We start from the raw sequence: 121896 nt of genomic DNA, 5'->3' as shown, positions 1-121896 counted from the left end.
GGGGCAGCGGCGAGTCGAGGATGCTGTTGAGGCGGGAGAGGAGAGCAGCGCGGAGCCTGACGCAGCCGCGCAGCCAGCAGGAGCCTCGCCAGTCCGTCGCCTCTCGCGCCCCCAAGGCACAGCCTAACACCTCCCCCCCCCCCAACACCACCGCCAGAGCTTGCGCGTGCCGCGGCCACGCGCCTTCCCCGGCAGCTTTACGCGGCGGCGACGGTGGCGGCCCTCCGTAGCGCGAGAGGTGGACTCGCCGCCTTCGGCTAGGCAAGCGAAGCAGCCCCTTCCTCCTCCTCCTCTTCCTCCTCCTCCTCCTCCCCCCTCCCCAGGATGTTCGCACAGCAACAGCAGCGGGAGCCGACGCCGCCTCCTCGGGGCTGAGTTGTCCGCCGGCCCACGAGGCGGGCGTTGGGTCGTTCCCTTTCTCGGGGTTTCCCTCCCGGCCAGGAGGGGCCGAAGCAGGGGCAGGGCTGGTCTCCGGCCCCCAGTTCGGGATTGCGGTGCATGTTCGCTCCCTGCGAGTGCGTGAGGCGAGGGGGCAGAAGGACCATGAAAATGATCCGGTTCCGGAGCTCGAGCATCAGGTCGCTGAGCCAGGAGATGAAATGCACAATCCGTCTGTTGGACGACTCGGAGATCTCCTGCCACATCCAGGTGACTCGGGAAGCGGGTGGGCAACTCTGGACCGGAGGGGGGGCCTCACACTCACGCATTTCCCCCCTCACTCCCGCCTTACTCCCTCCTTCCCCTCTTCGTAAAAGGAAACCTGGCTGGCATTGCCCGCCGCTCGCTCCGCTTCAGCGGCATCCCTGCTGTGTCACCTGCTTCCCGCTCGCCTGTCCCTGTCCGCCCATCTCTCTCTCTCTCTCTCCCCCGGCCTTCTCTCTCTCCACCTCACTCTTTCTCTCTCTCTTTTTTCATCTCTCTCTCCATCTCCCCGTCCCTCGAGCGTCCACGCACGGCGTGGTGAGAAGTTGTTTACAAGCAAAGCGTGAACCGAGGCAGGGCTGGTTGGTCACCGCAAGGTCAGGTTGTGGCGGGGAGGTGGAAGGGTCGTCAGAGCTCGTGTGGAACCGACGGGAGCGTACAGGTAGTCCTCCTCTTGCGACCACTGTTGGGCCCAACATTTATGTTGTTAGGCAAGACAGTTAAGTGAGTTTTGCCCCATTTTGCCACCGCATGGGTTAAGTGAACCACTGCAGTTGTTAAATGAGTAAACATGGTTGTTAAGTGAATCTGGCTTCCTTATTGACTTTCTCAGAAGGTCTCAAGAGGGGATCACATGACTCTAGGACACTGCAATGGTCATAAATGTGAGTCAGTTATCAAGCATCTGAATGTAAATCACCTGACCAAGGGGATGCTTCAGTGGTCATAAGTGTGAAAAATGTTATTTTTTTCAGTGCCGCTGTAACTTTGAACGGTCACTAAATGAATTGTTGTAAGTCGAGGACTACTTGTATTAAAGACCCCAGAACATTCTCCTCCAATGGGCTTACTCCAAAGTTGCACAGCTGCGAGAGCATAAGTTGAGTGTAAAATCCAGCTGGCATTTTCCCAAGGTGGGGGAGCAGGTTCCTTGGGGTTCCAATGAAAAGGCATCCTGTTAGGTATCTTGCCATGCTTTCCTAACAGATATTTGTGTGAACAGGCAATAATCAGAGGAAAATAGGGGAGTTACAAGGGGAGGAAGCCAGTGTTGCCTGCCTTAGCATCCCCATATTTTCCCAGAATTGAAATGTAATTGGGAATGCTTTCTGGAATTTGGCTGAAGTGAACAGTGCCAGTGGACAAAAGACACATATCTCCTTCTGCACAGGCTTTCCATTTATTTAATGTAAAAAAGACAAGAAACTGTCACACATACAGTGAGGAAATAATCTGGTCTATTTTAACTAGTGCTGATTATTGTAGCTCAGGGCCTTGAGAGCTCAAGACCTCTCCGTTTAAATATATGAATGAGTAAATCTCCACTGTAAGCTCAACAGCATAAGCACTCAGTTTTTTTCAAAGAAGGGAGGGGCAGTAAACAACATATGGAAAGAATCAGGAGTTGCGCTAATACAATCATATGATTAACAGTTGTATTTTGGATTGTATTTAGACAAACTACTCTTTCTTTTTTCATTCATTCTTCAGAACAATCTTTGAAGTGATTAACCCAGAGGTACTTGAAGTGCCTTTCTAGAGGGCCAAAGAAATCTGCAGTGTGTGTGTGTGTGTGCGCGTGTGTGTGTGTAAAAGGGTATGGGAACTGCTGCATTTGAAGTTATTTAATTATAACCAATCTCATTCTGCCGGAAGGAAGGATTCCAGTAAAAGGGATTTCTTTCCCTGTATGATTTCATCAGGTATCTTTAGCACACTCAGTTTTCTTGCCCTGTAGAACATTAGTTGTATTTTAATTTTCCACCGCTACATCAAGACAGTTGAAATTTAATTGAATGCTTTCCATATTTCTTTGTTATTTCTGTTACGGAATCATAGTCCAATTTACTGTCCAATATTTGAATTGTAAGTTAAAAAAATCTAAGCAGCTAAATAATATTGAAGGTAGAAAAGGGGGAGAAAGAGATTATTATAAATGCTTTATACTTTTCCATCATCAACACTTTGACTTATATGCTTTAAGCAAAATAAATAATCATAACTTTGAGTTAAAATCTGTAATCAAGGGCAAGTTTCATAACAAAGTTAATTATATTGCAATTCTTTGTGCATATTTTTTCAAACCTTAAATATGTTTATTTTTGAAAAAAAAGAACACATTATTCACAGTGAAAAATGAATGTCCATTTTTAATATTTTACTTTTTTCTTTCATTAACCACACCAGAACAACATGAAAATAATAATCACATTTTAAAAAGCCGTTATGTATTTGATGAATAAAACCTGTAACTGATTTCTCTTCTAATTAAAGAGTTTAGAACTAATGACGTTATAAAGTTTCTATTTAAAAGTTATTAAATTAATTATTTTTAAATTATTTTTCAAATCATGGAGATATGAGCACTGAAATTTAGAAGATATTAAGCTGTTTCTCTCTTTACTTAATTGTGAGGACTTTTGTTCCAAAATATTGTGTACTCTTAACATCGTTGCAACACAAGGACAATATAGTTTTTGGACAGTATTTACGGAGCATTTTTATCAAATCCCAGGAATGGTTTCTCTTTATTTTGTGTTAGTTAGACCCAACTATGGATATTGTGTCCAGTTGTGAACTTCATATTTCAAGAATGATTGAGACAGACTAAAAAAGTTTCAGAAAATCATGATCAAGGGTATAGAAATAATTAAAAGATTTAGTTTTTAAAGAGAAAACTAACAATGGATATAATAGCAACCGTCAGATACTTTATAAAAATGTCATAGATGAGAAGGCCAAAACTTATTCTTTGTCACTTCGGCATACAGGAAAATCCACTTAAGTTACCGGAAGGTTGATTCTAGTTCATTATTAAGGAATATAATGTAAGAGCAATTTAATATTGACATACAGAGATAGTGGACTCCAGGGGATGTGTGCAAAGATTTGACAGTCATCTTTTGGGAAAAGCATTACAAGGTTTACTATCTCATTCAATGAATTTTTGCAGTTATGACACTGTTGAAAAAATAACTCTGCAACCAACCTTCATAGTTACCCAACTCTTACCCTTTGGTACAACCAACCCTCACAATTACAATCTTAGCAACCACTTTGCTTAACTGCCGAGTTGCCAGTCCCAATCATGGTTGCTAAATGAGGACTACCTGTAATTTGAATGTGTGTTCTGAACAGGATGCTTGGTTTAATTGCTAGTTGCCACCTCCAAATCTGTGAATCTGTGACCAATGACTTTCATTGTGAAGATTTTTGTAGCAAATTTCATCCAATCAGGGATAAATAAATTCTTTTGGCTAGCTGGGAAAGTTATGGACTTCTCCGAGAAATTAAGCTATGTTGTATGCAAATAAAAATAGGCTGTCTGCGGTGATTTAGTAGAAGTCCAAATGAAACATATTTGAAATCATTAAAACAATTGTTAATGTTGTACCCACTCTTAAGAGTAGAATAGGTACTATAAGATGTTGTTTAAGATTGCTTAGGCCAAGCAGCTATTAGAGACGATGCCAACAAAACCTAGCACCTTTATAAAAGGATAATTTAATAGAAACAGCTGTTCTTCTCATGGTCTCAGAAGTTATTAAATACATTAAGCAGTGTGTCATAATTAACTAAATTTGGTTAGTATATGGAAAATTAAGCTATATATAATTGTTCTTAAGACAGAACTGAAAGAATAGGCAATTCTGAATAGTAGTTTGATTTCCTATAACACATTACATCAGAATTTGGCAATCTTTTCGGTTCCAGGAGCCAACTGCTGTATCAGAGTCTGTACATTTCTACAATTACGCTGATAAGCACTGTAAAAAGCTTACTTTATCCCATTCATGCTATTTGAGATTATTCCAATTCAGAATCAATCAATCACGCATCCAGTTAGGTTCTGCTCGTGCACTTCATTTTGGTGCTCAGTTGGAGCAGCCATATGCGCTGTGTTCCCATAGGATGCAAAGTAGATGCACCGAGCAGAGTCGTACTGATAGTGTTGGAAAGCCTGAGCTCCATCTAACGTAGAAGATAAGTGCCTCTATCAGTCTCAGTTTTTTAAATATTGTTTCAGTAAGTGTCTTTAATTTCTTTAGAAAGAACAGAAAATTGAAGAATGCTATTTTTCAGGTGATTTCTATGCTTTCCTATAACATATTACAGGTTAGTCCTCAACTTATGACCACAATTGAGCCCATAATTTCTGTCGTTAGGCAAGATAGTTGTTAGGTGAATTTTGCCCCATTTTACAACCTGCCGTGCCACAGTTGTTAAGTGTATGCTGCCGTTGTTAAATTAGAAATACGGTTATTAAGTGAATCCATCTTCCCTGTTGACTTTACTTGTCAGAAAGTCTCAAAAGGTGATCACTGGATCCTGGGACACTGCAACCATCATAAGTACATGCCAGTTGCCAAGCTTCCAAATTTTGATCATGATCATGTGACCACGGGGATGCTGTAAGTGTGAAAAATGGTCACAAGTCACTTTTTTCAGTACCGTTGTAACTTTGAATGGCCCCTAAATGACTGGTTGTAACTCAAAGGCTATCTGTACCTCAGAATGTGAAAAGTTTTGTATCCAAGTATATTTTATTCTTTATACGGTTTCCATCTTCCCCTTAAAACATCAACAGAATCCACGGTGGTCTGTGAATCAGTGTGTCCACTAGATAACTCACAGGCAAGTTGAGACTAAGTCAATCAATTAAAATTAGCAAATTTCCTCAAATAAATTGCACAGACCTAATCCATGAATTAAAAGATAAGATCTGAAAACACAGAGCTAATTAAATTAGGTCTCCCAGAGAAACTGATGTTCACAAGAATAAACATACCGACACACACACACACACACGCACGCACGCACGCATACACATACACCTCAAGTGTTACTCTAGAATCAGCACAGGACAGGCTCCCCCTATAAAAATCTACTGCTGTACCCCATTTTTATGCAGCCCGCCCCTAAAAGCAAACTGTTTTGCTTTTAGGAATAAATCTTTCTTCTTTTCTCACAACTGTTTGGATCTCATTTTTATTTATTCTTGTGAAACCCCAGCTCGAGTTGGAACCTCAAATCATTCTTCTGACAAGAGCTTGGCTTTCATACAGTGTTCTGTATTACAATAGTCTATGCAGATTTTCACATTGAATGCATAACTTTTCTTAAAACATATTCTGAGGTTTACGTGGATATGTGTGTCCGTATGTGTATTGCACACTTGTCTGCACTTCAGGATAACTGCAGGATGTCAGAAGGACGCAAAACATGATACCGCAATCGTCATAAATATGAACCAGTTGCTAAACATCTGAATTCTGATCATGCGATCTTGGCTGATGCTACAATGGTCATAAGTGTGAAAAATAGTCATAAGTCCTCCCCTTTTTTAGTAATTGCTTGTATCATTTATTTTTATTTCATGTTATTAGTGATCTAATTTATTTTTTTATTAAGGTGGATGTTTCAATTTGTTTCACTTGTTTACTGTGGTTGATTTAATCTGATAAGATATACCAGAACTATTAACTGTCAGTGGATTACAATGATATAAAAGTTTAATTAATAAATAAGTGTAATTTTCTAAAATGATGTTTATCAATAATTATTCCACAATTGATCAGTAATGATTTTATGGCTTAAATGAACATGTGATCATAAATATCCTTTATAATACAATTAAGGAAGTATGACTGGAAATTCATTGACCATAAATATCAGATTTAAAACTAGATTATCAGATGAGCAAGTTTGGCAAAGCAGGTTGTGGGCAGATTCATACTGATTGACATGAGCACAGATTTGCGGATTCAAACTACTAAAGCTGCAAATGAATGGATTTATAAAGGAGTACAAATTTATTTACTTCTACTTGGTAAAATCTTGTTAATCGACTGTTTCTAATATATTTCACTTATTTTGTCTACTGAATATAAACGTAGACTGTTTATAGTCCCATAAACTGATTAAAAATCTGATAGGGTATTACATTGTATTCTGTGGGCCTGCTGAGGATATTTTTTTCAGTATGCCATTAAAATGATCAGCAGTAGCTTCGGGTCAGTTAGCAACAATGTCAGGAAACACTTTTCTTTTTAACCTTGATTAAACAGTTCCATAAACACCACAAAGAATTCTTTTTCAGGGCATCCTTTCACATTTGTTTTCTATTTAGGAATTTACCTCCATTAACTGCTAAACATTTATTTGTAAGCGAGCTGCTTTTATTTTTATTCTTTTTGAGAATATGTAAGTAGCTTCTTGTCATTCATGTTGCAAATTTTATAGTGTTCTTGTAGAACTAAAATCAGCTATTAAATTTAGTGTGAATTCCAACGTTTCCAGATACCTAGAAAGAAACAATACTGGTTGCTGGGTAGAATTGTTCAGTAAGCTGAGTCAGATGAGTCATGCAATTGGGGATTGTACCCAGCTGCTTAATAGGCAAGGGCATAGTGCCATCAGACAACTTTAGATTAGGCATTCACCCAAACTTCACATTGATTTTTCATCCACAGAACTTGTTGATGAAGCTTTTAAGTGAGCATTGTCATTGGAGTTGAAAAGAATCGAGACGATGAGCAAAAATTTTATGTATTATTTTTAATGACTCTATTTCCAAGAATCCCTCAAGCATTTATTTCTTAAGTTTCTTTGAAATTCAGTTACATCCCACAGGTTTTTTTTCAGTTCACAAGTTGGTCCTTTATATTACAATCAACTGAACATTCATTCAGTTTGATTCTGATGTCTTTTTCTTCATTGCATGCTGAGTATCCTTATGAAACAAATATATGCCAGTTATTTGATCATTGGTGATCAAAGTTAATTTACAGGTTAGTAACTATTTAGAGCTGAATATGGAACAGGTGTAGTCCACGATATCAGCTTCTCTTGTCTAGTTTTCATGCTTTTCTCTATAGTAAGAGAGAAATAATTTACCAGGCTCCAAATACTAATTAAAAAAATACAAAAAAGAGTCCTGTTTCCTCACTTAACAAGAAGAATAATCTACTGAGCTACTTCAATCAGATTAATATAGTCTTAACTAAAATTGTTTTATTTAAAATATATTTCATTATTTAACTATAATTTTTTGCATACTATCCAAACCTCATGACTCTCATCTGTAATATATAATAAAAATATAAAGTAGGCAAGAGAAAAGTAAACTAATCCTCAAGAACACCAATGTGGATAACCACTATCCTTAAAAAATAATTTTTGTGGCCTTGCAGATAGCCAACAGACGAGGTCAAGATTTCCAGGTGACGAGGTATTCTTTCAAAGAAGAAGAGAGTTTGGGAGAAAATCAAATTTTGGATTGGTGTGCTTTTGCATCAGTTTAGAAACAAGGTGGTCAATGATTGTATGTGAATATCATTTATTTTATTGTATTATAATTTTTGCAGTGCACTGCAGGTTCCCTAACAAGCTTTCCCATGTTTTAATTAAATCCCAAGAGAAGGCTTTTGTGTTGCTACTGTCTCTAGGAAGGACGAGTGAAGAAAATGGAAGAAACTTCCTTCCTGTGGAAACTTCCATTCCTGAGAGAAGACTAATTAGGAACGCAAACTGGTGTCTTAAACTCTGATAAAGAAGCTATTTTGTATTAGTGTTTATCATTGGTTTCCATTGTCATTTTGGTTGATTTATACTTTTCCTATAACAATTTGGAGATAAAGATTTGATTTTTTTTACCTTTAGTGGCATCAAATGTTGCATTTTTATCTGATATGCCTTTCATAGTGTTCTTGTGTTTCTAAAGGAAAAATATTTATGGTATTCTCTATGCCCCTGATTTCAAGGGTAAGTTCATGGCAGGATATTATTCACATTTATTCTGCTCTTGGTTATACTGTTTCCATTTTAATTTTCTATCCTGGTAGTCAATAATTGATTGATTTTCTACTTCTTGGTATTTGCCCTAGAACATTAGAGGTTGGGAAGTATTTCAAAAATACATTTAGGAGAAATGCGCAATGCCAGGCAGACCTTTTTAAAAGATAACTTAAAAAAACTTTTTTCATAATCCCCTCGGTAAACAGTTTTCCTTTAAATGAAACTTTATGAATGTTTGAGAAAAAGAGCCAAGCTTTTTAAAAATTTATTGTATGGAAAAATGTTGAATAACAAGCAAGAATAAAAGTTAAATGAAGTAAATAATTACTCTCACCTATTAGTGGATAAGGAAAAAGGATGAAGTGTGTGTGTGTGTGTGTGTCTATGTCTGTGTATCTATATATAATTGATTTGAAGTATCAAATTGAATGTGATGCTTCTCAGGCAGTTCAACAGACGTTTGTGTGGGTAGAGTTCTTTCTTTTTTCTGAATTAAATTACCAATGCAAAGTACATCAATAATTCAAATAAAAGCAGGCCTTTATTTGCATCAGTCTAAATAGTAATGCTCCTTCCACTTTTTCCTAGTTTGGCATTTTATAGTGTGAATATACAGTAGTGTATGACAAAAATTATAAAACATGTTTGGTGAATTTCACTGCAATCTGATAATTGAAGATAATTATTAGTTACCTTTACACAAAATAATGTGTTTTTTCATTTTTTTTAACATTCAAGAGTAATTCTTATAGATGATGTTGCATGCCCTCTTGGTATCAAAATAAACTAGTTTATAAAATTATTAAAGTTGGTAATATTCTGATTGTATAATGATTTCAACAAAATGTAAAACACCAGTCTCTTCCTTTTGGGAAAGAAAATCATATATCATATACCGGTAATTGGATATTACTTTTTGGTACCCTGAGAAACCAACAAGCATTTTGTCTAAATCAGACACAACCCATGTGTTGCATAAATATTACATAATTTTTAAAAGAAGCTTGTTAAGCATGTTGTATATTCTGGAGGTATTTGAGCAATTAAAGCAAACGGTCCAGAGGTGGTATTCAGCTGGTTCAGGTGAACTGGTAGCTCCAATGTTCAGCTAGCCCCGCCCACCAACCCCCGCCCTATCCTGTCCTTTATTTCCTGCTTTCTAGCTCATCTCAGTCGCGCAGCACAGCTGATTCCCCCCCCCACACTGTTCTACTTACCGTTGCTGACTTGGAAGGTAAGCAGCTGAGCTTCTAAATGCTCCATTTTCAGCACTGCGCGCAAGCGCTTTTGGTGCATGTGCGCGCCAAGCATGGGCTCACTGAACCGGTTGTTAAACCGGCAGCATCCCACCACTGAAAGTGTCTCTTTCCAGTTTTGATGAAGTTGTAAAAATGTAAAACGAATTCCAAAACAAAACCAGAACAGTCACATTCCTAATATAAAACAGAGAAGGAAGTGGAGGGCTGCATACAGCAGCAATCTGTAGGCTCCCAAATTCCAAACAGAAAGGAGGCTGGACCAAAATGGAGAATATAAACTGTTTCTGCTCCTGCTCCAGATCTGAAATGGAGCACTTAGAAAGTACAGTTGGAGATAGATTCTTTTCAGGGCCTGTAAAGGAGACATTTGCCCTCCCCCCTAATATGAAAGTACTGGAAATACCTAGTGCCTTTGTTCTGTGGTCCAATCCCCACCTTGTGAATTCTTTAGAAATGTTTTACAATGATTTTTTTTTTCTGTTCTTTGATAACTAGGTACACTTCTTTCCTTGAAAACCAATAGGGTTTTCAGTTTTGTTGGACCCTGATAGTCCAACAAAAATATACTATTTCATTTTACATAGTTATTATTTTGGAATGTATATATGTTGTATAATTTCACAATTTGTAAGGTAGAAATACCGTCTGAGGCTTCTTTCCCTGATACCTTGATATAGATGCATTTGCACACCTTGAGTCCCTTTTCTCACTTGCATCTAAGTGCAGCATAAGTCAAGCCCTCTAGCATCTTTTTTTCTAATGTGTCCTTTTGGACATTGGCTTCATCAGGTTCCCAGCCTTTGCCTCAGGCAGCTTCCGTGTATATTTGTGCGAAGAGATTGTGATGCTTTAACAAGCATCACATGTGGTGTCAATATACTATGATAAAGACAGAAGGTGAAGAAATTAACATTATTTCAAGAAATTTTAAGAAATAATAAATCTATCCTACCATATTTTAGAAAGCAGCCCAATTTGGGTACAAATAAACTCCCATGTCTTGATTTGCTTCAAAGGGAGGAACATCAAATTTTAAAATGCCATCTGATGGATGGGAACATTACAGACTGTTGCAATTCTAATGCAAAGTGTTGCAATATGTCTTTTTGATTAGCAGCTTCATGCTAGGCAGAACTACACAAATTATGAAAAATGGTTGCCAGTAATTTTACAGTGTGTGATTGCTGGATACTTGTAGATCTCAGGCTTCAATCTTGTAGTTCTCATTTGTTTTAATTTTTTTTTTAATCACAGTCTTTTTTATTGATATGAGACAAATAGGTACGGTATTTGTTAGAATATTTAAAACTACCAAATCTATGACTGTTTTTAGCTTGTTTCTGTACAGGATTTGTCTGTAGCTTCTGCAATGACTAGAAATGAGTTTTAGAGCATATCTGTATCAATAAAATTCTGCTCAATGAAAATTCCAATATTACTTTGCATTTGCAAAGAAATGAAATTGCCACTTCGTGTAGGGTTGCAGCACCATAGCATTTTGCATGAATAAACATACATTCTTATGGCTTACGTTTGTTAGTCAAATCCTCATTTCACTTCCCAGTGAATAATAATCTAATATTTAACATTCTAAAATAGTCAGATAGAAATCTTTAAGATTGTTAACAAATATGCCCTAGTTACAAGGCTAAGTAAGAACAGAAAGTATGTAGATTCTAGAGTGACAGGAATGTACAGTATGATAATTTCATCAAGTTGCATAGGATATAGAGCAAATACTATTACTTTCTCTATATACCATACTCCAAGCAATACTGTATTCCTGGCAATGACCCTAGTATGCAAGACAAAATAATTAATTATTTCCATCAGATAATGGAACTAAATTCTTTCCTGGCGTAGGTTTCATTTTCCACTTAGTGACATTGCCATAGTGTTAAGAGTTTGAATTCCTTGGAGGAACAATGAAACATAATCTTTTGTAGAGTGTCTCGTTATTGATGGATATCTTTCTGTGATTGCTTTTAAGCACTTACTATCATAAATTATTTATTATCATAAATAATAATGACCACACATTCACCATTTAGAGAAAGGAACTGACTATAACATCTGGCAAATTCCCTAATATCAAATATGTTTTTTCTGCTTTGTATAAATGGACAGAATGTTCTCTTCAGAGATATATTATTTAATTGCAAAGTTCTTTGGGAGATAATATTGCTAAAATAGACACAATTTCACATTGTTCAGAATTTTTCACTATAACACAAATATGTAAAGGACCTTGAAAATAGCTGCATTTGTTTTTAAAATATTTCATAGTCAACTAAAACATATACTGTATGCCAGAATAAATTTTTCCTCCTATGTATTACTACATTCTAAACACAAGATTTGGGCTGTACTGGCATGTGTAGGATCACATATTTATATTACATTTCAGATGAAAAATGTTGCCTATGGAGATCACAAAAGAGAACAACAATTTTAAATAATGTACAAATCCAGTAGAATAAAACACAATGAGACACAATGAGATGAAAAATAGATAATATTAGGAACATTTCCAAGAAAACCATGGTAAGGCAAAAGCAACAGCAAAAAATATAACTGTGGCATGGAAAGGACATCTTTTTTAATTTGATGTCTTCCAAATTACAGTGAGTGCAGTCCAGACATATTCAACGGTCCCTAAAGTTAAAGAAGGCTTCACAGTTGATCTCCATAAGGGATGATATCAGGCGATTATAGCAAAGTATTTAATAGACTGTTTGCAGAACAAGTAAATTGTGACCTGGATATGGCTCACAGAATTTATACTGTCTAGGCATTCCTGGAGGTAAGCTATTTATAGTTTCATTCATATAATGGATAAACTGGAACAGTTCCAAGAATTTTGGGAGAACAGTTAAGTGATGAGCGTGAACTTTGATTTCTTTTCATCTTAGATTTTAATTTAAATAAATGCTTAGACTCATGCAAGATTTTTTAAACTAATCCAGTGCAAATCTTTTACTCCCTGAGCATAATTTGAGAATGGACAGTCATCTGAGAATTATTATGGTAGAGAAAGAATAAGCTTTATGGCTTGGGCCCAGAAAATGTTGGGCCAGGGCTCTCATTCTTCTGGCTGTTTTCCTTCCCACTACTCCTACAAATTCTCATAATTTACCCTCCCAGTGAGCCACAAGAATTCTCTTTTGTGCACACAAGCATGCAAATATTCGCATACATAATCCCATGCACGATGTATGCAAATATTAGTCATATATGTCATACATGGTATTGCATTAATGCCTATAGCTCCATGCATTCATGGGGAGGATCACAGCAGTAAGGATTAAGTATTGGTGTATGCAATAAATATAAAAAAATCAGATTTTGCCTATCAGCTGTAGCTGTATAAGGTGGAAGAAGAAAAAACCTAAACCTCTCACTCATGTGACTGGCTTATTTCCTAGCAATGTAACTGATATTTAATACAGATTGACTAAGAATCAGGGCAAGCCAGAGGCACAGAATTCAACAGCCCATAGAATTGCACATTGCTTTTTATTTAAAGGGGAGGAAATGTAAGCTCTGGCATTTTATATTTAATGTATTTTAGGTGCAAGCTCAGCTGCTGCTGGCGGTTATATATTGACTAATATGCAGAGACTTCATGAGATTTCAGTTAGATTTTGCTGAGCGTTCATGATTTCTTTTTAACACCAACTGGCTTAATATTATGTAACTGTCTATGGCCACTTTTATTTCAGCAAGTCTAAAAACATGGAAGATGGCAGCCCTGGTGATTCAAGACTTCCTGAAAATGCAGAGCTGCTGCATTGAAAGGAAAATATTAATTTCGTTGTAGCTTTTAATAAACTGCAATTGAACAAGAAATAAAAAAAGCTTGGCTGCCAAACTGAAACAGGGCAGTGACCTATATGGACATGCCTTTATTCTGATGTCATTTCTGTGGCATCTACTTTCATACTTAAAATAATATGATAAGTTTCCCACAATTTATTTAAAAATTATCTGCTTTATCACATCTAAGAATTAAAATTTGGCAATGAATTTTGGAAGTCTGTATGGACTATACAGGGGATAAGGTGGCTCAGTGGCTAAGATGCTGAGCTTGTCGATCAGAAGGTTGGTAGTTCAGCGGTTTAAATCCCTAGCGCCGTGTAATGGAGTGAGCTCCCGTTACTTGTTCCAGCTTCTGCCAACCTAGCAGTTATAAAGCATATAAAAATGCAAGTAGAAAAAAAAGGACCACATTTGGTGGGAAGGTAACAGCGTTCCATGCTGTTCATGCGTTAGTCATGACCATGGAGACATCTTTGGACAGCGCTGGCTCTTTGGCTTTGAAACAGAGGTGAACATTATCCCTTAGTGTCAGGAACAACTAGCCCCCTAGAGTTTGGAACAAGTAGCACATATATGTGAGGGGAACCTTTACCTTTACCTATGGACTATAACTGTGGCTTTCAGGATTTACTGTTTACACTGATCATATTCTGCCTTAAATTAACCTCCCCTAATTGGGTGAAAAAAAATTATATGCCTGCCCAATTCACGCTCAGTGATCCGGGGTGGCTTACAAAAATAATGAGCAGATAATTTGGAATAATTAACATGTAATTTTTGAAAATTATATGTATTTCTAATAAAAAAAAGAGATTCAAGTAGATTACAATTAATACAGGTTATAATAATGTGATCTTCAATTTAGTATGAATTGTAAATTGATACCAGATATGCTTGCCATAACTATACTATGAATTTGTTAACTATAAATATAAATTATAGGCACATTCTTTTAACATTTTACTATAATGTTTCATTGATACACATATAACATTTATGTTAAAGGTTTTCATTGCCTTTTTCCATTGAATTGCAAATATTTGTTGTATTTTCCATAACCATACTAATTGAGATCTGGTAGTATATATGTATATCCAAATACTTTACATAGATGTCATTGCCCGGTCTGTTGCTAGATACATGAATACCTGATTTCTGGCATTACAAATGCAGTTTGATTGACAACTACAGAAGATTTTTTTTGGCATTTGAATTAGCTTGTTTGCAATTCAGCTGCAGGGCAAATAAAGCAGACAAAGAACATAGGTGAATTTTTCAGCTTAGAACATAGCTCTCCCTGTGTTCGGAAACTTTTTTAAAAAAATCCATTGCTTTAAATAATCAACTGTTTCTGAAATTAGACTAGTTCACAAGGAAATTAAATAAATACCATTTGGAGATTTAAAAAAAATGTTTTTGATGCTTTATGTGTAACTTGTTCCATTTTATTAAACTCTGTTTGATTTTTTAACCAAAAGGAAACAAATGTTTTTCTTAAGGCCACTTTGATAGATCAATTGATTAGATTTATGTGCCACCCATCTCGTCCGGAGGTGACTCTGGTAGCTTACAAATATTGAAGCCAGAAACATTAAAAAGATAAAACAGTAATAACAATAATCATAGTTATGCTAAAAATTACCATTAAAAGATTAAAAGGGAGAGGATACCATACTATATGGCAGTGTTGTTGAACCTTTTCAGGACCAAGTGCGTGCCAGAAACAGGAAGAGCAGCTGCCCAATACGCATGCGTGCACTGGGAACATGATTTTCCGGTTTTCAGTACGTGCATGCACACCGGCCACCTAGTCTTCTGGTTTCTGGTACATATGCACATGTGATGACCAACTAGCCAGTGCTTATGCGTGTGCTGGAAACTAGAAGAGCAGCTGCCCAGTGTGTATGCATGCACTAGGAAGATGATCTTTCAGTTTCCGGTGTATGCATGTGCCCCGGCCAGCTGGTCTTTGCATGCATATGCCCACCAGAACCTGGAAGACCAGCAGAAACCAGAAGATCATCTTCCTAACAGGTGCATGCACACCGGGTGGCTGCTTTTCCGGTTTCTGGTGCTCCCGTGCCCATGAAAACCAGCTGGCTGGTTTGCCAGAACCTGGAAGAGCAATGGGCGACAGCCCGCGTGCCCAGAGACATGGCTTAGCAAGCCACTTCCAGCACGTGTGGCATAGGTTCGCTATCACGGCAAACATGGTATCCAAACATGCCCTTACTCTGTTTTAGCAGAGATATCTAAAAATATTCCTCCTGCTACAGCCCAAAGCTGGGTGGTTTATTTCACTGGTGTGAGTTAGACAATAATCACACACAGGTAGGTGGGAACATTATAAAAGTGTTATTTCTGCACAGATGTAAAGAATTTACACTCAGGACAAACATCACAAAACAAGCACAGCAGGTGCATACAGTTGATACATTACATCTGCAATTCTGATTGGCTCACTTAATTTCCTCACCACATTTCTTATTTTTTGGTGGGCTTTTTTTCCCCCCTCTGGGCAGATTTTCCTAACTCCCTCCTGGGGATATCCGTAGGAACTTCTAGCATCCTTTTGTGGTGTCGTCATTCCCGAGATGGATTTTGCAAGTCCCTAAATGTCCTTCTAATCTGGCTCTAAGATTGGAATTGGGAATCTCAAGGATAGAGGCTTGGATCTGAATCACTATTTGTAGTTATTGACTGAAAGTTATATTTAACAACAGTGTGATTAGACTGATGATAAAGGACAGGTTTTGCTCCCCATTATACTGCAAATGGCCTTTTATGGCTTCATTTGAGAGACTCTGCAACCAAGCCAAAAAGAGTATGAGCAAGCCAAGAACATTATGAAACAAAGACTATTGGGCATAGAGAAGCAGCAAGAAATCAATATGGTCCTCAGAAGCAGTAGCCACACAGATAAATTTTAGACTTCATAGAGCACTTACTGGAGCTAGGCTTGGCATATTACCTTCAGCCGTACTGGATGGCAGATACCTTAAGATGTCCTTTTCTGATTGATTTTGCCCTGTAGATATTAGGCAGTTGAGGATGTAGGTCATGTTTTATAATATTGTAATTGTTTATACTGATCTAGAATCCTCCTTCATCTTTCCTGTGCTAAAAGAACCATATACTAGAAAAAAATGAGCTGTGGATGCTATTTTTCCTCTAGCTGGCAGAGATATAACAATGTCATGCAGTCAGAGGTTATGAGAACCCTTACCTAGATCTTTGCAGATACAGCAAAGATACAGAGGTGTGTCCACCAAATATTTAAAATTATTAAGTTTTAAAGCTACACTGCTACCACAGGGCTAAGATAAAGGTTGGAATTCAAGATCCAGAAGCTCAAAAACCAAATTTAGTTCCAACCATAGAGAATGACAGCTACTAGACCAAAGGGTAAACCAAATATCTCTCAATCTCTTTTTTATAGTTATTTGTTTTTTTATTACTTTTTTTTTGATATTTGATAGTGTATTTTGAAATTCTATATGTGGCTGACCACTAACTGTAAATAATTTTTACTTAGTTTTCTAATAAACATTTCAGAGTTGATTTTTAAAACATTAATTTAACAAAAATGTTACCAGACTGAAACCTAAGATATCATTTATTGCCTCTGTATTCCACTATTCACATCCTATTGTGGGATATTATGAAATATGCATTATGTAGTGTATTTAATCTGGCATTCCTGAATTGTGAAAATGCTTGTCTTATTTGCAATACATCCAATAGGTTTATTGACTGATCTCTAAAACCAGTGGCCAACGAGCCCGAAAGGGCTCTTGTCTGACTTTCTCTCTATATTTCAGTCTGTAATTAGGTAAATATGTTGATTATGCACATTTACAGGAACATTGTCCACCAGATCTTTGGTCCACTACTCCCATCAAATCAAAGTAGCTAAACGTGCTATGATTTACATCTCCCTAAAATATATATAGATACAGTATCTTCAGTAAAGACTTCACTGTTATTTTTTATCCAACTTTAAAAATAACTGTTTTTCAATAATTTAGTCAAAGCTCTGCTAAATTGTGTTTTAATTTAATCATTCTTAGAAGACAATCTGTAATACACTGTTGGATGACATGGAAGGTTAGAAACTAGAGAATCAGTGTTCCCTGCAATCTGTTGCCAGATTCTGCCAGTGCTGTTAGTTATGTGGAAACTACTCTCAGTATTTGAGAACCATTTTCCGCATCGACAGAAGCTCTTCATTCTAAAGCTCAGCTTTTTAAAAAATCATTTTGAACAAAGATATTTGTTGACATTGTTTTCAACATTGCTGCGTATGTGGAACATTGTAAATACATTACAAAATGCAAGCAATGGAAATATTTAAAGACATTTTAAAGTGGAAAGAGTTAAAATGATACTGAGTCAGACTGTGTTGAGCAAACATGGTCATGACCTTTTGTTTTTGTTGTTTTTGGCTTTCCTACTTCTTACCTTTTGTGTTCCCATTGTGCAACTTTGGGTTTACTGTATGGCAACTTCAACTACATGTCTGAAAAGCTTTAATCTAGCCATGTCATAAACACCATTACAAGGAGTCCTAAACTTACAACTGATTACTTAGCAACCACTCAAAGCTATAGTACTATTCAAATGTACTTATGATCCAGATTCAAAGTTTGGACAGCCCCTCTTTCCACATATATTGCCACTGTAACTAAATTTACCCACTTTGCTGCTGGTTGTCCTCTTCTTCCTTCTACCTGTTCCAACATCACAGTCTTTCCCAGAGCGATAGGTCTTTACATAATGTATCCAAAGTAGGATAAAATGAGTCTGATCATTTGTGCCTTGAGTGAGAACTCTGGGTTGATTTGTTCAAGCATATCCTGAGACAAATTAATTTCTGGAAATGTGTGGACATTTATAGAAAAAAATATTGATTGAAACTAATATTATGGTATATGAGCAAGTCACTAAAATACCCTTCCGGTACTTTTAGCTTTTATTCTCCTATTTAAAGCATCTATGGGGAATTGTCTCATGTTGTGATGCTGTAAGGTTCACATGCCTTAGCTATTTTCAGCAAGTGATGAAAAATAAGTGATAGGAAAATGCTGAATGTTAAGATCTCAGATCACAATATATATTTCAGCAGATTAAAAAGAAAAATGAATGAGAATAATTTTTGGCAGAAATTTTATATTTATAAATTGTATTTACTATAGTTTGACTTTGCACCGTATGATTATCACAGTATAAACTCTACTTTTATTCTGTCTTTTGTGTGTTCTCCATTTTTTGTTTTGAATTTGCATGACTGATTAAAAGTTTTGCATTATTTGTATGCTCCGTTAATGGACTGGAAATATTTGTGACTCTCTCTGACGTCAATAAGTTGAAACAGAATGGTATTTTGTTTTAAGATAGAATGGCATTTGAATTAAGCAATTTTGTGATTGGAACTAAATGCTTAGTATATTTCAAAGAATGCACACAATTACATGCAAACATTTTTTTGTGCATGTGATAGAAGGAGTGGTATAAAAGAAAGGCAACATTTATCCATCAAATATGTTTCAACATGTGGAATTGTCTAAAACTGTAACATTATGAAGCAACCTAGAATTGTAACATACAGTCTAAAGAAACATTGAAAGGTCTGGAAACTCTTACTTCTACAAATAAAACAAAGAGTTTTTGGCATAATACATATTTTTATTTTATTTTTCTTTAATAAATGCATAGTGAACATATGATCCAACTAAGAACTTACCTTTGTTCATGTGTGCATTTAAAATACAGAGTGCATCGGGACTTCCTGTGGGAGGAGCCTGTCGCCGAGGAGCTCAACGAAGCCCCTCTTAAAGATCTGGTCTGTATATCTAATTAAGATCAATAGATATCATCCCTTTCTGGCAGAAAGGGACAGGCAGAAGCTCAGGTGTTAGGATTTATTCGTAGTTCACAGCCCTCTTCTTTTTTTTTGGGCTGCGAACAGAGAATGGATCCAACGTAGCCGAGCTTTCATCTCCAGCCATTTCTTTACAGCTGCCTTTTTGCAGCCCTAGACAGCCTCCCCCGCACTCAGGACAATGACAAATTGCTTTTAAGATAATACGAGCGGGTCACACCTCTGTGATGTGTGTTTTTTTTTTTTTTAACTATCTAAACACCAGCCTTGTTTTTCCTTTGAACTTTTCTGCGCAATTGGGACACAAAATGGCGTTTTTACTGTGTTGGTGATTGATGACGTAATTAACTGGCTTTATTTCCCCGGAGACCGCTACTCATTAATGAGCAAAGTCCACAAATAATTTATTGAGAACTGGCCAGCTGAAGACACTGTTTATCTGTCTATTCTCAGATTTTATCTATAATGCCTCCCAAGTCTAAACAGGCAAAAAAAACCTCCCCCCTTGTGCCTAAAGAACTTGCTACCAAATCGCTGCCTTTGTCTCCTACGCTATCTACTGGAGATTTCTTGACACAGGAGCTTCTCTTTCAAATAATTAATGACTTTAGAAAAGAAATTCAAGAATTTGTGTTGGATTTATGCGATAAAATACATGCCAAAATTGCCCAGATGAATGCGAATGTGTTTGAAGTCACGTCTACTTTAACAGATTATGTTGAAGAAATGGAGACGAAATTGGAATCTTTGGAGAGGGCTAATCTTGATTTGTCTTCTAATATTCAAGCTTTACAACAAGAGATTATTAATAATCAAACACAACTTACAATGATAAATTATAATACAAAGGCGTTTGCATTACGAGTTAGAGGATTGCCTGAAAGGAAAGGAGAGAGTTTGAAACAGACTTTTGTAGAAGCTTTCAGCCAACTGGTGGGAGGCCCAGGACTTAATTTTGATTGGAATATTCGAAAAATCTATCGCCAGAATTCGCATGTGGCGGAGCAACGACAGCTTCCAAGAGACATAATTATACATTTTTTCACAAGAAAATCCAGAAATGCGATTTTACAAAAGTTTTATAAAAGCAGGCTCCGAATTGAGAACCACGATTTGTTCGTCTTTAAAGATATTCCGCTTCAGATGCTCCACGCAAGGAGAAGTTATACTTTCTTAACCCAAGAACTCAGAAATCATCAAATAAAGTATAAATGGGAGGCTCCAGTTGGAATTACAGTTACATTTGAAAATCAAAGATTTCGTATTAATTCTGTTTCGGAAGCTCGGGACTTTTATTATAAAATTCTGAAGGCGGGGCTTCCTGACTCACCCGGAAACGCGGAAGGACAAGGTGAAGGAAAGACAAGCAGCAACTCATTTGACTACAAGAAGGAGGGAGTTGCTCTCCCCCTACTGGAGAGGCAGAAGAGCGGAAACTGAGGATTCAGTTATATCTACAAAGCAGCGGGACACGTGGTTATAAGGCAGAGGGTTGCCTTTTCTTTCCGGAAGGACAGAAGAGTAAAGAATACAGACCCAGCGACGTTTTTAAAATACTTTCTAAGCTTTTGGACTGATTAAAACTTTAGGATTTCTGTCTGGTATGAAATGGTAAAGTTGTGTATTGATACGGGACTTTTACAAGACTTATTTGAGTTTAAATCCAAACTGCGCACGAAGTGTTTTCTGTGAGGAAAGCGGGGACTAAGATTTATTTGAATTGCGGTTTGGGGTGAATGGAGTGTGGGGCAGAAAGGAAGGTGGAATGGGATATTGATGAAGGAATCTTGGGATTGAACGAACTGGTATGAATTTTGGGCATATGTTTTATGAATCTACAAGTCTGAAGTATAATATAAAAAGCTCAGGATTTTAAAGTGAAGAGTGAGATCCTAATCTTATGCAATCTGGGCTTGGGAGGAATGGAGACGTGAAACGAAGGATAGGAAGATGAGCAGCGAAAATATGAAGACAAATTGATCTTTGTATAAACTAATATTTGAATATAAGCTTAAGAAAGACTATCTGGAGATTCTACAGGAAGATGGGGGTAAATATCAAAGAACTAAGGGACGAGGACAAAATATAAATGGAATGATTTATACTGTTTAAAATTTGAAGAATGATGGGAGGCTGAGCATAATGCAAAAGAGTTTTTAATTTTACTTTATTTACTTTTTTGTTTTTGTTTTCTTTTTCGGAGTGTTCTTTTTATTTTATTTTCATTATTATTGTTAATAAGATACTTTGAAGGTGAATGGTATTGAACTGTGCCGGGTGTGTGACCTGGGAAGTCGGAGGGGGTTAGGGAGGGGGGTTCATTGGGGGTGGGTGGGTGGGTGGAGATATAGCTTCAATATATAGAAGAATACACTTGTATACTGCTGTTCCTTATCTTTTCTTTTTATTTTTCTCTTTTTTTTTTTTCTTATTGCTTTTTTCTTTCCCTTTTTTTTTTTTTCTGGGTGTAAGGAATAGAGAAATGCACCATAGTGAGAAGTAGAGGAAAAGAAGAGGGAGAAGTAAGAAGGGAGGAAGAGGGGAATGTAAGGAGGATGAGAGGGGAAGGAGGGTGAGAAAGGCGAGAAAGGAAGATAGGAGGGGAAAGGGAAGTAGGAGGGGTGATTGTTGGAGGGAGAAAGGAAAGTTGGAGGGGGAGAAGAAGGGAAAGTGATAGGTGGGGTTTATGAGTTGCGTTTCGGTTGGGGGTGTTTTTTTTTTTTTTTTTTGTTTGTTTGTTTGTTTGTTTTTTGTTCTTCTTACGATTATAATATTATTATTGCCAATATCCAGTATATAAGTGAATGTACAAAATTGAAAATGAAAAAATGAATAAAACATTTACAACAAAACAAAATACAGAGTGCATCTTCTAGTGTGATATGAGTCTCTGGATTATAGCTAGCTTTTATTTCTTCCTCTTTACAAGCTTCTTTGATATGATTGATATGATATTCAGCTTCTACAATTTGCAGCTATTTATTCCTCTTTTCGTTCCTCAGATTACTTCTCTGATTGCTATTTGATAAGGAATGTGTGCATGACTAGTTCAGCATATTTTGCTAAACCCTAATGTGGTTTGTCTGGTTATGGATTAGCATATTGTATATGTTTAGCTATTTTGAGTGTCTTCAAGAAGAAAGGAAGATAAAATAGAATTATTAGTAATTATAATAATGATTATGCTGCTTTGCAAACGGTAGTGTATAGCTTAGCATATGTATAACTCTAGTCAGTTGTTTATTCAGTAATCTATGATTAATAAAATGAAGTCTTGCATATTCTATTTAGGAAGAACTGGAGGGTTCCATCTAATGTATGAATAAATCATTTCTCTTTTCTCCTTTGTCCCTGCAGTCATGTGCTTCCAGATTTCATTCAGAAAATTTTGTAACTTTACAGAGCAAATTTCATACTCATTCAGGAAGTGGTGGAGGAGAATTTGTTTTACTAGCATTGTTTTGACTGCTAGTGACATTATTATTCCATATATTTAAAATATTTTATATCAAAAAACAAAAGCAGCTTTGCTTTATGAAAATATTACATTGACTGAATTGTTGATTATGGACATTCTTAGATTAAATTAACTTTTGGCTTCATTTATTAGGATTATAGTGTATGTGTTGGATATATTGAACATTGCAATTGTATAAGTGATTTATCGTGCCCTTAATTTAGCATACATATTGTTTTGAAGGTTAGAAAAATGCCGTACTTTTATTATTTGACTTTCCAAGCCTAAAACTGGAAAATCAAGTATATCTCTACATCAAAAACTATTCTGTGACTCTAAGTTATGTGTTAACTTAGAACAAAAATGTAGTTAATACATAATTTTGTTTTATGGATGAGATCAATATCAATCGATCTAAGTAGTTACATTGGGTTTTTTGTGTGTTTCTTCACTCTATCTGGTAAATCATATTCAGGTTTTTAAAAATGAGGACTTCTATTGATATGGCAGCTGCATTCATTTTTGAAAGATAATGATCTTAATATTATTCATATTCTGGAAACTTCTAGCTTAACCATAGCAGTGTGCTCTAGGTGGGGTTACACTTATATTCAATGTGAATGTTTAAGTTGTTCAAAACTCAGCAGCGAAGTTGACCTTGTGAAGAATGTGATGGGACTACATAAAATCTGTTGGTTTTTTTTTGTTTTGTTTCTGAGTGAAATGCAAAGTTGTGTGCTTGTGTGTGCTTGTGTGTGTGTGCAGACATGCATGCATAAGTGCATTTTTGATTATGGGTGATGCATGGATTACTTGTAGCCGCTGTAGTTTTTCTTGGCAAGGGTTTTTTTTTTTTTTTTGGAATGGTTTGCCCTTGACTCCTTTCTGGGACAGAGGGAGAGTGATTGGCTTAAGGTCAGTCAGCTGGCTTCAAGTTTAAGGTGGGAGCAGAACTCACAACCTCCTGGATTCTAGTCTGGTACCTTGATCACTACATCAAATTGACTCTTGTTTCTGAGAAAAAGAATACATTAAAATATTTTAAAACCTCACATGGCACATAAGGCTTCTTAAGATAATATTCTTTCTATAAAAACCTTCATGCTTACTAAGCCTTCTCCGTTGCCTTTGGAACATACTCCCTGTAGAGTTACGGAATTCAAACATCTATTTTCTTTTCTAAAAGATCCTTAAAATGCATCATTTTGTGTAGGCTTCCAGTTGTCGATTTTGTTAATTTTAATTATTTGTTTACTTTTTTTGCTTGCTTTTTTAACAATTTTTATTATCATGATTATAAATTGCTTTTTTTTAAAATTGCAAACTGCTAAGAGCAGTAGGCAGAGATAAATCAAATTAAGGAAATAAATAAAACCAAAATTGTATGTTTTCTTGGCAGCTGTAATGGGGAATAGAAGAAGATACAGTGTAAACAAACAAGATGTTGCAGTTCTTGGGGGAGGAAAAAAGATTGCTTTGGGACCAGAAGCCAGATGGGAACAAAGTGCTATTCAGAAATGCTGCATTATTTTGAAGGAAGCAAAGCAGAAGAATCTTTTCTCTTGGTTCAAATCAGCTGTAGAAAAGATAGAGAAAAAAATCCTTCAGCCTCCAAACTCAGTCTACAATACATATCATGCAAAGCTTCAGTCCATGTTCCAAAATTACCTGGGAGTATCTCCCACTATTCTCAAAATGCTTGCATTTGACTATAAAGGATTCCTGATGCATAATAAACTATGACTAGGCTAGCTTATTAGAGTCTCATTTTATTTTTTTGTCTTGCATTGCAAATATCTTGATCTCTGTACTCATGTACCATGTTTTCCCCAAAATAAGACAGGGTCTTATTTTCTTTTGACCCCCAAAATCGGCACTTGGAAGTCTTATTATTTTTGAGGTGCAGGAAGTGGTGAGCGTGGTCATCTCATGGCTGTTGCTGTGGTTCAATATTGTTGGAGAGGGCTTATTTTAACGCAGGTGCTCAAAAGCCCCCGATTGGGCTTATTATTGAAGAAGGTCTTATTTTCAGGGAAACAGGGTAATATATTGGCATTGGACTGAATTTTAACGGAATTATCCATTTTATTTTGGGGAAAAAAACAGCAAAAGCCAAAGGCTTCTGGGCTTTCAGAAAAGAGAAGAGATGATCAAATGGCTGCAAGGAAGAGAGGCAAAATCTGTTATGACAGTAAAATGTTTTAGGTTTGATTAAAAAAAAGGTACTTTCACAATGCATAGACTTAACAGTCTGCAACTCCTTAAAGCAGCCTCACCTTTTCTGGGATTGTGTAGTATTCTTGGCATAATTTTGTTTGGTTTAAGAGCAAAGTTAAGAATATCAAGATGGATATTCATAGAAAAAGGAAATACTCTTGATCAAGCTTTATTCCTGGTTACTTGAGGGACTCATATCCATGTAGATTTCATGGCACCAATACAAAAGTGGTTTTCTGTTACATTCTATAATGTTTCAACATTTCAATCCAGTTTGCAGTCTAAGTCCTTCTTCTTAATCTCCTGTCCCAGTACTAACCAGATCTAGCTCCTCTTTAGCTTTATGAGATCAGCCAGAGGTGGCTAGTTATTTCTACTTAGCTAGCCTTTACAATGCTTCAGTGAAAAGCCATGTTTTGCAAATTTTAGAACCTTGACTTACCACAATTCTTCATTTAGTGACTGTTCGCAGTTACAATGGCACTAAAAAAGTGACTTATTATGACCATTTTTTTACATTTACGACCATTGCAGTATCCCCATGGTCACATAATCAAAAATTTTGGCAACTAGTTCATATTTAAGACGGTTACAGTGTCCCGGAGTCATGTCATCCCCTTTTGTGACTTTCTGACAAGCAAAGTCAATGGGGAATCCAGATTCACTTAACAACCGTGTTACTAACTTAAGAACTGCAGTGATTCACTTAAACATGGCAAGAAAAGTCATAAAATAGGGAAAACTCATTTAACAAATGTTTTACCTAGCAACATAAATTTTGAGCTCAATTGTGGTCATAACTCGAGGACTACCTTCATAAAGGGCAGTGAGGCAAACAGCTCATGGAAAGTTAAAGAATCTTAGAATTGTCAAATGCTTGTATTTGCACAGAAATTTGGTATGAAAGTTTGATATCATGACTGGTTCTATTGGTGATATTCTTACACTGATAACACCACAGAATAGAGTTAAAATAGGAAAAAGATTTCTAAGTGGGCTCTCCCTTCCTAAATATGTTTAATTTAGAATGACTTCCTCAACTTTTTTATGAAGTACCCCACTCATGGAGCAGCAATTAGTAATTAAGCATAGGTTTTAAAAATATGGAAATAGTCTGCCTAAGAAACAGCTTCATGTCAGAATCATTGTTTGGAATCTCTATTTTGTCAGGTACTGTATATCTCCACTCCCAAAAGTTTATATCATGAGCAATCCTAAGCCCTTATCTCAAAACTAATCATCAGTGAATTCTATATGCTATATTTCTAGCAAGCATGCTTCAAGACTGAAATGGAAAATGTTTACCATTTACATTTCAATTATAGAGCACGTTTTTTTTTCCTTTCTCAGATGTAACTGGAAAGGTGTATATTTTTTTAAAACACTGCTCTTTTATTAAAGGTATTCAGACCTAGAAATAGCCGAGATTGGCTATGGCTTGTCTCAGTTTGTACTTATTCATTCCTCCATGCAGTTCTATTTCTATCTCATTTTTTGCTATTTCTGAGCCTGTCACAGCTGAAGAAGGGCCAGCTTTTCTAGGAATGTAGAATTGAGATTCATTTCCTACAAGCAGCTGGCAAAACCTGAAAACCTGAAACTTTTTTTCAAACATACTTGAACACAAGAAGCTGCGTGCCAGATATATTTTCAATTCTTGCTATTGTATACCAGTTAGCGAAACAATATTTTATTCCAGATGAAGCAAAATTGTGTAAATTCTTGAAGATATGGATAAAATTTTAAAGCCCCATTCAGTAAAAAGTAAAAGGTAAAGGTCCCCCTCGCACATATGTGCTAGTTGTTCTTGGCTCTAGGTGGTGGTGCTCATCTCCGTTTCAAAGCTGAAAAGCCAGCGCTGTTTGAAGATGTCTCTGAGGTCATGTGTCCAGCATGACTAAACACCAAAGGCACATGGAATGTTATTACCTTCCGTGATCCCTATTTTTCTACTTGCATTTTTACATGCTTTCGAACTGCTAGGTTGGCAGAAGCTTGGAAAAGTAACGGGAGTTTACTCCCTTACGTGGCACTAAGGATTCGAACTGCCGACCTTTCTGATCTACAAGCTCAGCGTCTTAGCCACTGAGCTACCATGTCCCTCTCATTCAATAGGGCAAGTCCTCCCCCCATTCAATAGGGCAAGTTTAAGAAAGCGTAAACCATTTTGAGTGCAGTAAGATATTTTGCTAATCTGAGATACATGCAGAATCTTCGATAAATTAATTTTTGTATTTGATTGAAAGAGAAGATAGAATTGAAGTCTGGATTAATCTTAGGTGGATTCACTGAAATCAATCAAATTTAGTTGTATTTAATCTGTGTTCTTATTCAATGTACAATTAAGACAAGATATAACCTATATTTCTGATTGAAATATATAATACACAGGTATGCACACACCTACATGCTCTCACCTTTTTGTATTGCCTTTTGTTTTTCAGAGAGAGACCAAAGGCCAGTTTCTTATAGATCATGTTTGCAATCACTACTGTTTGTTAGAAAAAGACTATTTTGGCATTCGCTATGTGGATTCTGAAAAACAGAGGGTATGTATACAAGTTCTCTCATAATTTATTTTAAGTGATGTTATTTCAGTGAAACTGCTAGCTAGTATGCTTTCATTCCCCTGGCATAAATGCTTTAGTGATGTCCGAAGAGATGAATAAGTGTTCATTTCTCTGAACCAAAATATGTTTTATTGCCAGAGAATCAGAAGCTAATCAAGGATATAATACGAAGGTAATTGTGTGCTTATTATTGTGTCACTTCCTTGATAATGGCTACTTCAATACATTTGGAATGGGGCTTCTTAGGAACCTAGTTCTAAGGATTACTATAGAACCAATCTTAGGCAAAGACTTTTTAGCTTAATTAGGGCTTCAGGTGATTCATGTTTTTAAGAAGACATTCTTCAGCTTAGAATGTATTGGATTCTGATTACTGGTATTTTTTATGACTATACCAGTGTATGTATCTTAACTTGACTGAATGATAACCTATATCTTGATTCTACCTTCACAGGCATGACTTTGACCTGCTTAACTGAGATAATGTAATTAAAAATTGACTTTCTTTCTTCTATACTACTGTAAGCAGAATGTTTGAACCTGGCTAATATGATTGGATTAATTTTCTTGAAATCAAATCTGCCCAGCTAATATTTTCTTGTATAGGCAAACAATAAAATATGCAAACAGTGAATTGGGCAATGCAGTGTAACATTTTTTTAATTGAAAATAAAATCAAGGTGCAAGAACTTATTCTGAAATTAGCTGTTGAAAGTTTTCAGCTTGCAACCAGTAAATTTTTTAAAATGGCTTCTCAGAATTTTAAAATTAGAGCTACAGATCTGTCTATGGAGATTCTCAGTCACCCAGGTCATGGTTGTCCCAAAGGTGTGTTTTCAAAAGGCAAGTGGACTTAAGTTTTTTCCTTGAAGATTTTTTGCTTCTCATTCAAGAAGCTTCTTTAGATCTGATTGAATGGTGTAGAGTGGAAAGATTTATATTCTTTGCAGTCATCTGCAAGGAATATAAATCCTTCCATTCACCAGCATTCAGTCAGAACTGAAGTAGCTTCTTGAATGAGAACCAAAACATCTTCAAGGAAAAAAATAAAGTCCACTTGCCTTTTGAAAACACACCTTTGAGAGCTACCAGATCTATGTTGCAGAAATTCACGTAATCAAAAGATAGCAGAGAGTTAGCATTGCTGCATATCTTTGTTGCCATCTAATGGATTTCTGGATGTTTTTAAACCTAGATTTTGTACAGTAGCCTTATTTAAATCTCCTCATCAAGAAGCAAAACTTCATTGAAGCAGTATATCTGGCAGATGTAATAAATCTTATTTATCTATTAAAAGTATTTGCAAGAGGTTTCTCACAAAATATGTATTTTATGAATGAATCATCCCTTTTCAAAAATTGGCTGTCTGCAATTTATACATATATAGTTTCGGTGTTTTCCTGGAAAAGTAAGTTGTCTGTATGCATACGTGGAGACGACTAGAAGTAACTTTTGAAACAGCTACGGGAGACTTTAATGAAGAGTGTGAGTGCTTTGCTGTCTTGCGCTAACACACTTTTCTAATGCTGTGTCCTTCTATAGGTTTACATAATATACAACCATTTAGTCTTGTGCTTCATATAGCAAAATCACTAAAACTATTGCTTTTATGTAATTAGTACAAAAAGAATATGATTATTTTCAGGTGGGTAGGAATTGAAATTTTTTTTAATATTTTGATGCACAAATAAAATATGAAAGTAATAAAATTGTTAACTCAGAATATTGTTAGCTTATACCATCCCAGTATGTATGAATTGTGCGGCTTGACTTTCAAATATAGTAGAGGTTGTTTAATTACAGAATGTTCATTTCTAGAACCCTACAGCTCAACTGAGATTTATTGCTTATATTGAGGGATTCATCAGATTTATGAGTGGGTTAATCCATTGCTGAATTGCACAAAATGATAGGACTTTTGATGGAAGAAATAATGCTCACAGCCAGCTGGGTAGCAATAGCTCAGTGTTTTTATAATACTAGCAATATTTATCCTTTGAAATTGTTAGAATTTGATCTCTCTCAGGATCTCTTTCAGCTCCACCATTATAAAATGAATTCTAATCCATGCACAGGCTTAAAATAAAATTGCCAGATATTCTGGAGAAGTGTTGTTGTTGTTCCTAAGACTAATCTCATACTTTGCTGATATCTATATAGTAGTTCAGAAAAAAAAAAGCTTCAGGCTTCTTGCTGATGCAGATGGATGTATTTCCACTTTTACTGTTATTTGGAAGTGGGCATATCTATTACAGAATAGGATCAATATTTAAAAATGTAGCTCTTGCAGAAACTTTTATTTAGCTAATTAAATAATTCTGCAGTAGAGGAGGATATAGAGGTAAAGCCCAATTCTTATGATTTTAAAGCTAGCAGAATATTTTGACAAGTCTTAATATTGGCTTAATTTGCACTAATTAAGAGCTAGTCTTGCTTGTAAGGACAAGTTGAATATAGACTGTAAGCTTTCCCCTCAGCTTCTTTCACATAGCATTTTATTTCAGCTGTTGTGACACATGCCTTTGGGGGTGAGATTGAAGATGAAACTGTAAACACTACGGCTTTGTTACTGCATTTTTAAAGGCTGCTCTAATTTTTGTCTCCTGTCAGTTTTGTGTATATGTGATTTATGTATGGATGACATATTCCACATGAAGATGACGGTGATTAGCAGATCATTCATTTCCTTTTTTTTCTAGCCAGAGATTCAGCTTCCGTTTGTTTATTTGTTTGTTTGTTTATTTATTGTACAGGCCACCCATCTTACCTCCAAGTAACTTGAGTTATGAACCCAAAAATCCATTAGGGGTGAACAAACTTCCTTCATGTATGTACTATTATTGTCTAAGATAACTGGCAGCTCATATTGAAATCTTGTTATTCATTTTTCTAATAGAAATAGAAAAGTAAAATACTGCACCACGGGAACGCCTTGAAATTTGATCCCAGTAGCTGGAATCTATAAATATTAACATTGATTTCAGAATAGTTAGACAAATGGGCCATGACACTAGCCCACAGACTAATAAAAACTAAATGGAATTAAAATCTACTTTACTTTGAAACTATAGTCAAAGTGCCAAATAAGCTGATGTGTAATTAAAATTGGTTTAATATTATGTGAGGTCAGAATTTCCCAGTGGAAAATTGTTCAAAATTAATTAGGTTTAATATTTACACTTTGGGATTTCTTTTCTATTAAAATTCTCACAACAGCAAAATTCCTTACAGTTGAATCCTAAAATAAGTGCTTTAATTTTTATCATCATTGATTCTCTTTCTATTTTGTATTAATTGAGAAAGTAAGTTAAAGTTAATAGTGCTTCCAATGAGCCATTGATTTCCCAACCAGTCATGTATTTTCTTTCACAATTTTCCTCCATTTCTCTTGTTTTCTGTCTCCTCTATTCTAATAAATCAATAACATTCCATAGGCACTAATCATGCTCATTTATCAATGTTGTTCTTTTCTTCAGAGGCAAGTGCAAGAGACTACTGAGTATAAATGATGAAAGCAGTACTGCACTATTACAATCCAAAGTTCTGTCCATTTTGTAAGTGTGTCGTGAAGTTGCACACAAACTCTAAAGGGCAGAGTTTTAATGAATGATTTGGACCCTGAGAAAACCTTTCCTTCCCTAATATTTATGTTTGTTTGTTTATATATTTTATTCATTTATATATCAATCTTCTTAACTATCAACAGAGGGATTCCAGGAGACGTTATTTTCTGACAACTCTACTGACACCCTTTTTATACAGATGACACTATGATATTATTTCAAATATAAAGTAATTAATAAGTATGTGCCTGCATAGAAACAATAACAATAGACCTATAACTTTAATTAACTGTATGCAAACTATGTGACACTCAAAAGTGAACAGTGTTTCTCAACTTTGGCTATTTTAAGATGTGTGGATTTCAACTTCCAGAATTCCACAGCCAGCATGCTTGCTGGGGAATTTCTGGAAATTGAAGCGCATACTTCTTTAATTTGCTGAAGTTGATAAATTCTTCTCTAGAGAAATATATAATTAGTGAGGTTGTTGATTTTGCAGATAAGACACATTTCCCCCCCAAATAATTCCAAATCCTCAGACAGATTGAAAAACTGTCTGCTGACAAGATAACAAACCTGCTGACAAGATAACAAAAGGATAGATGGGAGTCAACATTTGTTTCACTGTCCTACTCATCAGGGACACCTATTTCATTTGTTGATAGATCTTAAACCTAAATAGAGAAATGCTTTGACCATACACACATCTTACAGTATAAAGTAAATATATTGGCATCATCTCCTTATCAGAAATGAATGTTGGACTACTTTAAATCAGAACACTTAGCACCTCTGTGAGCATCTCACAGATATAAGAAAATATAAGAAAAATAATATTTTGTTTCTTCCACTCAGGATTAATGCTTTCATAGATGTAGGAATAATAGGCACATAGAGGAAAATTGTCATTTAATATTTTTAAATCTTTTTTTTTAAAGACCCTTGTAAGTTCCAGTGAAATAACCTTTCCCATGTTGAGGTTTTGTGCTGTGGAGGCATACATAACAAATATGTCTGTTCAGCAGTGTGAATAATTGCAAGGACACCTGCCATGGTAAATAGCTAGTAGCTACTGTTGGATATTAAAATGCTGATTAGAGATGATGTTTAGAAAGTGTGGCACATTATATTTCCCCAAAAAAGCAAGCAATAAGAAAAAAATTCTGCAGGTGCAACTGTGTCCTAGTAAAAGTGTATACTAATAACCCATTGCCCTCATAATAATAAAAAAGTTCTCCAAAAGTCTTTAGCTTGTCATTTTAAGACATATAAGTAATATAAAACTAAGCAATCCAGTTTATTCCAGAATGATATGAAATACTGGTGCCCCCCTGCTTTCACCCTCCCCAGGCTCCAGAGCCTTTCTAGGAGCCTGGGGAGGGAGAAAACAGCCTCCCCACCCCTCACCCCTGGATGCCCACCGGAGGCTTCAGGAGCCGGAGGGCAAAAAACGGACTTATGGGGAACCTGAAATTCGGGAATGGTGATTTTCAGTTTGCTCTTAGGACGTTTTTTTGCACTTTTCTCCGGAGGGTGAAAAATGGCCTCAAAAGAAGGCCAAAGCCACCTGACAGGACAATGCCTTGCATGCCCTAATAAATGCCTCTGCATGCCAGGTGTGGCATGCGTACCATAGGTTCGCCATCACGGGTCTATACAATATGAACCAATGTAGATGTATGTATATTAATACTTGTCAGAGTTTAATTCCGTACTTTTAAATTTATTGAATGTAATGGTTTGTAGCAATTTAATTTGCTTATGTAGGCATTTTATTTTTGTTGACTTGCACTAGGACAAAATAAATTTGCGTGGTTGCTAAGCACATAATCAAATCAGCAGTCTTGTTCCTCCACAAGCTCCTTCTCTATCAAACTCAAATTCAGATTCAATTCAAACTGAACAAACTTTCTAGAGATATACCCTAATACATGGAATAGGACTATACCCACTTAAAAATCATCCGGGAAAAATGCTGAGATATTGTGATCACTAGAGCTCAGTGGTAGGTTCCTACCGGTTTGGCTAAACTGGTAGTAGCTTGGTGGCCTGGGTTGCTGGAACCAGCAGCGACCAGGCCGGCCACCCCCTCCAAATCGGTTCTCCTAACGGTGCCACCATCTTGTTTTTGGTTTCTTCGCATGCACAGAGCAATTTTAATTGCACTGAAAATGTGTGCTCCCACATGGCACGTCCCTGGACAAACCAGCAGTAGCAGCTGCCAGAACCTACCACTGCTAGAACTCTCTGTTCATGTGTATACAACATTTTGTTTAAATTTCCATACAAGCTTGAGAAAAAAAATAGTTCATTAAAACTGTAACATCTTTTAAAGGAGCTTAAAAGAAGACATGGCTGGCTTAATGAATAGCAAAGAGATGTTATGTATAGACAATTTCCAAACAGTTAGTTAAATAGTTTCTGAATAATGCAGTGCTTTAATATGTAAAGATTTCATTTAATCTTTTAGTGTTGTTCTGTGGATAAATTGTATACAAAAGAATGGGATCTTATATGACTTCCAGACTGCCCTGGAGGGAAAAAAAACCTCAACAAAATGTAGCAAGATAAAGGAAGCATCTTTTTATTAAATTAGAAAACTGCTATACCTCTTCATGGAAACTACATAAAACTGAATCTAAAATCTGTCATTCTTTTTTTTAATATATAATATGTTTTTATTTTTTATTTTCAAAACAAACATCCTTCTTTACATGCTGTAGAAAGTCTATCAGTTGGTTACAAAAAGATTTTCGTGCATCTCTTTCACAGTCAACAAACATAACTCCTATTAACTCAAGTATTTTAACTCAGATATTTATACATATTACCATCATCATATCTCCATTTTCATTTGACTATAATTATTTAAACGTCCTTCATCATAAAATATACCAAGATTTAATACATAACCACATACTGGCCTTTCATTTTCTATTTCTAAAATCCTCCATTGACACTGAATCCTTATGTCCTATTCTAGCTAAACATCCATAATATTTAATAACAAAATTCTCTAATCCTCCTTTCCAAATCATTGTTTAAAGTTTACATCCAGTTTCCTTATTTTATACCCATATCTATATACAGTATACGTTGTTATCCTTATCCCTCCTTTATTTAACTATATCCTGTATCATAACATTTTCCCTCAATAATCAAAGCTTTAATTGTATCTAACAGTTCTTTTTTTATTAACCTTTATATATAATCCAAAGGGATTTCTAATTTTCCTTTCATGGGTACCATTCAATATTCATATCCAATTATTACTCATCATGATGCTACACATTGTATACAATAGTAACATTATCAACTATTTATTTGACTATATCTATTGTCACTAAATTAACTAAGTTTAACTAGTTTTAAATTATACTCTTCCATCTATCAACATGTCTCTTTCCAGTAGCAAAACGGTCTCATATCTTCTGCCATTTGTGGTGTCAGTCCTCTAATCATCTCCTTAATAAACTTTGTATGGACTCCTCTTAGCAACTCCTTGCTTATAAAATCTCTTATGTAATCTCGATGCCCTTCTTCTGTTTCCTTAATCAGCTTATCTTTGATTGTCAGTGGTGTTATCAATGATATTTCTCTTTTTAAGTCCATAAATTCTTTTGTTTCTTCTTCTTCTGTATCTTGCCATCTGGGATAAATTTCCCCTCCATTTAGTTCCTCTTTCAGTATTCCACTCTTTCCATTTTCAGAGATAAACCAATCACCATAAATAACAGCAAATTTAATTTCCTTATATTCATTTTTCACTTTAGTTTTTTGGGTTTTAACCACCATGTTTTCCACTTGATAAACTTCCTCAACTTCTTCATCATATTTTGTTGTTATATGATCTAAGTCTTCCAGTTTCTTCTCTATTCTCTCATATGTATTTGAGGAGGAGCCAATGTCGCAACAATACGGACGTGTGGTCTCGATGCTCCGAGACCGCAGCCGATACTTTTGCTGGTGGGTGGTCCAATTGGACCTAAACTGCCCTGAAGAGATGGTGAACAGGAAGAATACATCTTGCTGACCTCAGGGACATCGCAAAGTCCCTGATCAATGCAAGAAAGTTCTTTAAGCCAGCGACAAAAATTCCAGCCAAGGCTGATGAAGTTGGGGTGGCTCCAAAATGGAAAGATATGGAAAGGGAAAGTGTTTCCAGCTGGTGAGGAACTTTTATTGTTTTAAAAAGAGACTGTCTATAAAAAACTTACCATTAATTTAAATTGGAGAACAGAAGAAATAAGCAGCAGAATTAAATTTCGAATTGTTTTGGACAGGGGTTATCTTACTTTTTAAATGCTATCTTCATGGATGGGATTTATGCAAGCCTTTTAAACCTTTTATTATTCTCTGTAACCTATGTACTAAAATTTTCCTCTTTCATTACTGTGGGTATTCTCCTAACTCATTTAAGAATTGGAGTTTTTTTAACTTGAAATACAAAAAAGATACAAAAAGAAACAAGGAAAATTACAACATAACACTGCTACTCGGAGGCTGGAAGGTTTGTGTATTGGAAACAAAATACTCTCTCACTGATTATTTTGGCTTGGCACTACAAGATCTCACTGCTTGGTTATAGAGAGTCATAAGAAGGAAAGCACATAGATGTTCCTTTGAAGTATAGCCTTAACCAGAGAAAAGTGAAAACAAAACGTTATTGTGAATCTTTGCTTAATTTTATTAACCTTCCAAGCCAGAGCAGCTGTGTGGAGATAATGGCACAATTTCAACAGCAGAAAGAAATCTTAAGTCTGCAAAAGATATTCTCAGAAATACAGAAACTATCAAATAAAATCTGTCATTCTTTACCTCCTTGTTCAAGTTTGCATAAACTGAAACATAACTATTATGTATTTGTGATCACATTAGCTGTGCTGTTCACTTACAGATACTACTTTCTGTCTTTCCTTTGACATCTATGCCCCTCTTTTTGAAGTTGTTAACAGAAACACAATGGAAATCACAGCTAGGAGAACACTGCTATCAGTTTACTACAATCTTGTACTTGTAAGAAAATGGTGTATTTTGCAATACTTTTGACTGGTGGCTTCTATCTTTTTTTACAGCATTGGCTTGAGCCCAATAAATCTATCTTCAAGCAAATGAAATGTAAGTGTTAGAAGCTCATTTCATATATTGACCTATTATTTTAAAATGCCAGTGTTTTGCAATAATTTTCTCTATTATGCCTTATTTAAAATGACTTGAATAAATAAATAAATAATGTTACTATATTCTGTTTATAGACATTGAGCTCTTTTTTAAAAAATAATCTAGAACAGCCTTCCTCAATCAAATATGCTTTCATATACTATCAGCCAACAGGATTTAATGGATTATGGGATTTGAAGCCTAACACACATAGAAAAAGCTGATTGAGAAAGGCTAGCACCTGAGAAAGGAACTTGGGAAGCAGCTAAGTAGGGGGTGTGGTGGGTCTAAAAATATATTCTTCATTTCATTTTAAAGTTAATATTCTCTATGGATTTGTCCCTTTAGGCTTCATTGGAGGATTTTATCCAGCTTTTCAGTAATGTTATCTAATATGCGATGTAACTCTAAACATATTCCTCTAGCTGGAAACTTTATAGTTCCAAGCTCCACATTGCATTATGGGCAATGAGAACTGTTTTATTCCCCTCTCCCGCCCACATCATTACTTATTTAAATAAAAATAAAAACAACTTAGCTTTTCCAGAGACTTACCTTTCAATAACTCAATCAAAATCAAGTTACAGTATAAAGTATCTAAATCTATATTATACTGTATGTAACTTGCAGTGCCATTTGAAATCCAGTATGCAAGAACAGTAACTGACATAAAGCCATTCATAGGCTGTTTGTATGACTGGGATGATTAATGGGCTCTTGGTTTTAAATGCATCATTCTGTGCCCCAACCAACCCTCTAGTCAGAAATCATGGGTTTTCCATTTTCTTCTTTTATGGATTCTGCTCAGGGAACAAATGGGGATTTGAACTACTAGTCCCTTGAGGGGAAATGGACTTGTGTTAGAGTAGGAAATAGGAGTCCTACATTTTCACTTCCCCAGCTCCCAAAAACTCATTTAGAGTGTCCTCCGTTCTAAGGGATAAAGTTTAATTTCATTCAAGCTGTCAGGCTGTGGTTGCTTCTTGTGGAATAGCTGTCATATCTGTATCACAACTACTATGATTTGCTAGGGATTGCATCCTAAGTCTTCAAAGAAAGCTGTTTGCAGTCGGTAAACCCCTGACTTTAGACTTTGAGGCCTATGCTTGATCTATTGACATATGCTTTAGTTACTCTATGACAAAAAGAGACGTTTTATCCATATACTCTCAATAGAATTGCAATTTTCAACAAAGACATTAGTGCTTTAACATCTAGCATTGTGTTACAGAAGAAGAATCAATATGTATAATTGGCTATCATTAGGACTCGAAATGTATACTCACATATTCCACTAATGGCCATTGAATCAATGGAATATATTTTGTTTAAATATATATAGCATTGTGCTGCTGTTTTAGCTGTTGCAAGTACTTTTTTTTAATCTTTAGAATAAATAATATCATTTAAAGTAAGTTTCTAAGGGAGACAGAATGCATTAACACATCAATTATATATTACAAGAAGTATTGAATATGCTTGGGAATTCCTTACTCCATAACCTTAACCTACATTATCTTTTCTGAATGGCCTTCCATTGGAATATGAGACTTCTTTTTTAGGAAGGCAATCACTTTGTAGTGACTTGTAAGTTTTTGGAAGAGCCGAGGTGGTGCAGTGGTTAAATGCAGCACTGCAGGCTACTTCAGCTGACTGCAGTTCTGCAGTTCGGCTGTTCAAATCTCACCGGCTCAGGGTTGACTCAGCCTTCCATCCTTCCGAGGTGGGTAAAATGAGGACCCGGATTGTTGTTGGGGGCAATATGCTGACTCTGTAAACCGCTTAGAGAGGGCTGAAAGCCCTATGAAGCGGTATATAAGTCTAACTGCTATTGCTATTGCTATTGCTATTTACTGTCTGTTTGTTGTTTGTTGCTTTTACTATTTTTATATTGATCTACTATTTTCTATAATGATTGTTCAAAACTTTTGATAATATTTTAATTTCTTAGCCTTTAAAGTGAAGGTGTGATACTTATTTTAGGATTGTTTAAGTTTAAATATCTATAATGCCTTTAAGAACCAATCATTTTGATCTTTTTTTTCCCCATACCCTCAGGGAGAATCTCATCTTTTAATGTGTTGCTTCAAATGGTAGTGTAATAAGTTTAGGTAAAAACACTCAGACTGACCAATATTCAGAAAATTCAAGCAGATGCATGCATCTTAAATTCCAATGCATGGTGCACAGATGCTGACATTAATTTTGTCCTTTGTTTCATATTATTTTATCTCTGCTCAGGGTCCACAAAAAAGTCCAGTGAATTTCCCCCCTCCTACTCACGCACACACACACATACAACCTCTAAATGTATTTGAACTGAGAGTATTGTAAAATAAGAGCTGAGTACATAAATATATTTTATTTTAACAATGAAAATTATAGAATCAAATTAATTATGCAATCAAATATTGCATGATATCTAGAAAAAACAAAAGTAGGGAAGCAATTATGCATTTGTGTGTGTGTGTGTGTGTGTGTGTGTGTATCACAGAAGTGAATACACCCCCTAACATTTTGTTGCCAGCAGTTTAGGCTGTGTGTTGTGTTATTTTGAGGGGACAGCACATTTACACTTTTATACAAGCTGCATACTTGCTATTTTACATTGTAGCCAAGTGTCATTTCTTCAGTGTTGTCATATGAAAAGATATACTTAAATATTTTCAAAATATATGGGGGTGTACTCACTTCTGTGATATACTCTGTGTGTGTGTGTGTGTGTGTGTGTGTATGTGTGTGTGTATGTGTGTGTGTATGTATATGTATATGTATATGCATATGTATGTATACACACACACACACACACACACACAGAGAGATAAGGCTTGAATGGCTTGGAACCAAGTTGTTTGAGAGATTGTCCCTCCCCAATTGCATCTATCCAACCCAACAGAGCAGGAAGGCAGCGCATGTTGTGGATCCCAAATATCAAGGAAGCACATCTGGTGGGACCTAGGAAAAAGGGCTTCTCTCTGGTGGAATGGGACAACTTGCTGCAGCCTACTTGCCACAGTCAACCTGCCATGACCAATTCACAGTGAACAACTCATTCTGATCAACACACCCATGGGACAACTTACTGCAGGACAATTCAACAATTCAATTTAATTATAAAAAATATTTTAATTTTTGTCATTTGTATTTCATTTGGTCCCATGGTGAGTTGGCCAAGTCAAGTTGGCCACAGCAAGTTATCTGCAGTGAGTTGGCCGTGGCAAGTTGTCATGGATCTTTCTGTGGTAACTTCATATGGAACATTCCCTCAGAAATAAGATTACCCAAGCTTGTTGCCTTTCTAAACGCCTTTCAAGACATGGTTTCGTCAGCCAGCTTGGGAACGGATCAAGTGGCTTGTCTCATTGGGGTGGGGTGGGGTTTAAATTGTGGGGTTTTAGCTGAATTTTTAATGTTGTATTTCTTATATATGGAATCACTGTGTGTGAATTGAGCAGCTATATATATTTGTTTAATAAATAAATGTTTGAAGTACAAAGATATTGGTTCAGTGGAAAAAGCTGAAAAAATGTCCTTTTATAGTTGACTTTGTCTTGCAATCTGCTCTTCATATCTGCTTCTACAACATAGAATGAGAGCTTGTTGGCATTGTTGAACAATGTGTCAGAATCATACATTAGGAAGGACCAGGTGTATCATAGGGTTCAACTTCCTGCTCAGTGCAAAAGCCCAGATAAAAGTATCACTGTCAAATGTTTATCCAGCCTGTTTGAAACTTGCAATGAAAGGGAACACACCACTTTCTTAGGATGATTCTACTGTCATACTGTCTTAATTTTAGAGGACTTAACTGAATTTTCTTAGCACTTCACTGAATTTCTATTTAAGATTGTTATTCCTGATACTCTGCGACAATAGAAAACAATTTGCATCTTTCTTCTTTTTGTGTTCACCTTCATATTCTTAGAAAATGGCATAATATCTCTGTTCCATTGTCTTTTCTCAATACTAAACATACCCAGTTAGTTGCCTTAATCTCTACTTGTAGGATTTGATTTCTAATCCTTTGAAAAGTGGTCAGTTTAGCTGTACTCCTTTTTTCTGCAATATAAATGGTTAAAATTAAACAAACATTACTGCTTATTTAATTAGTTCAGAAGTCAAAAATTTAAACTTTCTAACTAAGCTGAATTGTGAGTTTTCCCAGGACATATTGTATCCACAGATGCTAATCCCAGCATTTCTGTTTGGAAATGTTCTGTCATGTAGATCCTTTCAGCAAGAATTGACAGAATACAATTGTCCTATCTCTCAAGGTCTTTTCATATATCATCGTATCTGGCAGTTTGGGGTGAAGTGTCACCAGTATATGTCACCAGTATATGGATGATACTCAGATGTACATTGCCACTATAGGCTGGGCCAAGGATATACTGTGGAAAGCTTGAACAAATATGTGGAGTCCGCCTGGAAGATGCAAAATAGACAAATGCTTTCAAGACCAAATTGCTTTTTAGGAACTTTAGCTCAATTAAGAAGAGGCGGAAATCTCTCTGAAGGAGTTGGTTCATGCTCTGAAATCCTTAATTCACAGCTGCTGCTTATGCTGTGGTAGAATAGCTAAAGTGTAATCTTTCTTCAATTTTGAAAAGTGCATTACTGTTATAGGAGAACTTCATAGAAGTATCTGTTGTTTTCATCACTACTTGGTTGGATTACACTATTGTATATAAGTTGAGCTTTGGCCCAAAATCTAGAAGCTGAATTGTTAATGGAACGATCCTGCTATATTAGAATAATGCTGTTACTGAGGTAATATTGCAAGGGGTTACCAGTAGATTTTTAGGTCCAATTCAAAATGCTGGTGAGGATGTGCAAAACTATTTACAGTGGGACACTGGATTACATCAGGCACTGCCTTGCCAAGACTGAATTTAACTATCAATAAAAATATCACAGAAAAGAAATGCCTCCTCAGAATCCTCACTTAGTATGAGGTGAACAGAACACAGACCAGTATACATAGGTTTTCACTAATGTGGCTCTGTAGCTTAATACAATAGCAGAGTTGGAAGGGACCTTGGAGGTCTTCTAGTCCAACCCCCTGCCTAGGCAGGAAACTGTTAAGTCCTTGAGGCTACGATGCCATTGACTATCATTGCCGGCCCCTGATTGATTGAGACACAAGCAGCCAGCTGGTGGGAGAATGCAGCCATTCTATTGGTTCAGCGTCTGACAGCTCTAGTATAAAAAGGGCTGTCAGCTGTCAAATGTTGCTGTTTGCCAGTTCAAGGTTTGCCTTACATTTTGCCATGTTATACTGTTAATAAAGGTTGTGTTAGCTTCAACCTGCCTTGCCTCAGTTCCTGTCTGCCTCGTTCTCCCTACAGAACAGAAACCCTGTACCATTTCAGACAAATGGCTATCCAACATCTTCTTAAAGACTTCCAGTGTTGGGGCATTCACAACTTCTGGAGGCAAGTTGTTCCACTGATTAATTGTTCTAACTGTTAAACTCAAGGCCTATATGCCAAATCCAGCCCACAGGGTGCTTACATTTGGCCCATAGTGCATGGCGCCACCCTGAAAACAGTGAAGGACCAACCTGCAGTGCCTCTGCCAGAGAAAATGGAGCTTAGAAGGGCCATGGCAGAGAGTTGCAGGAGGCTGTTGCAGCCAAAAATGGAGCTCGGGAGCCCGTTTTTGCTGACAGAGTGCTTGGGCCACCACAGGTGCCCATGACATGAATGATATTGAGCTGGCCACTCCCCCCATGCCCTCCGAAAATCAAACACAACCTTGATGAGGCCCTCAATGAAATCGAGTTTGACACCCCTTCTCTAGATGGATAAGCAATTTATCTTATAAAACTATTAAAACAACACTATTCCATCATGCTTTTTGGATGACCATCTAGTGGCTTTCTGTTAATTCTACACATTTTGCTTTGTTTTTATCCAATATTTGTAGGCTATTGCATCTATCCCTATCGCTGGATTGAGACAGGGTACAAAAATGTGAAACTAATTAATAAGTACATTCTAGAAAGTCTTTCTCCCCCCCCCCCAAGTCTTCCTTTCTTGTTCAGTGTTGAGTGACATTTAAAATATGTATAAGTTAGCTGAAATTAGTTCTGAGTATATCTGAGGATTCTCTTCATATTCAGTAGTATCTTTATTGAACCTGGTCTCTTCTGCATGGTGTCATTGCATGTGTTACACATTCACATTTGTATAAGGAAGATTTTTTTCTTTCCCTTTCCTTTGTATTAAATACTGTTTTGTAAATTAATAAGTTAATACCATAGCTGTAGCTGAATTGAATAGAGTACGACAACATTTTTTTAAAAAATAGTTAAAATCTTGAATCTATTCTGGCAAATTACTCAGGCTCAAATTACAGAAAAGATTGTCAGAGCATTTAGGCTTTCAATATGGCAGCTGGGCTTTCTTTGACAGATGAAAGGCCATTCTGCTACTATAATATATATAATTCGATTATGGTGCACTTTATTTTTTGGTTGGGGATAGTTTTGAAAAAATGATATATTATCCTTTTTGACTGTTCACATTTATACTTGCAGCTTGTTGATGGACTGCTACTGTTGCATGATATTTAACTGACCCGGTGCAATTTTTTTTCAAGAGTTGCTAATGTTTCTCTTTTTATGAGCTTTAGCACTTACTTTAAAAGAGTATAATATATGGTAGCTGGCACTACCAAGATGTAATTTATTGTATTTTATAAGTTCCTATCCCAACTGGAAGACTGAGAAGAATAAAAAAACTGAGTTTATTTTTATAACTTGACTCTTCTCTGTTAAGCTCACTTTTTGTACAGTAGTTGGAATTCTTTTTACAGTTAGATTCTGTCCTTGAACCTTTCTAAATGGGGAAAGGTGAAAGGAATTATTAATTAACAGGCTGATAATTTATGTGAATAAACTAGCAGTTAAGGTTAGTCTTTATATTATCCATAAAATATAACGGATGTGAAAAAGCATACATTTATCTTGCTTATTTTTGATTCAGTCAAAATACTATGACTAGATGAGATGCCTGACTGAGTTACTCTACTAGGCTTTCACTGACTGTGACTTTAAAGAAACCAGATATGGTTGCTTTAAATTGAGAGTTCTGAATGCAGAGAAGTAAGCTGATGACAGCTAACGTCTGGCTGAAGAATGTAAAAGATCTGAGGATTGTCAGATCTTTCCAGCCAGAAAACCCTGGTGGAAGAAGACACAAAGATCAGAACTGAGGGTTCAGGAAAGAAGGAAGTTATGATCTGACAACATTGACAATTCAGACAAACAACAGAGCAATTTAGGCTTTCAAGCAGCAGTCCCATCACAAGTAATTTCAGCAAATAGACTTTGAAACACATTCATCTAAGAATTCAGAGACCTTGGGAAGAGGTGGAGGTAGGAACAAAATGAGGTAACATATTTTTTTTGTGGGTTTAAAGGATTGTTTAGAGCAGGGGTGTCAAACTGGTAGCCTACGGGCTGGATGCATCACATGCAGGCCACTCCCACTCCAGCTCTGCAAATGGGGAAAACATTGTGAAATGTCATGTGTCGGCAACATGATGCGGTGAGTTTGGCACTCGTGGTTTAGAGCAAATACAAATGCATATAGTTTAGGAATGTCACATTATATTAGTAATAGTAGCTAGGGACATTTAACGTAGATAAGTGTATATTAAAGATTGCATGCTACAGTAGTCCTAAGTCCTTTTCCTTTATGATCCTAGCTTGTGCTGCTGTTAACATTTGGATGCAAAATATCTACATAATGAGCTGGCATTTTCCTGCTATTCCACATAAAATATAGAGGAAAAAACTTTGTAATTAAAAAAACTATAACCCCCTCCCCCCCTAAAAGAGGGCCTACAAATCTGGACCCATCTACTATTATGACTTTAAAATATCGTTTTTTCATTTCTTTACTATAAAATGGAATGTGAAAAAAAATAAAAAAGTGCAACTTGTGGCAGATTAAAAAATTATTCAGACTATTTGAGTCTGTCTTTTTTTTCCACTTGGGGAAAAAAAACCTTATAAAAATGCCTATAATAATTTTGTCTTATATTTGGTCATCCTACCCACTAGCGTTTCATGGCGGTCACAGTCCTTTGTCACTGTTACATAGCATTGATAATGTTTAAAAATTAATGATGTAAAATTATATACACATCAGTATAATATCACCTTACTCTATATTTTTCATTTTAAAATTTGAAATTAATGTATCCATCTATATCTACAACTGTACATACATAGTCAATGAACATGTGCTTTTCCAGGATGTGAAGTCTTCTGGCAGCCTGTTCATACATGTGCATAGAGTTTCTGGTACACAGAAAACAGAATAACAGAGTTGGAAGGGACCTAGGAGGTCTTCTAGTCCAACCTCCTGCTTAGGCAGGAAACCCTACACCACTTCAGACAAAGCTCCGGGAGATGAAACGCCAGAAAAGACGCCTAGAGAGTGGTTGGAGGGCCAGCCGGTCCGAATCTGATCGAACACTAGTAAGAATTCATATTAAATCCTACTAAAAGCGGCAAAACGGCAACACTTTTCCGCTCTTATCGTGTCCGCAGATAACTGCCCAGCTGCCCTGTTTAGGGTGACCAGCTCCTTACTTAACCAAGGAGCTGGGAAAGACCCCTTGCAGGGTAGGGCTGAAGAATTTGTTCAGTATCTGCAGGATAAAATCGCTCAGATCCGGACAGGCTTGGACTCTGACTGGGTAGATTCGGGTGAGTCAACGGGGATGAATCTTGTGGAGACCATCTGGGATGAGTTTGATCCTGTGACCCCCGAGGGCATGGACAGGATTATGGGGAGACTCAGTGCTGTCACTTGTGTGCTGGACCCATGTCCCTCTTGGTTAGTCTTGGATTCCCGAGAGGTGACACGAGGCTGGCTCCAGGCGATTACCAATGCTTCGTTGAGAGAGGGGTTCTTTCCCACCGCCTTGAAGGAGGAGGTGCTGAGGCCCCTCCTTAAGAAGCCTTCCCTGGACCTAGCTTCTTTAGCCAACTATCGTCCAGTCTCCAACCTTCGCTTTGTAGCAAAGGTTGTTGAGAATGCGGTAGCACGTCAGCTTCCCCAGTCCCTAGATGAAGCTGTCTACCTGGATCTGTTTCAGTCGTGTTTAAGGCCCGGATACAGCACGGAGACGGCATTGGTTGCATTGGTCGATGATCTCTGGCAGGCCCGGGACAGGGGGTGCTCCTCTGTCCTGGTCCTATTAGACGTCTCAGCAGCTTTCGATACCATCGACCATGGTATCCTACTGCGACAACTCGGGGGGTTGGGAGCGGGGGGCACCGTTTTACGGTGCTTCTCCTCCTATCTGTCAGATCGATCACAGTTTGTGTTGACTGGAGGGCAGGGATCGACCCCGAGGCGCATCACCTGTGGGGTGCCCCAGGGGTCGGTTCTCTCACCCCTCCTGTTCAACATATATATTAAACCACTGGGTGAGATCATCCATGGTTTTGGGGTACGGTATCATCAATATGCTGATGATACCCAAGTTTTCATCTCTACCCCAAACCACCCAAACGATGCCCTCGACGTGATGTCCCAATGCCTGGAGCCTGTGCGGATCTGGATGGGGAGGAACAGGCTCAAGCTCAATCCCTCCAAGACGGAGTGGCTGTGGTTTTCGTCATCCCGATTTGTGCATCTTGTTCCATCTTTGATGATAGGGGGAGAAATTTTAGCTCCCTCAGAGAGGGCCCGCAATCTGGGCATCCTCCTGGATACATGGCTTAGTTTAGAAGAACACCTGAGGGCCGTGACCAGGGGGGCCTTTTACCAAGTTCGCCTGGTACATCAGTTGCGCCCCTTTCTGGATCGGGATGCTCTGTGCACAGTCATTCATGCCCTCGTCCTTTCTCGCCTGGACAATTGTAACGCTTTCTACATGGGGCTGCCCTTGAAGAGCACCCAGAGGCTTCAACTGGTCCAGAATGCGGCTGCGCGGGTTATCATGGGGGCACCTAGGTGCTCCCATGTTACATCCCTTTTAGGCGGCCTGCACTGGTTGCCGGTTGTCTTCCGGGTGCGATTCAAGGTACTAATTATGACCTTTAAAGTGCTCCATGGCTTAGGCCCAGGGTACCTGCGAGACCACCTACTGCCACCGGTAGCCTCCCATCGTCCAGTGCAATCCCACAGAGTTGGCCTCCTCAGGGTGCCATCGGCCAGACAGTGTCGGCAAGTGACAACCAGGGGGAGAGCCTTCTCTGTGGGAGCGCCTTCCCTCTAGAATGAGCTGCCCCCGGAGCTTCGTATAATCCCTGACCTCCGACCCTTCCGATACACCCTAAAAAGTTGGCTTTTCCACCAAGCCAGCCTGGCCTGAACAAAACAAAAGAAATTATTGGTCATTGTTAATTTTAATTCGATTTTTTTTTTTAAAAAATGTTATTGTCAATTCTTATTGGGTTTGTTTGGGATATTCTATTTAATTTTTTTAAACTTTTGTATTATGTGTTTCTTTTAATGTTGTAAGCCGCCCTGAGTCCTTGGGAGAAGGGCGGCATATAAATCTAATAAACCTAAACCTAAACCTAAACCTAAATGGTTATCCAATATCTTCTTAAAAACTTACAGTGTTGGAGCATTCACAACTTCTGGAGGCAAGCTGTTCCACTGATTAATTATTGTAACTGTCAGGAAATTTCTCCTTAGTTTTAGGTTGCTTCTCTCCTTGATTAGTTTCCACCTATTGCTTCTTGTCCTGCCTTCAGATGCTTTGGAGAATAGCTTGACTCCCTTTTCTTTGTGGCAACCCCTGAGATATTGGAACACTGCTATCATGTCTCCCCTAGTCCTTTTCATTAAACTAGACATAGCCAGTTCCTGCAATAGTTTTACAATAACCCCTTGAATAGAAACTGGAATTTGGAATAACCAGATTCATTTATCTTTCCTGTCTGTTCAAAAAATGCTCAAGATTATTGCTAACCTGGAGCCATTACAGCTCCATTAGTGATCCTCGACGTTACTCTTGCGCTTTCATTTCTTACTCTTTTTATTTTAGAAAAAAATTCAAATGGCCACCTATTTTGTTGTTATAATTCCTTAGACAAATTGTGCAAATATAACAAGTTATTGCAATACGTGAAACACTAAAACTTAAAAGTCTTGAATACAATTGGATAAATAAAATGTTTAGATTATCTTTCTTGTAATTTTCCAGTCTATTCAATATTAGTTTGTTCATCTCTCATTTTAATTTGCTTAAAATTCATTTCTTGTGAGGCTTACACTATGTATCAAAGTGTAGAAAAGTAAAAATTTTGTAATTCAGGGAAAGAATCCAAGGTAATCTTGAATAAAACCCAAGTTCTAATCCTGGTGTATAGAACCACAGTATAGATCACTGCCTAAATCCTTGGAGAGCAATTAACGCAAATAATACAAGGCAGGTTTCTATGTACCTTGAAACTTACTGGCTTTTGTTTGGTTTAGAACTATCCAGCATTCAAGTGGATCTTAAATAGTAAAAAAAAAAAAACAACAACCTGAGGAAGCATCAATAAAGAAGCAAGTTTTGAATAATGTTTATTAGACCAAAAATAGTATCTGAATTTTGATCATGTGACCAAGAGGATGCTACAACAGTCATAAATGTGAAAAATGATCATAAACCCCTTTTTTCAGTGCCGTTGTTACTTCAAATGGTCACTAAACAAACTGTTCTAAGTCGAGGACTTCCTGTATTTGCTGATGATGACATCACTTGTCCCTATTTGTCCCCCTGTTGAGATCCATGCATAAGGCAACATTTCCCCCCCAATGTAAAGAAGTCTAGGCCTGGGCATGTAAATAGAATCTGGGTACTATGTCTCATTATGATAAAAAAAGAGTAGCATGGTAATAGTACAACAAAATGTTGATGAATAATGATGCAATAATGTTTATCTATCACAAAGCTGATTAACTATTTCTCAACTAACCACAAAAGTTAGTACAGATTGTCCTCATTTAATGACTGCTGTGTTTAGCAACTGTTTGCAGTTGCAACAGTGATGAAAAGGTAACTTCATGACCAGCCCTCACATGACCTTCACAGAACTATAAAGCAAAGTAAAGCTGAAGTAAGATCACAGATTTACTTAGTGACCGCTTATTTTAACAACCAGGTTGCCAGCCTCAACTGTGGTTGCTAAATGAGGACTACTTCTAGTGTACAACTAGAATGAATGTGGTGAAAATTTTAGTAACATTTACAAAGGTTGAACTTTATGGAAGTGAGATTATTTTTCAGTAAACATGCATAGTGCTGCATTATCAATGTTGCAAAATACTGGTTGTATTATCATTGGTACAGCGTTATATATTTTACCATTGAATAAACAATGTAAATTGTTATAAAATGGCAGTAATCATGTTAATAAATAATACAAATAATATTTTATAAGATACACTTTTCTACTTTCCAAATGATACTGATCAACAGATACAGTGAATCAATTGCTATTCTGTAATTGATAAAGTATGTGAAATTAATAGCTTTAATAACAGCTGCAATGAATATTAAATTATTTAGAATGTTACCTGAATTCTCTTTAGTGGCAAAGTCAGTGTCTTTCCTTGTTGCAGAAATCTTTTTCTGTTGCATTCCTGTTTAGGTTTAGGATGCAGGGTTCTGGGTTGATAATTACATTGTCCAACTTTGGTTTTTGTATTAAATCTTGACAGACAGAATAATTAGGAGGATTTTTGTATAAACTAATCAAATAAAAATTACAATGTGATATAAATCTCTGCATTAACAAGCTTTAGCCTCCTTATACTTTGAACTTTGTGCCATATTTTGAGCTTTGTTATTTATCATTTGCTTTTTTTCTTCTTAATTTAATGCACTGCATCTCACAAGTTGCATCTCACAATAAGTCATGTTTTATATAGCTGTGCTCATGCTTTCTTTATATAATATTTCAGCTCATCCACCATATACCATGTGCTTTAGAGTGAAATTCTACCCTCATGAACCCCTGAAGATTAAGGAAGAGCTCACCAGGTATTTTGTCCTGTCCATGCATTTAGTGCTTTAATAAACTTCTGTGCTTTTGCTTGCTTTTAATTTTATACATATTTTCTAGGATTTAAAGAACAGTTTATGAGATATTTCAAATTAATCGTATATCTGTGACATATAGACATGTTAGATATTAGAGCTACATATATATGTATGTATGTATGTATGTATGTGTGTGTGTGTGTGTATGTATGTGTGTGTGTGTGTGTGTGTGTGTGTGTGTATATATATATATATATATATATATATATTAGATTTATTATACTAGTCTCCCTTTATTTATTTATCAGCACAAATAAAAAATAAAACACACACACACACACACACACACACACACACACACACACACATATATATATATATATATATATATATATATATATATAATTTCATTATCAGTGCCTATATTAGGCACATTCTAGTTTCAAAGGCAGTCTGTAATTTTTTGAGTTATTCAGTTTGCTCCATCAGATAAGATATAAACAAAGCTGTTATAGTCTTTATTTTTAGATGGGATATGCATGTTACTTGATAATTGGTGAAAAAAACTAAATGGAAGGACATTTGATTGCTGCTGTATTAACAAGGAGTAATAGAACAGTAAAAGTGCTGACATTAAGGATTACATATGTAGAACTGTGCAACATATTAGAAATAGGGGCTTTGCAAAGTTTATGGGTGTGAAAGAAGTAGTCTTCCTTAAAGTATTAAAGCAGCTACATCCTTTGGAGGGTTTGTGCAACTGGTTCAAAGGGTGTTCCTAGCTTTCTGTTCAAATGTGTTCATGCACAACCATTTCATCTTGCTGGTAGTCTTGGAAGAAGTGTTATATCTCACAAAGGAGAATATTTGTAGCTCAGGGTTGATATGAGCCCTTGGTGCTCTCTGAGCTTGATTGCTTGCTTGTTTTCTTGCAGATGTTTCATTACCCAAACTGGTAACACTAGCACTGATGATGATGTTACCTAGTTTAGGTAATCAAAGGTCTGCAAGAAAACAAGTGAGCTTGAAATGTTATCTGTTTATATAACTACATAAATAGACAACTGGGAACAGTGTTAGCACTTTGAGAAGGGACATTTTGCCCAGGCTGACAATTCCACTGAAAAGGCTATGTTTCTGGGGGCGAAAGCTCATTGCGGGAAATATGGTTTCAAAATGCTTTGAATTAATGCTTAAAATTCTAACAAGAGCAGTAGAGGTTCTAGCATCTCATTCCATACACCTGCATAATGAGATAGCTTGCTATTTTAGATGAATGATCTCATGAACTATTCACACATTAAAATAGGCCTCAACTTTCCTAATTTTGTACAGTAGCAATATTAGAACTACGTGAACAAATAATTAAACCAGCAAAGTATCAGCTCTGAACAGAAGCAGATGGGGAAAATGGCATTTAGATAAGGAGAGATTAACAATAGGTTCTAAAGAAATGCATTGCACTAAGAAATACTGATCTGTTTTAAAGAAATGAAATATAAACAGTTTTCATGGTGAAATAAAAAATAAAAATAATATGTTAGGAAACAAGGTAATCATACCTACTATCCCATCCCCATGGAACCTATATTACATAGGTTCCATATATAATTCTACGATAAATTATTTTAGACTGGTTTGGAAGTAGGACAATATAAGTTCCCAAAGAAGATATACAGTAAATAATCTGATCATTAATCGTTCTATATGCCAAGAAAATGTTAATTAATTAATTACTGTTTCTGACATTTGAACTACATTTTATTTGCTACATGAAACATGACATTTTCAATTCTAATCAAATTAAATGTACAGGTTTTAGATGGTGTCCTACAAACATCATATCTGCCAAATTTCAGGGAGATGGACAGAATATTTGTATTTAAAAGGCAACTTCTCTGTTTAGGAAGGTACAACTTTTCACAAGACTTAGAAAATTTTGAAAAGACTGATCTTTTTAAATAGTGCTTTTTAGACCATTTTAAACCAGAAAATGTAGGCTGGTCTTACCTGAACTGCATGTCTCGAAGGTGGTGTGGGAGTAGTCACCAATGGGTATTAACACAGCCCATTTGCCCTGAGACTGAGGTAGAATTTGAGGCAACTCCCTCTCCTCCTCCTCCTGACTCCCCAGATTAATTGATGGTCCAGTCGAAGCAGAACCTGGGAAGGAAGGGGACAGGAAAACACACCAACTCCCTCCCCGGTCCCTGACTGACCAGTAACTAACCAGCTCAGGCCCCTCCTGAGGAGGGCGCACTGAACGGGTGGGAAGTGACTCTCACATCACTTTCGAGACATGCAGTTCAGGTAAGACCAACTTACAGTCCCCAAAGTGGGGCATGGGAGGAGTCACCAATGGGACATACCAAAGCTAGATGTCCATGGGAAGGATCATTGGGCCTGAGACCCCTGAGTGTCCAGCACTCCCTGAAGGACCCTCCTACCAAAGGATGCCTCCACGGAGGCATAGGCATCCAAGCGGTGGTGTTTAATGAAGGGCGATGGCGAAAACTAGGCGGCCACTCTACAAATATCCTCGGTGGATGCCTGGGTAGCCCAGGCCACAGATGTGTCCGCGCTACTGGTGGAGTGTGCGGTGATGCCTTCTGCCACCCGGAGCCCAAGCGCCTCGTAGGCCTTGGAGATGGCTAGCCTAATCCACCTACTGATGGTGGTGAAGTCCAGTAGAACTATCACCTGAGCCCTATGGAAGGGGGAGTTGACTTTCGGCAGGAAGGTGGGATCCAACCTGAGCACAACTCTGTTGTCGTGAAAGGTACAGAGATCTGCCCTGGTGGACAGAGCATTGAGCTTGGACACTCTCCTTGCCAAGGTAATTGCTACGAGGTACCTTGAGTGTCAAAAACTGTAAGCTCACCTCCCTCAGAGATTTGAAGAGTGCCTCTGTCAGTGCCTGGAGGACCATGGGGGGGTCCCAGGTGGGGAAACGGTGGACCACTGGAGGCCGGAGATTCGCTGCCCCTCTGAGGAACCTCTTTAAGACTGGGTGCTGGGATAGGGATTGGGAACCCACCGCTCCAAGGACCGAAGCTAAGGCTAAGGTCTGCCTTCTGAGGGCATTGTGGGACAGCCCTTTCTCCAAACCATCCTGGAGAAAGTCTAGCACCTGAGGGACAGAGGCTGATGTCGGTTCTACCTGCGCAGACTGGCACCAGGTCACAAAGGAGGTCCAGGTTGCATCATAGATGCGGGTGGTGGATCTCCTTCTGGCCACCTCAATGATTCTGATGACCCTGGCAGAGAATTGGGCCTCCCTTAGTTGCTCCCGCTGAAGCGCCAAACGGTTAGATGGAGCCATCCTGGATCTGGGTGCTCCAGGCTCCCCTGGTGCAGGACCACCTCCTCCTGTGGAATCCTCCAATGGGGAAGAGTCGACATCTCCACTAGGTCTGCGAACCAGGGGCGCTGGGGCCAATAGGGGGCCACCAGGATGATCTCTGCCCTCTTTAGCAATAGCTTCCTCAAAACCCCGGGAAAGGGAGGAAGGCGTAGAGAAGTCCCGACGGCTATCTGCAGTGCAGGGCATCGATGTCCACCACTCCTCGAGTCAGGAACCACAAGATGAACCTCGGAAGCTGGGCGCTCGACAAGGAGGCTAAGAGATCTACTGTTGGCCTACCGAATCTCTGGCAAATCCGTTTGAAGGTGCTGGGATGAAGCTGCCACTCTCCGTGGTCTGCTGTCTCCCTGCTGAGCCAGTCCACCTGCTGAATTTCCACGTCTGAGATATGTTCTGCCCTGATTGCCCACGTCATGGCCTGGAAGGTCTTGCGCATGACAAGCTCTGCTCTCTTATCCTACGCCTTCAGACAGTTGGAGATATCCCCCATCACCACCGCAGAGGATGATGCCAGGCCCGCCACTGGAGCATCCTGTAGGGCTTGGGCGAAGGTAGAGTTAAGGTTGTAAAACCTATGATCATTGCTCCCTGGAGTGGGGAATGTACCAGGCTTAGTCCACTGAGACTTAAGCACTTCCAGGAAGAGATCTGGGGTAGGAATCTCCTCCTTTTCCACCTGAGGTCTGTGAAAAAGCCCCTTCTTGGTCCCCCCCACTGGTGCTGGGAGTGGCAGCTGCCTGGTTAGGATCTGTGGGGTCCAGATCTGCCATAGCTTTGGCCTTGCGTAGCAAGGAGCTGAATAAGGTGGGAGGGAAAGCCCAATTATAGTGGGGGCCTCAGGGACCTGAGGGTCCTTGTCTTCAGAAAATCCAATATCCTTCTGCTCCTCTTCATCCAAGCTGGACCCTTCGCTAGCCGTGGAGGGGGAGGCTGATCTGAGCTCTCTGGAAGCCGCAGAACTGGGTTGGTCTGGATGACCTCGAGGGCTCTCCCAAGAGGATTTGTGCCTAGACCCCTGAAATTGGTGCTGCATACGTTTATTCATTTGCATTTAGAATTGATAGGGAAAAGTAAAATCTTTCTGGTTTCAGTTATTATTTGGGTGGATTTAGTGTTTGTGGCAATAATTCTTTATTGACCATTTTTATTTTATTTTGTTTCTAAAATGTGCTAGGTCAAGATGTAAGTTGGCAAAACCAATCTAAAACTGTTAATTCCACAACTGATGACAAATAAGCCACATAAATTTACTAGTATGTGTATTTTATTTTCACACAAAGCTAGAATAATTCAGAGAATTTGGTGTTTATATACTGTATTTGTATTTAGGTTTAAGCATATATATGAAAAATTACTTTCTCCTACCATAGTAATCTTAAAGGATTTGCTGGAAAACTAATTTTAGAGTGAAGAGACTGAAAAATATCCTCCAAAGTCACAGTTTTGTGCTATCTTATGCATAATATACCATAGTTAGGTAGGTTTGTTATTTCTTATAATAGTATTTTGATTTTAGTATTTCTGCTCTGAATTATTTTGAGATCCTATTATACTTATTATTTATTAGATAGATAGAAAGACAGACAGACATGCATACATATAAAATAGTGCTATATTAGATATTTTGATTGAATCAGGACTTGGACTGTAATAAAATTGATTGATTGAGACTGAAGAGAAAAATGTATATTTAATGGGTTGAAGTAATTATTAATCTAACTCAAGTATTTTTTAAATGAAAATGAAAATTTGGTCTGCATTTTTAAAAGTAGTATTTTTAAAGGGTTTCAGAGTGTGCACAAAACACAGGAAATCCTGAAAAACTGAGCACATATATTCATCAAAGAGTTAAGTTTGGTGAATCCTTGTGATCTGGATAATCATTCACTTTTTTGTGAGAAAATCCAAGTATGGCTAATTGTTGTGGCCCAGCAGGAGACATTGGAGCTGCCACCAGACTCCGACAGCGAGGGGCCCCATGAGTCGGCTCTGGAGGATATGAAGGACCCTGGACAGGGTTCCGACTCCAAGCAGGGCACAGAGAGACTGGTTGGCCACCAGGGGCGCCTGAGCCTTGGACCAGTGGGTAGGAGACAAGGGAGAGTGATCCAGAAGCCAGCAGTGAGTTGTTCTTGGATGCACACCATCGAAGAGCTTTGAGGCGTCAGGAACAATTACGGAATTATAGGAGGTAATTGCGCTCAGCTGGTGGTCATTAGGCTCCTCTCCAGACTATAAAAAAGACTGCTGGTGCACACGGGCCTCTTGCAGAAGGAATACAGGAATTGAATGTCGGAGGACAGTACTGTGAGCTTGGCAGGCTGGATTGCTGCCAAGCTTTATCTGTGTTTATTGCTGCCTGAGTTTGTCTGAGTTGCTGCCAAGGTCCTTATCTGTTTGTTATGTTTGGCTTTCAACCACCGAGGTTTTGGTGTCTTGCTATTAATTAAAATACATTCCAGTTAAGCTTGTCTCGGCATTCGTTACTGGACGGAGGAGCGGGTCAGAACAGCTAATTATATAGTAAAGTTAATTTCTCTAGTTTATATTACATTTATACTATTTATAGGTTGTCCTTGATTTACAACCACACCTGGGACTGGTATTGCAGTAGTAACTCAGTGCTGTCTTAAAGCAAGGAATTATACCGACTTACAAAAGCAATCCTGGCATTCCCCATTGCAATTGTCACCTGAGAATTATGGGTCATTAAGTGAGTAACCATACCAATTCAAACCATTCCAGATATGATCCCTCCCCAAGTCTCATTAAAGTAAGGACTGTCTCCAATTCCCCCCACCCACCTACTCTTTTGGCTACTCTGCAGCTTCTCTTGTGCAGCTCTGGGGCTACTTAACTTCGACCACCCCAGTCCACCCCAACTGTTAAATATCCAGACTATTCTATTCTTTCCTAAAGGGCCAGCAACAGTCTATGCTGCGCCCTGATTGGCTGGGACGCGGCATAGACTGTTACTATCCTGCCAGAGTGTCCTGATTGGCTGAGGTACTGCATCAGCAGTTGCTGTGCAGTACTCGGCCCCTGATTGGTTACTATAAGTGTTACAATTACTATAAATACTGGGCGCGTTTTGTGAAAGGTTTGAATCGCTGTCATCTTTCTTCTAAATAAAGATCTTCTTCCTGGCACTTCCATGGCTCCTGCGTTTCTATCCACCCAATCTTTAAAACTGGCGACGAAGGTGGGATTTGCGATTCCCGCAGGGCCTGGAACAAGAGAAAACAGCCAGTCGCAGCCACGCGAACGCTTTTCTTTGGCTGAACTCCGGGAGCCTACCCGGTCTACCTCGCACAACTCCAGAAGGAGCTGCCGCCCAAGGCCAGCAGCAGCAGCAGCAGCAGCAGCCATCATCACCGTTGGAGCCTGCCAGCGTCTACGCCAACTTGGCATCACCCAGGCGCGGCCTCCAGCTCGCCCGAGGGGGGGCCGTCTGCGCTCACCCTCGTCTGGAGCCGCCGCCGATGCTCAAGGACGAGCCACGGACAGCACGGCCTCCGATGGGGTCTGCCTGTCTGCCTGCCTGCCAAGCCTGCATGCCTCCTGAAGAGCTGCCTGCCTCCACTGCCTTTCCAGCCTACCCGGAGCCTCCGAAGCAAGTTCTGCCTGCCAGCCTGCCTGCAAAGCCTCGCTGCCTCCCGAAGAGTTGCCTCTACCCGCCCCTTCCTCCGAAGTCTTGCTGCTTCCGAAGCCTCGAGCAGCCCGAGAAGCCCTTGCCACCTGCTGCTTTTCCCCGAAGCCTTGCCGCCGCTGCCTGCCTTTTCCAAAGCCAGGAACTCCAACGCCGCCTCCAGGGCTCACAAATCCCTTCCTGCGAAGCCTGCCGCGAGAGCTCAATGCCTGCCTCCGCTGCCTGCCTTTGCCTCCGCTGCCTGCCATGTCCTCCCAACGAGAAGCTCGAGGAGCCACAGGACGGGCCGAAGACGCCACCAAGAACAAGCCCAGCGCCCGGCTCCTCACTCAAACCTCTCCGATCTCAACTCACTAGCTCCGTTCTCAATCGCTTCAAATTGCCGTGCTGTCTCTGAACGCCAATACACATGCCTCCCCATCTCATCCGCCTCCAGGGCGCTGCCTCCGTTTCCAAACCTCCTAGAAAAGCCTGCCGGCAAGCCAATCCACAAAGTCGCTAATCTATCATACACAAACTTACAAGGGATACTGTGAATGCAAATGTGTTATGTAAATGGAGTCTTTATGTAAATGTGAATGAATTTAACTGGGGGGGGGAGGAGAAGTTCTTACAATGTTCTTGAACTACAGCAGAAGTGTAAAATGCTCCTTGTTATTATCCTATGTGTTCCCCCACCAAGCAGACTCACCAGCTCGCCAACTCTTTCCACAACGAAGAGGCCTGGTCCGAGGTCGTCTGCGCATGGGACCCCCCTGGATAGACTCCATCCGCTCTATTCGGGGGACCAGCCGTGCAACCTGGGGGTCCTCCCGTCCCGTTCCTTTAGACAGGGGGATTTGGTGTGGGCCCGGTTTTTCTCTGGGGAGCCCAGGTGGGTCCCAGCTGTTGTAACTGCCCTGACCGGCCCCTGTTCTTTCAGGGTCGGACTGGCCAATGGATCCGAGTGGAGACGCCACTTGGATCAATTGAGGAGGCGCCTCCCTACAGAGCTCGGCAACCCAGTCTCCTCAGGACAACACAACACCGCACAACCGAGGTTGCAAGCAGAGGCCTTCACACATCCAGGCCTCGCCTATTCACCGTCAGACAGGAACAACGCTCAATCCGATGAGTGGCGACAAGGGGCCTTCTCTTCACCAGGCCCGTCCTACCCAAGCGCCTCCTATCGAGAAGCGCAACAGACTGCTCAAGCCGCCATCGCAGAGTCACCGCCTTACACTCCTACCCCCCGAGACTCTCCTCCAATGAACTATTCTACAGCTGGGGACGCGCCAACCCGGCCAGGCCTACCTGCGTTGTTGAGCCCGCCTTCTGGGCCGTACCAAGATGGCGTCCCTCAGAGCTGCACTCCCTTCGGGGAGGAGCTACTACGAGCAGGTCCACCTCCGCCGACGACTGCTGTAGAACTGAGGAGATCTGGGCGGGTCCGGTGCCGCCCCGCCTATTTAAGTGACTACGCATGCTCCACTAGGGAGCATGCGCAGATCTGGGGGGAAGGGGTGTTAAATATTCATTAGTTGGTTACATATGTATTAGTTGATTAGTTGAGGAATGAATGCTTCCATAGAAGCTAGTAACAGCCCTGCTGCTCCCTGATTGGTTGGGACGCAGCAGAGGCTGTTGCTGGCCTCCTGATACTACTTGATTGGCCGGGGGACTGACGTCAGCGGTTGCTGCCCAGTCCCCGGCCACTGTTTGGTTAAATAGTTAATATAAATACCTTGGCGCGATCGGCTCCCTTTTGAATCGCTGTCACTTCGTTCTACTGTTAATAAACTGTTCTCGTTGCAACCTTGGCTTCTGCGTCGTTCCTGCCTCGAACCTCAAAACCAACAAGCACCAACAATCATTCACCAATTACCTTTTCTCCCCAGAACCACGTGGTTCCCCATTCTTAGCAAATATCAACAAGCATTCACGTGCTCCCCGGGCCAGCCCAACTCACCAGCAAGCATTACCAAGTGCCATATTTTTTTGGTTTATAAGATGCACTTCCCCCCCCAAAAGGGGGTAGAAATGTCTGTGTGTCTTATACAGCGAATGTTGTTGAAGCCCTGCCCACCCTCTGACCCCCACCCTTCGGCCTCTGCCTCCCAGCAATTTGCCTCCTTGCAGCAAATAGCAAATAGCCTGGTCAGCTATAGCACAGCCTGATTTAGCATGAGCAGCTGATGGGCGTTTGGATCTGCTTCCCAGAATACACTACCGCTGTCCATCGCTGCCGCCACCTATCACCGCCTCTGCATGTACCATTTTCAACCTCTGTGTGTTCCATTTTTGGCCAATTCCTATCCCCTCCGCCTGGAACGGGCCAAAAATGGGGCACATGGAGGCTGAAAATTCCAGGAGGCAGATCCAACTGCCAATCAGCTGCTCATGCTAAATCAGGCTGTGTTGAAGCTGACCAGGTTGTTTGCTATTTGCTGCAAGGAGGCAAATTGCTGGGAGGCAGAGGCAGATTTTTTTTCTTGTTTTCCTCCCCAAAATGTAGGTGCTTCTTATAGTCCGAAAAATACAATATTTGTTTGCCCAACTGCCTTGTCTTCTAATTCATTGCACAGAGTTTTCACCTTTTGCTCTTTCCTTTCCTGAGCCAACTTCTCTGGAGGATATTTTTGACAGTACACATGGCTCCCTGAGACTTTGTAAAGCTGTGCTGTCTTCATAACACTATACTATCTTTCCAAAGGTGTTCCAAAGATAGCCAATTCAATAAAGGGAAGTTTACTGTGTCTCTAAATCACTGTTTCCACAGTTGAACTGCTCTTGTTATTAGGAAGTGGGCATACAATATGTTGACTAGTTAAACACTACCAGCAAAGCAACCATAGAAATATGTGCCCTTGAACAGATAATGCTAACAGACAGAATACAGATAGACCTTGCTTAGTGACTGGTTGCTTAACAACCTTTTGAATTAACAACAGCCTTGGAAAGCATGGTTTATGGCTGGTAAAGCACTCCTGACCATTGCAAAACTCACACATTCCTGCAGACATGTGATCGCAGTCTGAGTGCTTGACAACCTGTTAAAATGCCCTGCAATCATGTGATTGCTATTTGTAATTTATTTTGCTGGTTTGTCTAGAAAGTCAGTGGGAGAATCAGCAAAGAAAATTACAAGCTGCTTCACTTGCTGTGAAGACTCCCTCATAGGGAGAAAAGGGTTTGTTTATTTATACCTTTATCATTTTTACAAGTAGGGTAGCGAACATACCCAACATATGTTCTTCATATTTTCTCCACAACAACAATCCTGGGAGGTGAGTTTGGCTAAGAGAGAATGACTGACCCAAGGCCACTCAACTGGCTTTCATGGCTAACATGGGACCAGAATTTACCATCTCCTGGATGGTAAATGGAATTAGTGGAGAAAAAAGATATGTAAAAATGTATATAGATATAGTTATATGGGCTAAGAGAAATACAATGGATATGTAAAAAATGTAAAGTACTGTAAAGAAAATATAAATGTATAAATTAAAAAAAATTTTTAAAAAAAGAATTTACCGTCTCCTGCTTTCTGCCCCAGTGCCTTAACCACTGGACCAAACCTAGCATGCTTCTCTGTGTCTTATATCCTTGCCTCTCTGTATCTTGAGGCTCTGCAGGCACAGGGAGGCAGGAAGAGAAGAATTTTAGCTCTGGGCATTTGCTAAATGATCTGTAAGTTTGCTTAACAACTGTAACTGAGAATGCTGGGTTCGTGGTCATTGAATGAAGCAGTCACGATGTCTAGTTTAACTCCTGTGTTGTTCAAAGACTGCGATTGTATTTCCAGTTGTGGTTGTTAAGCAAGCTATGCATAATCCTTTTCCTTGTCACTACTACATAAATGATCTTGTCTCCAACTGCTTTTTCTAACTGCCAGAGGCAAAATACCCACATCATTTTTTTTTTCTGATTCCAAATAGTAGCCTAAGGGAGAAAGGATAAACAGTCCTTTTCTCACTGTCCCTCTATTCAAAATATCAGCCTTCTATAACTGCTGGTGCTTTAAGGACATTTTGAGCAACCATATGACGATTTCTTCTTGCAAATTTCTTAGTTATTTTGAACTGCATAATATATCTCTATTTAAAATAGAAAACACAATTTGAATGCGTAGACAGAAATAGAAGGTTTTGCTATTTCTACACATTCCTTAGTGTTTTCCTATAATGACAATCCCATATTGTATATGGTTTTTAAAAAATAAAAAATAAATTGTAATAGACGTGTTATAAGCCAGACATTTTAACTTAATGTAATGCTTCTAATACTATTTTCTTTCTTTATTAGAAATATAGCATGGTAAATAGAGAAGTGATACTTCCTTCCTTCCTTCCTTCCTTCCTCCATCCCTCCCTCCCTCTTTCCTTCCTTCCTTCCTTCCTTCCTTCCTTCCTTCTTTCCTTCTTTTATTCTTTCTTTCTTCACTAAATTTCAGGATTTATTAGGAAAATTCCCAATAAAGTGCCTTCTAGATGTGTTGCTGTTCTCATTGTGGCATTTTCATCCAATAATATGATAATGAATAAACTAGAATTATTGAGAAAGGAGGGGAGAAAATAAGAATAGAATTCTTTTCCTTTACAAAATGCAGGTACCTTTTATACCTCCAAATAAAAAGAGATATTTTCCATGGCCGTTTGCTGTGTGGGTTTTCTGATGCTGCTTACCTGGGAGCATGCATTATTCAAGGTAAGTGAAATGACTGCACTCTGATTCTTTTACTTCAGGGTACTGTAATAGCACAATTTTAAAATTAATAGTTATATACAAGATAAATGAGTTACACTTTAGTCTGGATTCTGTCCACTTATAAGTAGGTATGTAAGTTAGACAGTAGGCTGTGGCTTTCCACTGCTTCTGGTATACTGCTTCTATAGTGGCATATTCCTGCCTTCCATCCACATTCCCACAGTATTTTGAAATAAAGAATGAAACATATTTTTTCACCTTATTTAAGAATAATATTGTTGCAGAGGTAACGCTGCTGCTCCTTTCATGCTGTTTCATTAAAAGATCACTCTGTCTCTCTCTGTCTCTCTCTCTACCTCTGTCTCTGCCTCTGTCTCTTTGTCTCCCTCCCACTCTCTATACACACAAACATACATATACACAATTGTTTTATATCATATATCATATCACATCATATCACATCATAGGGATATACAGAGTGGCTCCTCACTTTGAATTGTCAACAGCAATGTATTTTGTAAGGCCTGCATGGAAGTTCCAAAAACTAGATATTTGGCAGGTATGTACACTTTGAGAAGAAAGTGAAGCAAAGTGGCTATGCACATACATGCATGGGGAAACAATTAAGAAAATCCTTTGAGGAAGCTACTACTTAATTATTCATCTAAAGTCCTTGCATATTGTGGAGCACCTCATTTCAATGTATTGCAGAGCCATGATAGGTAATTAGTTTTGTGATTATTATATTTCCTGTATGTTTATTGGTCAGATATTTTATTTAGTTAGTGTTGGATGTAATTGGATTTTTTTCTTGTTGAGAATTGAAACTTTTGACCTCATTTTTCTGTTTCCTTAAGCAAGTAAAAGAACTATAGTTTTATCATTGTGTGTTTTAAATTAGGAAACCACCTAATGAGATTTAATAATACATAAAATTGAATAAAGGGTCTTAAATAAAATAAACTTCTTGTTAAAATCTGAATGGCATGCCTGTTATTTAATAAGGAATAGAATATGGTTCTTTGTTGTTTCCTTGCTGTACTTTACTATAAAATTTGACTAATTAATGTTTGCTTTATTTTTAAAATGTAAATGTCCTGCAGCAGTTACCACAGCTTGAGACAATAGGGTCAAATAACAATGCCAAGCCAGTAAGCAGGAACGCCCCCCCCCCCACTCCAAATTATGAACTTATTGCAACAGAATAGATTGAGAAATGTGTTTGCCTGGTACTGAATGTAGTTAAACACCTGAGGAAAGTATTTTAAAGATGAGAGCCTACAATCATGGTTCCTTTTCCTTAAAGGCCACTGGCATAGCTAAAATAGGAGAACCTGGAGAAGGATTTCAAAATTGACTTTCCTATATAAATATCTTTCAGTTGGGGAAAAAATGATATTTCATAAATTCACATCTGAAAGATGAATATAAAGACTTTAAAGATAAGTATCAGAGCTTCGGGATTATGCAGTGAAACCCATTTATATGGGAACTACAAATAGTGCATTTCTAGTGTTGAACTTCTCATTTAGTAAGAATGTATTTGATTTTTCCTCTCTGTTTTTCTTTTTCCTATACAGCTGAACTGGGTGATTATGATTCTGATGAACACGTGGATAATTACGTCAGTGAATTTAAGATCTTCCCTAAACAATCTCAAAAGCTGGAAAGAAAAATTGGTGAAATACATAAAAATGAAGTCAGGTAATCGAAATTGCTGTTTATGGAAGTTACTTAATTATTTTTAGTGAATCTGTTACTTTCCCTTGGACTTTCGACTTACATACGGTATAGGTGCAGTAAAATTAGTATAGTTAAGAGGTTAATAGGAGAAAGTACAGTATTGATATTTTAAAAAGTAGAACTCTAAAATTACTGAACAATACTACATTATAGACACAATACAATAGAAAGGTAAGATTACCCAAACTCATGTGTTTCAGTCGATTTGGGATTCTGTGGCTTTCCGGATGTTGTTGAATTATAACTTCAGGTTCCCTCACATTGGTGATGATAAATAGGTATTGCTGGGAACTATAATTTAGGCACTGCTAATTTTATATCCCTATCTATGTGCTCTGGATGACTATTCTGATACTTGCTAATGCTTTTATCTCTGGATTTTTTTTTTCCTTTTTGAATTTTATCTGCAATGGAGAAACATTTCTCCTCTGTAGCAAAAAGTGCTGTGTATCAAACAGTGGGGCAGTCTTAACTGCTATCATTTGACAAATTCCACCTGGTTGCAGTGTCCCAAGGTCATGTGATCACCCTTGATAACTCCCTATTCCCATTGACTTTGCTGAAAGCTGGCAATGAAGGTCCCAATGATAATTAGGTGACTGTCACAATGTTGTAATAAATGAGCTATTTGCCAAGCACCTGAATTGCAGTCACATGACCATAGGGGTGCTGAGACAGCTACAACTATGAGGACCTGTCATGAACAAGCTGCCCTTGTACAGCTTCAACCAATCGCTGAATGAGTGATCATTCAGCAAGGACTACCTGTTCATAAAACTGAATATTAAAGTCATGCATTAATAATGATTTAATTCTGTCTCTGAAAAATAGGAACATTTTCTGTAGTGCTTTATTTCTACAAGAGGAACTTTCTAATTTGTCACTAACACAAATGATTAGAAAATTGTCCTTCAGTCTGATAAAATACTGCTAATTTGCAATTTTATAATTAGACCTTTTTATATATAACTACTTCAGGAGGCAGTAATTTTAGTTGTTGAAACACTATTTGCTGTTATTGAAAAAATATTTTGGTAAAAGTTTATTTTTGTCACAAAGATATATATAATATAAATAATGCCCTTTAGAAGATCTACTATTTAAACACATTATTAATTTGTAATTAATTAAATACCAGTCATAACCTGTACATATATCTCTGGACTTTTAAAACCATTCTTAGGGTTACAATAAGAAGGCAGTTCCATTTTTTTCAATCAGAAGTCCACTGTGTATCTAAGCTACAGAAAGGATACAGGAAATGCTCTGTTGGCACAAATTTCATGACTCTGTTGAAGAATTCAACAGGATTTAGGTTCTCTGGACAGAATCGGATTCAAACACATGTAGCTGATTTCTTTAAATAAGTGGGTTAGTGAAAGCTTTTTGGAAGATATGTCTGGGGAGGAAAGTATTTGGGAGGAGACTGTCCTCCCCCTTTGAGGCAGATTCACCTTAGAAGCAAGATGAGAAGTATCAGCCTGCAAAGAGATAGTTGGATGTGTATGAAGGAAGATGGACTGAAAATAGGTGCCTGTTTGAAGTAAGATCCTTGGGCATCAGAATAATGCTATAGTCAATGGAATAAGTGAAATTACCAAAGACTAGTAAATGTTGCATGTAACTGAGGCTCCAAAACAGAATGAATCCTACTTTACAGGTGAAACTTGAAAAATTAGAATATCGTGTAAAAGTTCATTTATTTCAGTAATGCAACTTAAAAGGTGAAACTAATATATGAGATACTCATTAGATGCAAAGCAAGATAGTTCAATCCATGATTTGTCATAATTGTGATGATTATGATTTACAGCTCATGAAAACCCCAAATCCACAATCTCAGAAAATTAGACTATTGTGGAAAAGTGCAATATTCTAGGCTCAAAGTATCCCACTCTAATCAGCTAATTAAGCCATAACACCTGGAAAGGGTTCCTGAGCCTTTAAATGGTCTCTCAGTCTGGTTCAGTAGGAATCACAATCATGGCAAAGACTGCTAACCTGACATTTGTGCAGAAAACCATCATTGACACCCTCCATAAGGAGGGAAAGCCTCAAAAGGTAATTGCAAAAGAAGTTGGATGTTCCCAAAGTACTGTATCAAAGCACATTACTAGAAAGTTATATGGAAGGGAAAAGTGTGGAAGAAAAAGGTACACAAGCAGCAGGGATGACCGCAGCCTGGAGAGGATTGTTAGGAATAGGCCATTTAAAAGTGTTGGGGGCTTTCACAAGGAGTGGACTGAGGCTGGAGTCAGTGCATCAAGAGCTACCACACACAGACGGATCCTGGACATGGGCTTCAAATATTCCTCTTGTCAAGCCGCTCTTGAACAACAAACAACGCCAGAAGCGTCTTACCTGGCCTAAAGAAAAACAGACCTGGTCTGTTGCTCAGTGGTTCTAAGTACTCTTTTCTGATGAGAGCAACTTTTGCATCTCATTTGTGAACCAAGGACCCAGAGTATGGAGGAAGAATGGAGAGGCCCACACTGCAAGATGCTTGAAGTCCAGTGTGAAGTTTCCACAGTCTGTATTGATTTGGGGAGCCATGTCATCTGCTGGTGTTGGTCCATTGTGCTTCATTAAGTCCAGGGTCAACGCAGCCGTCTACCAGGAGATTTTGGAGCACTTCATGCTTCCTTCCGCAGACGAGCTTTATGGGAATGCTGACCTCATTTTCCAGTAGGACTTGACACCTGCCCACACTGCCAAAAACACCAAAACCTGGTTCAATGACCATGGGATTACTGTGCTTGATTGGCCAGCAAACTTGCCTGACCTGAACCCCATAGAGAATCTATGGGGCATTGCCAAGAGAAAGATGAGAGACATGAGACCGAACAATGCAGAAGAGCTGAAGGCTGCTATTGAAGCATTCTGGCCTTCCATAACACCTCAGCAGTGCCACAGGCTGATAGCTTCCATGCCACGTCGCACTGAGGCAGTAATTGCTGCAAAAGGGGCCCAAAGCAAGTACTGAATACATATGCATGCTTATACTTTTCAGAGGTCCGATATTGTTCTATGTACAATCCTTGTTTTATTGATTGCATGTAATATTCTAATTTTCTGAGATCGTGGATTTGGAGTTTTCATGAACTGTAAGCCATAATCATCAAATTATGACAAATCACAGCTTGAACTATCTTGCTTTGCATGAAATGAGTCTTATCATATATATTAATTTCACCTTTTGCATTACTGAAATAAATGAACTTTTGCACAATATTCTAATTTTTCGAGTTTCACCTGTAATTGGATCCATCTGAATACCTTTCAACAACATACAATACAGTATATTTTGCTCTCAGGAAATCAAAAGTGATGCCACACTGTGTGTTTTATTAATCTGTTTCTATTCCCAAGATTATTGAAAAATGTGGAGATAAAGTAAACATAGAGGGACCACTGGTGACTGGCAATAGTAGAGATTGTTCCTGAGCAAAAGAGATTAATTCTGATATCAGTATCCTTTGCACAGTTTATTTTGCATGCATCAGTAGACATTTGGACCAGCTGAGTGTGTGATGTTGCTTGTGTTGCCAGAATGTACATAAACTTGCAGTTGTCCTTCAAAAATTGTCTGTGTCTGCAGGATAACAGGAAAAATTAAATGCTGATACTCGCTGAACTTAATTTCTGGTTGTCCCAGCTTTTGAATCCTTAGGGCAGGGACTGCCTTATTTGTCAACAAGCCAGATCTTGGATGATTAATGTATCTGCTTGCAAAATGCTCCCTTTTCTTACTTGGTTGGAAAGGAGGTGGCAACTTTAGTAGGCAGCTGTGTGCTCAGTGGCCAGGTTTTGCACAATTTATTTTTTACACCTTGGTACAACTTGATAGCAAAGTGATATTTGCTTCTGGTTGCACAGATTTAACATTTGAAAGTTTGGATATGTGGGTAAACGAGGGAACGAAAGAGGACAATGTTGTCTTTTGTACTACCCATCCCATGCCTGAGTTTTATGAATCTTTCATCAATATTCAAGCCAAACTGAATTATAAGGCTGACATAAACTGTGGAATGCTCTAATGAATGGATTTGCCACATATTTGGCCCGCTATTCCCTCTTCAAGGACTGTTTAGTTGAGTCTTGTTCTGAACCATATCCAGAGCTAATACCAGAAAATGAGAAGTACAGGTCTTACACTGAAAATGTACTATTGGAATTGAGAGATTACATTCTTAAAGCTAACCTCCAGGGGTATCGCCATATTAGTTTACTTGTCCAGGTTGTTTATAGGGTATGTGCTTGTGTGAGTAAACACACATGCATAAGTAGGTAGGTAGGTAGGCAGATATGAAAGTAAAAGTATTAAAATACTAATGTATTTTAATCAAAAATAAACTAAATGTCTTTTCATAGTCTCCTATTTATTTCAAGAACAGGAAAACATTATCTTAATCTGAGCAATTCTTCTCAAGGAATTTAGGAAGTAAATGGATGGAAATCAAGATTGACACTTGTCCCTTATTATGTTCCAACTGCTTATGTATATTAAAAGATAGAAAATATTTGAACGATACTTGATAGCCCCGATTAACTGCACAGCTCACTGGAGCCTGAAATATGTCAAGAGGAGCTAGGCTTAATCCAAAGGAATTGGTTTCTGTGGCAGAGTAGCAGAGTTCTTATTTCCTATTTAGCCAATATTATTGCCTAAAACTGTTCATTATTTATCCCAAAACTATTTGTCTTTTCATGATTTCTAGGGGGCAGAGTCCAGCTGTTGCTGAATTTAATTTATTATTAAGAGCACATTCTTTAGAAACCTATGGTGTTGATCCTCATCCTTGCAAGGTAAAAAAAAATCTAGACTTTTAAAAATATATATCTTTTGTTTTCAGCATTGGGTAAACCTCTCTCCTACATGATTTGGCTTATACAGTTTATATAGTTTATACAGGATAGACAAGACAGACAAACACTTCTAGTGGGGTGGATTGTGCGATTTTTATAACTACAAGAAGCTTGATATATAAATGTAATAAACCAATAGAATAAAATATGCAGGAAGATTGATATAGCTTTCATTTATAAATTTGCATTTTTTTCAAAAATTTAAATTGCTTTTAAAGGCAAAAGCAGTTTCGCTGTAAAGTACAAACTCTGTTCAAAAGCAATTATAAGACATAAAGTTAGTTCTGTATCAGAAATTGGCATATCTGATTGCAGTGCTATGTTGATCTCATTCCAATAATATAGCACCAGATGTGTTATATTAGTGCTTTTTATCGGTATCAAATTGTTTGATGATGTTCAAGACTGCAGTTTAAAGACTCAAATGTATAATTTTCTAGGAATAGTGCTTTAGAAGATGGTTAAAAGTTTGCATGGGGAAAGATATATCTAGCTGCTTTCATGCCAATGAATCCCCTGCAAATATCTCTTTGATCATTTAAAAACCTTCCCTCATATTTTCCTTCATGGAAGGAGGTACTGTATTGTAAAAGTATACATTTCTGAAATGTTTGCATTTTCCCATAGTTCTAATTCATACTCTTTTTTTTCCTTAAAAGGATTCAACTGGGACTACAACGTTTTTAGGATTCATAGCTACAGGTTTTGTGGTATTCCAGGGAAATAAAAGGATACATTTGCTAAAATGGTAAGAACTTGAATATTGTTTTTTGTAGGAAAAACAAGGTTGTAGAATACAGAGAAAACTTTACTTGTGACACTGTGGTCCTGTTGAAAATACACTTGACAAGGGAGTGTGGTATCTTGAGAGGATGTTGGGCAAATTCACTACCTCTCATAATGTCTTATGTAATTATTCCTAAACAGTTCCAGGTTTGTCTGAGATTAAATCTCCCTGATCAATTATTTAAATTTGACTGTAACATCCAGATTCAGCCATCTTGTGACAGAAAACAGAAATGAGTCCTTAATTAGGAAGAGGGGATGAGTGTCATTTGTGTTGTATGAATACAGTCAAAAAAGCCTACCCCAAAGTAATCTTATTGCTGGGTCTTAAATATTGGCAGTACTAAATATTGAAATATTAAACCTCCTCTTCTGTATCCAGTGGTTTGTCATTCAAATGTTTTAGAAACTAGTTGGGAATAAGAAATTTGAAATTGGTGGAGGTTTTTTTTTAATAGAAATTTTTCTCCAGATACAAATGTCACCTCTAGGAACAATTGGATATGTTTGGCACAAAGTGAATTGTAAGTACAGAAATACAAACTGAAGTCATATCGTTAAGAAACGAATAAGTGATTTTTAGCAGCTTCCTCTCAGTGTTTTTGTCTTGGATGTTTTTATATAGAACTGTCAGCTACAGTTTGTTTTCCTAATTTAAAAAGCTTTCTTTTAACAGGTCTGATGTCTGTAAACTAAAGTTTGAAGGGAAGACATTTTATGTGATTGCAGTTCAGAAGGAGGTTAGAAATTTTGTTTCTTACATTCTGAAAGCTTTTAATTTTAAAATTAAGTATTACTCATAAAATTACCTACTTCTTATAAAAATCTTGCTCTTACAAAATAATTCTCTGTCTTAACTATTGGAATAGACTAGTAGTTATGCTATTAAATGAATGAAAACTTTCCATAAAATAATATAGCCATTTTTTGACAGAAGAGTCTTGGTAAAAAATGCATGTGATAGAGATAGATATTAAAGACAGATAAATGGGTGTCTGTGTATAATTTGTTTGTATATATGAAAAATTATATATAGGCAACATTATACTTTATCATGTATATTTTATTTGGTTTACACTCTAAATTGAAAAAAAAGGAAACAAATTTCCAGAACTGAAATCTTGCTACAAATATTAATTGTGCAAATTTGTTTTTGTTTATTTGTTTAGGATTCCTCAATTATATAATTGATATATCATATAATGAGTTTACATGCTGCCTCTATTCCAAGCTACCTAGGATGATAAACAGTTTTAACATCTAAAGTTTTTTTAATATCTAAAATAAACTTTATACAATGTATGGCTAAATTATTAGATTAATGATGGTCTGCTCAAGAGAAAACACAACTTGCAATTTTCTTCTTTATACCTTCATGGCAAATGATCCTATGGAATTGTGGAAACTCAGTGAGGGTTATCTCAGTAGTTGATTCATGTCTTTTCAATAGCTAATTGATGACTGATGGCCCATTCAATTCAGAAGGACCATCTGCTTCCAAAAGAAACCATTCAAAAACCAGAAGTTAGAGGTTGGGTGAATATGCTCTTCATTGGGACAGCAGGAATATTAGATTTTTGAAAAGCTGTGATCAGTTCTGTCCTTTCTGGGGCAAATGCACTCTTAACATTTAAGCTAAACCTTGTGTTTCTACCTCATGTTATTTGAAAAAAACAAAAAATGTTTCTTTTTAAAGAGCGAAAAGTAAGGAGTTCAGGATAAGAAAAAAAACATACTAGTCATTATCCTATACAAATGTAAAGATAAAGGTTCCCCTGGCACATATGTTCTACTTGTTCCCAACTCTAGGGAGTGGTGCTAATCTCTGTTTCAAAGCCAAAGAGCCAGCACTGTCCAAAGATGTCTCTGTGGTCATGTGGCTGGAATGATTAAACAGTGAAGGCGCACAGAAAGCTGTTACGTTCCCATCAAAGTGGTCCCTATTTTTCTATTTGCATTTTTATGTGCTTTTGAACTGCTAGGTTGGCAGAAGCTGGCTCACTCCATTATGCAGCGCTAGGGATTCAAACTGCTAAACTGCCAACCTTTCTGATTGACAAGCTCAGCATCTTAGCTACTGAGCCACCGTGTCCCTATTCTATACATAACTCATGGCAAAAGTTAGCTTTACAAGGTATTTGAGAGCATGATAATTATTGATTCAGTTAAAGGGGTGTTCCTTTTTCTTCTGTTTAAAAAGATAGGAACCTCGAGATAACATAATATGGAAAAGTGTACTTTAGAAATAAAACAAACCGAAGTTGCTTTGTCAGCTATTGGGAACTCAACCAAAAAATGGTTGCTAGTTCCTAACGAGGCAGTCAAGTACTTCAGATAAGTTCACTGCTTAATGTGAAGAAGGTATAACATAAGTGAAGATCTTGCCTTTAGATTAAAATTGTTAAATAAGTCAATTTTTATTTTCTTTTGTTTATATTTTCCTCAAAATGCTTAGAAAAAGGCTATGTTATCATTCCATACTTCTACACCAGCAGCTTGCAAGCATCTCTGGAAATGTGGTGTGGAGAATCAGGCTTTTTACAAGTAAGCAGAACTATTCCTATCATCCGATAGTATAAATTCATTTCAGTTATATAATACTAATGTGTAGATGAGCAAAGAATATCAAGTAATCTGAGATCCTTAAATCAGCATGTTATAAAGAGAAAATGGCCTTTGATTTATCTGCAAATTGTTTGTTGAAAGTTCTAACAACTATGAAATCAATGTTAAAGAACTAAGTAGTTTTTGAAGTGGGTAATTATGAGGAATACTTTTGAATAATCCAAAACATAAGATTAATCATACTAAGAATTATAAACAATTTAGGCAGATAGAGAGGTAGAGTACATAGGTATGTCTGTCTGTTGGTAGACTTTTTTTTCTTCCTTGAAAATTTAACTATTTTTACTTTGTGTTTCTTTCTCTGAAGATATGCAAAATCAAGCCAAATCAAAACGATGTCCAGCAGCAAAATATTTTTTAAAGGCAGCAGATTTAGATACAGGTAAATATTATTTTTATTCTAACAGGAAGGAATTATACAGGTGAGATGAGATGATAGATAGATAGATAGATAGATTCTCTATACTTTATTTTTTTTCTGATAGATTCAATAAAAACTCAAGTTCCTTAAGATTGCAAGCTTATATACAGTTACAGTATCTGTTTGTACAGATATAAGATTAGATCATTTTAGCCTATGAAAAAGTCCAGATTGTTTTTTAAAGTACTTGCTTTTGATTGTATTAACATTTTCATAAACTGCTCTTGAAATATAAAAATAAATAAATATGGAGAGTATATGGGCCATCCTATTCACATGGACTTGAAAATAAGTACCAATGATTATAATGGGAATTTATGCCTGATTAAATGTACCTAGAATTATGCATATGAAATATCTATGAATAGATAAAAACAGTTTTTAGTAGACAGTACATTAGACTAATTGCTATCAATTTGAACAGAATTGTTCTTGTAAATTGGGACTCAATGGTCCAATGTAAGCCCCAGCTCCATTTTTATATTAATTCAGATTCTCAAAACCACAATGTTAAAATCAGATAGCAAACCACCAATATCTTTCAGTATGATTTTTAAAAATATATTTTAAAAAAGATGGGATAAATTGGATGTTAAGTCTTTCTCTGGCTTAATGATTTTTTTTCTGCCTTTAAAACTGTCTATACACACACATATGGACAAAAAAAATCCTGCATTAGCTCTCTGGTGATATCATCAAAAGGTTAGTTTAAATAAATAAGTAAAGTAAATAACTCCAGTCCCTATTAAAAGAATTTTGCCATAATTAAAATGCCAGCTCTCTAACGATATAGTGGCAAACATCCCACAATAATAGTTTTTGAATATTCAACTCTGTTTCTAAAGACAAAATCCCAAAGGTGCTTTTTCAAGAGGCAACTGCACTTTTAAAAGTCCAGTTGCCTTTTGAAAAAAGCACCTTTGGGACACCATGACCTGGGTGTCTCCATAGAAATCTAAAAACAAAGCTTTTCCATTACTTGGTATCCTTCTTAATATATGTATTGTTTTAAGGATTTGGTTACCGCACAAAAATATATTTTTTATCATACAAAGATTAATTCTTAACATATATATTTTGTGACAGTGGCAAAGTTGCAAAAGAAGTTGTTGAAGCAAGTTCAAAGATCCAGAGGGAGCCTCCAGAAGTGCACAGGTACTTTAAGATCTAAAACATTGAAAGAATCTTCTAACTTTGACCTATATTACAAATTGAAAAGTTACATAACATACATTTAATTACTGTTCTCCCAGAAATTGTACATTGCTATTGGCTTTTAATATGTAATAGGAGCTGAAGGATTTATAATCATTTACATTATAGGATTTTTTTTAGTGTTTCCTGACTTATTCCTTTCAGTAAGGGCAACCATTTAACTCAAATCCCAATTCATCAAATCAGGAAAATCCAAATGTTCTCAAATCATTTTGGCATACAGGTAGTCCTCGACTTATGAGCACAGCTGAGCCCCAAATTTCTGTTGCTAAACAAGACAATTGTTAAATGAGTTTTGCCCCATTTTACAACATTTATTGCCACATGTATTGTTCAGTGAATTACTGCAGTTGTTAAATTAGTAACGTGGTTCAGTGAACCTGGCTTCTCCATTGACTTTGTTTGTCAATTTGCTTATGATCGCATAGCAATAGCACTTAGATTCTTACATGCTTCTCCATAGTGCCTTATAGCACTCTCTGAGCGGTTTAAAATGTCAGCATATTGCCCCCAACAATCTCGGTCCCCATTTTACTGACCTCAGAAGGATGGAAGGCTAAGTCAATCTTGAGCCCATAGGATCAAACTCCTGACTGTGAGTAGAGATAGTCTGCAATACTGCATTTTAACTACTGTGCCACCAGGGCTCTTCCCTGGTTCAATGCAACTGTCAATATGAATCAATTGCCAAGCATCCAAATTTTGATTTTGTGACTATAGGGATGCTACAGCAGTTGTAAATGTGAAAAATGGTCATTAGTCTTTTTCAGTGCCATTGTAACATCAAAATGTCACTAAATGAATGGTTGTAAATCAAGGACTACCTGTAATAATTGCATAATTCTATTTCACTGATTCAGGTTTCACTAGGCATTGGCTACAAGAAACAAAAGTAAATAACTTCAAACTCTTCTGCAACATGTTTTATACAAATAAATATTCTGAAGAGAATAGCAAGAAAATTCTTTTTATATGCCACATAAGTATCTCCATGTATGTATTTACATACATACCTACAACCTAATTCATTATATAGTCAATAGGATAATTTATCCCCTTTCTTCACAGAACCAACATTACTCAAAGTCGTAGCTCTTATTCTTTAAGCAAACAACTCATAATAAACATGGAACCTCTGCAACCTCTCCATCCATCACCAGATGACCAGGAAGAGGTTCTTTCTGATGAAGGTAAGTCTAAGCTAAGAGGCTCCTTCTGTTTTTGTTTTTATAAAGCACATCAATAAAATTCAACAGTGATCAGTGTATGTATATGTTTGAAAAGTTATTTTCATTCACATAACTAAGAAAATTGCTGGATGATTGTTGATATGTTGCTTATAAAAATACATCTGGGACAGTTTTAAATTATTGCAAAATATTGTTTATATTATAGAATACTAGATCTTTAATAAAGAGTAGAAACTGATTCATCTTGATCATCAATTAGATTTTTCATTTAATAAATGGCGGTTCATTCTGAGACATCAACTTTTCCCAGCTTCTCATTGCCTGGAGCTGTTGATCTAAACTCAGTATCATCTAAGACAGGGGTGTCAAACTCAACACCTATGGGCCAGATACAGCCCACATGGGTGCTTAAATCTGGCCCATGGGGCCGGCCTGGAAATATCAAATGACTGGTCCATGAGGCCCGCCGCAGCCCGTTTTCAGCCTCCATGGCCTCCTGAGCACTCTGCCGGCCAAAAACGGGCTGTGTGGGTTGCTGCAGGAGTTGTCCATCCCATCTCCCCTCCGCTCCACATTCCCCGCACCCTGCCTCCCCCGCCAGCCCGCGGGGAAATACAATGTTGATCCACCCCTCAAAAAAATCCAGTTTGACATCCCTGATATAAGTCAGAATAGATTTTTGTTGTTCAATTTTTTTCTGTAAGACATTTAAGAAAATATTGCCATGGGATGGGACTAAGTCACAACCTATTCTACCATTTCTAAGTAGAAAATATACAAATACCCCTCGATCTCAAATAGTCAAGGAACACTTTTAGACAGAAGTGCATGTAACTGAATTCTGTCCACTCAATATTGCATCTAGGAAGGCATCCTTAGCTACATTTTCTTAATTCTTCATTATATTATATTGGGTTTCTTTGGCAGTGTGACTGAGAAGCTCTTAACGTAGCATCTTTTCTCTTAACTGCTGCTATTTTTGTACCCTGTCAGGGGAAGATCCTGCTATCAGTCCCCACCTGGTACAGCATGATCCCATCCCTGTACTTCTTCCTGGAAGCCTTACAACTTGGAAATCTGGTTCTTTCTCCATTCCACGTGATACTCCCCCCCGTATTCGTAATCCCAGATCTCTTGGTGAGTGTTGATATGGTGTATGTGTGTCTGTCCATGTGGTAGGGTGTGGCTGTCAAGCTTTCCTATTCAGGAACTCAGTGGCTACTGACTTCTCAAAGAACAATACAGCTACGTTCTATTGCAAGCAGAATAGCTTCCAGTTGGTCAACTCTCGTTAACAGTACAGAATTATATACCTACGTATTCAAATAATTCTATCTATTCCCTGCATTTTCATTTTGTCAATCCAAGACCAGGTTTTCCTTTGTTTCTCTCCCACTTTAGAAGCATGCTTATATTGTCAGCATTCTGACAATATAAGTACCCAGAGCATTGTCCCCAACATTAGAAACAACCTGTCTGTGAGTATAGCTAATTGCAGCATCCATGCCTGTATGAACATGTACTATTTGTGTATGTTAGTGGAAAAAGGAAGGTTGACAAAAGATGAAGATTGTGTGAATATAAACCATCCTTCTCACATGAAGATGATTAAGATTCAGACTTAAAAGTTAAAAAAAATGTTTTCTTTTTCATGTAGATCTTTTATTTATGTCTGGTTACTGTATCACATCTCACTTCTAATAATGTCTTAAGGATTTTCTTAATCGGGCACAGATTACAAATGCTACAGTTGGGGGGGTTACTCATAAAAGTTGTTTTATTATATAAAATTAGTTCTTTCTTTCTATTCCTAATCTTAATGCTAATTCTATTCTTGCTTCTAATTTCATACTTACATTCTTCCTACCTATCTTTTTCTCATTAGTTTTCTTATTAGTACAAGTTTACAACTATTTCTATCTTCCTTCATCTTTGAATTTCTGTCTCCGTGTCTATATGTTTGTAGCACTGTTTTCCTCTCAACTTTTTCCTAGCTCTTTGAGCATTTCCTTGTTCCCCAGGTCTTCATTTCTTGTAACCAGCTAAGCCATTTGCATATGAAAACCTTTTTCATTCTTTATAGATTAATGAATGGGGTTTTTTTTCTCCCTCCCCCCTCCCAATCCCACGTTCATCTTGGCATCTTCCTGGGTTGGTTTGTGTCCTGTGCCTGGGCTGTTTGTTTGGGTGCTTTCTTTTGCAAACCCTGGTTATGCTCTTCCCCCACCCCTGCTGCTTACTTTTGTGTTGGAGTCTCCTTGCTCACTTCTATTCTGTTTTTTGGCTTGACTCCTTTTTCACCAACCCATACACATACTTGATTTCTGGTCCATTTTATGGGACATGCTCTTCAGTTAAGAAGAAAGAGGGGCTGTTTTAACCCTCTTTCCCAGGCATTCCCATAGCTTAGGATCCCAAGAGGGAAAGAGTAATGCTAGCTTACTCTAGGCGGTGAGTTCACTCTTTCATATGACCTCATTCTTCTTATGCCTATTTTGCTTTAAATCAACCATCCTGTATTTCCCCACCGCACAAATATTGCCCTGTGAAGAGAACCGCAAAGTTGACCTTGGAAAAAAAATGCAAGATTTAGCAAAAAATAAGCCCAGAATAGAAAGAAGACATTAAACTGCCTCCATACTGATACTCTTTGTATAATGTGGAAGAAAGAGAAAACACTTTCAAGATTGTTATAGATGATAATCTATATCAATAGAACTGATCTCCAATATTTCTTGTGGAGTCTGTTTCCAGATCTAGCCTGCATCTGACAACCTTCAGAAGGCCACACATCTCAGCCCTGGTGAAGACATTACAGGTAGTCCTCGAGTTATGACCACAATTGAGTCCAAAATTTATGTTACTAAGTGAAACATTTGTTAAGTGAGTTTGCACTTTTCAACTTTTCTTGCCACCGTTAAGTAAATCATTGCATTTGTTAAGTTAGTAACATGGTTGTTAAGTGAATCTGGCTTCCCCATTGAGTTTACTTGTTAGAAGGTCGCAAAAACGGATCATGTGTCCCCAGGACACTGCAACCGTCATAAATATGAACCAGTCGCCAAGCATCTGAATTTTGATCATGTGACCATGGGGATGCTGCCACTTTCATAAGTGTGAAAAACTGTCCTAGGTCACTTTTTCAGTGACGGTCACTAAATGAACTCTTGTAAGTCGAGGACTACCTGTATATTACTGCCATGTTTTTGTAAGCTTTGGAGATATGAAACATAAAATCATAGCATCACACGAGAGCAATATAGATTGTGCTCGTCCAAATCATCAAACATTTTATAAAGGTTTTCTTCCTTCTTGGCTTTGGATGGATTATTGGCTTTGGGAAATAAAACTGATATGGTATTTTAGGAATACTCTGTGTATTTTGTTTACTTTGATCTTGTCTTGATGCAATTATGCAGTTGTATTTATTACTGCACGTTGATTATTAAATTGTGTATTAATTGCCAATATCTTTTCTCCTCGTCATGAGATTTATGTAGGGCTCCTTGCTTTCATAAGTTTGAACCAAGAGAATTCCTGTGAATATTGCCATCATGTGTCTCTTTGGAATCTTCTTGGATCACTCTGATCTCGTGTTTCTTGTAAAATAAATTTTCTGTGGAGAGGACTTAACAAAGAGAGGACTCCTTTGGATTTACATGGCAGTGCGTTGGAACACTTTTTTCCTCAGATCACTTCTGATTTTGTAGGTACACTGAAATTGTTGTGTTGTAACAGAAATACAAGTGGTCCTTGACTTAAAACCACAATTGGGACTGGAACCTCTGTCCCTAAACGATGCAGTTAAGTGAGTCATGCCTGGTTTTACAACCATTTTTGCCACAGTTGTTAAGTGAATATGGATTTCTCCATTGACTTTGCTTGTCAGAAGCTGGTTGGGAATGTCACAAATGTTGATCACGTGACACACACAAACACACCCTGCTGCAACTGTTGTAAAAACAAGCTGGTTGCCAAGTGCTTGGAGTGTGTTCACATTGCTATGGGGACACTACAACACTCACAAGTGCGAGGACTAGTCATCAATCACTCTTTTCGGTTAGTCAGCCTTGGGGACAATACCAGAAGATCAACTTTTGGTCCAAATGATTACTGTACACTATATACTTAGACTAGTGCAGTTCAACATCAATTATCACTAGCAAAAACACTACTGCTGTTTCTATTTTGTAACTCCTAGATGTGTGCAAGGCTTTCCTACAATAGCAGTTACAGGAGCAACAACATCAGAGCCAGGCTTCGTGTCCAGTAAATCTTAAATTTGCAGTCATTTGGTTGTGAATTAAAAGTCTTTTTTACATTTGGGAGAAGATTCCTAGCCACAGTTTGGCTACATTAGGTTATTATTAATTCCAGTGTAAAGAAGCCACACGCTTTCTATATCTCTACTCTAGGATTTAAATTCTAGGTTTTTTCTTCCCACTTTTATGAATGAAAACTCAGTGGGATTGTGTGGTAGCCTTGGGACTAAGACAAAATGCCTCTCAGGTCTGGAAACCACTGGAACCCTTCCTGCCAACCTCAATATTTATACCTTCAACTTTTACAATAATTAGATTGAATTAAACAGAATTATATCTACAGATAAATAAAAGTGTAGGCTCACATTTGAAAAACAAAATAAACCCCCATATAAAAATCATAATGACTTAGTTTGGCTCTAATACATATACTGGCGAACTTTTATTTCTGTTGCTTTAGTAGTCTGCGTTACAATGCAGTAAACAGTTCAAGTGCTTAGACTAGTATATATAGTGCAGCTGTTAATTAACAACTGTTAAGGGAACGGTTGGTATTTGCTGTTAATTACTTTGTGTATTACAAGCCAGTTGGAAGGGTTTAAAAATAGGTACTCACACTGTGCTCTAGTAGGCTATTTCTATTGGCCGAATTAGAAGCTGTTATTTGATTCATTCAGCTGGACTCTTCCAAGCTGGACACAGTGGAAACTTGGTAAAGGTCACAGCTGGTATGGGTGGCTAGTTGAAAGCTGAAATAGAAAATATAGCTTTTAGTCAATATGGTGAAATGCCTAGTAAAAATCCAAACCCGGAGGAGTATCCATTTGCGAATGGTTAACCACTGTAGTAAAGATGTATGCATTCGTCTGCTGAGGCATGGGTCAAAGATCACAGCTAAAAGTGCTGGTAAGTTCATTTTTGCCTAGTTTATTGAAATATTTTTTAAAGATGATGCCCCTTTTTCCTCTGGAATTTTTGAATATTGATAAGGGTCAAAACAGAGGGAATAGTAAATTATAGCATTGGGATTTGAATGATTTTCCCTTTATCCAAAAGAGCAAACAAAGAACAGCTGGGGAAGCTGAAGGCTAGGATATCGTAGGAAAAGCAAAGCATTCAGTGAGGAATGTCCTTCTGACAGATGGCGTTCAATTGTATATTAAGTTATCATTTTAATCAAGTACTTAATACACTGAGGAAAATGTACATTTAGTTCTCAGTGTCTTTGATGTAAATGTATGGCATGAATGAATCTATGAATTATAGATAGTACAATTCCATGACACTTAAAACTTATAGATATCTTTAGGGAATGATTATGCCCATGTACCCTCATCAAAAACGATGTTAAATTGAAAAAAAAAGTGATACTTCAGCTGAGGAAGACCAAAGGGATTATTCTCAGAAATATTATAGCCTATTTTATTACTGATAGTGAAGCTTTCTGAAACAAATTCTAGGACATCTTTCTTTCAGGAAAGTGATAATTGATCTCTGTGACAGTGATTAAACTATGGCTCAGGATCCTCTTGAGTCACCAACAGTTTTCAAACAGAATATTTAAGATCTCAAATACTTTTAAAACCTGACCAGAATTGTGGAAAGTGGGAGTGTGGTCAAAACCTTAGTAGAACCATGTGTCTCATTTTGCTTCTGGAAGCACAAAGTGAGTGGCTATGGTACCTCAAAGGTTCAGATTACTGGAATATTTAATTATTAAAAGTAAATGGTATATTTCTTGTTCATCTGTAATCCTAGTAAAAGCATTTATCAACTGATTCAGAATGAGCCAATACAGGTAGTTATGTGTGTTTTTAGAACATCACATCTCACACCTCTGCTCTTCAAGATGCATTGGTTGCCAGTTTGCTTCTGGATCCAATTCAGGGTACTGGTTTTAACATTTAATGCCCTTCATTGCATGGGACCAGGTTATCTGAGGAATTGCCTCTCTCAGATAGCCCATCCCAGTAGATCTGGCAAAAAGGTCCTCTGTCAAGGACCTTGGAGTACTCATCTCAAACGATTTAAGCACCAGAGCTCACTGTAACAGCATTGCCAAAAAGGCATTAAGAGTTGTTAACCTAATCTTGTGAAGATAGGGTTACCAATCTTGGTAATATTGTACTGCAAACTGTGCTAGACCAATTCTCGAATACAGCTCATCTGCTTGGAATCCACACTGTATATCGGATATTAATGCAATTGAGAAAGTCCTGAGGTATTTCATGAGAAGAGTATTCCACTCCTCTACTCACAACAGAATACCCTATGCTACCAGGCTTGAAATTTTGGGCTTGGGCATCCTAGAACTATGCCGCTTACGGTCTGAACTAAGCATGGAACACAAAATTATCTGCTACAATGTCCTACCTATCAGTGACTACTTCAGCTTCAACCACAATAATACACGAGCACATAATAGATACAAACTCAAGGTAAACCGCTCCAAACTCTACTGCAGAAAATAAGACTTCAGCAACAAAGTGGTCAGTGCCTGGAATGCACTACCTGACTCTGTTGTTACATCCCCAAACCCCCATAATTTTAACCTTAGACTGTCTACTGTTGACTTCACCCCATTCCTAAGAGGTCTGTAAGGGGGCATGCATAAGCCCACCAGCTTGCCTACCGTCCCTGTCCAATTGTCTCCATTTATTCGTGCACATTTACTGTGTTCATATTTATGTTTATACTTATACTGTTATCTTCAATATTCGAATAAATAAATAAATAAAATCTACAAGGGACTTAGATTTGGTGGGTCCCAGGAGGCAGGTCCCGCTTCTCTACTGTGGCATTACCTTGTAGAACATTCTCTCCCTCTTTCCAAGGTTAAGTTGGCTCCATTCCTTTTGATATTCTGTAAATTGTTCAAGACCTGGTTATGTCATCAGGCCTGGGGAAACCTCAGAACATCAGGCCATGTTCAAATGGCTGCACTAGTGAGGTAGATATACTCATTTTCTCTGTGCTTGGGATTTGTATATTTTAATTTTGATTTTAATTCCGAGCATGTATTTTTACATATTTAGTTTATATGATTGTTTTTACATACAGTATGTGATCTTTGGATTATTATATGCTGCCCAGAATCACCTTTGGTGAGATGGATTGCCATCTAAAACTGATCAATGAAATAAACAAAACAAACAAACAAACAAATACATTATATTCATGGCAAGGTCAGTAAAGTTAAATTACATGAACAACTATCATTTTAATACTGTCTGAAGCATCAACAATGTAAATATTTTAAGCATGTTTTTAAATAGGAAATCAGACCACTTTACTATAAATTGTTATAGTAATAAATTAAAGTTAATAAAAAAAATAAATCAACAGCAATGTAATAATACAACATAGATACAGTACATTGTAAACCAATTATAAAGGCAGACAACAGACATGGCAGAAAAGCAATTCTTAGTCCTTTCCAAAAGTCTGTATGCCTTCAGTGCTGGTTTTGTTGGAATGGTATTCCATAGATTACTTGCCAGCATTGAAGAGGTTCTGTTCTTTTTACAGAATTTCTGTACCTCAGCCAGCATAAACATTTGAAATAGATTCTCAGATACCAAGCTAAGTGTTGGGGACGAATACATGGGAAGACATTCTGATATGTATCCAGGACCCAATATTCCTATGTCGAGATGATGAAGGAGCTGATAGGGGCTAAATATAACTTGCAGGGATAGTATCACAAAATTATCTAATACTCATGGGTCATTTGAAGGACTACATTATTTGATTTTCTTTTAGAAACTCCCATCTTTTTAGAATCTTGATTGTCAGGTTTTATGGCATACTCCGATTTGCTTGAGAGCTACTTCTCTGTGGTAACATCCCATTCATTTCACTACAAAACCGCCGCGAGAAAACAGCGAAAATAAAATCGCACCCACAGAAGCGCGCCAATAAATGCGCGCCGATGAAAGCGTGCCATCAACAAACAACATAATACAACGTAATAACCCTAACCCTTACCTTAACCCTAATCGCGCTTTCGTTGGCGCGCATTTATCGGCGCACTTCTGTGGGCGCGATTTCATCTTTGCTGTTTTCGCGCCGCGGTTTTGTCGGCACGCTTTTGTCGAGAACGCATTTGACGGGTCACACAATAGCTGAATACAGAAATAAGGTGGGTGAGATTTATCAAACCTCGCACTCAGTGTGCATTACTTTCATAGAATTACCTTATTAATATGTGTAACATAGTGATAAGATTTCAGCTTCACCATTATTAACAATATTTATGCATGGGTACTGAATGATCTTGTTTACAGACATGCTACAAACTACCTAGATACACTCAGCCACGCTCACAAAGTTTAGGAAAGGCAATGAGGCTTTGTGCCTGGAATAAAATGTGAATATTGATTTATGCAATTTAACAAAATACCTGAAAAATGTATGCATTGGGAGCAAGCTTACAGAATTTTGTTGATTTAGAAAAACCTATGATAAAGTCATTAACCTAGAATTATGAGATATATTGCAGAAATATTGAACTGAATATTGGTTGATGTATGTGATAAGAACAGTAAATGGTGGAAGTAAAACATATATGAGAATAAATGAAACACTAGTGAATGGTTCAACATTGATAATGAATTAAGGTGAAATGTATAATAAGCTTTTGATTGTTCAATGTATTTATGAATAAATGTATAATAAGTGCTTGCAATATTAGACATATGTTGAATGGAGACATAAATGTTGCATTTGAGCCATGGTGGCGCAGTGATTAGAATGCAGTACTGCAGCCGTCAGTTCCACAGTTCGAATCTCACCAGCTCAAGGTTGACTCAACCTTCCATCCTTCCGAGATTGGTAAAATGAGGACCCAGATGATTGTTAGGGGCAATATGCTAACTCTGTAAACTCCTTAGAGAGGGATGTAAAGCACTGTGAAATGGTATATAAGTTTAGGTGCTATTTGAATACAGCTGGTGATGTGCTGTAAATGTTAGCTAAAGTGAACCAAAGTAATGGATCTGGAACTTAATATATCAAAGGCTAGGGTAGTTGAATTTGATAAAATTAGGTGAACAAAATTAAGTGAATTAAAGTTGTGCATAGAAAAAACGGGCAATAGGACTAATAGATGAACATGTACTTTGGCAAACTGTTTACTAAAGAAAGAATTAAGACAGTAAAAAAGTAAAAAAGTATTATGCAGAACAAATGACAAATTAAGTTAAAACAGCTACTGTACAGTACAATTTGTTCTGTGTAAATAAGAGAGTATGTTAAGAGAAATATAAAAGTAAATGATATGCAGTAGAAACAAGTAACTTAAGTGTTGTATGTATTATAAAACAAGAATTGGGTAAAAAATAAACACATGCTGAATGGTGAATCACCAATATGAAGGAAATACTTTGAGAAGTTTTGGCCCTGTAGATTAAAGGTATCAAACTGGCGGCCCATGGGCTGGATGTATCATGGGCAGGTCACGCCTACCCCAGCTCCACGAAGGGGGGAAATGTAACGATATGTGATTGACGGCAACGTGATGCCATGAATTTGACACCTTTGTTGTAGATAGAATGAATGAAGATTGAATTCCAAAAGAAAGATATTAGAGATAATTGCATTGAGAGGAAAACTCTGAATAGATAGAATTGATAAGATCTTAAAAAAAGACAGAGGTGAGATATTACAATATAAGAAATAAATGTAGTGTGTGATGCTATGCATGGACATGATGCTATGGATGTAAGGATAGTTTGCTGGGATAAGAAAAATATGAAAAATATGAAGAAGTATAATAAAAGATAACGGTATAAATCAGATTTCTTTTTTCTCTTATCTCCTCTATGTAATTTACTATCTCTTATTCTTTTTCTGCATTTTTCAAAACATTGCCTAACCCAAAAGAGAATAGCGTGATGGGTATGTATGTATGTATGCAAAATTTTCTGTGAGCAAGGCCTGCAGCCATTTTGAGACCATTTTTACTAAACTTTATTAAAGAGCCCTTTGAAAGCATTTTGAACTTTTGTCCTCCATATTTGTCTATGATGGAAATGCAATTTTAATGAATTTACATCATGTTTTAAAATCATGTCAATATTTAAAAAGTGGTCTTGTTCCATTTTAATTTTGTACTATGTTGTATTAACATTGTACTACGTTGTGCTCTGTATGAACTTTATTTTTAATCCTTTGTCTTTATCATCATTACCATGATCATCACCATTATTGTGATGATGTAGCTAAAGTCAGAAAAATGTATGGTGGCAATGAGCGTAACATGAAATGAGAGAATATTCTGATATAATCTTTTAAAATGTAGCTTTCTCCAGTAGGCAATAAGCTGCCCAATTTTCTATTTTATCAAAATCTATTCAATACATGATGACCTTTTCAAATATGAAGTAAAAAAAAATAAAACTGAGCAACTGAAAACTAAATACTAGATCTGACACAATCATTATTCATGTTTTTATAAGGGCACATTTCTAATTTTAATTAATGTTAATAATTTAGAAATAGTAATTACTAAAGTAGCAATAATGTCTAATCTGAATTTAGGATAGATAGTTAAATGTGGCTATATTACTTGAGATTTTTAAATTTTTTAAATGATTAGTTCTCCATTTTTATTGAATTGAAATGTACTTTTTGAAGAAATTGAAACAACATTATACAGTCTTTTATTTCTTAATTAATATAGGTAACATGCAAATAATTTTAGATTTATTTTGCTATTAGTATGTAACAAGTTTCCATTTGTTCTACAATTATATAACCTGTTCTAAGAGATTCTACTGAGTATAAAACTGGAAATTTTTCTATCTTCTTCTTGCTATATGTTAGGATCAGATTCACTTGAAGTTATCAGGAGATTATTTGAAGTAAATTTTCATTTTCCAGGGCAGAGCTGGTAGGTCTGAACTGATTATTTTCCTATCCTGATAGTCCATGACTGATATCAGGAATGTTGATTCAGTAAATAACTGACAGCTTTAAATCAGAGTAATCTATGTAATAAACTAGTTAATTTATTTCATACAGTAATCAGATACTGTGTGATAGCCAGTATCATTGATCTTGCAAATATTTATTGGGAGATGTAAGTGGCTGAGGTGTTGTAAGTTGTATTTGCTAAATGACTTCTTCTGGCTCTTGTTTTATTTTGTATGAAACACATTTTTGTGAATTATTCTCTATCACCTTCAAATAGTGAAAATGTCCTCTATCATCAGTTTTTCTCCAGGCTGTTGTTTTTCTCTCTTGTCTAGTCTTTGATTGATTGTATTTATTATAGGAGCCAGGATGGCTTAGAAAAATGCAATTAAACTAACAAACAGAATTAACATAAACCTTAACACTTTACTGAAACCATGTAATATTTTTTTTAAAAATAAATAAATCAGAATTTGACATAATTAAAAGGCCTAAGTAAATAAATAGTGTTAAACCCTCTTCCAAGCTCTTAACTCCAGTGTCGGTTTGTATTATGAATCTTAACATGAAGAAATGAGAATTAATGTCAAATTACGTGAGGCAGGATCCACAAACAGTGCTGCTAATGATTCAAGAGTCAGAGGAAGTTATTGCCTGTTTCAGCCCTGAAGTAAAAATCCTACCACTTTTTAAAGAAGCTTGATACTATGAATGAGAAGCTATGTAAGATAACAGAATGATCTAAGGGTTACAACAGTTAAAGCGGATTTTGAAGCCATAAATAAAATCAAGATTGTCTTTAACCAGGTTGAATTAGATGGAGTTTTAGTTTATTTTGAATAGATGTACAAAAATAAGGCTAAATCTTATCCAGGGTGAACAGTCTTACAATTGATATTCAAGGGAAAATACTAAGATTGTCAAAGATATTGACATTGTTGATATCTTGAATAAATAAATACATTTGATCATTGAACTCATTGGGTCTGTTGCTGCTTCTTAGCCCAAACTATTTTACAGGATTGTTGTTATGGGGATAGAATTAGGGAAGAAATTCTTAAGAGTTTAGGCTTACATTCATTCCTATCTATTCTTTGCATTGAAAAATAAACTTCAGTTCACCCATATAAAAAAGTAATTAAATAAAACTGGACTCTAAATGGAGTTGTATAACTTTAGAAGACTGTAGAAAAAACTAGTATTTGTTGCACATTTACTTAGAGAACTCTTTTAAGTTCTCAAAGTCTGTTAACTTTGAAGCTAAATGGCATAAGCATAAATGGCATAAGCAAAACATCAATTTCACAGATTATCATTAGATACAAATTTGTATGGATAATCATTTTGTGTTCAATTAATTAATATCATTTGTTGTGATTTATGTATTTGCATACTGTGGTTTACACAAATTGATTCAAATTATACTATCATCTGCATGATTTATATATTGGCATCATTACACAAAGATGATACAAATGATGCAATTTGTAGTTTAACCATATTAGAATTAATGAAAACCTTTTCCCCCAATTAGTTAATTCAGTCAAACTGTCTTACATACTATAATTCATTTTGTCACTTATGACATCCTCCTAATATTAATATTGTACCTTGAGAAATAGAATCACACAATAACCACTATTTCCCATCAATCTGTACTTTCTCATTTACTGCTATTGATAATCTATTAATATATGTTAGATTATGATGCACCCTTCTGGAAACACATATTATACATGTGCCCGATGATGCAAGTACAGTATTTATCATGGTTTCAGAATCATGGAATATAGTTCTGTACAATGAAGTAACAGAAAATTTTCATTTCAGGTGCACAAAATGCAGATTTTTATTTTTTTAAAAAAACTTGGATTTTTTTAAAGTAAAATGAATAAATGGTATGTCAAGTTATATTTAACTTGCTGAACTATGAAGAATTCCCCTTCACTTAATATAAACCAGTTAATGATTAAATTCAAGCAGTTGCTTTGTCTATAGTTATATCTCCTTGAAATGTACATTTGAGAATCTAAAAGTGCTGTTTTACAGGAATCCAACTGCCGAAGGAAGATGATATTTCGCTCCCTGTGATATCAAGCTCTCCTACTAAAGAAACAGATGATGGTTCAGATCTTTCGGTTGAGGAGGGTGAGAAAATCAAAGAGGAGCCTTTAACAATTTCAGAATTGATGTACAATCCAAGTACCAGTTTGCTACCAACTCCTGTTAATGATGAGGAGATAGACCTTCTCTTTCAAACTTCTCCAAGGGTAGAAAATGGGAAAGAAGATACAGATTCATTTGAGGAACTGGAAGCAGATGAAAATGCATTTTTGGTTGCAGAGGAGGAGGAGTTGAAGGAAGCCCGAAAAGCACTGAGGTGGAGCTATGACTTTTTGATGGGTAACTTGAAGGTAAACTCTGCTGTGAGGAGTTTTTCCAGACTTCTTTTTGTTGGGCTTGGCGTGTTGCTTGTGGTTTTCCCTCTACTACTTGTCCTTCTGGAATCAGATCTTGACATCTCCTTCCTCCACGAAATCCGCCAAACACCAGAATTTCAGCAGTTTCACATTGAATATTACTGTCCTCTCAGACAGTGGATAGCCTGCAAAGTAGACTTCATTAGCCATTTGTTTGGCAGCTCTTAAACATAAAAAATGTGCAAAACTAAGGGCTATATTCAAAACTAGTGAATTTTAGTCAGTATTTAGGTGCTCATAAACATCTTGCAGGTTATCTCCAATTGGTTCTTTATTTTGATAGACAATAACTTCAAAATTCTTACATTTACTTTTCATAATTGAATAATTGATGTAGCAGTGGCCTTTAAGTAACCAAAAAGCAGTCTTTGTTTTATTTGCTTTCTGGTTTTTATCAGTAATTACTGAAGATAAAGCTATCATTTCTACCATATCAAGCCATGATGTCCTAATTTTAAGCATTAACTACAAATAGAAGAGGATGCTTTTGAATATATTCCTTAGTAAAACAATGTCTACTAACCAATGCCTATATTGCTCGGGTTTTATTATTATTTTGTTTGTTTGATTTTTTCATTTAAGACTCTTTTTATCTATTTGCAAAATTTTGGTAAATTTTTAGCAAATGCAATTTCTGAAAATATTTAAGTGTACAGATGAATAAATGCACAAGGACATATCATGAATTTTTAAAGCATTTTTAAAAAAACACTAATATTCTTCAAGATATGCACAATATGAATAATTGGGATGGAGCATAGACATGTCTGATATATGGCAGTGAAAGAATAATTTTTCAATAAACAGGTTTCAGAGAAACTACATATTAGGACAAATCAGTGTAACCATGATTTACAGGTGAGAATTCCATGAGAGGAAAAGATACTTACTCCTTTCTTTATACATTTTTTTTCCTGGAAGCACAATCAGAATAGAATAGTTGGAAAGGTATTTGCAGAAAAGAGTCAGTGGATGCAGAAATGGCTAAGCATACCCTCCTGTCTGTTGAACCTGTCCTGCATAGTCCTAAAATCTCTGCCTTAATATTAGAAAGCAGATACACGATCAATATAATGTGTAATACCACATTACAGCAGCTGTTCTGAAACTAAAGAGTGGGATATAATTTTCTCAAGATGGCAATTTGGATTTTACTTTGATGCACTCATGAAAGTTCTTTGCAAAGTAATGGAAGTATAGTTTTGCAGGAGATTTTGTTTTAACTGTACATGATGGTAAGTTAGAGAAATGGTAACTTAAAAAAAAGAAGATGAAGCTAAGCTTACTAAAATACACAATTTAAAAAATTAACCTGTTTCCAAAGATAGAGGAAGTTTCTGTGAAAAACTTCTGTGAATTTCAGACACCTGAAAAAAAGTTAATTTCTGATCATATTTATTATTTTTCATTATGATGAATCCCAGAGTTACAATTTCATGCATTATTTTTAAGCATGCTTTCTTACCAGATGTAATTAACAATGGATGCACATGATTTATTTATAAAAAGTGTCCTTTTGACAGTGGTGTGTTGTTATCTTTGTTGTCTTGATGGAGATATTGTGCCTGTGTAACTCCAAGCTCTTTTAAGAGGATGTGACTAAAATCTCATGTATTTAGAGAAGATCAACATTTCCACATGCCCAATTTTCAAATGTAAGGAAGTAGAAGCGGAAGAACTAAATAAACTGAATGGCCAATCTGGATTTCATAACACAAAATTCACTCTTCCCCTTTCCTAACTACACCAGCGATAGGATATTTACCTCAGTCCTACATCTATTTCCTTTGAAATATGTTTTTTAGATCCTAGTTCCAGATGTATAAGATTACAGCCTTTTTTCTTGTTCTATTAAAGTTTTAGAATCGCTATCTACTATTACAAATTAATAAATTTTTTTTTTAAATAATCAAGTAAATGTATGAAGTACTTAAAGTACATTTTAAACTTAGTTAAAAACTTTTAAAATATTTTTTTATTTACATTTCCTATTAAAAATAGTGCAACAAACCGAATCCATATTTCATCTACCTTCTAATATATAAACCTTTCTAACTAACTCCCATGTAATTCCCATCAGATTGTGTTTATAATTTGTATAAAAAGATGTATGCATTGTTGAAGAAATTATGAGCTCCTGATTTAGAAAGGTTTATATTCTGGAGTTCTCTGTTGCCAAGTGCAACTGGATCAGGGCATAAGTTTTAAACTAGATTTCTTTTTTAAAAATATATAATTAACTAGTTGAAAAGCTTGGGTAATTTCCCTTGCATGTATTACATCATCTAAAAAGTAAATATAAAATACTTGTAGTTTTTTTAGGGTAATCTTTTCAATTATAAGTAAATATATTAAATGTTTTTGTGACTGAAATGATTTTATCTTCAATGTGTTTTGAGCTCTTCCTTTCCTTAATTACTCCATTGAAAAAAAAATCTATTATTTGGTGCATATTTAATCCTTTTTGCAACTTTGAGCTGAATCAAGAACCCAGTCAGAAGGCATCTATTGTTGTTTTCCAAAACCAAAATGACAGTAATCTTAGAGATATAGTTATAAAAGTAGACTATATAGATATTGCAAATATTATAATAGCAATAAATCCAAACCCTTGTCTTGGTCCTCTGGGTATTTATAAAATACCAAGTTCTTTAATTATAGATCCTTGATTCTAAAATGTAATCTTGTCCATGTACTATTGCTCCAAAATCATCAGAAACCTTTGTTAGTATTAGTTAATTTGATCTTGGAAAGATTGAATTGCTTGAGGGATCAATTACCTCAGAGAATAAACTGTGCAATAAGGATATGTATACAGTGAATGGCACGTGCATGTACATGAAGGGATAGAGATATATCGATCAAATTGTGAGGGCTTTTTTTTCCAGATTCTAGACACAGAAATGAGAAAAGAGTGAAGAATATGTACATAAATCAGAAGAGTCTTGTCTCCAGAACTGGAAGTAACAGAGATGGCATATGAAGAGTTTGTAGGTGCAGTATTGTGTGTTTCTGTTTGTGCTTGGACTATATTGTAGAACATTCTGTACTTGACATATATTTTGTGATTTGTTTAATATTTATAAACACAAACTCTGGGAAGAATTAAATAGGGATTATTTCTCTGAAATGCAAATGGGCAAGAATTCCTGGCATGGGTAGGGCGGGAAATGTACCTGTAAACTTGAGCCTTATCTTTGTAAAGTGAATTTAACATTTCTATGTCCACATCTTGTTTTATATGTTAATGTAATGATAAGACTCCCTAATAAAATATCTATTGAAAAAAGCCACCATGGGCTGACAGACTCATATTTAAATATGATGGTGCTGAAAAAGACTTATGACTGATCCTCAGAGTTGCGGTCAATGCAGCACAATTTCCACTATCTCATGATCACAATTTGGGTATTTGGCAACTGGGATGTCAATGTCCTGCAGTCACATAACATCACACTTAAGGCGCACAGCAACTCATTTAACAACCACAGCCAGAACTGACGAACCGATGTTGTAAGCCAGGCATGGTCCCGGGATTTTTCACTTTACAACTAAATCAGGTAGCAACAGAGTTGCTATTCTCAATTGTGGCTTATAAGTGAGGACTACATGTAGGACACAATTCCCCCTTTTTATCTCCACAACAATGAGCCTATGAGGAAGTTGGGCTGAAATATACTGAGTGGTCCAAGGTAATGCAATGAAGTTCCAATGTTGGAATCCACCAGAACTAGTTAAGACTTGAACCTGGGCCACTCTAGCCTTGTTCGAGACATGATATCACATTGGAATTCTTATCTACTTGGTAAATACAAATCAGTGATATAATCTTTATATCTGATGTCCTTAGGAGTGTGTAATGGGTAACATGATATAATTTGTATTAATGGTTTTGTGCTTTATACGGGTAGTCCTTGACATATAGCAGTTCATTTAATGACCGTTCAATTACTATGGCACTGAAAAATGTGACAAGTGTTTTTCAGTTATGACCTTTGCAGCATTCCCATGATCATGTGATCAAAATTTAGTGGCTTGGCAACTGGTTCATATTTATGACAGTTGCTGTGTCCCATGGTTATGTGATCACCTTTTGTGACCTTCTGATAAGCAAAGTTAATGGGGAAGTCAGATTCACTTACAGGTTATTTACTTAAAACTGCAATGATTCACTTAATAGATGTAAAGGTTGTAAAATGGGGCAAAGCTAACTTAGCGAATGCCTCACATAACAATATAAATTTTGAACTCAATTGTGGTTGTAAGTCCAGGACTTCTGTACACATAATGTGAAATTCATGTGATGGCATCATAACAAATGTGACATTATCAAAGCTTGTACTGGATACTTAAGAATGTATAAAAACTATCATTTCCCAGAACAACATTGTAAGTATTCCTAGCCAACTGATCGGTAATGCAGTTTATTTGGAAAGCAAAAGGAAGGAGTAGCTGTGTTTAAGAATAATATTTCTATATTATGAATCTAACAAACATTAAGCAGTTTATAATAAACACTAATAGAACATTAAAACAGTCTCTTTAAACTTTCATAGTAGTCAAAAGCAAGCTTTCTGGGGAAATCAAAGGTAGATTTATTTTTAATAGTTTACAAAACTGAAGTACAAAAAGAAAATTGACAAACCTTGTAAAAAGGCAGTTTCAGAGTAAGCAGGACAACAGAAGGGAATTTTAATTAGAAACAAAGCAAACAGCTACCTTATGGGAGAAATCTTTTTGCCTCCGTTAAGAGGACATAAGAATGAAGTGTTTGTTTTACTTGCAAGATTCTTCTACCTGGAGATGACAGGGAACAGTAGCGCCTTTAGGATGAGCTAATCAAGCAACAGGATCTCCACACCTCAACCTCCCTTTCCTCATTTTGGCCTAATTTTAGTACATTTTTTAAAAAAAGGAAATCTAGAATGACCGTTTTGCTGACCTTTTCTTCATAGCCAGGCAGCCAAATACCCCAGGCTAATGCACTTTTATATAGCTTGGCACCTGGCACTAAATTTATCTGATGACAGTTGGTACAGCCGACTTTTATTCAATAAAAACTCCAATCACCACCACCCCCACAAATCTCCAAAAGGCATTTATGACATTATCAGCAGCAAAGAGACAACGGAGCGAAACGAGAATCAAATCCCAATCTTGTATGGAGTCTTCTTGGGTTTCCAAACTCTAAATCTGCAGGTGCAGGGAAGCTTCTCTGCGCAAACTGCGCTTGTTTCGCCATTCGAAGCCAAGCTTGCGCAAGAGGCGCGATGGGGGAGAACGCAGCGCAATTCCTTCAGAACTTTACCGCGGTCAGAAAAAGAACTTTCCCCCACTTACTTTCTCTGAATCCGACAGCGCCCACTAGTGCAACTATGTCCTCACGCAAGGAAAGTTTGGCTTCTTGTCCCTAGAGTAGCTGGAGCCGATTTACTTTGAAGAAAGTTTCCAGGACTTGAAAAAAGGATAAACCGCCGGCGGCGGCGGCGGCGGGCCGGGGGGGGGGGGTGGTCCCTTGGTGCTTCCTGAGCTCGCTTTTTTTCTTGCAAACCTTTTATCACCCAAACTAGGTACCATTATCTGCGCCGGTAAACTGTTTACTGTCAGTTTATATTCTGGTGACTTGCTTCTGTGTGGGTGGGGGTTTCTTTAGATGGGCTGTTTACTAAGGGCTCTTTGGCAGTTTCTTGATTGGGGTATTGTTTACTTGATTGTTGGTCTGAAGTTAACCTTGGAGTAGGATCAGGAGATACACACGGCAGCCGAAAGCCTATTGAAACGCACGCTCAAAATTCATCTGATAGGCTTAGTTAGGATTGTTAGGATGAAGTCAGATATATCGGCACTGGTTAATGGGGTGTTGAATTACAACTACCAATCTAGGTCATTTGGCTGGCTGAGGGGTTGGAGTTCCTGCGGCCGGGTTTGGAGGAGAAAGGACGGGGGGAAAGGCGGGCGGGGACGGCTGAACGAAAAATATACGGGAAGGAGAACCTGGTTCAGACGCTTCTCAGCCAAGGAGAACGGAGCTAAGATCTCCTTTTCCTTCAACAGCCAGCTCCACCCTCGGTCCTCGGTTGCCACGGGGATGGCTGAGTACACATTTCCCACAGCTGGTGTTAAGAGAGAACTTCCCAGCGGCTCCTTCATCTTTGCGCCTCTTCTTTACCCTTTTCTTCCAAAGGGGAGGAAAGAAAGAGAGAGAAAGAGGTCGGCCCAAACTGTAGTCTCTTCGAGGGCGCCGCGAAAATTGCAACCAAGGAGCGTAAGGAAAGCTTTTCTCGCTGCTGCTCAAGGGAGGCTCGCAGTTTCCTTGCTTTCGGAATTTGGTTAGGATGATGCTACGTAGCGACGGAGGAGGTGGGTTTTACTACCTGTAGCTCAGGCTCGTGGTTGGAAAGAGAAATTTGTTGAGGTTCTCGGGCCGAAATCCGAACAAGGCTGCCCAGTGTTATCTGTCAGAAATGGTGTAGTAGGGTTTGTGCCTGGTAGGGTTGGACTAGATGATCTACAAGGTCCCTTCCAACTCTTGTTATTCAGAATGAATGAAATTCTCCCCACCCTTCAAGTCTTGCACAAAGAAAGAATTCCAGAGGGACATTTATTTTATTTATATCCCTTCCAGAAAACTCAAGGTTGCGAACATATCCAACACACCTTCCAATTTTCCTTGCAACAACCCCCCTGTGAGCTGGGCTGGGCTGTGAGGGAGAGACTGGCCCCAAACCACCCAAGCTGGCTTTTGTGGCAGAACAAACTCATAATCTCCTGCTTTCTAGCTAGGTGCCTTAACCATTTGACCAAGCTGGCCTAGAATCAAACTGACATCTCAAGCCTTGTACCCTCTATTTTTTCTAGTATATTAGAAGGAGCTGGCATGACATAAGAATGCTGTGTTGTCACACTCTCTGTGAGTCTGAGAAATAAGATTTGGGCATTTCATAAGATGTTTTTCCCCCCCTTATTGGAAGAAATGCCCTTCTGGGTTCAGTTCCAAGTGGGGAAAAACACACTGGAAACATGGAGGCTGCTTGGAAAGATGGTTTAATGGTGGGCAGGATCACATGGCTTGAGGGGAAAGGGGGGGGTGTCACATGCTTCAAGATGTTGGGTGAAGAAGAAAAAGGGCTGAGATGCTGAAAGTTTCTGGTTTTATGCCCTCTCTGGGCTTTGAACTTGAGCTTGTATTCTGATTGGTTGTCAGACTTCCATGGGGCCATGCAGGGGCAACTCTGTAGGCTGTGCTTTGAGTCCAGGTTTGGTTGCTTTGCTGACTGATGTACTTCCCAGTTGCCAAGTGGTGAGATGGGTAAATGGCTAATCCTTCCTTTGTTATGTAGAATAGACTGGCCCAGGCCCCAAAGGTGTGTGTGTATGTGGGGGGGGGGAAGCTGCAGGAAGCTACTTTGTCTTTAAAAAAATATTTCTCCATTTCTCATCCAGGGAAATATCATATTCTGCCTTTTTAATATTTCCTAGGATATTCCATTTTTCTAGGGAAGGGGTGGGTGCTAACGTCCTACACCCTCATGTAAAATGGAGACTTAAAATCAGGAAGATTAACATGTTTTATGTTCTGTCTGAAATCATTATAAAAACGACTCATTGATTGTTCAAGTCAGGATCCTGGTTTTAGGAATATTCACATGCACATCCTGAATGCTTCAACCTCCAAAACTATCATTCCATATGGGAGCTGATAGAGAACAGGGCAGAAAGTGTGGCTTTTCCACTGCTTATCCCTCCCTATCCCGCCTCTACAGCTGCTGGTGGAAAAGGAGCAGAAAGGGGGACAAGGGTGCATGTATATAAGTTCAATATTTGCATTATGATATTGCCACATGCTTGTCATTTTTGTGTCATCAGGGCTTGTTCAGATATCACTGGTTCTGACTGATTTTCTGTGTGACAACAGGGTGTTCTATTGATTCAGTCAGATATGCCGCACACACCAAAAAAAAACCCTCGAAGTTTTAATCACAGAGGTGTGACTGCCATCTTTAATTTATTTGTTCTCCTGCTACAGATGCTTCTAGTTAGAATTTTGCTCTTTTAATCCTTAGTGAGCTTGGCTATTGCTTAGTTGTTTATTAACCCTGTTTCTCTAAAAAACTGAGCAATTTAAATTTTATATTTTGTTGTGCTTTGTTTCAGCAACTTTGTGACTGGAAATCTGTGTCCTGCACTTGTTGGCTAAATTATTTTGAATGATTTTTGAAGACTTGACCTCGATTTGCTGTTAGGCAAGTTTCTCCATTCCACTTTTTCAAAATGCATAACTGGCCGCATCTAATTGCATTATTTTGTAAGAGCTTGAAAAATACTTATTCCATATGTATCAATTGGTTCAGGAAGATGGAGTTCATTATTTTATGTAAATAAGATGAGGATTTATAGTATTTTGCAGAGATTGTACTATAATATCTTTCACTATTTTAACTTCTGAGAGGTCCAGTCTTATAAGTTTGAATTTAATATAATTTTGTGAAATATCAGTATCTATATCTGCTGTGAAAGTGCAAGCAAAACCTCAGTCCCATACTTATAGGGGTGTGCAGCATCTGGAGGTTTCTTCAACATGACAAAATGTGTATCCTGGCATTACAACACAAACTGTGACCCTTAGGTATTTGTGTGTGCAATGTCACATCACAAGTACAAAAACAGTGAAGTTTACATCACAGTGTGACATGTTTTGTCATTTATCTCCCTCTCGGATACTGAATGATGTAGGTGACAGGCACTCTGTCAGATTCTGCAACATTGAAGTGACTTTGGCTACTGAGTGATGTAAATGACAGGCACTTTGCCAGTTTCTGCCAACATTGAGGTGACTTGTAGTTTGTCATATAAAGCACTGAGTCAAATCTTCAACTTCTTCACTCCTGGGGAGAAGTAATTGCTTATCTTTCCATGAGACGTCAGGAAATATTTCTACAGGAGAAAAAGAGGCATGCCATTTTGGGAGCGAAGAGAGGCAGAAGGTTGAAATTTTTCTTCAGCTGCTGAATTTAGCTTGGAATTTCCAGAAAGCCAAAATGTAAGTCCAAGTAAAGCTGAATCTAAAAGGACTATGCAAGTTCAGCTGTTGTATACTTGATACCTCTTGAGATTTCCGACCATCAGGTCAACTTGTGATCTATCACAAGATTATCTTCTCCTTCATAATTTTTTATAGCAGATTTCTTTAAGTTAAATCCATTTGTGGATTTAACAGCACTGTTTTTGTTTTGATTTCCTGAAACATTTATTATTGTGCATATGACTACCCAAAATAAATAATAAAAGTTTGCTTGTTCTTTTTTCTTTTTGTTAATAAAATGTGATTTAATTATAACTTATATCAATTTAACTTCCAAGAGAGGGCTCTGTTTTCCCTAATCAAAACTCAAATTGTCAGAAAGCAGTTAGAGAATTTAATTCATTATTTTCATTTTTTCTACTTATTTGCTGGTAAAGCATCTAAGCTGTGAGGTTACCCCCACCCCGTTTTATACACCAGCAGTAGGGATAGGATCCCAAGCAAAAGCATTCTTTGGAAGAGAAGTAGTAGTAACAATAACCAGGAAGGAGCTAGTAAGGTAACAAGGTAGGCCAGGGTGTGTAAACTCAAAGGATTTATGGGAGACACGATATGAGACCTCCAATATTTAACCCTTTAGGCTCAGCAGTAGTTTTCATCTTCAGATAAAACAGCTTTAATATGCACTTTTTATTTCTACAGATGGCATCTCTGCCTCAGAAGATACTACACCCATCTGTTGCTGATATTCTTCATGAAATCTCTGTACCATTTACTCCTATAACTTGTTATGGAAAAATAGCACCTTATTCAGCAGATAATAACAATTCCATGCTATCTAGAAGTTGTTTGTTGAATTTTACAACTGATAGCAAGATGGGCTTTGAAGAACCCAATGAAACAGTAAATGGAAAAAAGCATTCAACCATTTGGAAGCTCTCTGAAGTGACCTCTCTACGAAAGGAAGACGAAACAGCAAGAGCTACAGCTGGACTTGAAGAAAGAAAATGCTTAAAGAATACATGTATTTCAGAATTAGATAATAAACTACACAGGGAAAGTAGCATCCCTGAGATTCAAAAACTCAAAGATGTAAATTGGACAGAATTGTTTCTTGATCAGTCTCCTTTTGGGAATAGCATTCAGGAAAGTAGTCATTCTGTCTTGGATCACTGCATATTTAAAAAGATGGTTCAAAATAACAGGGGCAAAGATATCATAAATAAAAAGCCTGGCACTTTTGATCCAAAGCTATTACATGCAAATATTTTAAACAGTTCTGTAGCCTTTGAAAATAATTCAGAGAATTTTGAACAAGAAACTCCTGGGACTTTGGTAAATAATAATACATTATGTCCTGCAAGCATAATTTCAAATTCTATCCAGGCAGCCAAGAATAAAAATAAAAACTATTTTTGGGCTCCACTTAGTGACAGTTCAGATGAAGAGTGGACAAATATGACAAAACATAACAGCAAAAAATATACAAACCTTGGTGACAGTGCTAACTTTGACAATCTGACCATTATGAAATATTTCAGTTCATCAATGCCGAAAGATGAAATTGTCTTCAACATAATGCCTGACAGCTGTGAAAAATGCAATCCAGGAATGGAAACCTTGGAGATTCAAGAATATAAATGCAAGAATTTTACACAGACCCCAAAATATAACGATTTTAATGGAACACAGAATTCCATGAAAAGCAACTACAAAGAGTCTGAAAATGGAAATAACCATTTTCATTCTAAGTTTACAGTAGGAAAAGATGCACTGAGACATCAGATGTCAGATATTGAAGCTTTAGAGAGAGCCTCAGACCAGAGAAATGAATCTAAATTACAGCAAACGCTGGAAATGGACAATACCTTTAAAGGGAGGAAATATATCGGCGAACAGGATGTCAATTTTAACAAAGCTACATATCAAAAAGATGCAGAATTAACATCTCAATTGGGCTGTTCAGATACGGAAATTAAGAGCAGTTCTGTGAGTTCATTACTGAAGACGTCAGAAAATAATACTTATACAGAGGGCTCCGACTGTCTGAATCACAGTCTTAAAAGCGTGAATAAGAGCAATATTGACTGTGTTATGCTAGTTGGGCCGCCCCAGATCAGTGATGACCAGGTCATACATAAGCCTTGTATCTCCAAAAATGAGCAAGGCTCTGTAAATGATAATATTTCTGCAACTGGTCTCCAACCAGCAGATGGTGCTAAAGAGTTCTCCACTGAAGGTGTTAAAGGGGATGGTCATAAGAAACCGCTTTATAGCAATACAGACCCATTAGATTTCACCCATAGTGGGGGTGTTTTGGCTAAATATTATTTTTATTTGAACTATCTCAATGAGTCCAAAAGATTTCAGTGCGAAAATGCCCATCCATTCTCTTCATGTCAAGAACATGGTTTTTTCAAAGAAGCCTTTTACGATACTGGATCCTGTTACTGTAAGAACGGTAGCATGAATGAGCAGTGGACAGATGAAAATATGAACAATGACCTGGGAACTTCTGAAGGCAAGAAAAGGACGGAGATCATCAAACCGCAAAATCATTTTGAAGATCAGGTGTTGAAGCCTCAATTTGCAAATAGCGCCCACAAACAAATGGAGAGAACAGGCACTTTTAAAGGTAAAATGGGACTGTTGTTTTTTTTAGTTAGTGAGATGTGTAACTGTTTTTAAATATCATGTAGGAGCAGGAAACTTGATGCTTTGTTAGACTATGGTTTCCAGAATGTCTTATATTAGCCATTTTGGTTGTGATGGTCAGCAGGTGAAATCAAAACTGTTTGGAGGACATCTAGCTGCTGTCTCATGTTACTTTGCCACAAACACAAAGTGTTAGTGAAAGTTTCTAAATTTAGTTAGAAAGGTTCTTTTACTCTTGTCCTACCTTATTGAGAATTTAAAATTATGACTCCATGGTATGGCAGTGGCTCAGGTTTAATGACATAATCTAGGAAGGGTATTAGCCATAAAGTCCTTTGAAAACAAGAGGATTTATAGGATTTCATATTTAATACCTTAATTGTAGGGCTTATGTCAGTCACTCGGGAAGAATTTAAATTTATCTTCCATGTATTAAGAAGAGGGGGAAATAACTTGCAGGCTACACATATCAGAGATTAGTTGTAAATCCCGGCACTACCAGTTCGCTCGTGCTCTCATGCACGCTCATGTGCGATGCCTGCCGCCGCCGCCACTACTGGTTTCCCCACCTCTGATACATATCCTTTAGAGCATTGTTTCTCAACCTTGGCAGCTTGAAGAGCCATGCTGGCTCCGGAATTCTGGGAGTTGAAGTCCACTCATCTTCAAGCTGCCAAGGTTGAGAAACAATGCTTTAGAGTGCTGTGTGATGCCCTAATGATGCTGGGAACTTCTAGATTCCCACATGTCCTGTTCACCACCATAATGAAAGAGAGCTTTTACATTAGAAACGTAAAAGAGTTTTGAACTAATATGCGCTATGGTGAGAGAGTGATAAAAAAATAAATCCTTTCTCCAGCAATCATTGTATGGCTCTTGTATGGCATACAATGTTGTATGGCAAGTGGCTCTTCCGTGATGAAAATATCTAGTTCTGGAAGAAAATGGAAGTGTTAAGCTGCTACTCAATTAAAAAACATGTTCATGCATTTGTTATTCCATTTCAACTTCCTTCTCCGCGGCCAGCTGTTTTCAGAGAACCCTAGGTTTTGTCTTCATTTTCATTTACTAATAAATGTCGGCATTTTTCAGAATAGACTTATAAATACATGAAATTATGAATAAACATACTTTCCATTTGAGACTTTTCATATTGTATATCCAAAGTATTTACTGTGTTCTGATCTCATAATATGTCCAGTCCTTGGCAGAGTATTGATTTCCTTAAGGCTGGGTGCACACAGAAGCTGCTGTGTATGCTCTTGGTGTCATTGCTCCGCCCGAAGGAGATAAACCTCCAAAGTACATTTTACATAAAACATAAAGAGATTGCTCCCAAGTAAGGTAGGATTGTCTAGCTCTAGCAACAAGTTAATTACTTCATAGTGATTTAGTAAATCAAAGGTGGGAGCTGGTCTTTTCCCATTTGTATTGGCATTGCTGTAATAGTGCAAGGATTACTGAGGCTGGGCAAGTTCCTGGAGGTAGTTATGTGTGATGTCAGATGCACATAAGAAAAAGGCAATGTTTTCAGCACAATGATGCAATCCCACTACCATCATTTTAACAAAAATAGTTCCTGTGATTCCTCTGGCAACAGGTTTATTCTTCTCTTATACATATACTCTATTAATTACTGGCAACATCTCTCCTCTTCCATCTCAGCTGAAAGCAGGTGCAGAGAAGTTGTAATTTGGTCCAGCATCTCTGTGGCTACTGAAACCAACATTTCCACAGCTGATATTCAGAGTTCCCCTTTTATATCCAAATGTAATTAAATTGGGAAATCCAATCAAATTCCATTTGTTGTTTCTGGTTTTGGACTAATTTTATTCTATTAATATGCCTTATGAATGCCAAGGATGTGTTTTAGATGTTTATGTCATTCCCTGGGGCTCCTTTTAACTATGAATTAACTATGACTGCAACTAATATATTCTGTGGATCATTTTTTATAGACCAGGAAGTTTTTGAAAACAGGAAATCAAGGCCAAAACAGGCTAGTCCTAAGAAACATTGGGAAAGAGCCAACATTTCATGCTCATCTTACGCACAGAGAGAACTGAAGCCAAGGTTTGCTTATTTAATATTTAATATAACTGTGTGAACAAAGCAGTGCATTTACAAAAGGCATATCTCCTCTGTGCTCTGGCTTCTATTTTTTAAACCCAGAATTTATAATGGCTCCCTGCAGATTGCTTTATACTTTATAAATATCTCATGATATCAACACTATTCTTTTACAATCACACTATGTACCAGTCCTGAATAATCTTTTACTATTTTAAAGAGAATACTGGCTTCCTCTGTTAAGGTTTTCCTGTGCAACTATTTCCATTTAATTATGAAATACTAATTTGAGATGGATCATATTGAATCTAGTACAAGTAATATTTTACACCCATATGTAAATTTCTCTAGTAATATCTTTAGTGTATTCCTAGATGAAAGCAAAGACAGGCTGCAGTAGTAGAAATTACACAGAAATATGGTAAATCTTGTTAGTGGTGGTTGTGGCCAGCGTTACTCCTGGTTCGCTTGTGCGCATGCACGTGTGCACTGGATGCACACTTCATGCACATGTGCAGTTCAGTGGAAATTATACTGCGTATGCGCAGAATTAAAAAATGGCGGAGGTGGCAACTGGGGAACTGGTTCCAAGGCGTGCCTTTTTCTCAACATTTTTACGCTCTTCTGTGCTTTGCATAGTTTGCTTACTGTAAAGGGAATAACATTGAACTGCATGCATGAATATAATAATCTAAATAAAAACAATAGGTCTTGACATAGGTGTTGTATCACCAAAATGCATGAATTTCATGAGAGTAGTGAACTTTGTACGTTTTTAAGACTAAAATTAGAGAGCCTGTTTGGTGTAGTGGTTAAGTGTTAGGCTAGAAACCCGGAGGCACCTGAGGCCTAAAACCAGCTGGGTCACCTAGATCTGGTCACATTTTGCCCTAGGAAGAAGGAAATGGCAAACCACTTGCAAAAACCTTGCCAAGAAAACTTCAGGAACTAGTCCAGGCAGTTGCCAGAAGTCAAAACTGAATCAAAGGCACAAACGCAAAACAAACTTAATTGCTTATTCCTTATTTTGATTTTAAATTTCTTCATCTTTTGATTATTTGAAGAAAATTGTAATCTGTTTATTTTTGGGCAGGTTAGCACTAAATTTGATTCTCCATTAAGTCTAACAATCTGTTTACTTATCACAGCAGCTCAGCTATGGAGGAGGATTAGCTCTGGTGGCTGTTTTCCCCCTTAAAGATGGCAACACAAGCTAAAGTAAGCTATGTAAACAGGAAAATATGAGTGTTGTCATCCAGAATCACCACGCTTGCCTCAGCTACCTACATATTTTTCCTTGTTTAAGGCATGAAGGGAAAGTGTGAAATGGATAAGTAACATCTGGCCCAGTGATTTTGAGGCCGAGAAAAAATTAAACTATACACGTAAATCAAACATTCTAAATTTTGGTCCACAGAACATCTTGTGTAATTGTTTTTATTAATGTTGCACTATGTTTTTCTCTGTAGTAGATCACGGTGTGTCCAAAGACCTGCAACAGGCAAGAAGTTAATAAGGAAGAGCAGTTATAATTCCCAGAGCCGCTTATCTTCAGGTTTGTAGAATTTGAGGTGATATCCTTGTTGTCAAAAATTCTGTTCAGGACAATGGCAAGTACTCATTGCCACTATAATTACCGTAAGTTCATGAGAAATAAAACAGATTAAAATGTTGTTTTTGTAACAGATCTTGTTTTTCAATAGTACTTTTAGTAGTAAAATTAACTAATTGTATGGGATGGAGCAAGGATTGTCTATTTATGTATCTAAAGTACATAGTTTTTTATGTCCTGGGTTTAATCAGTTTAGCATGTTTTCATAAGGAATCTGTTACATCATAATAAACTTTTTTTCCATGTTAATTTTTTGTGGGGGCTCTGCTATCAGTCATGGGGTGATCTGCACTGAACAGGTCAGTGCAGATTGCTTTAATTAAAACAAGAATCAACCTCTCTGGGAACCAGTTGAATAAAATGAGTCTCCATTTTGAAATAATAAGATACAAAAAATGTTAGTTTCTGCCATTTAAATGCTTTGTTTTGTTTTAGTACTATTTAGTGGCTATTCTCTTTTTGTATTTTGTATAGTGATTTTGTATGTGGTCATGTTATTGGGGTAGGATGGCATATAAGTATTCTAAAAAATAAAGAAGCAAACAAATTATTTATCCATCCATCTATTCTAGTAATCAGAGACTGGTTCTTGGTTTATTCATAACAAAATTGGTTTCTAAAATTGGAAATGTACCCAGGGGGTCTGCTTAAAACTATAGTGGACTTGACCCAATGGCTCATCAGCATTTTAATTGACATCATTTACTAAAAGGGTGAGGGAATCAACGATTTGTTTTAGAGAAAAATAAATACAGTTTGAAACCATCATTTGCTGATGTCTCTTCTGTTTGGCAATGTTTCATTCCTGCAAAGTATTGGCAGTCAACCTGGCCTCTGTTGACCTGTGGCAGAAGTCAGTGCCTCTTTTTGTTAACCAACAGTATGCAGAATTTAACATTTAGTTGGTGCCCTGGCTTCTGAATTACAGCATTTTCTCTCAATAACTAAATTCTGCCTGTCTCCCCTCTGCATAGAAATGGAAGAATAATTTGCTACTGTCACCATTGTTCAGAATAAGCCATGTGACTTTGGCCATTTTCTAAAAAATATTTGATCTGGACAAAAATTTTCTGTGCAACAAAATATTCTTTCTGCATATAAATTCCCACGGAAATCTGTTAAAATGCATGATGTCATAGGTTTGTAGCCAGGGACTTCTTCCAGCAGCTGGAATCACATTGTAGCATAGAGCATCTGCAAATGTGGATGTATAGGAAAGCTTCCTTGATCCCAAAGTGTGAAAGGTAAAATGAGGCAAGAATTTATTTATGCACTGCATTTACAACAAAGAAGACTGTAACTGACACTTTTAAAAGGGACTAGGAAACTGAATGGGAGAATCAGAGTACATTTTGTTGAAAATTTAGCCACCAAAAAGCTCTGAATTCAGGTGGTAGTTTCACAATTCGAACTGCACTATAGTTGTGCCAGAATACATTTTGCTTGGTAGAAGAAGAGATTGTTTCTGCATTGCCTACATTCAGCACAACTAGTAAGTTTGGGCTGGAAAAATGCAGACAGATAGGAGCAAATATCACTTTGCTGTAATCAGCTATGATAACTCAAGCATTCAGCATGTCAAAATGTATTATTTTTTCCATTCTCACATCTGCCAAGCAAATGACTCTAAAACACTCTTGTAAAAAAAAGAATACTTTAATATTTTAGTGCAATAGCTGTGCAACTTGAGTTACAATGAAAGGAAATTGGTATGAGCCAATGAAATTTCAAATTGTTCGGTACATGTTCAAGATGAATGTATTTTGAGTTACAGTGGAATTTAAACGAATATTGTCAATTTCTATGATTCTGAAAAGATTGCTGTGCTGTCCCAAATAACTGCATATTTGGGAAACTCAAAGTTCATATTTCTTTTCTAGGGACGCAACGTAGGTTGCAGTATGAAAACACTTCTCAGTATTATAACAAATTAAACATGGTAAGCATATGTTGTCTTCTAAGTTATACATTACAACTGTAGCACAGAAGCATTTGGAGAATATATGTATACCATTATGTAGTTAAGGTTTAGAAGTAGAACTTTAATAACATTATAAATCAAATCTTTTCTAATCTTCTGGATGAGAAGTTATTTAAGGAACTGACTTATTACAGCCAGTTATTATGATTCTTAAAGCCATTATATTTTTTTTCAGGTTTGTGCAGAAGTGTGAAAAAACATTGGACTGCTTTAATAGAAATGAGATATTGTGTTCATGAGAAGTCTGAAATACTTGAGAATTATTTTTGAAACCCACACAGCCATAATTGGAGACAATATAAAAAGCATTTTTTAAAAGGACTATGGCAAAGTTCCTTGTAGTTTCAGAGGTGATTCATGAGTAGCATCCAAAGATGTAGAAAACTTGTTGCAATTTATTCTTCCCATACTCTTAAGCATTCAGGGTCAGGAATTAAAAACAAAACATTGTCAGCAGTCCAAGCATGCAAAAGAAAATTTCTCAAAACATAAAATATACAAATCAAAGGACACATCGAATGGGATAGGCAGCAATAGTTTGAGAATTGATATCCTTCACACCAGCAGACACGGAGGGTGCCCCAGCCACACAAACAGGCCAGGACTTCTTGTGAACGATCTGGGCCTTAACTTTCTTTACATAAATATTCCAATAGAGGAACTGGATCTATTTAGTGCCTGACAAATGATCAAGCAGGATAGACAGGTGGGAGAGTATGTTTATATAGGCCACGATAAGGGAATTTCCAGCATTTTATCTGCAGGCTTTTCTTTGCTGTCGTGCTCTGGCATCTGCTGACTTCCTCCACATTTTTTTCCAATTGTATGTTATATGTGTGTATATAATAGGAATTATGTTTCATTCTGTAGCATTTTGTTTGAAGTTGTTTTATAAAAAAAATGCAGTGATAATTTAGTTTAAGCATTCAATATTTTTAAAGCATCCAGATTGTTACAAGAAAAAAATAGTTACAAGCATCTTCCAGATGAGAGCAAAGTACACAAATAACAATTTGTGAATTAAATCATAAACTTGATCTGCTACTGCCTTGCTCACATGGTCTCATTTATTAGTATTGATCTGACTTGCATGCTTGTCATTCTTGTTGTTTTGGGATTCAATTGCTTTCTTGTTTCGTTTTGTTTTAGAAAAGTGACTGCAGTCTCACACCGTGGCTGCTACTTCCTGATGAATTGTGGCTTTGTGTCTTTTCCCTGCTGACTCATAAAGATATTTCCCGGATTTCCCAGGTCTGTCATCACTTTTATCAACTAGCTGGAGATAGGTCCCTCTGTAAGTACATTAAAATGAATAAATATTAAGAGGTTGGAGTAATATAAAAGTCCTGTATGGTTACAGGTATGCACACTTACTGTATATCTGGCCGAGACAACTGGAGCCAAGCTTTCATGCCCTAACATCAAATTAAAATAACTTACATTATTTGTTTGCACATTTATGCAGTCATTGGAAATCTTTTGCATTTTAGTTCTGTTTTTGTATTTCTGGTTTACAGTACTTGTGCATGCTGTAAAGGTTCTTTGCTTCATTTTTGTCTGGTTATTATCTAGTAGAAGCATGTTTGTGATTTTTAAAGAATGCACTACTGAATTACTCCAAAAGGTTTTTGCATATTTTTGATTGGAGAATGTTTTTCCTAAGTGCAAAATAGTGAATTTCAAGGAAATGCTCACTCAGGATTAACAGGAGAGCTAATCCTGAGCTGCATATAAAGTTGTGTGGTTCACTTCTCTGGGCCATGTACAGATGAGTAACTGGGATGAGCCATGGAGACTTAATATCACAAATGTAATCATCAGGGTTTGATCTTGACTTGAACATTATCTTCAGAATGCACCAACAGAACATCATTTCACTTTTCCTGCGTTGCACATCTATGTTGCACACTTTTGAGACATGATGAGACTGATAATAGCTGGAAGGTTCATAGTAAGTTGTACACTATTCCTCTATGCCATGGTAAACAGATTTTGAGTATTAATTCTAATGGCAGAACTGCATGTATGTGGAAACATATTCAGGAAACATTTGATGAAAGCTGTAGGAGCAAGGACGTCTCCCTTTTGTGCTGTCTCATAACATTTGCTGCCTGAGGTAAAGAATGAAATGCCTTCTTTTTCTTTTTCCAAGATGTTTAGCAGGTGAATCTTATACAGATAGACATACTGAGGCCCAGACACTACTCACAGGCAGGCATAGAAGAGATTTCTGATCACCCATGGATTACCAATATTTATATTAGCCGCATTTATGTGAGGAGCAATGTAGTAACAATAATGACAGTAAGCACCAACATCATGACTACCAAATTACGCCTGTATTTCAGATAACCATTTGGTGGTAGCAAGCAGTCATAGATTTCTGCATCTTATTGCAGCTATTGCGTATCTGAATTTTGCAATCTAGATCCTGTATAGCAGCTTTAATCATATCATTATCTGCCAAGCCTGGCATGAGCTGGCTCCTGTCAATCTATTTGTTAAACTAGGATGTTTGTCAATAGACTTGCTCGTGATATGACTCACATAATTATATAATACAGCCAAGTCAACCCTGCCAAAAACAAATAGGGAGAGAGAGAGAGAGAGGGAGGGATGGGGGGGGGAGAGGGATGGGGGGGAAGAAAGAGAATCTTTCCTCCAAGATTTATTGCCTGAGGTGACCATTTTATTTTATTTTTAATTTACATTCAATTAAAAAAAAATGGTTAGGAATATACTGGAGTACTTGACAAACTAGGTCATGCCTCCAACTTTCATTATGTTATACATTTTAGTACATTGTGTTGTTTCCATACTTTGATGTTTATATAATATATTTTAAATTATTAACATTTTATTATATAAACAGCTTAGAATATTAAGAATAGGAAAGAGAAAGAAAAAAATCCAATTATAGTATAAACTATAAATTACAGTTTATTACATGTGAGAAAACATTCCTGTTTCATGATATTTCCAACATTTGTTGCTATATGATTTGTCTAGCTTAGATATTATTAGAGAAAATTGAGGTGTTCAACACAGGATTTGGTGCGGGTGACTTCTAAGAAATGGAAAATGCTTTGGATAATTGCTATAAAAGAAAACAAATTGAAGGTCATTTGCCCTATGTCAGTAGCTCTAGGCTTGTGTTAGTTCCCACAATGAATTCCAAAGCAAACACTTGGCACCTTGAGTAAAGAAAGGCAGCCCATTACATGCAGCCAAGATCTGTCTTTCAATAATGTGTAAATGTTGTGTAAGGTGTGTATATATTTTAGGCTTGCTTTTGTAAGGTGTATGATCTTTGCATCATAACACACATATACCATCCCTCAAAAAAGTGGCTGAAAAACAAGGATAAATACACTTTATCAAAAGTTTCCGTATAAGTTGTACAGGTGGAGTCAAGGTTGTAAGAAGCCTACTAAAACACTTTTGAATGAATTTGGTTTACTGAACTTTTTCTGACATCTCATTGATTTGATTAGTTTTTAAATTCCATTTAGAATTTAGAATAGAATAACAGAGTTGGAAGAGACCTTGGAGATCTAGTCCAACCCTTTGCTTAGGCAGGAAAACCTATACCAGTGACGGTGAACCTTTTTTGGCTTGCAGGGGGGGTGGTTCATGCGTAGACATGCCACATATGTGCACGCTAATCCCCTCTGCATGCATGCCCGTGCGACTAGCCCTCCCCCTGCTTTTGGCACAGTTTTTTCACCCTCCCCGGGCTCCAGAGGCTTTCTAGGAGCCAGGGGGGTGGGGAAGTCTGTTTTTGCCCTCCCCAGGCTCCTGTGGAGGGCAAAAACAGCCCCCCGGAAGCCCTCCAGAGGCTTCAGGATCTTCTCTGAAGCCTCCGGAGTGTAGAAAACCGGCCCTATAGGCAAACCGGAAGTTCGTGAACAGAACTTTTTTCGCCCTCCGGAGCCTTCAGGAGGCTTCCCTGAAGGCTCCGGAGGGCAAAAAACAGCCCTACAGCCAAACTGGAAGTCACTTCCTGTTTTCTAATAGGGCTGTTTTTTGCCCTCTGGAGCCTTCAGGGAAGCCTCCAGAGGGTAAAAAACGGCCCTATGGACAAACTGGAAGTGACTTACTCCTGAAGCCTCTGGAGGGCGAAAATCAGCCTCAAAAGAAGGAGAGGAATGCCTTGCGTGCCCTAACAAATGGCTCCGCGTGCCACCTGTGGCACGCATGCTGTAGGTTCTCCATCATGGCCCTATACCATTTCAGACAAATGGTTATCCAATCTCTTAGAAACTTCCAGTGTTGGAGCATTCACAACTTGTTCCACTGATTAGTTTTTCTAACAGTCAGGAAATTACTCCTTATTTCCAGGTTGCTTCTCTCCTTGATTATTTTCATTCATTGCTTCTTGTCCTGTCCTCAGGTGCTTTGGAGAATAGCTTGACTCCCTCTTGACTCCCTACTAACCTTTACATTTAGTTTAGTAGACATTTTTTTCTGTTCTCTCATTCTTTTATAGCAGTTTTGACTTTTTAAAAAAGCAAATGCTTTCTTCACATACAATGTGAACTTTAATGTTCTAAAAATACACAAGTGATTATTGATCAATAATATACACTATATTGCCAAAAGTACTCACTCACAACTGAATCTGATTATGTGGATGGATTAGCGAATACTTTTGGCAATATAGTGTAATTGGCACAAGTAAAAAAAACACTGATATTAACATAAGCGAGCATTCTTTCTTTCTCAGAAGTGCAATATTAAATAATATAAAATGTAAGCTTGCAAAGCTGTCTGCAGATAACATCTCCCTCTAGGCATCTTTTTTTTTAAAAAAAAAGTTTGTTTATGTGTTGGGGGATGGATTAGGCTTATTTGGAAAAAGTTAAACATTAAGTTAGTAACAATTTTCTTGCATAGCATTATCAGGCAGTTGTGCTCTGCAAGAACATTTGAGCTTTGAGCACTTTATACCAAGGAGAACTCCACCAAATCTAAGGTCTTAAATGCAAGGAGATATCAAGTTATAAATTTAGGTATAAAAATAGCTCTGATTCTTAAGAATGTAATGTTATGAATGCTTTATATTTTGGAGGTGGTTTTTCTTTAAAAATTATTAGCCGTAATAGTGTTTTACCTTGTTAAGTGGGTATATTTTTTTTATTTTTTTTGTGACAAATATTTATTTTATTTCTTTAAAAAAAACACACAAATATTTCGTCATTTGTCAATCATTAAGACATTGAAGTACAATTTTTTTGTGTGTGCCCCTCCCTCCCTCCACCCCCCAACCCCCCTCCTCCTTCCCCCCCCGACTTCCCAGAACCCGTACACGGTATGGATTTTTAACTAACACAGTCTAAAATCTATTGAGAAAAAAGAGATAAAGAAATTAATGACATTCTACATTGACCTTAGCTTCTTCTTACTGAACTAACTTTTAACAGTTTAAATCATTTCTGCTTGACCTTTTGGCAGGTCCACCATATATGATAATATGTAGCATCGAGAAAACCACACCTCCCTTCCTTAACCTTTGTATCGTCTGGGTTCATTGTTAACTCCAGCTCTTTTCTCTTAATTTCCTCTTCCAGTTCTGTTCGTTTTAACCCTTGCTTATTTCTATGTGTTTTATTTATATTCATCAAGACTCCTCTCATATACGCTTAGCTTGCATCCCATACAAATTCCATAGATGTACCCTTATTCATATTCGAAACAAAATATTCAGATAGTAATTTTTTACAATCATTAATATACTTTTCATATCTAAATAAGTTTTCATTCAATCTCCAAGACCTTCTTGCCTGCACTACCCTTCCCAACTCCATCCAAACTGGGTTATGGTCCGAAAGGACCCTAGCCGCAATCTTTGTCTTCTTGACTCTAGAAAGCAAATCATTAGTGGTTAGAATAAAATCAATCCTTGAAAGGGATTCATAGGAAGTCATATTCCTCTGCATTTCTTTCTCGCCAAATATCTCTCAATTCAAAGTCATCCATAATGTCAAAGAAAGGTTTGGGTAACTTTGCTCGCATCTTAGTATTGAGGCGGGAAATTTTCTTATCTCTCTTAGTATCTATCACTCCATTCCAGTCACCCAATAGTATACAGCTTTCATATCTTTTCTTAAGTATACAACTATACCATTCTTCTTTTCCATAGCGGAAGCTACAAAATGTTAACCAAGTTTTGAGTTGATCAAATATTTTTGATCAGTTGACTTGATATGAATTTCTTGCAAACAAATTACATTGTTCTTAAACTGTTTGAGATAATGAAATATTTTCTTCCTCTTCTGTGGAGAATTCAGTCTGTTGACATTCCATGTTAAAATCTTAGTTGTCATCTTTGGTTGGTTGAAGCATTTTTAGAGCTTCCTGCATGGCCTATTTAACCTTAGATCTAGCTCCTCCCACTGCTTCCAGATTTGTTATTGTAGTTCCTTGATCAATGGCCGATGATTGTTGATGCTGTTGCTTTTTAGCTTGTTTCTCCATACGTCTAGTAGTCATATGGCTAGGTTTTTGTTCCTTGTCTGGTGGTTGTGTAGTTTGCTGTCTATCCTGTCCTTCTTGTGGTCTTTCTCTAGGTCCAGATGGTGCAGGGTATCCGACCTTCAATATATTATAATAAAAATCTCGGGCTTTCCATACAGAGTTGAGGCGATACCTTTGCTTATCAAATGTAAATATGATGCCAAATGGTGCATCCCATCTATACTGTATCTGACGATTTCTGAGTTCTCCGACCAAAAAAGCGTAGTCTCTCCTGGCTCTTAACATTTGAGGTGGTATCTCTTTCAAAACAATCAGGTCTTGACCGCCAATTTGAAGCTTAGTGTTATAAGACGCTTGCAGTACCATATTTCTAAGCTCTCTTGTAGTAAAATATATAACGATGTCTCGAGGAAGCTGCTTCTGCTTTGCCAGCCAGGAGTTAACGCGGTAAGCTTTGTCGATTTGCCAGTCAAGGTTGGTCCCTGGTCTTCCCATCAAGCGGTCAAAAGCTTCCGATAGAATCTGTTTCAGGTTCTCCTGTTTCTCCTCACGCAGCTCCCTTACTCTTAATGCGAACTCCATTTGTCGGTACTGTATCATAATAATTTCTTTTTCAGCATTTTCCACTTTTTGTTCCACCACCTCTGTTTTCAATGTCAAGTTAGCATTGGCATCATTAAGAACCTCTACAGTATCTTCCAGTCCAGAAATATGTTCTGTTAATACAGTTACAAGTCTCAGCATTTCGTCTCTAATTTTACCAACCTTAGCGTCAATTTTCTCATACAGCTCCTGTTTAAGTCCTTTTATTTCACTTTTGATTTCTTCTTTCATTTCTTTTATTTCCTCTTTTCTCTCCTGCTTTACCACCTCTCTATTATCTCTAAACTTATCTTCCATTTTAATTGTCTGTGCATTAAGAGCCTCGCTTAGATTGCTCAGGAAAAATTCTTTCGTTAACACATCCCCAGCAGGGGGCGTAGGAAGCGGAGGCTGCAGCTTTGTGCCAGGCACTGAGGGTGTGCCCCTGGAAGTAGAGTGTGACGACTTTGAGTTAATATTTGGTTTTGAAGCCATTTCAAAATTTATCTGCCTGCAGTTAATAAAACTCTATTGCCTGAATATGCAGCTTTAAGTAAAGAGGCTGAGTTCCCCTTTTATTTTGAAGTTAAGGCTTGGCAAAACTTTCAGTGAGTAAACATTGTAACAAGACCGTTCAGCAGATTCATCACCATTTAACTTCCAGATAAGCAAGATTAATGAAGGAGTGAAATTCTTGTAAAAATGAAACTAATTAAAAAGCTTCTGCTGGCCTATTGTGAAACCAAAACAAATGATAAGCAATCTCTTTTGTTTTGAATTCTTGTGACAATTAACAAAAAGTGTTCGTTATTACCGGAGAAACCAGCCTGCTCGGTGCCATTTTAAAAGCCTCTAAGTAAATAATTTTTCGGAGGAGAAAAAGAAAAGAAGCTAAAATGTTGATAAACAATTATTGTCCACGCAAACGGATTCAGCTCGTGATAAGATTAAATCAAGCAAAACTTTGAACTGAGTGGGGGAGACCTACTTTGTCCCGCACAAGGCAGTTTGAAGTTCCCAGCACGGACAGCCGTTCTGCCTTGGGCTAGCCCCCCTTTCCCTGCAAGCACAAAAGCTGCAAAAATCGAAGAGCATTTGCCAGCAAAACAATTTCTTCTTTCCTTCTTGCCTGAAGGATAAGAAAACATGATAAGACGTCAGATGGAAGATCCTCTAAACAGGTACGTAGCCAGGAATTCGGAGGCAGCTGATTTTTTTGCTGCCACCACCAGCAGGCTCCTCCCAGGAAGTCAAGTGGGTATATTTATTGTTCACCGTAGAAAACAAATTTAGCTAGTTCGCTGTTATTTTGTAATTCATTCTCTTTGGGCCAAGCTAATTGCTCCCTTTATTTAAATTAAGTAGTTTAGAGAAATATGAATATATAGAAGGTAGGTTGGTGTGAGAAATAGAGTTAGAAAAGAGTTAGTTGGAAAGAGTTTATAATGAAGTTCTGCCAAGCCCTTGGACAAGGATAAGATAAAGTTAAGCTCTTAAACATGTTAGATTCAAGAGGAATCTTTTTAGATGGTTCTATGTATTGCCATTAATCCTCCTTTGGGACTAACTCTCATAGGATTAACTCCTATGGGATTCTATGACCACACAGAATTTTCTGAATGATGGCAATTGGGCCAGCCGCAACTGCCATCATTAAGTCAGCATGGTCGTGCAACAGCTTTGCAACCACATTGATGGAGTTGTTGGTTCCATTACCATTATCAAGTGAGGATTACCTGTACTTCAGTTGCAAGTAAAGTGCAGTAAGCTGGCCTGGTTGCATTGTTGATGCTTTTCTTGGGTTGGGCTCAAGAGAAAAGTTCAAGGCTCCTGTTGGGACATATGAGAATCAAATATATAAAACCAGCCTCTTATTCTTTCTTCTATGTCGAACTGGCTTGCCAGGTCTTGGCAAGTAGCACAGAACTGCACAATTTGGGGGGCTGCTTGATGTTCCTCAAGGCAGGGGTGCAGGGCAACCCAAAAGGCAGAAAACAGGGGAGACATATGGGCAGGTGGGAGAGTTGGAGGCAGTCCTTTACTTTACTGATGCTCGGAGCTGGGAAGGAACAATACCAGAATGTTTCAAACAAGCTTTTTCAAGAGGCAACTGAGTTTTCTAGATACCCAAATGGTTTGGTCTGGGTCCTTGGCTAACAATTGGTCACCTTCGCTTAAAGAAAGCAACGGGGATCACCAAATTGTGGTTGCTAAGCGATGTGATCACATGGCATCTCACTTTACAACCGCATTGCTTAGTAACAGAAATACTAGTCCCAACTGGGGTTGTAAGTCAAAGACTACCTGTACTGGATCCTCCTGGAAAGCATTGCAAGACTACTTCCTGTCTCAGTTGAGGCTTGTTTGAATATCAAGGTCCTTGTGAGGTTTATGGTTTTTCTCAAATCATGGCCATAGCTGTGATTTACAGTTTGTTTCTCATTCTTGCCTTTTAGCTTTTAACTTCTGATTCTGATTTGTTCTTCAGTCTTGTATACTGCTTGTCCTAGACTCCTTGGTTATTATATCACTTTAGATAACTGCCAATTTATAAGTAGCAACTCCTGGCAAATTACAAATACCTTGAGTTCTCAATTTGATCAAATACCACTTTAATTACTCTGATCTACATTTCAAGATTACTATGATATTTTTAAAAATAGTTCTACATGATGAATATTATATCATTTATTATATAGCTGCAGTTGATCCTTCATATCGTATTCTTAGAGTGGAATAAACTTCACTAATTCTGCTAGAGTTTGCACCTGTGCAAACAAGCATGAAAGCATTTGTGAGGCATAATGGAAAATATAAGACTGGATCTGAAGAAATCAACCAGCTCTGCTTTTCAAACACTTTTAAGAATCAGTGTACCTTTGCTCTCAAAAAGTTGTCATTGCCATCTGGAAGAAATTGCAGAGTTTTAAGAAAAACAGTTATTTCCTTTTTTTCCTCATTACTCTATAACAAAGAGTTTAACTGAATTAGGAGAGGTACTTTTCAATTCTAGTTCATACCATTTAATTTGCTTGCTTTGATATGGTCTAGTATTTATTTGATACATAAAGTTTGTGATCCCAAGAGCTACTTTAGAGGAGGCTAAGAGCTTATTCTGCTTCAGTCATTGGAATTTTTAGTATTTGTTCAGTAAATGAATAATTATAGTTAGAGATTGCCTCAGCAGATGACTCCTAAAATTTGACTCCCATGACATTATGTATTTTTCCATTAGCACATACAAGGTGGATTTGCTTTCTCTAGATGGCTGTACAATAGTCAGAATAAAATACTAATAAGCCCTCGCTAACATGAAAAAAATTGATTACAATTATACTGACATTTCCCTGGGTCACCCAATTAACCCTGCAGCTTCCTTTCTTGGTCTCCCGAGTCTTCTTCCATGCTATTTACAGTATATATCAGACTTAGTGATTGGAATGCGCTGAAAAATGGGACTTGAGAAAATCTAATTTCAAATCTTTACCTGTTCAGTTTCAGTGAATGGTGGTGGTGAGCAGTTGCTACAATCATCTCCCAAGGAAAAGAAAATCATATTTTGCCCTAACCTTTCCTGGGGAATATTAATAAATAGATAAAAACTGTTTCAACTTCTCCCCTCAAGATGCCACTCTACTGTAGAGCATTGCATGCCAAAACAACTAAACGTATAGTTTCTTCCTCCATGCCATCACTCTGCTATATACCTAACTCCTACAGCACTGTATTCTGCCCAAAGATATTTACCCATGTAGTAGGCTGTGTTGCTATTATCCTTGTCATCTTGTCATCCTCCCCATCTTTCTCACCACTCATCTTTCCTACTACCTTCTCTTATATGATATATTATGATATATCAATGGTTGTATCTTATGATTTATGATTATATCTTATGATTTATGATGTATGGCCTATCACTTTGTTGTTTGTATGTACACTGAGAGCTTATGCACAGGAGACAAATTCCTTGTGTGTCCAACCATGCTTGGCAAATAAAGAATTCTATTCCGTTAATAGTTATGTTTTATTTTCATTTTAAATGAAATATTGTAAAAAGTATTTAGTTGATGAATAAACATCTACCTGCACCAATAAAGTAGGTTATTTTTCTCTAGGGAAGAAGATTCAACTTAAGGATTGCCACTGCTTGAATGATGATTGGTTGATTGGTTTAGGAAAACATCACCCTGAGTGTTTCACTCTTGATCATTGCCATGATAAAGATCAGAGAATTTCTGAGGTTGGCCTAAAACAATTCTTCCAGTACTGTGAAGGATATCTCAAGGTAATGTCCACTTTAAATATAAAGCTTGGTTTTGTTTTTGTAATTATAGCAAGTTGGGAAAATATTTATTATTTTTCATTATAATTTATCTAGATTTTAAATTATACTATTCTATGTGAAAAATAATATAAGAGAAATAAGAAATAAAGTTTCTACACACACTACTGGATCCCGATGCTCACAGTGGGCCATATTCTTTCTAGTTTAATACAATATCAGTAATATTGATTTCACAAAATTAAAAATATATTCTATTGAAAACCAGGCTTTATGCACTTCAGTATGGTTTCCATATTTACATTAATTCTGATTTGCAATGAAACATGAATAAGATTAGATTGGATATTTTTATCTAATCGGTTTCTCATAGAATTTCTTCCATCCAAGAGCTGGGACCGAGATCTTATTTAATTCTAAGTTCTCAAAGAGGTACTACCATAAGTAAAAATTTTAAAGCTCCAAGGACTGTAAGGAAGAGCGAAAAGTCCTGTAATATGCATAGAAGTTCACTCATATGTGTTAGATTTGACCCCAAATATAAAGCTGACCACACCAGATTCTTGTGTATAGCCTTGAATACATCTTCTGTGCTGCAACCTTGTGAATGGTCCCAATTCTTTGCTCCTGACATTAATCTGGTCAGCTAAAATTCCACTCTAAATTGGTACCAGATAAGGATCAATGGAATTCAGGAGGGTTGGACTTAGAGAGCTTGTGGGAACGCAGTGACTCTAAGCGGATTATTCCCAGAGATTTAAAATACTCAAGCAAAAAGCAAGAAAAGTTTACAAATTTTCATACACATACTGCTCATAGAATATATGAAATTTCTCCCACTGTATTGAATAACCTGATAAATTACTAGCATTGTATAATATAAGTAATTTTTGTACAATGTACAGCATAATTATCAATCAGACATAGTATGCCATCTGCATTAATAACAGCTTGCATTCAGTCCCCTTGTTGTTATACTGAGCATGCCTTCCTTTTGTTTAATAAGGCAAACAAGTGGTTCCAAAATCAAATTAAAAACAAAAGGACATCTATGACAAGCTCATAAGACATCTTGATAGATAAAAAGGTAATTCTATTTGTAGTAACGCTTCCATATTAAAGGCCATTTCACAATAAGACCAGAACAACTGATTTCAATTTTTCTGACTGTAGATCCTGAATAATGAGTAACCTAATTGTAAAAATTGTAATTCAGGATGTTATGATAACAAACCGGCGGTCTGCTATAAGCAATATAATTTTAGAATGTGGTATTAGAAATGAGAGCTAGATGTTGGATCTAATTTTTTGTTGAGGTCATCCCAAGAGGTCATGTCTATGGAGTAAGGCAGTATTTGTTCTTTCTCCATGCTTTTCTCTTGCAAATAGAGTAAATTAATTTAACTATCTCCAGGTATTCCCTTATTTTATCTTCATGCTGGAAGTACGTTGGTCAACATGTAGTTTTCTAACATTCCCCACTGCCTGATCCAGAACTGGAAAGATCTATCAGGTAGTGTTACCTATTTTTTTTTTCTTTGAGATTGGAAAATGAAATCCAATCAATCCAAGATGTCAAGCTAAAAGCCCCAAGATTTTGACTCAAAATAATTAACCCTGTTTCTATTTCAAGAAAGGTTTTCTTACATGAGTCATTTGTCATCGCCCATCTAGCATCAGTATCCCAGTCAGATTTATTAATGTTCAGATGGCATTTTAAGATGAGAAAAGTCCAGGAGAGGCTAGTTTCTTATTAAAAGATTATAACAGACAGTACATTTATCAAACTGCAAAAATGGAAGCTTAGAAATTAATAACATTATAAATAGAATAAATACAAATTTAAAAGAAAAGCGATGTTTGATTTATTGTTACATTTTCGCAAGGTAGTGTCTTTCTGACTCATTCCACAAATTATATATTGTTAGCGTTACTGAGATCAAGAGGGGGCTTTTGTTTATCCCTGCAGTAGAAACATTCTGAGAAATGATGATGGAAGCTGACAGAAAAACTGGAAAGAACAAAAACATATTAAAAACTGCAGATAAAGTATCTCCCCCCCTTTCCCCTCCTTTCTTTTGTCTCTCGTAAACTATGTAGAGTTGAAATGTTGCTGTGAGGCACAGAACATGAAGATGAAGCAATAGTAATGGAATCTGAATAATCTTTATGAATTTTCAATTCTTTGATTTGATTGTTGTAAAAACTGTCTAGAATTTAATTTGAAAGGAAGATTATTGTAATAAACTTTTATTTTCTTCTAACTATCCTGTTGTAAACATAAACAATAGGATTGGGTGGGTGATTTAGATTCAAGGGATGATTTAAAAAATACTTAGGTTTGCATGGAGCATCTTTCAGCAATTTCTTAAACCAAACACATTTTCCCCAGGGTCACATTACAGTTGTGAGATTCCAGAAAATGAAGCAGCTGCTTTAAGCTTACAATTTCCAAGTACCCTTTTTGCTTTACAACTGAAGTGTGGCACTGCCCTAAAATAAACAATAAATGATTCTGATTGATGTATAAGGAATGCTAATAAAAATTATCGTTTCAGTTAATTCATTGCAATTTCCCTCCCCACCCACTCTTTTTATTTAGGAACTGAATATAAAAAACTGCAGTGGTTCTGGATATAAAGGGGACAGGATTCTGCTTCATGCAAGCACCTTTTGCCATAACTTGGCAGTGGTAGATATAAGTTGGACAGGAGCTACTGATTTTGGACTCGATGCCCTAGTCAAAGGTTCTAGAAGGTATCTAAATCCTCCCCTCCCCGAAAATGCCTTTGTCTCCAATACTTTTACCACCATTTTGTACAATCAGTTGCAAAACAATAGGAAAAGCCAATTAGATTAATCATATCTAAAATTATATAGAAGTGTCTTGCAGTTTGGAATGCCCTACCCTGCTTTTTATCAGAATACTTCTGTTTCACTCATCACATTGTTCTATTCTCTCCATAAGACATTAGTAATTTATGGCAATTTATTGTTGTTTCGATTTCCCTCTGTTTTTCTGTGCCCCTCTGCTAATTGGGATGTTTCCCCTGAGAATTCCACTCACTCATGTCATGGTCACCTTATGGCTTGACTACTGAAAACACTCTGTATGAGGTCTTCTCTTGAAGAAATCAGGAAGCTTAAGATGGTCTAATGCAGGAAGCTTAAGATGGTCTAATGCAGAAGGGCAGGGAGAGTTGGGCATATCTTGATATGACCATGTAATATCTCTGTTTTGTGAGCTGTACAGTTTGTTTCCGGGTGCTGGTTATTACCTATAAAAGCTGACATGACATAGGGATTGGTTACCTGAGGGGCCACTTGCCTTCCACATTATCTGCTTTGCCAATTTGATCTGGCAGGATTGGCACACTCTGGGGCAGGGGTCTCCAACCTTGGCAACTTTAGGCCTGGTGAACTCCAAATCCCAGAATTCCCCAGCCAGCTTTGCTGCGAGTTGAAGTCCACCACGCTTAAAGTTGCCTAGATTGGAGACTCCTGCTCTAGGCTCTCTAAGTTAAACCATACGGTGTACTGGAAACCTATAAATGTGGTTTCTCAGTGCCTGCCATTTAGGATCACTCCCACGTTCTGGACAGCCCCACTTAGCTGATGTTTTGAAGGGCCTTAAAAACCTGGCTCTTCCCTGATTTTCTTTGGCAACTTCACTTTCTGTTTCTTTCTGTTCTTGTCAGGGTTTTTTTTTTTTTGGGGGGGGGGTCATCCTTGCCATCTTTATTCCTCAATTTGGTCTGCCATTTTTAAATTGTTTTTATTTGTAACCATGAATGCAATAAATAAACAACAATCAAAATATCTGCTGGTGCAAGCTCCCCCCTCTCCCCTTCAATATCCAATATTGGACGTCAATTGGCATTCATCATCTGAAATGAGAAAAGTTAGGATTTAAATTGGAAGATGTCTAGTCTGTAATGTTAACAGGTTAACAGGCAGAAATTGCAAGCATCCATGCTGGTTTTCCTAAATGTAGTTAATCCAGTAAAAGATAATTGCTTGTTTTTCATTAAAGCACAATATCAAATTATGGAATTTAAGCTGTGCTATTTTTAGTATCTACTTCAGAGGAAGCTTATTGATTAAGGTGGGACTGACTTTTAACTAGATATACCTGCATGGTTAATTTTATAGAAACTAAACTTTGGTCCCACTTTGACTGAATTCATGTATTTTTAAAAATCTAGCTTTTTGAATTTTTTATTTGGTTTAATTCCCTAAATCTGCTAAGGTGAAAACAAGTCACATTGTAATTTAGCATGATGAATATCTGCAATATTCTGAGTTCAGTATTCATATTGTTTCATTTACTATAAAAAATAAATGAGATCAGTACAGGTGCCTATATTTAAGACCACTTATATCTTATATTATAGTTTCCTAATGAGAACATAGTCATTGTAAGAAAATCTGATATTCTATAGAAGAAAATATTTATATAAAAGTAACTAAAATAACTAAATAGAGTGAAGAGAATTGATAGGAAAGTAATTCTTTTACATGGATAGATGTGTGAAATTTGCTTCTCAGATTTTCCTGCACATCAGAAAGTCAACATCTGCAATATAAGAAGCAGGCTCAAATCAACTAAATTGCACAATACTTTATTATATTAAAAATGCAAGTAATTGCTATTCTTTTAGTTTACAGTATTTTTCTGCTAATGGATGCCAAATTACCAATGAGTCAGTAATGGCCTTGATTGGAAAGCATGGAAAAAGGTAAGGTATATGCCAACTAAAATTGTTAATCAAAATTCAGTACAAAGTGGTTGCATTATCATTGCTTTAATTTAGAAGGGTACACAAGACATTTCCTAATTTTTATAAAAATGGCCTTTATACTGTAGGACAAAAGTCAAATCCATGACTTTAAACGTAGAACACACAGACCATTCTAATTGAATCCAGATCTTTGCAGGAAACCATCCTTGACTAATGACTGGTTAGCTTCCGTGTTAATACATCCAAACAAAGAACACCCCACTACCTCACTGTGTAATTAGTTCACTTAACAAACTTCTCTGATCTTTAGGAAGGGATCTCCATCTCAATTCAGTGGAATTTACTTAACTTTAACTTTAAACCTGTCATGGCTAGTATCAAGAATATCAATTACTGTGCTTTTGTGCCTATTCCCAGCTTTTAATAATTAAATCGTTAATATGGTAAGTTAGAAAGTTTGTGGACCATGTTTGATAAAATATATCCCCCAGCATAAATTAGGGAATTAAAAATCCCCCATCACAATTATTCTATGTATCTTTGAAAATTCTAGAGTTTATTTTTATATAACACACATCTTTTCTTTGTGCTCGTGTTGTGATCATCAGCAATAGTATTACTTATGTTCATTCTTCCATATATTTTAATCCAGTATAGTGTAGTATCACTAAATTCACTCCTTGGGTTTCTGAGGAGATATGGATTATTTTAACCTACAACTGTCTTTTAATATTTCTATTAATTCCTTCAGTTCTTCAGTTCTGTTCTAGTTGTAGAAATCATATGATCCAGGTTTCCATTATTCTTGCTATGCTTTCTTTTACTATGTTCATCTTATTTTATTTCCCATAATCTGAACATTAGTGCTTAGACCTAGGTCACAAATTTTATGAAATAACTT

General features: G+C 37.2%; 1 protein-coding gene across 1 annotated transcript; it reads left to right on the top strand.

Annotated features, from left to right (window-relative positions):
- The first annotated feature begins 498 nt into the window (after positions 1–498).
- Positions 499–87826, top strand: FRMD3 (FERM domain containing 3). Its single transcript, XM_032214030.1, has 15 exons — positions 499–648; positions 27517–27621; positions 36281–36323; positions 49292–49370; positions 60972–61069; positions 62650–62773; positions 67531–67618; positions 68338–68426; positions 69141–69204; positions 70920–71008; positions 71397–71471; positions 72597–72665; positions 73794–73915; positions 74909–75052; positions 87142–87826. The coding sequence occupies exons 1-15, from the start codon at positions 499–501 to the stop codon at positions 87738–87740; spliced, it is 1938 nt and encodes a 645-aa protein (XP_032069921.1). The 3' UTR covers positions 87741–87826.
- The last annotated feature ends 34070 nt before the right edge of the window (positions 87827–121896 follow it).

Source organism: Thamnophis elegans, chromosome 3 (assembly GCF_009769535.1).
Source record: "Thamnophis elegans isolate rThaEle1 chromosome 3, rThaEle1.pri, whole genome shotgun sequence".
NCBI classification, from domain to species: domain Eukaryota; kingdom Metazoa; phylum Chordata; class Lepidosauria; order Squamata; family Colubridae; genus Thamnophis; species Thamnophis elegans.
This window is presented reverse-complemented; position numbering and strand designations above follow the sequence as displayed.

Excerpts from the sequence above, each read along its gene's own strand:
- FRMD3 (XM_032214030.1), top strand. The coding sequence starts at position 499 with ATGTTCGCTCCCTGCGAGTGCGTGAGGCGAGGGGGCAGAAGGACCATG. Across the intron at positions 27,622-36,280 it reads TGGATTCTGAAAAACAGAGG|CATTGGCTTGAGCCCAATAA; the intron begins GTATGTATACAA and ends CTTTTTTTACAG. Across the intron at positions 72,666-73,793 it reads GAGCCTCCAGAAGTGCACAG|AACCAACATTACTCAAAGTC; the intron begins GTACTTTAAGAT and ends CTTTCTTCACAG.